Source organism: Nomascus leucogenys, chromosome 17 (genome assembly GCF_006542625.1).
Source record: "Nomascus leucogenys isolate Asia chromosome 17, Asia_NLE_v1, whole genome shotgun sequence".
NCBI lineage: Eukaryota > Metazoa > Chordata > Mammalia > Primates > Hylobatidae > Nomascus > Nomascus leucogenys.
The window spans coordinates 87,118,143-87,248,646 of record NC_044397.1 but is presented as its reverse complement, the minus strand read 5'-3'; the positions used below and the strand labels follow the sequence as shown (position 1 = coordinate 87,248,646).

Sequence of the window (130,504 nt, the reverse complement as noted above, 5' to 3'; positions counted from 1 at the left end):
AATGGTTTGGGAGAGGCATTGAGTGGGGCACCAGCCCCTACTCCAGACACTGTGGTACCACTGGTTTGGCAAGAAAAACAACCACAGTTTAAGTGTTTAAGAGGGCTGTAAGAGTTAAAGAGAAAAAAAAAACACGAAAAGCAGCTCAACAGTCAAAGACAGGTTCGTTTTGGAGAATAAACCTGAGAGGGGCTTCTGGCCAATTGCTGTCAGGAGCGCTGTCTCTTACAGTCTAAGAGTATGGGCTTTAGGGTGAGAGAGCTTATCACGGGCTTAGAATGTTTCTGTGTTGGGGAGAAATCTGTTGTGGGGTTGGAATATCTCTGGTTGGAGGGGAGGTTATCTTGGGACTGACATGTCTCCAACAGAGGGGAGGTTATCTCGGGGCTGGCATGTCTCTGGTCAGGGAGGGGTTTATCTTACGGTTGGAATGCTTCTGGTTGGAGATGTCATTTGTGGTTTACGGTCATGCTGACTTTAGCCATTAGGCTGATGCCCTTTGGATTTAGGCAGTTTTTGATCAACGGGAACTTTAAAATGGCAGTGCTTGTCCAAGAAGGCGATGCTCCTGCCCTGTCAAGGGCCAATAATGGAGGGCCAATTGCCCTCCTGGAAAAGCTATCTTCCCACTTTTAAAGTTTTCATGTTAATATTCTTTAGACGTGGAAATGTCACATTTCAGAGAAATTAAACTGCTTAGTATTGTGAAAGGAAAATATCTTGGGCCCCCAAAATCACTAAGGAAACCTCAAGCTGGAAATCGCTTAGGGCAAACCTGCCTCCCATTCTATTCAAAGTCACTCCTCTATCTGTCCTTGCTATCAGGAGAACAGCATGGGAAAGACCCACCCCCATGATTCAATTACCTCCTACTAGGTACCTTTCATGATATGTGGGGATTATGGGAGCTATAATTCAAGATGAGATTTGGGTGGAGACACAGCCAAACCATATCAATATGTGTGGATTTCTTATTTTCCATTATTACTTAAAAGAAAGCTCATTTCTAACTCTTCTATGGTCATGTAACAACATAACCTAGAAATCACTTCATGTACAGTACATTCTTTTTAGCACTGCATAAACTAGAAAATCCAAAAATAAATTTCTACACCTACAGTGAGCTCACTTTCAACAAAGGTGCTAAGTATATATATTGGGAAAAGGACAGTCTCTTCAATAAATGGTGCTAGAAAAACATGATATCCACATATAGAAGAATGAAACTTCACCCCTATTGTTCACCATATACAAAAATAAAATCGAAATGGATTACAGACTTAAATCTAAAACCTAGAACTATGAAACTACTACAAGAAAACATTGGGGAAATGCTCCAAGACATTGGTCTGGGCAAAGATTTCGAGTAATACCCCAAAAGCATAGACAACCAAAGCAAAAATGGACAAATGGGATCACATCAAGTTAAAAAGCTTCTGCACAGCAAAGGAAGCAATCAACAATGTGAAGAGACAACCCACACAATAGGAGAAAATATTTGCAAACTGTCCATCTGACAAGGGATTAATAACCAGAATATAAGGAGCTCAACCCAGTAGGAAAAAAATTTAATAATTCAATTTAAAAATGAGCAAAATATCTGAATAGACATTTCTCGAAAGAGGGCATACGAATGGCAAACAGGTATATGAAAAGGTACTCTACATCATAGATCATCAGATAAACGCAAATCAAAACTACCATGAGATATCTCACTCCAGTTAAAATAGCTTTTATTCAAAAGACAGGCAATATCAAATGTTGGTGAGAATGTGGAAGGAGTGAGGGAGGGAATCCTCACACATTGTTGGTGGGAATGTAAATTAGTACAACCACTGTGGAGAACAGTATGGAGGTTCCTCAAAAATTAAAACTATATCAAAGTGATATCTGCACCCTCCCCTGCAATGTTTATTGCAGTACTATTCACAATAACCAAAATTTGGAAGCAACCTAAGTGTCCATCAACAGATGAATGGATACAGGAAATGGACATATACACAATGGAGTACTATTCAGCCACAAAAAGAATGAGATTTTGTTATTTGCAACAATATGGATGGAACTGGAGGACATTACGTTCAGTGAAATAAGTCAGGCACAGAAAGACAAACTTCACATGTTCTCACTTATTTGTAGGAGCTAAAAATTAAAACAATTGAATGCATGGAGACAGAGAGCAGAATGTTGGTTACCAGAGGGAGGGAAAGGTAGGGTTGGTGGTGAGGGAAGTGGGGATGGTTAGTGGGTACAAAAATATACTTAGATAGAATGAATAAGATCTAGTATTTGATAGCACAACAGAGTTACAGTCAACAATAATTTATTGTACATTTGAAATAACTAAATGAGTATGGATTGTTTCTAACACACACAAAAAACTGATAAATGCTTGTGGTAACATACCCCATTTACCCTGTGATCATTATGCCTTGTATGCCTGTATCAAAATATATACTCCATATGTGTACCCATAAAAATTAGGATTTTTTTTTTAGGCTGGGTGCAGTGGCTCATGCCTGTAATCTCAGCACTTTCGGAGGCTGAGGTGGGCAGATTACTTGAGTGCAGGAGTTCAAGACCAGCCTGGGCAGCACGGAGGAACCTCATCTCTACAGAAAAATACAAAACTTAACCAGAGGCAGTGGCGCACGCCTGTAGTCTCAGCTGCTCAAGAGGCTGAGGTGGAAGGATGGTTTGAGCCCAGGAGGCCACCACATCCAGCTAGTTGTATTTTTAGTAAAGACAGGGTTTCACCATGTTGGCCAGGCTGGTCTTGAACTCCTGGCCTTAACTGCCCACCTCAGCCTCCCAAAGTGCTGGGATTACAGGCATGAGACACTGCACCCAGCCCTTTGCCCATTTTTTTAATTGGGTTGTTTGTTATTGAGTTGTAAGAATTCTTTATATAATCTGGATAGTAGAACTCATGCTGTATGGTTTTTTCATGTTCTTGACAATGTCCATGTATGCATAGCATTTTTTAAAACTTAGGTCCCATTTAGGTATTTTTATTTGCTTTTGCTTATGTTGTTTCATTGAAGAATCCATTCCAAATAAAGTCAGGAAGATTTACTTCTATGTTTTCTTCTAATACTTTTATAGTTTAGCTATTACATTAGGTCATTGATGAATTTTGAGTTAATTTTTAAGTGTAGGGTGAGATACGATCTAACTTCATTATGTTGTGTGTCTGTGTATAGGTGTCCCAGCAGTATTGGTCGAAGAGACTCTTCTGTCTTCATAAAGTAATCTTGGATCCTTCTTGAAAATCAAGTGGCCTTAGATGTATGGGTTTCTTTATGGACTCTCAATTCTATTCCATTTGTCTATATATCTGCCTCCTGGGTTCAAGCGATCCTCCCACTTCAGCCTCTCCAGTAGTCTCCAGCTGGGACTACAGACATACACCACCACAACTGGCTAATTATTGTATTTCTTGTAGAGATGGAGTTTCTGATGTTCACTGAGAAATCTAAAAAATAATGCATACAATTATAAAATAGAAAAATACCAGCAAATATTCACTGCTGAAGAAAATAAGAATGTAATTGTAACACACTATGTATGTACACTAAAAAAGAAAATTCCAGAAACACAGATGCTTGTCCAGAAACAAACAGAGGTATTTATTTAAATTTTTTTTTTTTGAAACAGGGTCTCACTCTGTTGCCCTGGCTGGAGTGCAGTAGCACTATCACAGGTCACTGCAGCCTCAATCTTCCAGACTCAAGCGATGTAAGGATGCAGCAAAAATACAAAGACACATGTGGCTGACATTCTAGTGGTCATCAATTTTGACATGTTCATCATTAGTGTTTTGAAAGTGTGTGAACAAACTTATACTATGACCTGTCTCCTGAATAATAACTAACTGTCAAACTTCTGTTAGAAACCCTGCAGCATGACTTACAAGCATTCTCTGCTCTGACAGTCCCACGACCACTGGGGTATGCTGAGCTATGGCTGAAACACTTACTTTAAACTGTCCTCACTCACATGGGGAAGCTAAAAAAGCTGATTTCTTAGAAGTAGTGAGAACAGTGGCTCTAGAGGCAGGGAAGGGTAGGGGATAGGTGGGATGGCCAAAGGTTGGCTAATGGATACAAAAGTACAGGTAGATAGGAGGAAGAAGTTCTACTGTTCTGCAGCACTAAAGGTGACTATCATCAACAACAATTTATTTTCAAATTGCTGGAACAATGAATTTTTAATTTTCTCAACACAAAAAAGAGATAATTGTTTGAGGTGATAAATATGCTAATTACACTGATTTGATCATTATACATCATATACATATATTTAAATAACACACTGTACCCCATAAATATGTACGACACTTACGTGTCATTTAAAAATAATGATAAAATTATATCCAGATTCAAGCGCCTCTTGTAGCGCTTCCCACAGTCCTCACATTTGGATGGGTTTTCTCCACTATGGTTTTTTTGTTGGTCTTTACAGTATGACCTGTGTACAAGCTTCTTTCCACAATCCTCACATTTGAATGGTTTTTTTCGGCAGTGGAGTCTCTTATGATTCAAAATACTTGAGGCCTGTCTAAAGCTCTTCCCACAGTCATCACAGTTATAAGGTCTCTCTCCTGTGTGGGCTCTATGGTGCAGGTCAAGACCTGACTTAGTAATGTAGCTCTTCCCACACTTGTCACATTTGTATGGCTTTTCTCCAGTGTGGACTCGCTGATGGATCAAAAGATATGAGGATCGTCTGAAGCTCTTCCCACATTCTTTACAATTGTATGGTTTCTCTCCTGTGTGGATCGTCTGATGCTTACACAAATCCAGCCTACCAATGAAGCCTTTTCCATATTCCCCAGCGTTGTTTGGTTTCTTTCCTGTGTGGACCACACAATGCCTATTAAGACTTGACCTAAGACGGAAGCTCACACTACATATTTCACATTTGAATGGCTTCTCCCCTGTGTGAATTCTCTGATGTTTCTGAAGCTGGAAATCATGAATGAAGGCCCTCCCACATGCCTCACAATTATAATGTTTCTCTCCCATGTGTAATTTGCAATGAACTGTAAGTGCTGATCTACATCTGAAGCCTCTCCCACATTGTTCACATTTGAAAGGTTTCTCTCCAGTGTGGACTCTCTGATGAGTTTGCAGATGTAAACTCTGACTGAATTCCTTACCGCACACGTCACACTTAAAGAGTTTCTCTCCCAGGTGGACTCTCTGATGAATATGAAGTGCTGAGATGTAACAAAAGCTTTTTCCACACTCATCACAGGAATGAGACTTCTCTGTTGAGTGTATTTGCTGAGGAAGATCAAAGATGGAAATATCACTGAAGGATTGTTTACACTTCCCACGATTGGAAGGTTTCTGTCCTGTGTGCATTATAGATAGTCCTTCCTCAACCTGGGAGTGGGCATCACCCTGTTCAAAGAACTGAGAGCTCTTTATGGTAGAGTCTTGAGGCCTGGTTAAATTACTTGCAATTTCTTCCCAGATCTGCTGGCAGGACCACCCTTCATGTGGTCCTGCTTCTGGAACAGTCTTCATCTCAGGTTGGATCTTGCCTCCTACCAGAATACAAAATTAAGACATCAGGACAAGCTATGCCCTGTTCAGTGTTTTTAAGAGTTCACACTTAGGACATGGTATGAAACTTCAATGAACGTTCAGTTTATGTTTTCCAAGTGCACACTGGTTTCTGGTTTGCATGAAAGCAATCTAAAACCACACCATGTTGCTGGGCACGGTGGCTCACACCCATAATCCCAGCACTTTGGGAGGCTGAGGCAGGTGGATCACTTGAAGTCAGGAGTTCAGGACCAGCCTGACCAACATAGTGAAACCCCGTCTCTACTAAAAATACAAAAATCAGCCAGGTGTGGTGGCGCACACCTATAATCCCAGATACTTGGGAGGCTGAGGCAGGAGAATTGCTTGAACCCAGGAGGTGCAGGTTGCAGCGAGCTGAGATCATGCCACTGCACTCTAGCCTGGGCAACAGAGTGAGACTCTGTCTCAAAAAAAAAAAAAAAAAAAAAAAAAGAAAGAAAAAAAGAAAATACCATACCACATCTCAAATATAAAATCCTTGATATAAATAAAAAATTTAATAAAAAATTAATATGATACATACATTTAACCTGTTACTATTTTTAAAATTTCCAACTCAGTCTGAAATCTTACATGATAAATTACTAAACTATTATGTACATAATGAAATATGAATCAAAAGGAACTCTAAGGGAAAGCAGTAACATAATAAATACTTTGTATACTTGCCTGTATATTGTATATCCTTATAAAGAAGTTAGCCTTCCTTTCAGTACGAGATGGCTTAACAAACATTTTTAAAAATAAGAAGTTAACCTAACTAAACAGAGGTAGGGACTTTGTCCTCAGTATCTGAGAAGTAATCTGAAGGATCTTGAAGGGGCATGCCTGAGGAGCGTCTCTCTGTCTCCTTGGGGGCAAATCTTGGGTAACTCTTGATAGTGAAATAATATAATTTAGGGTCGTGAGTAGCTACAGCTTTGGGGGATGGGAAATGGCAGGTGGCGTTCCCCATGTCAGAAAAAATAACAATGTGATTTAATGTGGGTCTTTAGGTCACAGGGAACCAGTGGACCAAAAGACTAAATAAACACACAGGAATCAACCAACCAATTATGGCTATGTAATGGAGCCCCAATAATTACTCTGGATCCCAGCACTCAGTTGAGTTTCCCTGACTGGTGGTTCCCTGTGTCTAAGTCACATGCTAATTTTGGATATGTAACATGCCCGACTCCACTGTGAGAATACAATAGGAGATCCACATTTGGTACATCACCGGACTCTGTCTTATTTGGTTTTTCCCCTTGGTTAACTATAATATGCATCTTTTCCCTGTAAAAATCAGTAACTGTGAGAATAAATGCATCCAGTGAGTTCTGAGAGTCTTTCTAGGAAATTATTGAACGTGAAGGCAGTTTTGAAAAACTCCCGAATTTGCACTTGGAATGAAGTGAGAGCAGTTCTCTGTAAAATATCCCATTAAATTTTTTAGTTTAACCCTTCATGATACTAAACATCAAACACCTTAGAATGTTTATATCTACAAATCAAAAGTATTCCTGTATAAGAATTTTGCACGACACGTATAAAATACTTAATCTTATTTTTCTGTTTTGATGTGGATAGTAACTTGGTTATCAGAAAGAGTACAGGGACAGAAAACTGCAGTTCTGAGGGGAATATGGAAGGCTGTCCTTCCAGGGGTCCAAAAAGGAGGATGCTCTTCATCAGACAATCAATGATGTGAAGAATCACTTGGAATGAAAAGAAAGCCTGTGATGTCGATAAACAGGCCTTTATAACTGTTTTTATATTCAAGACTACACATCAATGAGCTGAAATAAAGTTAAAACCTGCAATAGACATTTATAGAAAGGAACCAGAATGAAAATTATCACAGCGTGGGGACAAGCAGGAAAGGTGTCATTACATGAAATGTCAGCTAAAGTCACTCATACATCTACACACATGAAAACTGTCCAGGTTATACTTAAAGAGGTGTTTCTTACTATGGTTCATGCTCACAAAATGTTCAAAACTTTGTCAGGATATTACCAAGTCCTGAATTAGGTAAATTTTTCTGATGGAGAGTTAAGTTCCAAAGGTTGAATCTTGGAAAATATTAATAGGTAGGTGGGTACCTATCAGTATACCTGGCTAAACTCCACCCTTAAGCCTAGAACCTCGGCCCTAAGTTAAAACAGATGACCCCATTTTTCTGCCCAAATGTTGCTTTTTTGGCCTGCCTGCCACTATCCTCTGCCCATAAAAGATTTCAGCTGGCAGAGCAACACAAGCAGCTGAGTGGCAAGGATACAAGTCGCTGAGCAGTGAGCAGAGAAGCAACTGAGTGTCGGAAACTACGGATAGATGTGGCTAACTTCAGAAGGTGCGGCTTTGGAGAGGGGCCCAGCCACAAATGGCCTGGCTTCCGGAACATGTTGATCCCCTTCCCATCCCCTTTCCAGGCTCCTTTTCTGCTGAGAACCACCCACTGCTCAATAGTTTTCTGCATTCATCACCTTTCACACAGTTCATGTGACCTGATTCTTCCTGGATGCTGGACAAGAACCCAGGTGCCAAGAGGGCAGGGGCTGCTACTCTGATGCTCCACTGAGCTGATTGGCACTTGGCCATCCCCAGATGGCAGAGCTGAAACAGCATGGGTTGTAACACGCTAGGACACTGCTGTGGGGCGTGCACAACAGAGCTGCTCTCGCCAGAGAGGAGCGACCCGCCAATTCCAGCATTCATTTGCTCCAGTTCCTGCACTCGCTCGCTTGCACGCTGCCTCCGGCAAGGAGTGGACAGCGGTGGGCTGAGTGAAACAAACCCTGAAGTTCCCGCCCGCAAAGACGGTCAAGGGAACAATCCTGTCTCATAGGTATGTGGATATATTTAATACACTGTGACTTATAAATAAGAGGTCTTTCAAGAGAAGGGAAGGTCTCTCAGGATGTTTCTATTTTGAGTAAGTAATTCCCCAATTCCTTCCGGGTCATAAAGCTTACCAGTTCAAAATATAGCACTAAATCTATAAAAATAAATAAAAAGCCTGTAAAATCTGTGTCCTTTAACTTTTTGACAATTAAATGTGCATAGTATAAAGATGAGGGAAATATACACATTTTTGAAGAAAGATGACCAGAAACAGAGTCAACATTCAGCTACATAGCTTGTGTCCTCTCATCCTCATTCTTCCCCCTCTAAGGGAAGGAAGGAGGAACCTGGAAGCAGTGAAGTGCGGGCCGACTTTGGAAAAGGCAAATGGGCTGCAGATGGGTAAATCTCTCAAAGGAAAGCTAGCTGGAAATCCTCATTCAAAAAGATTTCTTCCCAGATACAAATATGCTCCCTATGGAAAGCTCCAGGGTAGGTCCCAGGGAAGGCATATTACTCAGTGTGGTCATGAAAAAAATGCTATGCTTAGAAGTTTCCACAGGACATGGGTCAACTGCACACACATAAAACCAATCATGTCAAGGAAACCCAAGAAAGTTGAAAATGGATAAGCAGCCATCCACAGAGAAAAAAAAAAAACTGTTCTGCCATATATAATCAGCCCTCCATATCCATGGGTTTGGCATCCATGGATTCAACCAACAGTGCATAAAAAATATTTAGGGAAAAAAATTCCAGTTCCAAAGAGCAAAACTGGAATTTCTCACACACTGAGTCCTATGTTGAATCCTTGTGAATGAAGTGACAGGTAGGCATTGCATTTGGTATTATAACTGGTCTAGACATGATTTAAAGTATATGGGAGGATGTACATAGGTTATAGGCAAATACTTCACATATATCAGGAACTTGAACATCTCTGGCTTTCGGTATCCATGTGGGGTCCTGAAATCAAACCCCTGTGGCTTCCAAGGGACTAATATATTTCATACACTCTGGTTCATGTATTACTTATTAGCTAGCTCCATGATTCCTACAGTAAAGTCCCCCCATCCATTAATTCATTCATCAGGATACCAAATATTTACAGATCCCTCTATGTACTAGGACTATTCTAGACGCTGAAGATGCAGTCATAAACAAACAAATAAACACCTTGTAGAGATTATATTTGAAAGGGAACAGGTGATCTATCAGTAAACAAAAGCATATGACACATAATACTTGCAGGCCAAGTAAAGATAGGATGGTATTTTCAATAGGGTGCTTGAAGATGACCTCTTCCATGACATTAAAACTCAGCAGAGACCTGCATAAACTAACAGAGGGGGTCAGTAAGTTTTGTGGGGACAGAGGATTCCAGATAGAGAGAAAAGCAAGTGAGGGCTCTGAGGCAGAAGCTTCTGTAGTAGGGAGCATAATTCTTCCTGAAAGATGTCCACATCCAACCTTCAGGACCTATGATTCTGAAGCATTACACAGCAAGGCAGATTAAGGCTGCAGATGTCATTGAAGTCACTAATCAGCTAAGCAGAAAGTAGGAAAGTCAACTTGGATCATGCAGGAGTGATGAATGCAATCACAAGGGACCTGAAAGGTGGAAGACATAGGCATAAGAAGAGTGGCAGAGGGAGCGTGACTCTGGAAGAATGGTCAAGGATGCAATGTAGCTGCCTTCAAAGATGGAGGAATGGAAAACTAGAGCCACGGAGTGTGGACAGTGTCTAGGAACTGGTAAAACAAAGTGAAGGCTTCTCCCCATGAACATCCAGAAAGGAACAAAGCCCTAAGACGGCTTGATTTTTGCCCAGTGAGCTGTGTCAGACTTCAGGCCTAAAGAACAGGGAAATAATAAATGCTTCTTATTTAATCATCTAAGTTCGTGGTCATTGGGTACCAGCAACAGGCGATACAGTGTCCTTGGGAGGATGCAGAAACAAGAGGGATGACAAGGTGGCCAGAAAAGATGGAGAAAGAGGGAGAGTATGGGAGATGTAGTCAAGAGGCAGTGAAGAATGAAGAGTAGACCACAGGCGTTTCTAGAAGCCACTTAAAGAGGCTTTCATAAAATTAAGAAGCCAGAAAGGCTCTTAAGCTGAAGAATGACAATCTGACATCCATGTCCTAAGGATCACTTTAGCTGCCATGAAGAGAACAGATGTCAGGGTGGGAAGGCACAGAGCAGGGCCACCAGCTGGAAGGAGGTTATAATAATCCAGGAAAGATGTTTGGCCTTTTAGAACAAGGTAATGGAGTTGGACGTGCACAGAAGTAAAACAGATGGAAGTCACAAACAGGGACACACAGTTGCTTGCTTCTTACCTGAATTCCTTTCTCTTTGGGGTGCTATATCCATCATCCAAAACTTTTCCTCCCTTAGAAAGTGGAAAGTATCTTGGTGGAATGGTTGATGCCCTGTAAACAGGCAAAGTCACATGCTTAATCCCAACATATTCTAGGTAATATCAGGGTAACACTTACTGGAAATTTAGGTTCCCACTGCACACTCAAACTTGAACACCCTAGGATACAAAACCACTCCTGGGGCCTGACATTCCCTTATAGAAGACGCCTGTCCTCACCCACTGAGAGCAGGTTCCTGAAGTTCTCCAGCATCACATCTCGATACAGCTTCCTCTGGGCAAGGTCCAGCAGCCCCAGCTCCTCCTCAGTGAAGACCACAGCCACATCCTTGAAGGTCACTGCCTCCTACAGCATCAAACATATGCAACCTCAATCTCACGACCAATGGTTACTGGGAGAGAAGGAATATTGAGGAGGCCAAGGGGAAAAATGGAAAGTTTTTCTGGATCTTCAGAGATGTAGGTCAACTTATAGAATTCCCATTCATTCTAGTTTGTGTCCTGACAATGACACACCTTGATTGTCCCAAGCGTCATCAGAAGTCCAACAATGAAGAAGTCCTGTGGTCTTATTTAGTGAATTCATTGAGTTTACTTGTATGTAGCCCCCTAGGAGTCTAAATGCTGCATCCTGGGCTACACGTATATAGGTTTCAATGAACCTTGCTAATAACCCCAGAGACAGTGAGCAATTCAGTCAGTATCTGCCCGACCTGGCAGCCGGTTGATGAGGCTGTGGCTGTGAAACCCCAATCTCAGTATTCCCAATAATTATTTTTCCTTTTCCCTTTTATAATGCACATCCTGTTGGTAATTTGCGGTTCAGATCACTGTGGTAACTGACAAAGGTCCTCCTGACTCTAATCTGGAGGTGATGCTTTCCTGAACATCCCCTGACTTCTACGGGATCCCACAGTGGTGAAGAATGAGACCACGGAATACCGTAGGGGGTACCAGGGTCCTTCTGATGGTACTGGGGACACCTGATCCTTCCATTTGGGTGGCTGGCACCAGCAGGCATATCTTTTTGTATAGGACATGACCTCCCTTCCTGACTGAACAACTGAGGCAGGAAGGTCTGAGCCAAACAACCAGGGGAATGCATGTCTACAGTGGTAGTAGCCTCAGGACAGGGACAGACAGACTGGGTTGCTGCACCACCTCAGCCCACCCACTATCCAACAGCTATTAATCTGCTGTTCCCCCAAGGATATGGCAGCAGAGGCCTGGAAGCACAGCACATTCCTTATCTCAAGCTCCAGTCACCTCATGTTACCTGGCTAAGTGTTCCATCTGCTACCCTGGATTTATTCTATCACCAACCAGTGACCCTCTCATCCTGACCATGGTAAGCCACACCAGCATCCCTCATGCCACAGTGCACACCAACAGCTCCATAACCCTGGCTTGTCAAGTCAGAACCTGGCACCTGCCACATGAGAGAGAGCTGGAGGGCCCTGTGGTAACTGGTGTAAGGCAGCAGAATCACACAACCTCAACAAAGCTACAGTGGACTGTGCTTTCTCGCACCATGTTCCTTTGACTACCTGGATGAGAAATGTTCCACATAATGAAAACCAGGACTGGATGAGTGGTATTCCTCTCTGTAAGAGTCGCATGAATGTCATACTGGGGGAACTGACCTTATGCAACTGTGTCAAAAATGAGATGTGGCTGGCAAAAGATAACGTCCCCATTCCCACAAATGGGTCACAGAACAGCCAAACAAGGGAATGGGTGCTGTGTGCACCTGAGCCTTATGGCTTTCTCTGTGGGTGGTTTGGAGGGTGACCCAAATACAGGGTGGGCAATGTCATGCCTCGAAAGCTAGCAGACTGTTAGATCCTAAACACTGGGCATGCTGGGGGTGCCCCTAGATGTCACCCTGGGAGCGAGATGTACCACTGGGCAAGAAGGCTAAAGCTGTGCCCCAGGCTGATTGGGGACCTGCCTGGAGGTGCAGCTAGCTCCAGATTTATGTCCTACACCTACAGGTGAATTCCCATGAAAAATGATGAGACACCTGTCACAGACAATGGCCGATAGATACTGCTTATTCCACGGCCACTGCTTTGGGAGCCCAGCAACATCCATTCACTCCCTCAGGAAGGTTCAAAAAACACAAGTGCTCTGTGCTTTTAGCCCTACTGGGAGGAGTGGGTCCGTGACTGCCAACACCTCCGGCCTTCTCTGGATACATAGCTATTGTAAAAACTCAATGAGAGGCAACCCAGAAGCAGGTCCACTGGCTTCAGACACTGGGGTTGCCTGAATGATTCTTCTTTGGTATCTTTGGCAGCTTCTTATTTTGATAACTGGGACCTGGGCAGGATTACTACTTCAGGAAGGTCTGGCTGTGCTGCTTGTGGTCATGCTCCTCTGGGGTCCACGGAATGTATTCCAGCTATAATTCCGTGAAGTTGGCAGAGATTGTGTCAGTCAAGGTGTTACACTGATCTAACAAGATCAGGGGAGGCCTGGGGAGGTCGATGGACATATGAAATGGACCAGTTTGCTAAGGGGGATATCTGGGTCAGGGGGTGGACTGCAGGACAGTTGGGGTGCAGACACCACCCAGTTCTCTCCCCTTTATTGCTTGTAGTTCTCAAGAATAACTGTAGATTATTCTAGGAATGTAATATTATCGGGAGGAACTGCCTTTGACAGTCTGGGCTTTGTTCCTCTCTCACCTGGAAGGAAGATGTCCTTCAAGTTTTTCTCCATGAGTCATGGCATCCTGAAGTATATAAATGGGGGCAGGTTACCGTCTGGGGTGCCTCAGCTCTGGTGCAAGTGGGGCACATACAGTCAAGATTCCATCTGCTCCAGGTAGCTTTCTTGAGCCCTGGATGGCCAGCTCACAGTGGACCCTAGGCTTCTGGGCTCCCCTGCTGCCAATCTGTAGTAATAAATCTGCTTCATGCAATCTGTTGCATGTGAATGTGTCCCGCAGGACTCATATGAGTTGGTAATCAGTGCACAGTGAACCTGCTCCATGGTATCCTGAAACAGCTATGGTCTTCTGTACTCGCAAGGCACAAACCACATATGCTTATTGCGGCATTTAGTGTCCTGATCAGAAGCCAGAATGCCTCAGTGCATATCCTAAGAGTCTGCCCATTTCTAACCATGTGACCTCCGACATGTTTGCCTACAAGCCTTGTTCCCTCTCTGAATAATAGTTCTTACATGACAGAGTTTTTTCAAAAATTAAGCAAAGAAATATACAGTATTTTGAAAAGTCTACGGCACAGACTAAGTGTTTAGTGAACATTAGCTGGTATTACTTATTACTGTTATTACCATGATCTATTTCAGGGTTTCCATAGTATTCCAGGGAACTGATGATCTGTTTTCAGCTACACTAAAGAATAAATATTTAATTTTATATATTTTCCATTATCAATCCTGCAAAGATGATAAAGTAGTAAGATGTAAGAACATCTGACTCTCCTGTCTCATTTAAAAGAATTTCATATGAAAATTAAAATGTGAAAAATAAGCACATTTAATATTATCATCATATAATTGCATACTTTCTTCTCACTTTTTTCCCTACCTCTGTAATCATTCAACAGAGTACAAGTACCCTAATTCTCCTTATGATAGCCAAGAGCAGTTTATAAATATTCCCATGGTTTTGGTAATCTGATTAGGAAGAACAATTCATTCTATCATTCTCACTTATTATTATAAATGAGTATCGCCACTTTTCAAGATTATTGGCCATCTCTATTTCTTCTTTTACAATTGCCTTTTAGTATTCTTTGTTCCAATCTGCTTGAACTTTTTTCTTTATCCTTTTAGAAGATTCTTATTCTGGATTTATTCTTCCTTAACTATCCAAGGGGTAAATATTTTTGCCCCAGGTTGTCATTTTTTTCTGGTAACAATGTGTGAGGCAGGCCGGGCACGGTGGCTCACGCCTGTAATCCCACCACTTTGGGAGGCCGAGGCAGGCAGATCACGAGGTCAGATCGAGACCATCCTGGCTAACACAGTGAAACCCTGCCTCTACTAAAAATACAAAAAAAAATTAGCCAGGTGTGGTGGTGGGCGCCTGTAGTCCCAGCTACTTGGGAGGCTGAGGCAGGAGAATGGTGTAAACCCGGGAGGCAGAGCTGGCAGTGAGCCGAGATTGTGACACTGCACTCCAGCCTGGGTGACAGAGAGAGACTCTGTCTCAAAAAAAAAAAAAAAAAAAAAAAAAAAAAAAAAAAAGGGTGGGGAGGCATCTTATGCCATAATGAGGAATTTAGGGATTTTTTTTTTTTTTTTTTTTTTTGAGACAGAGTCTCACTCTGTCACTCAGGCTGGAGTGCAGTGGCATGATCTCAGCTCTCGGCTCACTGCAAGCTGCGCCTCCTGGGTTCACTCCATTCTCCTGCCTCAGCCTCCCGAGTAGCTGGGACTACAGGTGCCCGCCACCACCCCGGCTAATTTTTTTTTTTTTTTTTTGTATTTTTAGTAGAGATGGGGTTTCACCATATTAGCCAGGATGGTCTCTATCTCCTGACCTAGTGATCCACCTGCCTCAGCCTCTGAAAGTGCTGGGATTACAGGCGTGAGCCACCGCGCCTGGCCAAAGAAAAAATGTGTGAGGCATCTTGTGCCATAACGAGGAATTTGGAGATAAGAATAGCTGTAGTAATCACTGTCCTTGGGTACTTGGAACAATTAGTACACCTGAGTAGGTGCCAGGTCTGGAAAAGAAGAGGTCACACCAACGCAGGACAGGGAGAAGCAGCGCCACCTACGGATGTCATCACTCAAGGGAGCACTCCAGACACTCACACAACAGGGCACCGGACCCTCAGTGGAGAATTTTTCTTTCTTCTCGTCTCTCTCTTTCACTTGAGCAGAATAGCTAACATTCCTGATCCTTGATTGCCTCTGATTTTGAGCAGGTTTCTCATATTTCATGAGTTTAGGAGAAGAAGAGATCAGGAACCTCCTCATTCTGCTGCTCTGAGAAGTAAATGAGTGATAGTACACAAGTGACTGGCCAATCTTCAGTATTACTAGACTTTTTTTTTTTTTTTTTTTTTTTTTTTTGAGACAGAGTTTCGCTCTTGTTGCCCAGGCTGGAGTGCAATGGCCCGATCTCAGCTCACTGCAACCTCTGCCTCCCGGTTTGAAGTGATTCTCGTGCTTCAGCCTACCAAGTAGCTGGGATTACAGGCATGTACCACTACGCCCAGCTAATTTTGTATTTTTAGTAGAGATGGGGTTTCTCCATGTTGGTCAGACTGGTCTCGAACTCCCAACCTCAGGTGATCTGCCTGCCTCAGCCTCCCAAAGTGCTGGGATTACCAGTGTGAGCCACTGCACCCGGCCCAGTATTACTAGACATTTTAAATGAAGGCTTTCTGGCTGAGTGCGGTGGCTCACGCCTGTAATCTCAGCACTTTGGGAGGCCGAGGCGGGCAGATCACTTGAGGTCAGAAGTTCAAGACCAGCCTGGCCAACATGATGAAACCCCATCTCTACTAATAATACAAAAATTAGCCAGGTGACAAGAGATCCTCAAAGTCCTGTTGTTCTCCTTGAGTCTTCCCAGGGCAGAGAAAAACACACGACAATCTGAGTAGTGAGATGGAATTTTAACAGTAAGAGATGCAAGCCCTACTCACCTTGGACATGGTCAATTTTCCTCCTACTTTAGGGAATTTGCAGAGTCCTGAATGAAGCAGTTCCAGGGAAAGCAGAATTGTGCCTGGAAAGTGGCATGAAGCCAGAAAAAGAGACGTGAAAGGGTACTCAGGGATGTCGCCCACCAACAAGGACTCATATTGTCAATTAGCACATGAACGCTCACAGCAGCATTATTCATACTAACCCCAAATTGCACACAACCAAGAAGCTCTCCTATAGGTAAATGGATAGAAAAATGGTGGCATATTCATACAATGGAATCTTATTTGGAAATGTAAAGGAATGAAATACTGACCAATGCAACAACACCCGTGAACCTTGAAAACATTACAGTAAGTGAAAGAAGCAAGTCACAAAAAACCCACAGACCCTACGATTCCATTTCTATGAAATGTCTGGAATAGACAAGTAGAATAGAATAGAAAGTAGGTTAGCAGTTGTTCTAAATTTGAGGTGAGAATGAGGTTTAAAGTAAATAGGCATGGGGAGTCCAACTGGGGGATGCAAGTGATCTCGGCTGAATTATAATGATGATTACTCCACTTCAAAGTTCCTAAAGACCATTGACTTGTACACCTGAAATGGGTGAATGCTATAACTAAAATAAACCTAGAGTTAAAAAAATAACTGTTAATGCACATATCATTAGAATCAATAAGACTGGATTCTGAGTCCATATTGATAGAATATATATAGTTGAACAAATCAATGAACAAATAGAGGAGAAATGGAAGCTCTTATTTACAAGAAAATGCCCACTAATAATGTATTTTCCCATAAGAAACTTCATAATTTTAAAAAAAGTAACATAAGAGTGGACAAATCTGAAAGACATCTTGGCCAGTGACAAAGCTGAGATCACCAATGAAGGGACAAACAAACATCACTTGGTCCTTGTTATGTTACAATGAAAAAGGCATCCTGCCGCGCCATTGTACTCCAGCCTGGGTGACAAGGGCAAAACTGTCTCAAAAAAAAAAAAAAGAAAAAGAAAAAAGAAAAGGGCATCTCAACACTCCTGTGGATTCCCCACCAATAATGTATAATCTGAACCTAAATGTGAAATATATCTGTAGGGGAAAGAAAAAGAGATCAGGCTGTTACTGTGTCTGTGTAGAAAAAGGAAGACATAAGAAACTCCATTTTGATCTATCCTAAGAAAAATTCTTCTGCCTTGAGATGCTGTTAATCTGCAACCCTAGCCCCACCCCTGTGTTTGCAGAAACATGTGCTGTATTGACTCAAGGTTTAATGGATTTAGGGCTGTGCAGGATGTGCTTTGGTAAAAATGTGTTCGCAGGCAGTATGCTTGATAAAAGTCATTGCCACTCTCCAGTCTCGAGTAACCAGGGACATGATACACTGCGGAAGGTCGCAGGGACCTCTGCCCAAGAGAGCCTGGGCATTGTCCAAGGTTTCCACCCACTGACACAGCCTGAGATATGGCCTTGTGGGAAGGGAAAGACCTGACTGTCCCCCAGCCCGACACCCGTAAGGGGTCTGTGCTGAGGAGGATTAGTGAAAGAGGAAGGCCTCTTTGCAGTTGAGGTAAGAGGAAGGCATCTGTCTCCTGCTCGTCCCTGGGAATGGAATGTCTTGGTGGTATAAAACCCGATCGTACATTCTATTTACTGAGATAGGAGAAAACCGCCTTATGGCTGGAGGTGAGACATGCTGGTGGCAATACTGCTCTTTACTGCACTGAGATGATTGTGTAAAGTCACACATAAATCTGGCCTACGTGCACATCCAGGCACAGCTCCTTTCCTTAAACTTATTTATGACACAGAGTCCTTTGCTCACACGTTTTCCTGCAGGCCCCCTCCCCACCATTACCCTATAGTCCTGCCACATTCCCCTTGCCAAGATAGTAGAGACAGTGATCAATAAATACTGAGGAAACTCAGAGACCAGTGCCGGTACAGGTCCTCACTTGCTGAAAGCCGGTCCCCTGGGCCCACTTTTCTTCCTCTATACTTTGTCTCTGTGTCTTATTTCTTTTCTCAGTCTCTCGTCTCCGCCTTGTGAGAAATACCCACAGGTGTGGAGAGGCAGGCCCCCTTCGATATCAAACTCCAAATGAACAACTATGGAAATGTGACAGCTAAAGACAACACATAAACTGGACTTTGAATAGGTGAAGGGTGGGGCAGAGGACAGTCATAAGGACTTTTTTTTTTTTTTTGAGACGGAGTCTCGCTCTGTCGCCCAGGCTGGAGTGCAGTGGCACAATCTCGGCTCACTGCAAGCTCCGCCTCCCGGGTTCACGCCATTCTCCTGCCTCAGCCTCTCCGAGTAGCTGGGACTACAGGCGCCCACCACCACGCCCGGCTAATTTTTTGTATTTTTACAAAAATACAAGACGTGGTGGTCTCTTGTTTCCTGATATTTTAAAACGTTTGATATCATTTCAAAGCTATAGAAAAATTGCAAAAACAGTGTAAGAAACTCTCATATACCCAAGACGAGGTTTCACCGTGGTCTCGATCTCCTGACCTAATCATAAGGACTTTAAATGAAAAATTTAACAAATTCATATATGGAACTGCAGATTAGATAACATGATGCTAGGTAATATGCTATCCAACACTATCTAGTAAGTACACTACAAATACTAGTATTCTTTTAACACATCTATCTGATATGTAATCGGTAACAGTATTATTTAATATAACATCCAATACTATCTACCATGTTATGTGAAACCCTATAACCAGCCCTTCCTAAATGCCTCTTACCAAGACACCCCACAATTACCCTGGTATGTGGGCTTACTTGCTGCAGAAAGCTACCAATCAGCTGTCTCGGGTTACAGGTATGTTCCTGGTGGTATTTGGTTGATGGTCATCAACAAAGCAAACAGGAAAAATGTAAACACTTGGCAAATTTGGGTAAAGGGTATATGAGAATTTCTTACACTGTTTTTGTAATTTTTCTATAGCTTTGAAATGACATCAAACGTTTTAAAATATCAGGAAACAAGAGACCACCACTCACCAAGTGACAGGGACAACTTTAAGGCTTTCATTTGTATTATCTCTTTCAATTCGCAAAACAATTCTATTAGGATGATCCTGTAAGCACCATTTTAAAGAACAGCAGTGGGAAGTACAGAGATATTAACATTCCACATCACACTGCGAGAAAGAGGCCGCATACGTAGGGAGGTGGACTGAGCGAGGTCAAAGTCCTGGAAACCCTCAGAGCAGGGTACACAGGGCCACCCCAATCCCACCCCCCGGGACGCGAGCAAAGCCCCCCGACGCCAGAAGGCTCCGCTGACGGGAACAATAAACACCCTCCCTGCCCTCGCACCTCTAAACCTCTGCTCTTCGCCAAGGCTTCTTTTCCCCTGAGACGATCATCGATCATCGGGTGGTTGCGAGCCTCAAGCAAAGAGGGCTCGTTCAAAATGTCCTGCAAGACGCAGAAATGGCTCAAACTACCCCAGTCATTAAAGCAGAAACCTCAGGCTAGAAGACCGGAAGTGTCCTCTGCGCCAGAGTGTCTGGACTCCACTCCCCAGAATTCCCCGGACTCGCCCGCCTGAGTCAAAGGGCCCGCGACTCCGCAGAGTGTCTGGACTATCGTTCCCAGAATTCACCGGTTCACCTGCCAGAGCCAAAATGCCCAGTGTTCCACGAGCCAGTGGACTACACTTCCCATAAAATGGACTACTCTTCCCAGAATTCTCCGGAAACGCCTACCTGAGCTGAAGTATCAGGAATCCCGCAAGGTGTCTGGACTGCAGGGCCTCGGATGCAAAAGGAAAATGTCCATTATCTCACCCTTTAGGCGCAAGTGTTGCGACTACATGGTGCTCCTCGATTACACCTCCCGCAACACCCACGGGGAACGAATTTCATAGCCCCAGGCGCCTGGTGGGGAATGCAGACTGTTACCCTGACAGTCGTCCTTCCCAGAGTCCTCGAGCGAAAATATTGAATAGAAAGAATTTATGAAGTCTAAATGTCTCCCATGATTGACAGGAGTGTTCTTGGACAGGGGACAAGCGAGGAGATACAATATTCAAGGAGCTAGATGGAGTGACTGTTGAGCGGTCAGATGGCAGAAAGGAGGCTCAGGGTTTAAAGCAAGGATATCCAACTCCAGGGCCACAGACCTGTACCGGTCCACTGACTGTTAGGAACCGGGCGGCACAGCAGGAAGTGAGCGGCAGGTGAGGGAGCATTATGGCCTGAGCTCCACCTCCTGTGAGATCAGCCCAGCATTACATTCTCGTAGGAGTGTGAACACTATTGTCAACTGTGCGTGTGAAGGATCTAGGTCAGGTGCTCCTTATGAGAATCTAATGTCTGAGGTGGAACAGTTTCATCCCGAAACCATTCCCCAGTCCGTGGAAAAATTGTCTTCCACAAAACCGGTCCATGGTGCTAAAACGGTTGGGAACCACTGGTTTAAAGAATGAGCCAGGTAGAATGGGTTGGGAGGGGCAATGAGAAGCCAGGAAAGCATGAGCCCCTGTAACTGAAAAGTAGATTAGTGGCTTCCCGTTTGCAAAGTTTAGTTAACAAGAGGGAGGTCTGGTATAAAGAAAGTGATTTATTCCAGAGCTAGCATAGGGGAAGAAGCACAGGTGTTGTCTTTAAGTGTACTGCTTGGCTTTTAGAGCAGAAAGCAGGCACTTTTAAAAGGTAGGGGAGGAAGAGGGCAGGGGTCTGTGTGCTGACTTAGTGCCTTGTCTATTAGGCAGTTGAGTTGGCTTTTTCATGGGCAGAAATAAGTTGTAACCAGAAGGGAGAGAGTAGCAGGCGTGCTTTCAACTGTTGTCTCTTGAGGCAACCTCCTGGTGGGTGAGAGTTCAGAGGCCAGCATGCTTTAGTTTGTAAATTGACTGTTAATTCTGGAGGAGAGTTCTGGCTTGGTGCACACAGGTGAACTTGCCCTGTAGGAAGTGTCTGGTGAAGGGGAGGTCAAAGTCTATATTTGCATTTTCAAAGGGCTACGTTGGAAGTGGGGAACTAAGGGAATGAGAAAAGAGAGAGAAATAAATAAGCTGTCTCTTAGAAAAATGGTGGTTCTCAGTTACACCCCTAGTCCAGATGCTGTGGTACCACTGGTTTAGCAGGAAAAACAAAATTCTAACCACCAATGGAGAAGCTGTGTCCTCATGGAAAACCTATCTTCCCACATTTAACATTCTCGTGGTAGTCATATTTCTACTTTAGATGTAGAAACACTAAATTTCAGAGAAGTTAGTGAATTGCTAAGTATCTTAAAGCAAGTATAACTATTGAAGAGCTTGGCATTGGTATCAATCTGACACCCAACATCTGATTCAATGCCATAAAACTGGAGAAGATTCTGTAGGTGACAGAGCATGATTTAGTATTAAGAGTTTCTTCCTTTCCATTTCTTGGTTAAAATATCTTCATTATAGGAAACAATGTGAAAACTGGCATATGTTAATTGAAAGACATTAATAATAGTATAAAGCTAAATCAGGAAACAATTAATCTAAAATCCTCTTTTGAAGATAAACCAGATTTTTTGTCCTCCCAAATAAACATACATTGACCTGTCGACCTATATTTTTCTTTTTAAAAATAGTCTAATGTCCTATATCCATTTTCCTAAAGTAAAAAAAAAAAAAAAGACTTTTCACAATTTTTTTTTTTTTGATACAGAGTCTTGCTCTGTTGCCCAGGCCAGAGTTCAGTGGCATGATCTCGGCTCACTGCAACCTCCACTTCCTGGGTTCAAGCGATTCTCCTGCCTCAGCCTCCTGAGTAGCTGGGACTACAGGCGTGTGCCACTAGGCCTGGCTAATTTTTTTGTATTTTTAGTAGAGACAGGGGTTTCACCGTGTTAGCCAGGATGGTCTCAATCTCCTGACCTCGTGATCTGCCCACCTCAGCCTCCCAAAGTGCTGGGATTACAGGTGTGAGCCACTGCGCCTGGCTGACGTTTCACAATTTGGTTTGGACAAAAATTAAGGTGACTGAACAACCACATAATGCCAAACAAATTTTCAATGCCCCATTGAAAATTGAGTGATGGCTATTCCTATACCAATTACAGCTGTATCCTTACTCTACTCTGCATTCGCAAAAGATAAAATTTATTGATACTCTCAGTGGTAGTGTATGCAAGGAGCTGAACCTGAGATGTTAGGTGGCACCTGGCATCAAAGGCCCCTGCTGTTGCCCACGTCCTTGTGCTCTGGGCCTCTGATGGGAGGGGCAGCCTCCAAGATGTGTGAAATGCCTTTGAGGTCATTCTTCCATTGTCTTGGACAATAGGTCCTGGTTTTCTTTTTTAATAATAAGCATTTTATTATTATACTTTAGGATTTAGGGTACATGTGCACAATGTGCAGGTTTGTTACATATGTATCCATGTGCCATGTTGTTTTGCTGCACCCATTAACTCGTCATTTAGCATTAGGTATATCTCCTAATGCTGTCCCTCCCCCCTCCCCCCACCCCACAACAGTCCCCCGAGTGTGATGTTCCCCTTCCTGTGTCCGTGAGTTCTCATTGTTCAATTCCCACCTATGAGTGAGAACATGCGGTGTTTGGTTTTTTGTCCTTGCGATAGTTTACTGAGAATGATGGTTTCCAATTTCATCCATGTCCCTACAAAGGACATGAACTCATCATTTTTTATGGCTGAATAGGTCCTGGTTTGAACTGACATGGCCAATCCATACTAATCTCATAAATCAGTTGTTCAGCCACACCCTTGTTTTCTCCAGGACAGGGTTTTGCATGTTTTCCAAAGTAGATAAGCTGCAAAGTTTAAAAGTATTTAGTTCTCTCTACCTTTTAATTAGTAATTCTGACTTTCAGTCACTTCTCACTTTCTACATTTTACTATAGGTAGTCAAGATTATTCAAGATGCAACTTCAACACATTGTTAAGAAATAGCGTCAGCTAAATATTCAATTACATTGCTCACAAGTTCTACCTACCACAAAACACTAGGACCTGAATATAATTCAGCCAAATTATTTGCCTCTTTATAACAAGAACCCTGCTTTCTTCAGTTTCCAATAAGATGTTCCACATTTCTGACTGACGTCTCAACATTATGGCCTTTACTGTCCATATTTCTATCAACATTCTGATCGTGACCACATAGGTTTACTCTAAGAAGACTGATGCTTTCTCTAGCTCTCATTCTGTCCTTCTGAGCCCTAACGAGAATTGTCTTTAACAGTCCAATCATGACAATGTAGGCTTTTCCTAGCATGCATTTCAGAAGTCTCCCAGCCTCTACCCATTATACAGTCACAAAGATACCTCCACATTTTTAGATATTTGTTACAACAGCAATCCCACTTCTCAATACCACTATTCTTAGTCACAATAAACCATGGGCTAGCTGGCTTATAAGCAACAGAAACTTATTCCTCACAATCAAGGCACTGGGAGATCTTATGTCTGAAGTGGGGCCGCTTTCTGGTTCTTAGGTGGCACCTTGTTGCAATGTCCTCAAATGGTGGAAGTGATGAACAAGTTTCCTCGGGTCTCTTTTACAAAGCGACTCATCCCATTAATAAGAGTTCTGCCCTCATAAGCTAATCACCCTCCAAAGGCCCCACCTCCTAAAGCCATCTTATTGGAGGTAAAGAATTAAACATATGAATTTTAGTGGGCCACAAACATTTAAACCATTGCATCAGGTAGTTTCATAATTACTAAGTCATATTATTGTAAAAATAACTCAGCTAACTAGAGTTCAACATCATTACAGTTCTTTTTGTCTTTATGCTGAGGACATATACTCAAAATACTGTACTGTATTTAATATGATACTTAAATGACTTCTTGCTTTCATCTTTAGTCTGATTGTGTTATTGATTTGAAATGCATTTAGGTTAGTCTGTTATTCTTTGATTTTAAGTTTCCTGGTTTGTCTCCATTCTTGATTTCATATTATTGAGTATGTCAATCAGTAACATATTCCCATAAGTCAATACTATACAAAATGTTATTCTCAGAAAAGTGCCACTCACTTCCCTCCTTTCCACCACACCACTTCCATGATGTTGACTCCTAATACCCATGTGTAACCAATTTCATTATTTTCTGGTTTATCATTACCAGTTTTTACAGAAAACATGTAGATTTCTTATTTTCCCTGTTTACTTAAACAAAAGGTAGCATTCATCTAAACCTTCTATGGTCACCCAACAATATATCCTGGAAAATCCACTTCATATAGAGTACATGCTTTTCACAACTCCACAAACTCCATTGTGTGTTTTATTCAATACTGCACCCATTCATGGGCATTTCAGTGGTTTCCAATATTTTATTACTACAAACAATGCTGTGATACATAAACTCATACTATATATTTTCTCCCTGTTGAAGATATATGTTAAGGGTACATTTCAAAAAGTAGGATTTCAGGGCCAAAATGGGAATAGAAGTGTATTTTGTTGCATATTGTCAAATTGCGTTTATATTTTTATACTATTTTTCATTTCCAGAAGCAATGTATGAGGAATGTCTTGCCTTGACACTAGCTAACAGAATGTGGTATTTTGATGTTTTTAAAGTTTTCCCAATCTAATGGTAAGAAATGGTATCTAAATGTATTTTTAATTTGTATTTATTGTTTTGTAAATAACATGGAACATCTTTGCATATTTTCTTTTTTTTAGAAGGGTAGAACATATTTTATTTTACATGTTATTAGCTTGCTTTGTAGACTTAAATACCAAGGCATATGGTAGGTAGGCCTCCATTTGTATTCTTGCCCTGAAACCTGTAAATGTCACAGTCAGGCCTATATTCCTTTTTTTCACATTTATTCATCACATTTGTTCACAAGTTAAAGAATTAGAAACACAGCTTTGTCATTTGTAAAATAACCAAGTTGTATGAGATAATCTCGAATTTTCTTTCCCCCTCTAAAATGTTATGACTTTTATTATAATAAGTATTATTATTATTTACATTACTTTAAGTTGTGGGATACATGTGCTGAACATGCAGGTTTGTTACATAGGTATATATGCCATGGTGGTTTGCTGCACCTCATCTTTGCATATTTTCAAGGACCATTACTATATTTTTTGGAAATTGAACAAATCTCTTGTTCCATCTTCTATTGTGCTTTTGGTCTTTTCTCCTTAATTTTAAGTATTATTTATACATTTACAATATTAACATTATATCTTCCAAATGTTTGATTAAAAAAATAGTTTGAGTTTTCTCTGACTGTGCTTCTAGGTTTTTTTGCTATGCCAGATATTTTGAACGTAGTCTTTATTATTTTAAATAAGTTTTCTTGAAGTGTAATTTACAAAAAATAAAATTAACCATTTTAAAAATATATAATTTAATGGCAAGGGTACCTAGTACAAATACAAAACTACGACCTCTTAAGTTCTAAAACATTTCATCACCCAAAGAAAACTCCATCCCCACTAAACAGTCACTCACATTGGCCATACACCTATCCCTGGCAAATACAAATCTTTCTGTCTTATTTAATTATCTGTTTTAGTCATTGTATAGAAATGGAATCACACAGTATGGGATCTTTGTTTCTGACCCTTTTCATTTAGCATAATGTTTTTAAAGTTCATCTGTATCATAGCATGTATCAGTACATTATTTCTTTTTATACAGGAATAATATTTTATTCTGTGCTTATACTACATTTTGCTTATCCATTGATCTACTGGTGACATTTGGGTTCTTTCCACCTTTTGGCTGCTGTGAATAGTGCTACTATAAACATTCCTATACGCATATTTATTCCATTACCTGCTTTCAGTTCTTTTGGGTAAATACCTCGATATGAAATTAGTGATTAATAGGGTAATTCTATGAAGATCACAAAACAGTTTTCCAGAAAAATTGCCCCATTTTATGTTCCCACCTTCAACGTGTGAAGGTTATAATTTCTCCACAGTCTCTCCAACATGTATTATTTTCTATTTTTGGAAATGATAGCTAGCACAGTGGTTGTCAGTGATATCTTATTGTTGGTTTGATTTGCATTTTCCTCATGATTAATGGTGTCGAGCCCTTTATTGGTCACTTGTATACTGGAAATGCCCATGTATGTCCTTTGCCCATTTTTTTTTTTTCAGATGGAGTCTCGCTCTGTTGCCCAGGCTGGAGTGCAGTGACGCAATCTTGGCTCACTGCAACCTCCGCCTCCTGGGTTCAAGTGATTCTCCTTCCTTGGCCTCCTGAGTAGCTGGGACTACAGGCATGCACCACCACACCCAGCAAATTTTGTATTTTTAGTAGAGACAGGATTTCACCATGTTGGCCAGGATGGTCTCGATCACTTGACCTCCTGATCCACCTGCCTCAGCCTCCCAAAGTGCTGGGATTACAGGTGTGAGCCACCATGCCCAGCAGTCCTTAGCCCATTTTTAAATTGGGTGCTTTCAATTTTTTTCATTGAGGTATAAGAATTCTTGTTATATTCTGGATACTAGAACCCATGCTGCATGGTCGTTTCGTGTTCTTGACCATGTATATCCATGCACAGAATTTTTAAAAACTGAAGTCCAATTTATGTATTTTTTATTAGCGTCTGCTCACGTTGTCTCTTTGAATAATCCATTCCAAATAAAAAGTCAGGAAGATTTATCTCTATGCTTATTTCTAAGAGTTTTATAGTTTAAGCTCTTAAGTTTAGGTCACTTATGGATTCTGAGTTAACTTTTAAGTATACTGTGAGGTACAAACCTAACTTCATTATCCTGCATGTCTATGTATCAGCGTCCCAGCAGTATTGGCTACTATTCTATCTCCATAAAGTAATCTTGAATGCTTCCTGAAAATAAAGTGGCCTTAGATTTATGACTTTTGTTATGGACTCTCAATTTTAGTCCATTAGTCTCTCTCTCTCTCTCTCTCTCTCTCTCTCTCTCTCTATATATATATATATATATATATATATATATCTTTGTATGCTAGAACAACTTTGTATTCTAGAATCTTTTTAAATAGATAAAACAATTGTTTTGATTACTATAGCTTGGTAAAAAGTTTTGAAATCAGAAAGTGCAAGTTATCCACTTTGTTCATTTTTATCAAGATTGATTTTTCCATTTGTGGCCATTGCAATTACATATGAATTTCGGTATTGGCTTTTCTATTTCTACACAAAAGGCTGTTGGGATTTTGATAAAGATTCTATGAAAAGTGTATAATTCTCTGGGTAGTATTGTCATATTTACAATGTGAAGTTTTCCTATTCCCTCAGCTCCTAGATAATAGGTGAATTCAGGATGATTATAGGATACATGACCAACATACCAAAATCCATTGTATTTCTTTATAATAGCAATAAACACATGGAAACCAAAATAAATAAAATACTCAGGTATAAATCTGACAAAAGAATTACACATGATGCAAGTTGAAAATTACAGCACTGATGAAAAAAATTAAACAACATGAAATAGATGGAGAGATATTCTGTATTAATAGATTGTGAAACTGAACATAGTAAAAATGTCGATTCTCTCCCAATGGATGCACAGCTTTTTGATAATTACTATCAAAATCACAGCAAGTTGTTTTTTTGTTTTTTGTTTTGTTATGTTTTGTTTTATTTTGTTTTTTGTTTTGTTATGTTTTGTTTTATTTTGTTTTTTTGAAATGGAGTTTCACTTTTGTTGCCCAGGCTGGAGTGCAATGGTGCCAGCTCGGCTCACTGCAACTTCTGCCTCCCAGGTTCAAGTGATTCTCCCGCCTCAGCCTCCCGAGTAGCTGGGATTACAGGCATGCGCTACCAAGCCCGGCTAATTTTGTATTTTTAGTAGAGGTGGGGTTTCGCCATGTTGGTCAAGCTAGTCTCGAACTCCCGACCTCAGGTGATCCACCTGCCTTGGCCTCCCAAAGTGCTGGGACTACAGGTGTGAGCCACTGCGCCTGGCCAGCAAGTTTTTCTAATAGATAAAAAATTCATATCAAAAGGCAAAGGAACTAGATCACCTAAAACGACTTCACAAAAGAAGAATAAAGTGGGAGGAATCACTCTAATAATGTCAAGAGTTATTATATATCTATATTAACCAAGGCAGAGTAATATTCTCTGAGTATAGACACACAGATCAGTGGAACACAATAGATAACCCAGAAATGACCCTAACCAACTATAACAAAATGATTTGTGCCAAAATGCTAAAGCAAATAAATAGAAATGGGACAGTGTTTTCATCAAAGACTGCTGGGAAAACTGAACATCCATATGCAAAAAAGAAAAAGAATCTGAGACTTTATTTAAAAATTAAGTCAAGTTGGATCATAGATGTAAATGTGAAATATCAATGTAAAATTATAAAATTTTGAGAAGACAGTGTAGGAAAACTCTCAGTACCTAGAGCTTTGTCAGTGTTTGCAGATCTCATCTGATGAAAAACTTATATCTACAATATATAAACAACTTTCACAACTCAACCATAAAATAGTCTAAGAAGAAAAGGAGCAAAAAACACAAAGACACAATTCACTCAAGAAGAGTTATGGATGGTATCTGAACACAGAAACAGATATTCACAGCATTAAATAAAATACACTAACACTAATGATAGGTGATGAGCTAAAAAGAAAATAGCAAAAAAAAAAAAAAAAAATCTCATGATGTTTTTTAAAAGCTTACAAATTTGTAGTGGGCCACATTCAAAGCCGTCCTGGGCTGCATGTGTGCCACTGGCTAGACAAGTTGAGCTAAAGGGTGTTATGCTGAGTAAAAAGATAATCTGAAAAAGTACGTGATACATGATTCCATCTATATGACATTCCCAAAATGACAATGTAGAGATGGACATCAGATGAGTAGTTGCTAGGGGTAATGAATGGTGGGGACACAAGTTGGGTTGACTATAAAGGGGTGCTTCAAGAGAGATCTCTGTGGTGATGGAATAGTTCTTTCTGTATCATCACTGCCTTGGTGATTCCATTAAATCTACATGAAATACGATGAATAAAAGTAGTATACACACACATTGTACCAATATTGAATTCCTGGTTTTGATATTTTACTAAAATTATGTAAAATGTAATTAAGAATGTAGATGGAAGACCCAGGGAGTTTCTCTGTACTTCCCTTGCAATTTCCTGTGAATTTCAAATTATTTCACTACAAAAAGATAACACAACTGATTATTATCAATCCCTGCTTTTCTGAGGAATTTTTTTTTTTTTTTTTTTGAGACGGAGTCTCGCTCTGTTGCCCAGGCTGGCGTGCAGTGGCGCGATCTTGGCTCACCGCAAACTCCGCCTCCTGGGTTCACGCCATTCTCCTGCCTCAGCCTCCGGAGTAGCTGGGACTACAGGCGCCCGCCACCGCGCCCGGCTAATTTTTTGTATTTTTAGTAGAGACGAGGTTTCACCGTGGTCTCGATCTCCTGACCTCGTGATCCACCCGCCTCGGCCTCCCAAAGTGCTGGGATTACAGGCGTGAGCCACCGCGCCCGGCCTTTTTTTTTTTTTTTTTTTTTTTAGGCGGAGTCTCGCTCTGCCGCTCAGGCTGGAGTGCAATGGCGCCATCTCAGCTCACAGCAACCTCCACCTCCCTTTGCTATTCTCATGATAGTGAGTGAGTTCTCATGAAATCTGATTGTTTGGACGTGTGTGGCATTTCCCCTTTGCTCTCTCTCTTCTGTTCTAATGCTTTCTTCTCCTTCATCTTTCACCATGATTGTAAGTTTCCTGAGGCCTCCCAGTCATACTTTCTGTTAAGCCTTGGAACTGTAAGTCAATTAAATCTCTTTTCTTTATAAATTACCCAGTCTCAGGTAGTACTTTATAGCAGTGTGAAAACAGACGAATACAGCTTATTACCCAATTTCACTCCTAAGTATACACCAAGAGAAATGAAAGCTAAGAGATGTGATTCAGAAGAGAGCTCACGTTGTATGATTTCATTTACATGAAATATTCAGTATGGGCAAATCTGTAGAAACAGAAAGTAGAATAGTGGTTGCCAGGAGCTGGTGGAGAAAGGACGAGGATTGGGAGTGACTGCCAATGGACAGGGGATTTCTTTCTGGGCCGATTAAAAAAACCTGAGATTAGAGAGTAGTGACAGTTGCACAACTTTGGGAATTTACTAAAAAACCACTAAAGGATACATTTTAAAGTGACGCATTTTATGATATTTGAATCATTACTCAAGTTTAAACAAGGTTGGGCTGGTTGGCCTAATAGTATTTTGGGGCCTATGTAACCAAGCACCTTAGCTTCAAAGTACATTTTAAAAACCATCTTTTATTTCCCCCTTCTCCCCAGTCTCAAGACGTAGCTTTGAGACGAACTATAGATGTGTTTTCTTTCGTGTTGAAGTACAGCCTCCAAATCTGCTTTAAAAGTCCACTCCCTTCTTTTTCCCACCTATGCTTCCATGCCCTATGCACATTTATTTACCTGGATGCTTGTTAAGCTCACACCATGCTCACTTATCTGCTCATATATTTCCTTAGAAGCTTCAGGGGAAGAATACTGATGAGGATCAGGCAGCTCTGGAATTCTCTCCTCCTGGCTACAGATGAACTGCAAGGTTGACTACCATTAATTTATAACCTGATTGAGCCCATGATGGCTCTGGCCCCTTCACCAGATGCAACAATAATTCAAGATCATCAGAGCGAGACATGCCATCAGGTACCTCCTAACCCCCCTTACCTCTCTGCATTCCAAGCCCACTTCTTAAACTGTGGCCCTCTCTCCAGAAATTGAAAAGTGGCAACTTTTGGAAAAGATTCCAATTACTCTTTCCCTTGCCGGCAACCAGTAATAAAATTCACTCTTTTTATCACACCTTCCTTTTGTTATTTTGGCTTTTTTCTGTAAGAGATAAGCAGCTGGACCTTCTTTCAGTTATACCAATAGCCCACTCACCTATCATGAATTGGTATATTCCCTTCCCTCACAACACATTGAAAATACTTCTACCATTACACTCACCACAATGCCCAGAGTTAATGCTTCACAGATGTGTCCACTCACTGCCCTGTATAACCCGACAGCAGTGCTTAGAAACCAAGAGCGTGATTATACACAAAGTATCTAAAGCATAATTTATAATGAGAAATTCCTTAATTCCAAAGCGTGAGAATAATTCAAAAATCAAAAACATGGAGGTCAGCATCATTCTAATAAGACATCACTCTGACTAACTCTGTGGCAGGCTTTCCTGAAGTGGATTTGGACAGAGCATCGCAACAAATGTCCTTTACCCACTATTTATTCAGGATACACCCTACTGACTAGTGCTTGCAGGGTCTACTCCAAACCCCGATTGCCATTCCTCTCTCTTCCATAAAGCCTAAAAAATCAAATATTCTCTTTCTCTGCCTTTGTCTAGCTAGAGATTTTCATGGGACATATTCTGGGAAGTAAGATAGAAGTGGAAGTGAGCAGTCCTCTCCTGACAAGAGATGCTGTGAGGACATAAGGGGTTAAGAGAGCAAAAAGGTGATAGCCTCAGTGGATTGTAGGTATTGGCGAGGTACTAAGATTATTGATGCAAGAATGCTGATGGGACTCAGGTGGCAATACAGGTGAAAGTTGTTGCAGACTAGTGCTGCAAATTATTACTGAAGAGTATTTTCTAGGAAATGACAAGGTTTAGGATATGACCGTGGGAGAGAGCATCCCTTGATATTTCACATGAATCTTGGGTGGATTTTTCCATTTCTGAAAAAAAAAAAATCATTGTGATTACATTAAGGATTGCAGTGAATCTGTAGACCATTTTAGGTGGTATTTACTGCCTTGTAATTTATCTCTCAACTCATTAATAATGGATATACCTCCATTTATTTGTGCCTCTTTTAATTTCCTTCAGTAATTTGTTGCAGAGCTCAGTGTTTAAGTGCTTCTCTTGTCCTTGGTTATGACAGTTCCTAAGTAATTGTTTCTTTTTGATGCTATTGCCAAGGTAAGTATTTTCCTTTTCAGATTTTTTTTTTTGTGTAGAAATACAAACTACTTCTATACAGGTATTTTTCCTGCAACTTTTTGACTTTGGTAGCTCTAAGAGGTTTTTTTCTTGTGTATTCTGTATAACTTATAAGAACATGTCATCAGCATATAGACACAGTTTTATATGTTTCCAATTTTAACAGGTTTATTTCCTTTTTCTACCTAATTGTTCTGCCTAGAACTTCCCATACTATGTTGACTAGAGGTGGAAAAGTGGAGCAAACTCATTGTGTTCCTGATATTAGAAGAAGAGCTTGCAGTCCTTCACCACTGAATATGAAAATAAGCTCTTGAAATTTTCCACATCTAGCCTTTATTTTGTTGAGATAGTTTCTTTTCTTTTTAGTTGAGTGGTATTTTAATCATGAAAGTGTGAATTTTGTTAAATGAACTTTCTGTATTCACTGATATGATCATGTAGATTATATTTTTTATCTTTCAATCTGTTCATGCAGCATAATACACTAATATTTGTATGTTGAGTCATAAATTATATTTGCATTCCAGGAATAAATGTTTGGTCATTGAGTATAATCCTCTTAATATGCTGCTGAATTTTGCTGGCATTTTATGATAGAGTCTTGCATCAGTATTCACACAGGATGTTGATGTATAATTTTCATGCAATGTCTTTGTCTGGTTTGGTACCATGGTAATCCTGGCCTCAGAGAAGGAACTAGGAAATGTTCCCTCCTATTGCCTATTTGGGAAGAGGTTGAGAAGTTATGGTGTTAAATGTTCCTTAAATGTTTGGAATAATTCTTGCTAAGTAAAATAAGGGTTACTAAAAATAAGAATAATTTTTTTTTTAAATGGAAGAATTAACCAGTGAAGCCACCTAGTTTTGGGCTTTCTTTGTTGGGAGGCACTGGGTTACTGATTCAATCTCCTTACTAGTTAAGGATCTACTCAGATTTTCTGTCTTCATGATCCATTTTTGGTAGGGTATATGTTTTAAGGGATTTGTCTGTTTTATCTAGGTTGTCCAATTTGTTGGCATACAATTAAAGATAGTGCTGTATTATAATCATTTTTATTTCTCTAAAATTTGCAGCAATGTTCACATTTTTGTGTGTAAATTTTGTTTCTTGAGGCTTCTCTATTTTTTAGTCAGTCTAACTATAGGTTTCTCAAGTTTCTTAATCTTCTGGAATAACCAACTCTTGGTTTGGCTAATTCTCTGTTTTTCTATTCTCCATTTGTCATTGCATTAATCAGTATTCTTTCTTTCCTTCTACTAGCTTTCTGGTTCAAATTCTTTTCCTTTTTGTAGTTCATGAATATAAAATTAGGTTGTGAATTTAAGATATTTCTTTCTTTAATATAAGCATTTACAGGTACAAATTTCCCACCTACTACTGCTTTTACCTCATCCAATAAATTTTGGCACGTTGTTTTTATTTTCAATGGTCTCCATATATTTTCTAATTTCACTTCTAATTTACTCTGACATATAGGTTATTTAAGAATGTGTTTAGTCTCCACATACTTGTGAACTTTCACTTTTCTTGCTGCTATCATTTCTAGTTTTTGTGATCTAGATTGTAATTGGAAAAAATGTATTTTATTGTATTAAAATTTAAAATTTATTAACACTTGATTTGTGGCCTAATATATAGCTATCCTGGAGAATATTCCATATGCAAATGAGAAAATGTATATTCTGTTGTTGTTGTGTGGGTTATTCTGTATATGTGTTTTAGGTCAATTTTGTGTATAATATTCTTCAAATCCTCTATTTCCTTACTTATCTTTGTTTGTTTGTTTGTTTGTTTTTCTTACTTATCTTTGGTCTGCCTATTTGAAAGTGAGGTATGAAGTGTCCTAGTACAGTTGACCCTTAGTATATGTGAGGGATTGGTTCCAAGAACCCTGGTATATCAAAATGCATACATACTCAAGTCTTGTGGTCAGCCCTATAGGACCAATGTATATAAAAATTTGGCCCTTCATATATGTGGGTTTCACATCCCATGAATATTGTATTTTCAATCTGAGTTTGGTTGAAAAAAGTTCACACATAAGTGTACCTATGCAGTTCAAATCCATGTGGCTCACAGTCAACTGTATTATTGGGCAGCTACTTCTCTCTTCAATTCTGTATTTGCTTCATATAATTAGGAGCTCTGATGTTTGGTGCACATATGTTTATAATTGTTATATCTTCTTGGTGAAATCATCCTTTTAGTAATATATAATGTTCTTCTTGGTCTCTTCTAACAATTTTTCACTTAAAGTCTAATTTAGCCCTTAGTAAAGCCACTCTTGCTCTCTTTTTATTACTATTTATATGGAATAACTTTTTCCATCCTTTCAGTTTCAATCCATGCATGTCATTAGATTTAAGCATATCCCTTGTGCAGAGCATACACTTGGATACTGTTTTTTTCAGTGGTTTTGCCAGTCAACATCTTTTGGTTGAGGAGTTTCATTCATTTACACTAAACTCATTATTTGTAGGAAAGGTCTTACCATTTTGTTATTTTTTAAATGTATTACTGCCTTTTGCCCCTATTTCCTCCATTACTGCCTTCCTTTATATTGAGTCCTTTTTCTGTAGTGATACATTTTGAATCTCTTCTCATTTCCCTTTGTGTGTCTCACTGATATTTTATTTGAAGAAACATAACATTCTACATGCTACAGTCTAAAGTTATAACCATCTATTTAAAATTGATACCAGCTTAACTTCAGTCACATGCAAAAACGCTACTCCTTCACAACTTCTGCTTCCCTTCATGTTATGTGACTGGTATCATGTATTACAACTATACATATTGTGTACCCATTCACATAGATTTACAATCATTTTAATGCATTTTCCTATTACATACTGTACAAAATAAAAAGTGGAGTAAAAATTAAAATTACAAAAATAGTGAGTTTTACATCATTCATGTAATTTTATTTACTTTAGATATTTATGTTTTCATATGGTTTCAAGTTGCTGTCTAGCATCCTTTCACTTCAACTTGATGGCATCCCTTTATAACTTCTCATATAAATTGTCCTCTGGTAAAGGACTCTCTTGGCTTTTGTTTCTTTAGAAAAGTATTAATTTATCTCTCATGTTTGAAGGACAGTTTTGCTGAATATTGAATTCTTGGTAGACGACTGTGTGTTTTTGTTTTTTTCAGCAGAGAATACATTATCTATCCTCAGATGTTTGCTGAAAATCTGCTGACATCTTATTGAAGATTCTTTGTACATGACAAGTCGTTTTGGACTTGCTGCTGTCAAAATTTTCGTTTGTCTTTGTCCTCCAATAATTTTTAATAATATGTCTCAATTGGGTCTCTTTGATTTTATCTTATGTGAAATTCATTGGGCTTGGATTTACAGAATAAAGTGTTCTTCATATATGAGAAGTTTTCAGCCTTTGTTTCTGTAAAGCTCTCTTTGACTTTTTCTGTCTCCTCCTGGGACACCTATAATGCATATATGGTTCCTTGGGTTTCATGTATTTTTACTCATTTCTTTCTTTTTTTTTTTTTTTTGCTTCTGAGACACAATAATTTCCTATGACTTATCTTCATGTTCACTCATTCTGATGGTACTGTAGCAGAAGTAGAAACAATGGGCCTTAGGGGCACTTACCTGTGGCTTCAGGACCTGCTCCAACCCAATCTCGTATATACCACTTCCAAGTGGAATACCAATGTGCACATACAATTTAAAGATATGGAGTGGCCAACTACACCCAATTCATAATGGAAAGCTTGGCTCACATGCTAATTTGGTAGCCCATGGTTAAGTGCTCTGTCTTTACTAAGTGGGAGCACTGCTTGATGCCAGGAGTTCAAGACCAGCCTGGGCAACAAAGTGAGACTCCATCTGTACAAAAAAAAAAAGAGAGAGTAAACATATGTAGAGGATTTTCAGGGCTTCACTACAAAATTCTATGTGTTTGTGTTTTGATTCATCAGTTGTGGCCAGCCACTGTCTCCAAACATCACTATCTGTTTCTGATATTTCAGTCACTTGTGGATCTCCTGGATCATAGGATCCTACTGGAAGAGAAGCTTATATGACAGCTGGGACATATTGCACAACCTTGTCTCAACTGAGGCAAAATGATTTCAGGTCACTCATAAAAAGCAGAGTAGTACACCACAATGAAGAATAAGTAGCCTCCAACAGCTGAGCAGGGCCACTGGGCATTGGGACACTTTTTTTGGTTTTAGGAAGCATCATATGCTACTTTCCCTACCCCTTAGATTAGAAAGAGTATCTTTATTTTTTTGAGACAGTCTCACTCTGTCACTGATGCTGCAGTGCAGTGGTGCAATCTTGGCACACTGCAATCTCTGCCTCCTGGGTTCAAGCGATTTTCCTGTCTCAGGTTCCCAAGCAGCTGGGATAACAGGCACCCACCACCATGCCCAGTTAATTTTTGTATTTTTAGTAAAGACGGGGTTTCATCATGTTGGCCAGGCTGGTCTTAAACTCCTTAAGTGATCCTCCCGCCTTGGCCTCCCAAAGTGCTGGGATTACAGGCATGACCACCACGCCTGTCCTAGAAGGAATATCTCAATAGTTTTGCATCAGTGAACTCATGGAAATTTCACTGAAGTGGAAGTCCTATGAATATTTATAGGACTTATTCTCTCCTTCTGATATGCATGTGTCTTACAAACATGTCTAGATTACTTTCTACTTTTTTCTCACCAGGTCCAATCATCACATTAATGTGCCATTTGACAATAAGGATTCAGTCATTGTCAAAAAAGAGTGATTATTTCTCCTTTTTAGTACATAGTCACACAGGTTCATGGCCATAGTTTGCTGTGGAGAACTCTGAAATGTGGTAGGGTCTATTCTCATCCAGTATTGGCCTCCCTTTCATGTAAATGAATGTGGATTTGTAAACTGGACACATCTTGGATTTCATTTTGGGGCTGTGACTCTGTGTTAGGTGATTCCAGTCACCCTTTCCTTCACTTGCAATAGAACTCTTTTGAGTTCTATTGACAGAGTAAAGACAGGGCTTGGCTTCAGTTCACCCCGACTAGAGCATTCTTTCATGCGTTCCCAATGATCACAAAACCCACACCTCTACCTCACTGCTAAGAATTCCAGGAACTGGCCTTGGGTGATAACCGAAGTTGTGGAGTGTCTCCCTTCAGGATGAAATGCAAAACAATTGATTTACAGCCTTGATGCCACCACCCAGACCACCAGGTGGCCCATTACACAAGATAACCATTGCAACCAGGTAATGCTGACCTGAATGCCCTACCAGTCATGTGCTTTGCCCAGCCCAGCCTTTAAACCCTATCCCTGATGTTAATTCCCACGCTTTGCCAAATAAACAATCCCATGAGCTCTTTGAAGGGAGTCAGGAAATTCTATTTTGTGCTGCCTTCCTTATGTCCGGGCATGAGCTCCAATGAAGGCTTGTCTGGGAAAACGCTTTCAGTCTCATTTCAATTTCTATTGCAGAGAGCCCAGGAACCTGTGGTTGGTGGCATATTCTTTGGGGATTTGTCTAGGATCATGGGACATGGGCGACCTTTCTCTCCCTGAGGGGGAGACATGTGAGCTGACAGGACTGCTGGACAAGATTTCTTCATGATTGAAAATCACCTGACTGAACTTTTGATTCAGTGTTACCACAACGGGTGGCTTTCTCCAGCCTCATGGACTTTGCCTCTGCCTCTACTATAGAGAGCTGAAAGCCGGAGGATCGTGACCAACTCAGCATTCCAGTGAGGCTATATGATCAAACAACATACTGTTTATCATGAATGCAGGATGTGGGCAAACTCATATCTGCACCTGCCACCAGAAGGTATGCTGAGTTCAATCACTCCCTGGTGCTGTGCTCCTTGAGGTTATCTACTAAAATATCTGGAGACTACTGTTCAGAGAATGCAGTCATGCAGGCCTGCATCGAGTCAAGCAGCTGACTGACAACCACTTCCTTCTCTCTTATCTCCTTTGCTCAATAAATACAAAGAGAGCTAGAAGCTCAGGGCCCTTGTTCACTAGAAGCAAGGAGCCTCCTGACCCCTTCTTCCAAATATACTCTTTTGTCTTTATCTTTATTCTCACGTTCGTCCCCCTTTGTTCAGTCCAACAGGGATTGGGGCCACTCACCCTACCAGCCAATGATTTTCTTTTTTTTTTTCTTTTGAGACAGGGTCTCACTCACCCAGGCTAGAGTGCAGTGATGTGATCTTAGCTCACTGCAACCTCTGCCTCCCAGGCTCAAGTGATCCTCCTTCCTTAACCTCCTAAGTAGCTGATACTACAGGCATGTGCCACTGTGCCCAGCTACTTTTTGTATTTTTTTAGAGACAGGGTTTCCTCATGTTGCCCAGGCTGGTCTTGAACTCCTAGACTCAAGCAATCTGCCCACCTTTGCCTCTCAAACTGCTGGGATTACAGGAATGAGCCACCATGCCCAGTCAATCCCTTCCCTTTTTTGTTTCTCTCTTTTCCTCTTCCTATCTTCTTTCTTACTCAGGGTGCTTTGCCTCTCCTTTCCTAATCCTTACTGGCTTGTGTTGCCTGAATAGACATCCAAGAGGAATGGGTGGAAAGTTTCCCTGTCTTACTGATCCGAGTCACCTGAATAGACATCCATGCAGGATGAATCGAAAAGGTTGACTTTGCAGGCGGGATCAACGTGGCAAGCAGTGGGATGGACTGCACCCCTCCCCTGGACTAAGTTCGTTCATGTTCCAGTCCCAAGAAAAATCTCTCTCTCCCTCTCTTTTCCTCTCTCTGTCACCCTGGCCCTTGATCCTGTAACTTTATTCAAAACTCCGCACTACTCAGCACTTTGGGAGGCTGAGGCGGGCGGATCACGAGGTCAGGAGATCAAGACCATCCTGGCTAACACAGTGAAACCCTGTCTCTACTAAAAAATACAAAAAATTAGCTGGGCGTGGTGGCGGGTGCCTGTAGTCCCAGCTACTCAGGAGGCTGAGGCAGGAGAATGGCCTGAACATGGGAGACGGAGCTTGCAGTGAGCCAAGATCGTGCCACTGCACTCCAGCCTGGGCGATAGAACGATACTCCGTCTCAAAACAAACAAACAAACAAACAAACTCCTCACTACTTCACTTCTAATGTTCTACAGCACTAAAGGTGACTATAATCAACAGTAACTTGTTTTCGAATCCAAAAAACAGATTTTCAATTTTTTCCAACATAAATCATGTTTCAGGTGATACACAAATTAAACTGATTTAATCAGCACACATTATATACATGTATCAAATTTCACACTCCACAAATATGTATAACTTATGTGTCATTTAAAAATAATGATAAAATTATATCCAGATTCAAGCGCCTCTTGTAGCGCCTCCCACAGTCCTCACATTTGGATGGGTTTTCTCCACTGTGGTCTCTTTGTTGGTCTTTACAGTATGACCGGTGTACAAGCCTCTTTCCACAGTCTTCACATTTCAATGCTTTTCTTTGGCAGTGGAGTTTCTTATGATTCAAAATACTAGAAGCATGTCTAAAGCTCTTCCCACAGTTATCACAGTTATAAGATCTCTCTCCCGTGTGGGTTCTATGGTGGAAGTCAAGACCTGACTTACTAATGTAACCCTTCCCACACTCCTCACATTTGTATGGCTTTTCTCCAGTGTGGACTCGTTGATGGACCAAAAGATATGAGGACCATTTGAAGCTCTTCCCACATTCTTTACAATTATATGGTTTCTGTCCCATATGAATCATCTGATGCTTATGCAAATCTAGCCTATCAATGAAACTGCTTCCATACTCTTCAGATTTGTACAGTTTCTCTGCTGTGTGGACCATGCAATGCCTATTAAGACTTGACCTAAGACAGAAGCTCTTACCACATATTTCACATTTGAATGGCTTCTCCCCAGTATGAATTCTCTGATGTTTCTGAAGCTGGAAATTGTGCATGAAGGCCTTCCCACATTTCTCACAATTATAAGGTTTCTCTCTCATGTGTAATTTGCAATGAACTTTAAGTGCTGATCTACATCTGAAGCCTTTCCCACACTGCTCACATTTGAATGGTTTCTCTCCAGTGTGGACACTTTGATGAGTTTGCAGACGTGAGCTCTGACTAAATTCCTTACCACACACATCACACTTATAGCATTTCACTCCCATGTGGACCCTCTGATGAATATGAAGGGCTGAGATGTAACAGAAGCTTTTTCCACACTCATCACAGGTATGAGACTTCTCTCCTGAATATAACTGCTGAGGAAGATCAAAGATGGAAACATCACTGAAGGACTGTTTACACTTTTCACCCTGGAAAGGTTTTTCTCTTGTCTGAACTGTAGATATTCTTGCTTTAATCTGGGAGGGGCCGTCATCTTGTTCAAATAACTGAGAGTTGTTTATAGTGGAATCTTGAGACCTGGTTAAGTCACTTGCAATTTGTTCCCAAATTTGCTTGCAGGAAAATTCTTCATGTGTTCCTGCTTCTGGAACAGTCTCCATCTCAGTTTGGATTTTGCCTCCTATAAGGACACAGAATTAAGACATGTGGACAAGCAGGCCAGGCACGTTGGCTCACACCTGTAATCCCAGCACTTTGGGAGGCCGAGGCAGGTGGATCACGAGGTCAGGAGTTTGAGACCATCCTGGCCAATATGGTGAGGCCCTGTCTCTACTAAAAATACAAAAATTAGCCAGGCGTGGTGGCACGCACCTGTAATCCCAACTACTCAGGAGGCTGAGGCAGGAGAATCACTTAAACCTGGGAGGCAGAGATTGTGGTGAGCCAAGATCAGGCCATTGCACTCCAGCCTGGGGAACAGAGTGAGACTCTGTCTCAAAAAAAAAAAAAAAAAAAAAAAAAAAAAAAAACAGAAACAAACAAACAAAACACCAAACAAGACATGTGGACAAGTAAAGTCTTTGTTCAGTATTTTCAAGACTTCACACATAGGATGTGGGATTTAACTTTTAATGAACGTTCATTTTCTGTTTTCCAAGTGCACCCTGGATTCTGGTTTGCATGAGATCAATTTAGAACCACACCGTGTCTCATATGTAAAATTCTGGATAGAAATAAAATACTTATTTAAAAAATTAATATATACACTTCACTTGTTGCTATTTCTAGTGAGTTTTTTATTCTCAAATTTTGTGTGGTAAATTATAAAGCTAAAATACTACATACGTAGTGAAATATGAATCCAAAGGAACTTTAAGGAGAAGCAATAACAGAATAAATAATTTGTATATTTGTCTGTTATACATCCTTACAAAGAAGTTAACCTAACTTGAAAGATGTCAGGACATTGTTGTCAGCATCTGAGAGGTAATCTCTAGGATCTTGAAGTGTCATGCCTGAGGAGAGTCTCTTTGCTTGAAGGTAAAACCTGGGTAACTCTGGATAGTGAAACAATATTATTTAGGGTTGTGACTGGCCACTCCTTTGGGGCATGGGGGGTGGTACTCCTCACATCAGAAAGAACGTCAGTGTGATTCATGGAGGGGCTTTACCTCACAGGGAATCAGTGAACCAGGAGACTAAATAACCACATGGGAATCAACCAACCAATCATGGCTATGAAATGGAGCCCCAGTAATTACTCTGGATCCCAGCACTCAGGTAAGTTTCCCTGATTGGGAGTTATCTGTGTCTAAGTCACATGCTAATCCTGGCAATGTAATATACCCCACTCCACTGGGAGAATACAATAGAAAATAAAGATTTGGTACTTCCCTGGTCTCTGTCTTATTTGGTTTGTCTCTTGGTTAACTATAATATGCATGTTTTCCCTGTAAGAATCAGTAACTGAGGATAAAAGCATTCAGTGAATTCTAAGAGTCTTTCTAGCAAATTACTAAACATGAAGATAGTTTTGAAAAGCTGCCAAATTTTCACTTGATGTGAAGTGAGAGCAGTCCTCTGTAAAATGTCCCACTAAACTTCATAGTTGGTTGAACTCTTCACAATGCTAAACACCAAACACCTCAGAGTGTTTAATATCTATACATTCAAAGTATTCCCCCACAATAATTTTACACATGTATAAAACTACTTAATCTTATTTTTTCTGTTTTGATATAGATAGTAAGTAACTTGGTTATCTGAAAGAGCACAGGCACAGACAACTGTAGTTCTGAGGGGAATCTGAAAAGCTGTCCTTCCAGGGGTTCACAAAGGGGGATGCTCCCGATCAGACAATCAAAATTGTTAAGAAACACGTGGAATGAAAAGAAAGTCTATGAGGTAAACAGGCTTTATAACTTTTTATACTCAAGACTATGCCTCAATGAGCTGAAATAAAGTTAAAACCTGCAATAAACATTTACAAAACAAGAACTAGAATGAAAATTATTACAGCATTATGACAAGCAGGAAAAATGTCATTACATGAATTGCTTACTAAAGCCACTCACACACATCTACACACATGAAAAATGTTTGTCCAGATTACATTGAAAGATATGTTTCTTACTATGGCTCATGCTCACAAAATGTTTAGAACTTTGTCAGGATATTACCAAGTCCTGAATTAGGTAAATTTTTCCAATGGAAAGATAACTTGCAAGTTTTTCCAATGGAAAGAATCCTGGAAAATATTCATTGGTAAGTATGTACCTTTCAGTACACAGTAGTACATGGATATATTTAATATGCTGTCATGTATAAATAAGAAGTCTTTAAAGAGAAGTGGGAGTATCTTTTGGGAGGTTTCTATTTTGAGAACAGTTTCCCAATTCCTTCCAGGTCATAAAGTTCACGAGATGAAAATACAACACTATATCTCTATAAAGAAAGATTTCTGTAAAATCTATATTCCTTCACATTTTTGACAATTAAATTTGTATAAAGATGCAGAAATAGACACCACATTTTTTGAAGAAAAACGTGGAAATATAAGCAACATTCAGCTCACAGATATAAAGAATTTCTCACAGACATGAACATGGTCCTTAAGGAAAGCTCCAGGGTAAGCCCCAGGGAAGGCACGTTTCTCAGTGTGGTCATGAAAACCATGCTTGAAAGTTTCCACGGGATGTGGGTCAACTGCACACACAGAAAACCAAACATGTCAAGAGAACCTAAGGAAGTCAAAATTGGATAAGCAGCCATGCACAGACAAAAAAACAAACAAAGAAACAAACAAACAAACAAAAACTGTCCTGCAACATATAGTCAGCCTCTATATCTGTGGGTTCAGCATACATGGATTCAACCAACAGTGCATCAGAAGTATTTGGAAAAAAAAAATTCCACAGAGTTCCACAAAGCAAAACTTGAATTTCTCACATTGAGTCCTACACATTGAATCCATGTGAATAAAGCGATGGGTAGGCATTGCATTTGGTGTTATACCTAATCTAGACATGACTTAAAGTATATGAAAAGGGTGTGTGTAGGATATACACAAATACTTTACATGTAGAAGGGACTTGAGCATCCTTGGCTTTTGGTATCCTCAAGGGGGTTCTGGAATCAAACCCCATGGCTACCAAGGCATGACTATATAACATTCACTCTGGTATGTTTGTCACTTATTAGCTATCTCCATGATTCTTATAGACAGTCAAGTCCTCTCATCCATTAATTCATTCATAAGAATACCAAATATTTATAGATACCTGCCATGTACCAGGAGTATTCTAGGTGCTGAAGATGCAGTCATAAAGAAACAGATAAATGCCTTCAAGAGATTACATTGCAAAGGGGAGAGGTGACCTATCAGTAGACAAAAATACATGAGACACAACACGGCAGGCCAAGAAGAGTAAAGATAGGATAGTATTTTCAATAAGGTGCTTGGAGACGACCTCTCCCATGATATTAAAACTGAGCAGAGAGCTGCATAAACTAAAAGAGGGGTCAGTAAGTTTTGTGGGGACAGTGTATTCCAATCAGAGAGAAGAGCAAGTGAGGGCTCGGAGGCAGAAGCTTTTGTAGTAGAGAAAATAATCATTCCTGAAAGATGTCTACATCCACTCCTCAGAACCTATGAACATGTTACGTTCCACAGCAAGGGAGATTAAGGCTGCAGATGCCATTGAGGTCACTAGCCAGCTAAGCAGAAAGTGGGAGGGTCATCCTGAATCATCCAAGAGTGATGAATACTATCACAAGGGACCTGAAAGGTGAAAGAGGAAGGCATAAGAAGAGTGGCAGAGGGAGCATGACTATAGAAGAATGGTCAGGGATGCAACGTAGCTGCTTTTGAAGATGGAGGAAGGGAGAGAAGAGCCAAGGAATGTAGACAGTGACTACAGACTGGTAAACCAAAATGAAGTCTTCTCCTCATGAGCATCCAGAAAGGAACAAAGCCCTAAGACAGCTTGATATTTGCCCAGTAAGATGTGTCAGACTTCAGGCCTACAGAAGAGAAAGATAGGTGTTTCTTGTTCAGTCTGCTGAGTTTTATGTCACTGGCCACAATAGGCAATACGATGTCCTTGGCAGGACAGAGAAACAGCAGGGAGGACAATGTGCCTGGAAAAGATGGAGCAAGGGGGAGAGGACAGGAGATACAGTCAGACAGAGTGGGATGAAGAGCAGATCATAGGATCTACAAAAGCCACTTAAAGAGGTTGTAATAAAAACAAGAAGCCGGAAAGGCTTTGAGCTGAGGAATGGCAGTGTGACTTCCCCTTCCTAAGGATTACTTTGGCTACCGTGAGAACGGATGGAAGGGTGGGAAGGGTGGGAGCAGGGGCATCAGCAGGGAGGAGGTTGTAATAATCCAGGAAACACATTCAGCCATTTACCCCAAAATGCTGGAAATGGGCATGGACAGAAGTAAAACAGAAAGGAATCACATGCAGGGACACACAATTGCTTGGTTCTTACCCGAATTCCCTTCTCTTTGGCTTGTTGTCTCCATCACCCAAAACTTTTCTTCCCTTAGGAAGTGGAAAGTATCTCCATGGAATGGTTGATGCCCTGTGAACAGGCAAAGTCACGTGCTTAATCCCAACATATTCAAGGTAATATCATGTTGGTGCAAACGTAATTGCAGTGTACCATTACTTCCAATGACAAAAACCACAATTACTTTTGCACCAACCTAATAGCTAGGCAAAATTTACTGGAAATGTAGGTTCTCACTGCACACTCAAACTTGAAAACCCTAGGGTTAAAAAACCACTCCTGGGGCCTGACATTCCATTACAGAGAGTGCCCGTCCTCACCCACTGAGAGCAGGTTCCTGAAGTTCTCAAGCATCACATCTCGGTACAGCTTCCTCTGGGCAAGGTCCAGCAGCTGCAGCTCCTCCTCAGTGAAGACCACAGCCACATCCTTGAAGGTCACTGCCTCCTACAACACCAAGCAGATGTCACCTTGATCTTATGGCTAAGGACTATTGGGAGACAGCAGCATTGCATTGGCACAAGGGACAAGTGTAAAGTTGTTTTGGATCTTGAGAGACATAGGTCAGCTTATAGATTTCCTACTTATTCTGTTTGTGTCCTCACAATGACTGATTAGGCAATAGGGGTTTGGAATGGAGACTGCACACACCAGTCAACAGGGTGTGTCCTGAATAAGTAGTGGGTGAAGGACATTTACTGAGATGCTATCTCCAACTCCACTTCAGGAAAGCTTGCTGCAGAGTTAAGAGTGATATAGTCCAAATGCTCTGTTTGAGTCGCGGGCCCTTTGATGAAAATGAGGCTGAGGCAGGAGAATCACTTGAACCCGAGAGGCGGAGGTTACAGTGAGCCAAGATTGCACCACTGCACTCCAGCCTGGGCAACAAGAGCGAAACTCTGTCAAAAAAAAAAAAAAAAGGCCACAGAGCAGGACTCCGTCTCAAAAAAAAAAAAAAAAGAAAAAAAAATGAGAGAGAGAGAGAGAAAGAAAATAGTAGATAAAGTTAAAAAAAAAAAAAAGCAAAAAACAAACAAAAACTCCTATAGACGTCCAAGCCCCTGAGCCTTGCCTCAAGGTGCCTTCAATCAAGTCCTAACTTACATTCTCCACCTGTTCCCAGCTAGTACCTCTGCCTCAATGAGAATTGCATTCAAGAGGTGATCAACTCGGGCTCTGACCTGGACTGCCTAGGTTTCAACCCCTGCTCCACCTGTGTCTCATGCCTATCTTCAAAATTAAAAAAGCAGTACCTCTCCACAGTGTCACTGTGGAGATCATGTATTTTGGGGTATAAAGTACTTGGAATAAAGTTACCAATTAAGGCTTAATTATTATCGACACCCATGCCCGAGGGACAAATCCTACACGCTCTCCGTTGAGATAAGCATCTCTGTCAAAGAAAAAAGCCAACGATCACTCACGTAGAGCTTTGCCCTCAGTAGCCAAGAAGTCCCTTCCTGCGGCTCTTTTGGAAAGGTCGGGCTGGGGAAAAAGAAAGCTGTGAAACACCCTGACCGTTTTGCTGTCCCCCATTAAAGTTAAATGCTCCCCTCGCTTTCCTAAAAAGAGGTCAGAAGGCGTCAGGGATCATCCAGCGTCCTGCAGGTATCAGGCAGAAGGGCCGGGGCCCCTGCAGCTGGAGCTCTGACCCCACCCGAGGACCTGACAGGCTTCGTGGGAAATTAACAAGAGAACACCAGACACCAAGTGACAGGGACTGCTTTTAAGGCTCTCATTTGTGTTACCTCTTTCAGGTCCCAAAATGATTCCATTAGGATGGTCCGAAAAGTCCCGTTACAAAACAAACAAACAAAAAACCAGCAATGGAAGATAAACGGACATTAAGTGACACTCCACACCACACTGAAAGGGGCCGCACACGTAGGGAGGAGGGAGACGGACTAAGCGAGGTCAAAGCAGGGCACACCGGGCCGCGCCAATCCCACTCCCTGAGATGCTGGCAGAGCCCCCCGGGGCCAGAAGGCTCAGCTGACGGGAACGGCAATCCCCGCCCGCGCCCCTCCAAACCTCTGCTCTCCGCCCAGGCTTCTTTTCTCCTGGATCGATCATTGGGTGGTTGCGAGCCCCAAGCAAAGGAGACTCGTTCGGAAGGACTCGCAAGATGTGGAAATGACTCAAACTACTATGGTAAGTGAAATAGCAACGTCACAGTTGGGGACCGGAAGTGCTCGAGCCTCCACAGAGCGCCTGGACTCCACTTCCCAGAATTCCCCGAACTCGCCCGTCTGAGACAAAGGGCCCGCGACTCAAACACGGCATTTGGACTATATCACTCTAACTCGCAGCAAGCTTACCTGAAGTGGAGTTGGAAATAGCATTTCAGTAAATGTCCTTTACCCACTACTTATTCAGGACACACTCTGTTGACTGGTGCGTGCAGTCTCCATTCCAAACCCCTATTGCCATTCCTATCGCTTCCATAAAGCCTAAGAAATCAAATATTTTCTTTCTCTGCCTTCATCTAGCTAGAACTTTTCATGGGACACAATTTTGGGAAGTGGGACATTAGGAGAAGTGAGCTGTCCTCTCCTGACAAGAGATGTGCTTGGCAGGCTGTGAGTACACGAGGAGTTAAAAGAGTAAAAAGGTGATCGTCTCAGTGGACTGTAGGTATTGGCGAGGTTCTGATATTACTGATGCTAGCATGCTGGTGGGACCGAGGTGGAAATACAAGTCAAAGTTGTTGGAGAGTAGTGCTGCAAATTATTATGGAGGAATGTTTGCTAGAAAATGACGAGGTCTAAAATAAGACCATGGGAGGGAGTGTCCCTTGATATTTCACATGAATCTTAGGTGGATTTTTTCATTTCTGAGAAAAATGTTACTCTGATTAAGGATTGCATTGAATCTATAGATATAGATATTGACAGCCTTGCAATATCAAGTCGCCCAATCCATTAATAATGGATATATCTCCATTTATTTGTGCCTTCTTTAATTTTTTTTTTTTTTTTTTTTTTTTTTTTTTTGAGATAGAGTCTCACTCTGTCGCCCAAGCTGGAGTGCAGTGGCACAATCCTGGCTCACTGCAACCTCTGCCTCTTTAGTTCAAGCTATTCTCTTGCCTCAGCCTCCCGAGTAGCTGGGATTACAGGCACGTACCACCATGCCTGGCCAATTTTTGTATTTTTAGTGAAGACAGGGGTTTCACCATGTTGGCCAGGCTGATCTCGAACTCCTGGCCTCAAGTGATCCGCCTGCCTGGGCCTCCCAAAGTGCTGGGATTACAGGCATAAGCCACCGCGCCTGGGGTGCCTTCTTTAATTTTCTTTAGTAAGATGTTGCAAAATTCAGTGTCCAAGTGTTTCTTGTCATTGGTTAAGATGGTTCCTAAGTAATTTATTTTTTTAATGCTATTGCAAAGGGAACTATTTTCCTTTTCAGATTGTTTTTGTAAAGAAATACAACTGCTTCTTCTATGTAGATATTTTTCCTGCAACTTTTTGACTTTGCTAGCTCTAAGAGTTTTTTTTCTTGTGAATTCTTTAGAATTTTTATATATAAGAACATGTCATTAGCATATAAACACAATTTTACCTCTGTTTCCGATTTTAATAGCTTTATTTTCTTTTTCTATCTAATTGTTCTGCATAGAACTTCCAATACTACATTGACTAAATGTGGGAAAAGTGGAGAAAACTCATTGTGTTCCTGATATTAGAAGAAAAGCTTTCAGTCTTTCACTGTTGAGTATGACAATCAGCTCTGAGAATTTCCATATATAGCCTTTATTTTGTTGGGGTAGTTTATTCTCCTTTTAGTTATTTGGTATTTCAATCATGAAAGGGTGCTAGGTGCTGAATTTTGTGAAACTGAATGTTCTGCATTCACTGACATGATATGATTTATACCTTTCAATCTGCTCATGTGTTGTATTACATTGATATTTGTATGTTGAACCATAACTATATTTGCCTTCCAGGAATAAAACAGTTTGGTCATTAAGTGTAATCCTTTTAATATGCTGCTGGATCTTGCTGGTATTTTGCTGGTGGATTCTTGCATCAGTATTCATAAGGGATATTGGTGTATAATTTTATTGAAATGTCTTTTTCTGGTTTGGCATCAGGGTAATACTGACCTTACAGAAGGATCAAAGAAGTGTTCTCTCTTCTTGCATTTTTGGGAAGAGATTGAGTAGCTATGGTGTTAAATGTTCCTTAAATGGGTTGAAGCATTTGCCAGTGAAGCCATCTGGTCCTGGGCTTTTCTACATTGGGAGGTTTTGGATTACTGATTCAATCTCCTTACTAGTTAAAGGTCTACTCAGATTTTTTGTCTTCATAAGTCAGATTTGGTAAGGTGTATGCTTTAAGGAATTTGTCTATTTCATCTAGTTATACAAATTCTTGGCATACAATTGTATACTCTATTATAATCATCTTTATTTCTGTAAAAATTGGTAAAAATGTCCCCTCTTGTTTCTGATTTAGTTTCTTGAACCTTCTCTCTTCATTTTTTATTCAATCTCACTGAAGTTTTCATAATTTTCTTATGAAAATAACCAATTCTTGGTTTCATTGATTTTCTTGGTTTTTCTATTCTCTATGTATCATTGCTTTAATGTTCATTATTTCCCTCCTTCCACTAGCTTTCTTATTCAGATTCTTTTTTTGTAGTTCATGAATGTAAAATAGGGTTGTGAATTTGAGATATTTCTTCTTTTTTAATATAAGCATTTACAGGTACAAATTTCACACCTATTACTGCTTTTTTTCTCATCCCACCAGTTTTGACACATTGCTTTTATTTTCAGCTCTCTCCAGATATTTCTAATTTTACTTTTAATTTAGTCTGACATGTAGATTATTTAAGAATGTGTTGTTTCATTCGCACATACTTGTGAATTTTCCACTTTTCATGCTGCTATTGATTTCCAGGTTTTTTTTGGCTAGGTTATAATTGGAAAAAAAATATTTCCTATGGTACTAAAGTTTTAAATTTATTAAGATTTAATAAATTTAGTTTAATTAGTTCCCACGTGTCAACTTTAGTTTTATGGCATAACATATGGCCTACCCTGGAGAGTGTTTCATGTACAAATAAGAAAATGTGTATTCTGTTGTTGTTGTATGAGGTATTCCGTATATGTCTTTTAGGTCCAATTGGTATGTAGGGTTTTTCAAGTTCTTTATTGCATTATTATCTTCTGTCTGGTCTTCTTATCTATTTGAAAGTGAGGTATGCAATGTCATTCCTCACAGAATTATAAAAAACTATTCTAAAATTCATATGGAGTTGACTCCTTAGTGGAGTAGGCAGAACATCAGTCTCATAAAATTCATACGGAACCAAAAAAAGAGCCTGAATAACCAAAGTAATCCTCACCAAAAAGAATAAAGCTAGAGGCATCACACTACCAAACTTCTGATTATTGTAAGGCTACAGTAACCAAAACAGTATGGTACTGGCACAAATACAGACATATAAACCAATGAAACAAAATAGAAAACTCAGAAATAAAGCCACACACCTACAACTATCTGATCTTTGACAAAGGCAACAAAAACAAGCAACAAGGAAAGGACTCTCTATTCAATAAATGGTGCTGGGATAACTCGCTAGCCATATGCAGAAGAATGAAACTAGACCCTTACCTTTCACTATACCCAAAAATTAACACAAGATGGATTCAAGGTTTAAGTATAAGACCCCAAACTACAAAAATCCTACAAGAAAAAAACAGAAAATACCTTTTTCGACATCAGCATTGGAAAGAATTTTTGGCTAAGTCCCCAAAAGCAGTTACAAGAAGAGTAAAAGTTGACAAGTGGGAACTAATTAAACTAAAGAGCTTCTGCACAGCAAAAGAAACTGTAACAGACAGCCTAAAGCATGGAGAAGATATTCACAAACTATGCATCCAACAAAGGTCTAATATCCAGAATCTATACGGAACTGAAACAAATCAACAAGCAAAAACCAAATAACACCATTAAAAAATAGGCAAAGGACATGAACAGACAGTTCCCAAAAGACGCAATACACACAGCCAACAAACATATGAAAATATGCTCATCATCTCTAACCATTTTAGACAACTGTAAATCAAAACCACAATGAGACACCATCTCACAGCAGTCAGAATGGCTATTAAAGAAGTCAAAAAACAACAGCTGGTAAGGCTGTAGAGAACAGGGAATGCTTATACACAGTTGATAGGAATGTAAATTAGTTCAGCCACGATTAAAAGCAGTTTGGAGATTTCTCAAAGAACTTAAAATGGAACTACAATTCAACCCAGCAATCCTGTTACTGGCTATATACCCAAAGAAAAATATATTATTATACCGAAAGACACATGCACTTGTATGTTAAGCACCATGGAATGCTATGCAACCATAAAAAAAGAATTGAAATCATGTCCTTTTCAGTAACGTGGATGGAGGTGGAGGACATAATCCTAAGTGAATTAACATAGGAACAGAAAACCAAATACTGTATGTTCTCACTTATAAGTGGGAGCTAAACATTGAGCACACATGGACATAAACATGTGAACAATAGTCACTGTGAACTGGTAGAGGGGAAAAGTAGGGTGTGGCGCATGTGTTGAAAAACTACCTATTGGATACTATGCTCACTATCTTGGTGCAATATACCCATGTAACAAACCTGCACATATACCCACTGTATCTAAAACAAAAGTACAAATTTTAAAAAAGAAAGTGAGGTATGAAGTGTCCTACTACAGTTGTCCCTCAGTTTACATGGGCAATTGTTTCCAGGAACCCTGTATATACCAAAATCCACACATACTCAAGTTTATGGAACCCGTGCATACAAAAAATTGGCCCTCCATATATGAGGGTTTCACATCCTGTGAATATTGTATTTTCAATGTGTGTTTCACTAAAAAAAAAATCCAACATATAATTGGACCTGTGAAGTTCAAATCCATGTGGTTCAAGGGTCAACTGTATTACTGGGTAGCTGCCTATTTCTCTCTTTTAATTCTGTATTTGCTTCATATAATTTGGAGCTCTGATGTGTGGTGCACATATGTTTATAATTGTTATATCTTCTTGGTGAAATCACCCTTCAGTATTATATAGTTTTTCTTTGTCTCTGCCACACTTTTCTGCCACCCTTTCTGTCTTTTTGCTACTATTGATACCGAAAAACTTTCCCATCCTTTCACTTTAAGTCTATGCATGTTATTAGATCTAAAGCAAATCCCTTGTGCAGAACATACACTTGGATACTGTTTTTTCAATCAATTTACCAAACTACATATTTTCGTTAGGGTGTTTAATTCATTTATGGTAAATCAGTTATTCATAGGGAAGGTCTTACCATTTTATTTGTTTCTATATGTTTAATTCATTTATGGTAAATCAATTATTCATAGGGAAGTTCTTACCATTTTGTTTCTATATGTTTAATTCATTTATGGTAAATCAATTATTCATAGGGAAGGGCTTACCATTTTATTTCTTTCTATATGTCTTCTGGCTTTTTTGCCTCATATCCTCCATTACTGCCTTCCTTGATGTTGAGTTCTTTTTCTGTAGTGATACATTTTGAATCTCTTCTTATTTCCCTTTGTGTATGTTTCATTAGTATTTGTAGTTAGAAACATGTAACATTTCTGATTCATGGACTTGCATGTAACATTCTACATGTAACATTCTAAAGTTGTAGCAAACTGTTTTCCATGGATACCAGCTTAACTTCAATCACGTGCAAAAACACTACTCATTCACAGCTTCTCCCTCTCCCCACTTTGTACAACTGATGTCATATATTACGTCTATACATATTGTCTACCCATTCACATAGATTTATCTCTCAAGTTAGAAGGACAGTTTGGCTGAATGTTGAATTCTCAATAGACGTGTGTGTGTGTGTATGTGTGTGTATGTGTTTTTAGCAAGTAATATATCATCTAGTCTCAGACGTTTGCTGAGAAATCTACTGACATATTCATTAAAGATTTCTTTGTACATGACAAGTCACTTTGGACTTGCTGCTGTCAAATTTTTCATTTGTCTTTGGTTTCCAACAATTTTTTAATAATATGTCTCAGTTGGGTCCCTTTGGGTTTATCTTACTTGAAATGCATTGAGCTTCTTGGATTTACAGAATGATGTGTTTTTCATATTTGAGAAATTTTCAGCTTTTATTTCTGTAAATAATCTCGCTCAGCTTTCTTTCTCTCTACCCAGGACAACTATAATGCACATGTGGTCCTTTAGGCTTTGTTTACTTTTAATCACTTCATTTCTTTTTGCTTCTGTGACACAATAATTCATAGGACTTGTCTTCATGTTCACTCATTCTGAAGGTAACATAGTAGGAGTAGGGGTCATGGGCCTTAGATACACTTATCTGTGGCTTCAGAGCCTGCTCAAACCCAATCATATATATACCACTTACAAATGGAATACCAATGTGCACATACAATTTAAAGACAAGGAAGGGCCAACAACACCCAATTCATGATGGAAAGCTTGGCACACATGCTAATTTGGTAGGTCATGGTTAAGTGCTCTGTCTCTGCTAAGACCACTAGCAAAATCATAGTCTGCTTTTCCAAAGAAGAGTAAGTAGGCTGGGGGTGGTGGCTCATACCTGTACTCATTGCTTTGTGAGGCTGAAGAACGAGGATCTCTTGATGCCAGGAGTTCAAGACCAGCCTGGGTGACAAAGCAAGGCCCTGTCTCTACCAAAAAGAAAAACAGTAAGTATATGTAGAGGATGACTGGGCTTTGCTACAAAATCCTATCCATTTGTGGTTTGATTCATCAAATGTGACCAGCCAATGGCTCCAAACGTCACTCTCTGTCACTGATATTTCAATTACTTTTGGATCTCCTGGTCCATAGTGTCCTGGGGTAGAGAAACTTACATGGCAGATAGGACACATTACACAGCCTTATCGTATCTTCGTCGAGGCAAAATGTTTTTGGGTCAGACAAAAAAGGCAGAGTAGCATATCCCAATGAGGAAAAAGTAGCATCTAGTAGCCAAGGAGGGCCACTAGACATTGTGACACTTCGTTTGGTTGTAGGAAGTACCGTATGCTACTTGTCCTATACCTTAGAAGGGATATCTCAATAGTCCCACATCAGTGAACCTGTGGAAATTTCACCAAAGTGGAAGGCCCATGAATATTTATGGGATTTATTCTTTCTTTCTGTCATGCATGTGTCTTACTAATATGCCTAGTGTAGTTCCTACTTTCTACTCACCATGTCTGATCATCGTATCAATATGCCATTTGACAATAAGGATTCAGTCATTGCCCAAAAGAGTGATTATTTTTCCTTTTATGTACTCAGTCACAGGTTTACTGCCATGGTTTCCTGTGGAGAACTCTGAAATGTATCAGGGCCCATACTCATCTAACATTGGCCTCCCCTTTATGTAAATGAATGTGGATTTGTAAACTGGACATATCTTGGAATTGATTTGAGGGCTGTGACTATGTTACGTGGTTGCAGTTAGAGTTCCCTTCCCCCACAATAGAACTCTTCTGCCAATACAAACCCAGTGACAGTATCATAGATTTCCCATCAATTTATTTACTACGAATACCAAGATCAACAAGGCAAAGTTAAGCCCTGCATAGTGATTGACCTCATCTTTCTCATCTTTTTCTTTCCTTTTTTTTTTTTTTTTTTTGAGATGGAGTCTTTCTCTGTCACCCAGGCTGGAGTGCAGTGGCATAATCTCGGCTCACTGCAAACTCTGCCTCCCGAGTTCATGCCATTCTCCTGCCTCAGCCACCCAAGTAGCTGGGACTACAGGCGCGTGCCCCCACATCTGGCTAATTTTTTTGTATTTTTAGTAGAGACAGGGTTTCACCATGCTAGCCAGGATGGTCTCGATCTCCTGACCTGGTGATCTGCCCTACTTGGCCTCCCAAAGTGCTGGGATTACAGGTGTGAGCCACTGTGCCCGGCCTTCTTTCCTAATTTCTGAAGCCCAACTAGGAGTGTCCAGGAAATACTACTATACTGATAAGTTTGTCTACTGTGTCCTAAACTAACAAATTCATGGTCACCAGAATCATTCCAGTAGGCATTTGATTAGGATTATTCAATATGATATTTGGCATATTATCACACCATGCCTTTGACAACCAGTTCCCTATGTTGCACTGGAAATAAAGTCAGTAGTGCTGTTAAGTTTAGTAAGAGTAGAAATCCAATTCTAGAAAACACAGTCAATTTAGAAAACTCATCCTTAGGGTACTTTTCCTTTAGAAGTTCTTGTGGGGCAAAATGTCTTTTGGTCAGCATTCAACCAGAGAAACAGAATCAGTATGACATATACAAGCAATTATTGTAAGGAACTCTCCTTTGGCACTGTGGAACTGGCAAAGTCTATTAGTCAGTTCTCACACTGCTATAAATAACTACCTGGCTGGGTGCGGTGGCTCACACCTGTAATCCCAGCACTTTGGGAGGCCAAGGCAGGTGGATTGCCTGAGGTCAGGAGTTTGAGACCAGCCTAGCCAACATAGTGAAACCCCATCTGGACACTCTGGTGCAGCTGAGGACTTAAAGCCTGAGGTGGTATGAGGCCATACCACCCTAGCCACACTTCCATAGTTTTGCTCTTGCATCAAGACTCTGAGGCATAAGATTCGTGTGATCTAGCAATCCCGCTATTGAGTATATCCAAAGCAAAGGAAATCAGTATGTGTATCAGATATCTACACTCCCATGTTCATTGGAGCACTATTCTTCACAATAGTTAAGATACGGAAGCCACCTATATGTCCATCAATAGATAAATGAAGAAAAGGTGGCATATATACACAATAGAATACTCTTTGGGCATAAAAAGAAAACAAAATTGTGTCATTTGTGGCAACATAGATGAGCTATGGAGGACATTATGTTAAACAATATAAGCTAAGCGAAGTAAGATAAATACCAAGCATCCTCACACACATATGGAAACTAAAAAAGTTGATTTCATAGAAGTAGTGAGTAAAACAGTGGTTCTAGAAGCAAGGAAGTGTAGGGGTTAGGTGAGATAGCCAAAGATAGGGTAATGAGATACACAAGTACAGCCAGATAGGAGAAATACATTCTAGTGTTCTAAAGCACCAAAGGTGACTATAATCAACAATAATTTATTGTTTCTTTTCAAATTGCTAGAACAATGGATTTTGAATTTTCCCAAAACAAGGAAATGGTAAATGTTTATGGTAATACACTAATTACATCAATTTGATCATTACGCATTATATGCACATATTAAAATTTCATACCATATCCCATAAATATGTACGACACTTACATATCATTTAAAAATAATGATAAAATTATATCCAGATTCAAGCGCCTCTTGTAGCGCTTCCCACAGTCCTCACATTTGGATGGGTTTTCTCCACTGTGGTCTCCTTGTTGGTCTTTACAGAATGACCGGTGTACAAGCCTCTTTCCACAATCCTCACATTTGAAGGGTTTTTTCCGGCAGTGGAGTTTCTTATGATTCAAAATACTTGAAGCCCGGCTAAAGCTCTTCCCACATTCCTTACAATTATAAGGTCTCTCTCCAGTGTGGACCCTCTGGTGCAAGTTAAGACCTGACTTACTAATGTAGCCCTTCCCACACTCCTCACATCTGTATGGTTTTTCTCCACTGTGGATTCGCTGATGGATCAAAAGATATGAGGACCATCTGAAGCTCTTCCCACATTCTTTACAATTGTACGGTTTCTGTCCCGTGTGAATCATCTGATGCTTATGCAAATCTAGGCTATCAATGAAGCCTTTTCCACACTCCTCAGATTTGTACAGTTTCTCTGCTGTGTGGACCATGCAATGCCTATTAAGACTTGACCTAAGACAGAAGCTCTTACCACATATTTCACATTTGAATGGCTTCTCCCCAGTATGAATTCTCTGATGTTTCTGAAGCTGGAAATCGTGAATGAAGGCCCTCCCACATTTCTCACAAATATAAGGTTTCTCTCCTGTGTGTAATTTGCAATGAACTTGAAGTATCGCTCTACATCTGAAGCCTTTCCCACACTGCTCACATTTGAATGGTTTTTCTCCAGTGTGGACTCTCTCATGAGTCTGCAGACATGAGTTCTGACTGAATTCCTTACCACGCATGTCACACTTAGAGAGTTTCTCTCTCAAGTGAACTCTCTGGTGAATACGAAGAGCTGAGATGTAACAGAAGCTTTTTCCACACTCATTGCATGTATGAGACTTCTCTCCTGAGTGTAACTGCTGAGGAAGATCAAAGATGGCAACATCACTGAAGGATTGTTTACACTTCCCATTCTGTGAAGGTTTCTGTCCTGTATGAATTATAGATAGTCCTGCCTCAACCTGGGAGGGGACATCGCCTTGTTCAAAGAAGTCAGAATTATTTATAATGGAGTCTTGAGACTGGGTTATGTCACTTGCAGTTTGTTCCCACATTTGCTGGCAAGGGCAGTCTTCATGTGGTCCTGCTTCCGCAACAGTCTTGCCGCCTATAAGGACGCAGAATGAAGAGATGTGGACAAATGAAGCCTTTGTTCAGTGTTTTTAAGATTTCACACTTAGGATATGGCATTCAACTTTAATGAATGTTCAGTTTATGTTTTCCCCATGCATCTTGTTTTCTGGTTTGTATGTGACCAATTTATAACCACGCCATATCTCATATGTAAAATCCTTGATGGAAATAACAGACTCAATTAAAAAATTGATATAATATATACATTTGTTACTATTTCTAAGGAATTTTCTGGTCAGTCAAAAATCTTGCATGATAAATTACTAAATTCAAACATTATGTTCATAGTGAAATATAAATCAAAGGGAAATTTAAGGAAAAACAATAACAAAATCAATAGTCTATATATCTGTGTTTATGTTGTATATCCTTACATAGAAGTTATCCTGAGTAAAAAGAAGTCAGGACTTTGTCCTCAGCATCTGAGAGGTAATCTCTAGGATCCTGACATATCATGCTGGAGGACAGTGTCTTTGTTTGTTAGGGTGCCAACTCTGGATCACTCTGGATAGTGAAACAATATGATTTAGGGTTGTGGCTAGCCACTCCTTTCGAGGGTGAGGGGTGGGAGACCATCCTCCCCATGTCAGAAAGAACAACAGTGTTTGTTGTTTAATCTGTGAAGTCTGTTATTTGTTACCAGCAACAGGGAATACAGTGTCCATGACAGGACAGAGTAACAGCAAGGAGGACAACACGGCTGGAAAAGATGGTGCAAGGGGGAGAGGGCAGATGTAGTCAAGAGGCAGCAGGGGATGAAGAACAAACCACAGGGTCTCTAAAAGCCAATAAAGAGGTTGTAACTTTAATAACATTAATAAACCATAAAGGCTTTTGGACCAAGGAGTGGAAAACTGACTTGCATTTCCCAAGGATCATTTTGGCTGCTCTGGGGAAAATAGACGTCAGGGTGGAAGGCAGGGAACAGGACCACCAGCCAGAAAGGGGTTGTAATAAACCAGGAAAGAGATTGGGCAGTTTAGATCAGGGTGATATAAGTGGGCACAGTCAGAAGTAAAACAAATGGGAAAGTCACGTACAAGGATGCACAGTTGCTTGCTTCTTACCTGAATTTCCATCTCGTTGGGTTGCTGTCTCCATCATCCAAAACTTTTCTTCCCTTAGGAAGTGGAAAGGATGGAACGGTTGATGCCCTGTGAACATGCAAAGTCATGTGCTTAATCCCAATTCATTCTAGGTAATATCAAGGTAAAATTTACTGGAAATCTAGGTTCCCACTGCATACACAAACTTGAATACTCTAGGATACAAAGCCACTCCTGGGGCCTGATGTTCCACTACAGAGGGTGCCTATGCTCACCCACTGACAGCAGGTTCGTGAAGTTCTCAAGCATCACATCTTGGTACAGCTTCCTCTGGGCAGGGTCCAGCAGCCCCAGCTCTTCCTCAGTGAAGAACACAGCCACGTCCTTGAAGGTCACTGCCTCCTATAACATCAAGGATACATAACCTCAATCCTATGACCATGGACTACTGGGGGAGGAGTGGCACTGAGCAGGCAGAAAAGTGGAGGTCAACTTATAGATTTCCCACTCATTCTGTCTGTATCCTGACAGTGACTTTCCTGAGCTCCACCAGAAGTGCAATCATGAAAAAGACCTCCTGTATTTTTACTTTGTGCACTTACTGAGTCTCCTTGTAAGTAACCCCTTAGGATTCCAAATGGTGCATCCTAGGCTACACCTATATAGGTTTCAATGAATCTTGCCAGTTGCCCCAGTTGCCCCAGCAAAAATGAGCAATTCAGTCTCAACCTTGTTTGATGAGGTTTATTGTCCTCCTCTCTCAGACCAAAACCCTGGATGCTACCACTTTTCTTTAGTATTTGCCAAACTAACAGGTTGTAGGTAACAATTTCAAAGTGGCCTTGGATCCATTCTCCCCACTTTCTTGTTTACAGGTCTCAAGAATAACCATAAATGTGCTAGTTATGCAATGTCCTTCCTAGGGAAGATAACATCTTTTCTTTTTTTTTATGCCTTCTTTGGTTCTAGTCCAATCCATAAAAGATAATATCTTGAGTTAGGGAGGAACTGCTCAGTAAGTCATGTTGCCCCTGAGGCATATAACCTGGGACAGGCTGCCTCTTGGGGTGCCTCAGCTATGGTGCAAATGGGGCATGTGCAGTCCTGACTCCACCCACTCCAGGCAGCTTTCTTGAGCCTTGGAGGACTGGCTCACAGTGGATCATAGGCTTCTGTTGTCCCTTGCTACCTATATGTAATAAATCTGCTTTATGTAATTTGTCATATATGAGTGTGCTGTCTCATGGTGGACTCGCCAAGTCTGTAACTAGTGAACCTGTTCCATGGAATTGGTGCAGCAGCAGGGTCCAATTTGACAGAACTCTGGACTGGCAAAGGGGGCGCACTTATATCCAGGAAAATTGGCCCAGTGCAGTGATGGCAGCCTGGGGGCACAGGCTGGGCAGCAGCTTGATGATTTATAAAGAAGATAGAATGATAAGCGGGACACAGGCCACCCCTCTACAGACGTGAGCTGGCTGCATGGATTGAGACAGAGAGGACAGAATATGGAAACACAGGAGCTTGGTGTGTGATCTGCTGATTGCGACACCTTAAATAATAGCTCATTCCTGGGGCCAGAGGACTCAGGAGGTGGGTGAAGTGGGTCAGAGGGTCCCTGGAGCATCTAAGAGAGACGGAGCCAGCATGTGTAATGTGGGCCTCCACAGAAAGGGGGACTAACTAACTGACGGACAAGTATGAAGAAAACCAGGACACGTTATCTTGGTGTATAGCGCACCCTTGACATAAGGAACTCCATCATCAGTACAAATACAGTTATGAATGTACAAGGAACAGCACAAGAAGAAAAAACAGGCTAATTTGAGAGCAAGGAGGTAAAGAAGTGGGAGCACTGTTCACTCCTACTAATTTTTCTACTCCATAATGTAACAGTAAAAGGCAAAACAAAACCCAAACCAAAAACCAAATGCAAAGTCAACAAAAAAGAGACAAAGGAAGCAACTGGCACACAACAGGTCCCAAATGCCCATTTCCTCCTTGAGTCTTCCCAAGACAGAGAAAAATATATGACAATATGAGCAATAAGATGGAATTTTAATAGCAAGAGAGGTGAGCTCTACTCACCTTGAATGTGGTCATTTTTCCTCCTACTTTTTGGAATCTTCAGAGTCCTGAGTAATGGAGCACGAAGGAAGGTGGAATTGTGCCTGGAAAATGCCAGAGACAGCAAAAAGAGAGACGTGAAATGGTGGCTGGGGATGCTGTGTAGCAACATGGACATGTATTATGAATGATCACAGCAGTATTATTCATACTAACCCAAAAACTGTGCACAACCAAAATGCCTTTCTCTGGGTAAATGGATAGAAAAATCATGGCATATCCATATAATGCAATCTAATTTGGAAATTAAAAGGAATGAAGTATCAACTCATGCAACAACATGCACGAACCTTGGAAACATGCTAAGAGAAAGAAGCCAGACACAAAAATCCATGGATTATATGATTCCATTTATATGAAATGTCCGAATAGGCAAATGTATACATAGAGGAAAAGTAGGTTAGTGGTTGCTCCAGATTTGGGGTGAGAATGAGGTTTAATTGTAAATGGGCACAGAGTCCAACCCGGGGTGAAAAATAACTAAACTGAATTATGATGATGGTTAGTCCACTTTACAAAGTTCCTAAAGATCACTGTACTCCTGAAATCAGTGAATGCTTCATGTAAAATATACCTCAATAGAGTTGAAAAAAATTGCTAATCCACATGTCATTTACCTTCACAAGACTGAATTCTGAGTCCATATTGTTGGAAGATTTATAGTTGAACAAACAAATGAATAAATGAAGAGAACTAGAAGCTCATCTTTAGTAGAATGCCCACTAATAATGTATCTTCCAATAAGAAACTTTAGTTTTTTTTAAAAAGGTAATTTTATAGCAGACAAATCTGAAAGACATCATCTTGGCCAAGTGAACGTAGTTGAGATCACCAGTGAAGGGACAAACAGACATCATGTGAACCCTGTTATGTTGCAATAAAGAGGAAACCTCATCACTTGTGCAATATCCTTACCAACAATACATAATCTGAAACTAAACATGAAATATTTCAAACTCCAAATGAACATCTTTCTCCAAAATAACTTTCCTATTAAAAAAAAAACAAACCACTATGTTTATAAAAGACAAAGACTGTGGAATCTTTCCAGGCTAAAGAAACTATGGAATGTGACAATTAAAGACAATGCATAAGCTGGACTTTGAATGGCACTGCAGGTGAAGGGTGGGGCAGGGGACAGTCATAAGGACTTTATCTTTTTATTTTTTGAGACGGAGTCTTGCTCTGTCACCCAGGTTGGATGGCAATGGCGCGATCTCAGCTCACTGCAACTTCCGCCTGCTGGGTTCAGGTGATTCTCTTGCCTCAGCCTCCCGAGTAGCAGGGATTACAGGAGCGTGCCACCACACCTGGCTGATTTTTATATTTTTAGTAGAGACAGGGTGTCACCATGTTGGCCAGGCTGGTCTCGAACTCCTGACCTCAGGTGATCCACCCGCCTTGGCCTCCCAAAATGCTGGGATTACAGGCATGAGCCACCATGCCTGGCATAGGACTTTAAATGAAAAATTGAACAAATTTAAATATGTAACTACAGATTAGATAACAGGATGTTAGGTAATATGCTATCCAACACTATCTAATGAGTAACACTAGAACTACTAGTAGTCTTTTAACAGATCTGATATGTGATAACAATATTATTTAATATCTAATATTATCTAGCATGTTATGTGAAACCCTATACCATCCCTTCCTAAATACCTCTTACCAAAACACCCCACATTTACCATGGTATGTGGGCTTCCTTGCTGCTTAGAAAGCTATAATCAGCTGTCTCTGGTTAGTTATGTTCCTGGTGGTATTTGGCTGATGGTCATCAACAAAGCAACCGGGAAAAATGTAAACAATTGGCAAATTTGGATAGAGTATGAGAACTCCTTATACTATTTTTGCAACTTTTCTATAGCTTTTAAATGATATAAAAATGAAAATATTTTATTTTATTATTGTTTTCTATTTATTTATTTTTTTTGAGACAGAGTCTCGCTCTGTAGCCCAGGCTGGAGTGCAGTGGCGCGATCTCGCTCACTGCAAGCTCCGCCTCCCGGGTTCACGCCATTCTCCTGCCTCAGCCTCCGGAGTAGCTGGGACTACAGGCGCCCGCCACCACGCCCGGCTAATTTTTTGTATTTTTTTTTTTTAGTAGAGATGGGGTTTCACCGTGTTGGCCAGGATGGTCTCGATCTCCTCACCTCGTGATCCGCCCGCCTCAGCCTCCCAAAGTGCTGGGATTACAGGCGTGAGCCACCGCGCCTGGCGAAAATATTTTAGATATCAGGAAATAGTCACAAGGATAATGGGAATAATAAAATTGAGCATTATATAATATGGCAGTTAACTAGTTTATTCTTTTTTTTTTTTTTTTTTTTTTTTTTTTTTGAGTCTCACTCTGTTGCCCAGGCTGGAGTGCAGTGGCGTGATCTTGGCTCACTGCAACCTCCACCTCCCGGGTTTAAGCAATTCTCCTGCCTCAGCCTCTGGAGTAGCTGGGACTACAGGCATGTGCCACCACGCCCGGCTAATATTTGTATGTTTAGTAGAGATGGGGTTTCACCATGTTTGCCAGGCTGGTCTCAAACTACTGACCTCAAGTGAGGTCCTGCCTTGGCCTCCCAAAGTGCTGGGATTATAGGCATGAGCCACCGCAACCAGCCTCACTAGTTTAGTCTCTATTAGCAGTATTTAAAATTTTCTGTAGTTAAAAGACATATGGGAAAATGCATTAAAATATAACAATTTTTAAAAAAATGTTTATAAACAAATATAGAAATAGACACAAAGAAAGACTAAAAAGAAATCAATTAGAAGCTTAACAGTTACTATCTTTACATCTTCGATTCGTGGGTAATTTAAAAAGTTTTTCTACTCTCATTTCTCGCATTTCAGACTTCTCCACAATGATACAGTTCCACAACAATACGAAATACTTGGAAAACATCAAACAACATAGTTGAGAAATTTTTAAAAATTCCAAGACGTCCAAGCCCATGAGCCTTGCTCTCAAAGTCCTTTCAATCAGATCCTAACTTGCTTTCCCCACGATTCCAGCTAGTTCCTCTGCCTCAATGAGAATGTATCCAAGAGATGATCAACTCAGGCTCTGACCTGGACTGCCTAGGTTCCAACCCCAGCTCTACCTCTCACTAGTTGGGTGCTATGCACCCTGTGTCTCACTCTCATCTTTAAAACAGAAAAGCAATACTTCACAGAGCCACAGTGTGACCTAAATTTATTTGTATAAAGCACTTAGAATGAAGTTACCAATTACGGCTTAATGATTATCAACACCCGTGCCCGAGGACACACTCTCGGTTGGGTGAACATCTCTATAAAAGAAAAAAGCCAAGGACCAATCACATAGAGATTTGCCCTCAGTAGCCAAGAAGTCCCCTCCCTGCAGCTCTTTTAGAAAGGTCAGGCTGGGGAAGGCGAAAGTTGTGAAATACCTTGACTGCATCGCGGTCCCCCATGAAAGTTAAATGCTCCCCGCCCTTCGTGGAAGCAGATGCAACTCTCGCTTTCCTAAAAAGAGGTCAGAAGGCCTCCCGGGATCATCCACCGTCCTGCAGGGATTAGGGAGAAGGACCAGGGCCCCTGCAGCTGGAGCTATGACCCGGGGACTTGACCTCTTCGGGAAGCTAACAAGAGACCACCAGTCACCAAGTGACAGGGACTGCTTTAAGGTTCTCATTTGCGTTATCTCTTTCAGTTCCCCAAAACGATTCTACTAGGATGGTTCTAATGTCCCCATTACAAAAAACAGCAATGGAAAGTATAAGGACATTGAGAAACACTCCACGTCACAGTGAGAAAGAGGTCGCACACGTAGGATGGTTGGAGGCAGGCTGAGCGAGGTCAAAGTCCTGGAAAAGCTCAGAGCAGGACACAGAGGACCCCGCCAATTCCACCCCCTGGGATGCGAGCACAGCACCCCCATCCCAGAAAGCTCCGTGGACGGGAACAAAACCCCATTCCCCGCCCCATCAAACCTCCGCTCTCCGCCAAGGCTTCTTTTCCCTTGCTTGGATCATCGATCATCGGGGTCGTTGCGACCCCAAGCAAAGGTGACAAGTTCAGAAGGACCCGCCGGACGCAGAAATGGCTCAAACTACGCGGTTATGTAGCAACCGCAGGCTCACAGACCGGAAGTGCTCCCGCCTCCACGGAGCGTCTGGACTCCACTTCCCAGAATTCCCCGGTTCAACTGCTTGAGCCAAAGGGTCCGCCACTCCATGAAGTTGATGGACTACAGTTCCCAGAATTCACTCGTCCACCCGCCTGAGCCAACTTGCCCGCGATTCAGAGTGTGTCTGGACTCCACTTCCTCCAATGCCAAAAGAAAATGTCTATAATCTCACTCTTCAGCGGGAAGCGTTGGACTCCGCGGTGGTCTTTGACTACACACACCGCAATGCCCACCGAGATCGTATCCCATATCTCTGAGCGCCTGGTGGGGAATGTGGACTGTGACCCTGTGAGTCGTCCTTCTTTCTCCTTGAGTCTTTGAGCGAAAATATTGTATAGACAGGAATTCCTGAAGTCTAAACGCCTCCCACGATGACAGGAGTGTTATTAGGAAGAGAACAAACGAGGAGATAAAATCTTCAAGGATTAGGATAACCTGACGATGGAAGGTTAAAACTAAGGGTTTAAAGGATGAGCCAGGTGGAATGGTTTGGCAGGGGCAACGAGGAGCAGGAAGACACCAGCCCCTACTCCAGAAGCTGTGGGACCACTGGTTTGGCAGGAAAAGCCATCCCCATTTAAGATCACAACTACCAGTGGAGAAGCAGTGTCGTCATGGAATAGCTATCTTCCCATAAACTTTTAATGGTATTCATATTTCTCCTTAGATGTAGAAACATCAAATTTCAGAGAATGTAGTGAATTGCTCAGTACCTCAGAGCAATAATGACTGATGAAGAGCTAGGCATTGGTATCAATCTCACATTGAGATTGTAAATGCAGTAAAACGGGAGGATTCTACAGGTGAGGGAGCATGTTTTATTAAGAGTTTCTTCCTGGCCCACTGCAGTGGCTCAAACCTGTAATGCCAGCCCTTTCGGAGGCCAGGGCAGGACGTTCCCTTGAGCCCAGGAATTCAAGACCAGCCAGGGCAATACAGGGAGACTTCATCGCTATAATTTTTTTTTTTAAGTGGTCAGGCGTGGTGGCCTGATCTTGGGACTACAGTCCCAAGTATGCAGGAGGCTGAGGTGGGAGGATCGCTGAAGCCCAGGAGTTTGAGGCTGCAGTGAGCTATGATGCCATCACTGCATTCCAGCCTAGGCAACAAATACCTCAATAATTAAAAAAATTTTTTTAAGTTTCATCCTATTTCTTGGTGAAACATAATTTCTTCATTATAGTTAGCAATTTAAAAACTGGCATTGGTTAAAAAATAATAATAGTATAAAGCTAAATTAGGAAACAATTCATCTAAAAACCTCCTCTTTTGAAGGTAACTTTTTTTCTCCCTATAAACATACATTGGCCTATAAACATACAATATAAACATACATTGGCCTATAAACCAATATTCTTCTTTTTTAAAAAATTGAGTCTACTGTTTATCTATTTTTCTAAACTAAAAACTTTTCAAAATTTTGTTTAGACACAAAAATAAGGTGACTGTGCCAACCTTATGATGCCAAACATCCACTCTCTGAAAATTGAGTGATCATTATTCATATGCCAGTTATAGCTGTATCCTTGATCTACTCTGCCTTCCCGAAAGATAAAATGTATTGACACACTCAATCATAGCATGCAGGGAACTGAGCCTAAAAGGTTAGGGGCACTTGGCATCAAAGGTCCCTTCTGCTTCCCAGGTCCTTGCACTCTGGGTTTGTGATGGGAGGAGCAGCCTCTATGATCTCTGAGATGCCTTTGGGGTCATTCTTCCAGGGTTATGGACAGCAGGTCCTGGCTTCAGTTGACATGACCAATCCAAACTAATTCCTAAATCGGTTGCTTATCTCTACCGTCGTTTTATCTAGAACAGGTTTTCTAATTTTTTTTCCAAAGTAAATAGGCTGTGAATTTTTAAAATTCTTAGTTCTGTTTCCCTTTTAATTAATAATTCTGACTTTCTGTGGGTTCCCTCCCACAATATGTGGGAATTCTGGGAGATACAATTCAAGCTGAGATTTGGGTGGGGCACATCTAAACCATGTCATTGATGACACTGACAAAAACAACAGGGAAAGGACTCCCTATTCAATAAGTGCTGCTGGGATAACTGGCTAGGTATATGCAGAATATTGAAACTGGTCCCCTTCCTTACACCACATACAAAAATCAAACTGGGTGCTGTGGCTCACCTCTGTAAAAATTGGTAATAATGTCCCCACTTTTAGTTACTTGAGTCTTTATTTTTTAGTCAGTCCTGCTAAAGTTTTCACAATTTTGTTAGTCTTTCAGAATAACCAACTCTTGGTTTGGTTGATTTTCTTTGTATTCTTCTTCTCTGTTTTATTTATTAATACTTTAATCTTTATTATTTCCCTCCTAATCACTTTCTGTAAGATTCTCTTTTTCTAGTTCATGAAAATAAAATTAGGCTGTGGATATCAGATCTTTCTTCTTTAATATAAGCATTTACAGATATAAATTTCCCTCCTCCTACTGCTTTTGCCTCATTCCAAAAGTTTTGGCCATTGTTTTCATTTTCAGTTGTCTCAGGTATTTCCTAATTTCACTCCTGATTTACTCTGACGTATTATTTAAGAGTGTGTTGCATGCACGTGTATGTTTATTGCAGCACTATTCACAATAGCAAAGACTTGGAACCAACCCAGATGTCCACCAATGATAGACTGGATTAAGAAAATGTGGCACATATGCACCATGGAATACTATGCAGCCATTAAAAAGGATGAGTTCATGTCCTTTGTATGGACATGGATGAAGCTGGAAACCATCATTCTGAGCAAACTATCACAAGGACAGAAAACCAAACACCGCATGTTCTCATTCATAGGTAGGAATTGAACAATGAGAACACTTGGACACAGGGTGGGGAAACATCACACACCAGGGCCTGTCGTGGCGTGGGGGGCAGGGGGAGGGATAGCATTAGGAGATACACCTAATGTAAAGGATGAGTTAATGGGTACAGCACACCAACATGGCACATGGATACATATGTAACAAACCTGCACATTGTGCACATGTACCCTAGAACTTAAAGTATATATCTATATCTATATATATAGTGTGTTGTGTAGTTTCCACATACTTGTGAATTTTCCACTTTTCATGATGTGATTGAATTTCAGCTTTTGTGATCTAGATTATAATTGGAAAAGACTTTTATGGTATTAAACTTTTGAATTTATTAAGATGTTTTATTGAATTTATTACAATGTTTTCAGCCTGTAGTGTGAGAAAAATTACAAATTATTGTTGAATTTATATTGTATTCAACCAATGGAACACTACACAAAGCCACAAATACTAAGAATGCAACTTCAGAATAGAGGAGGAGGGGAAGACAGAAACCAAGTGCGAACAGATATTATGAAAATAATGCTGTGAACTGCAGTATTTAGTGTACTCTGCATTTCAACTCACGAGTCCCTGAATTATCTGTAGATTTCCTCTCTTAGATACAATTTAAAAACATCGCGTTTGCTCCTTTTGATTCATTTACCACATAGTGAACACAAAGTGATAATCAGTGTTAAAGTTGTGAAGATGCAGCAGAAAACACATGTCGCTGACATTCTAGTGGTAATCAACTTTGATGTGGTCATGATTAGTTTTGTAAATGCATGAATGAACTCTTATTCTAAGGCCTGTCTCCTGAATAACTGTAACTGTCAAACTTTTGTTTGAAGCCCTACTGCACAACTTACAAGGGTTCTTCACTATGACAGTCCCAGGACCACTGGGGTATGCTGAGCTATGGCTGAAACAGGCTTTAACTTAAATGTTTTTTCTCCTACAGGACTGGATGAAATGTATCATCAGCATGGATTCTGTGATAAATTACAAGACACAAACTCAAAGGGAACTGCTTTCTATGTGCCTCATATTTTAATGTTTCTCCCCTTTGTGAATGCTTAGGTGAGACTGTAGTCATGAAAACTGAGTAAAGACTTTATTACACACATTACTGAGGCTTCTCTCCAATGTGGACATTCGGAAGTTGAAGACTTGAGGCCTGAATGAAGCACATACCACCCTCCTCATACTTCCATAGTTTCTCTCCCGTGTGGAGCTTCTGAAGCGTAATAAAATTCAAGTGATCCAGCAATTCTACTACTGGGTATATCCAAATGAAAGGAAATTAGTATGTCGAGGAGATAACTGCACTCCCAGGTTCATTGTAGCACTACTCACGATAGCCAAGATATAGAATCCACCTAAGTGTCTATCAATACATGAATGAAGAAAAGGTGGCATATATACACAATGGAATCCTCTTTAGACATAACAAGGAAACAAAATTTTATCATTTGTGGCAACATGGATCAGTTTTCAAAGACACTGTTAATATAAGCCAAGCAAAGAAAGAGAAATACTGACTGTCCTCACTCATATGGAAGTCAAAAAAAGTTGATTTTGTAGTAGAGAGTAGAACAGTGGATGTAGACAGGCAAAGAAGTGTAGGAGGTAGGTGAGATGGCCAAAGGTTGGCTAACAGATACAAAAGAGGTAGAGGGGAAGAATAAGTTCTACTGTTCTGCAGCACTAAAGGTGACTATCATCAACGATTATTTACAAATTGCTAAAAATGTGTTGTAGTCTCACAAATGCACCACACTGTAGCAGTCTCTCTTGTGATGTATCACCCAGAGTTCTTAATCTCACGTCCAATATGATTAAGAAGCACAGACACAAGGGTCAAATTGGAGTAAAAGTTTAATAAGTGAAAGAAAAAAGCTCTCCACAGTGGAGATGGGGATCCAAATAAGTTGCCCAGTATGAGACTGGGGTCCAGGGTTTTTATGGACTGGAAAGGGGAAGGAATGCACTTAGCCTGTGGGCTGTCTTGGAGAAAGCATGATTCAGCTTGGTCTGGGACCTTGGCCCGGGACCAATCAGGAGCTGAAGTGATGATTCATAAGGGCTATTCAGCTTGGCCCGGGACCAATCAGGAGTTGAAGTGATTATTCGTAAGGGCTATTCAGCTTGGCCTGGGACCAATCAGGAGTTGAAGTGATTATTTATAGAGGCTGGGCTTTTCCTTTTTCACAAAAGAAAGTGCCAACCTGAACCTACTGAAGCCCACTGTGTTCATGCCCACAAAGAAGAAACTTTCCTGGGAGCCTGCTGATTATACAAAGGACAAAGGCATTTCTGTGTCAGGTCTTGTTCCCTTAACTGAGTGAGCCAGAGGTTTGTGCGAGTTGTTGCTGGAATGGGCTGGAGGTTCTTCTATCTGTGCAGCCTTGGGCATGTCTCCAGGCACAATCCCTTGTGCTAGTTCCCTTATCAGTGCCTGTAGCTTGATTTTCTTCCCCAGGCTGCTTTTTAGGTTATACGGGGATGAGGCACTGACCCGTGCGGCGGGGGCTCTCCAGGGACCCTTTCCTTGCTGTCTACTAATTCCTCTCAAATGGATTTTGAATTTTCCCACACAAAGAAATGGTAAATATCTGAGGTGATATACCAATTACACTGATTTGATCACTATAAATTATATGCACACATTAAAATATCACTTTGTACCCCATAAATATGAATAATTATGTATCATTTAGAAATAATGATAAAAGTATATCCAGATTCAAGCGCCTCTTGTAGCGTTTCCCACAATCCTCACATTTGGATGGGTTTTCCCCACTATAGTCTCTCGGCTGGGCTTTACGGTATGTCCTGTGTACAAGCCTCTTTCCACAGTCCTCACATTTGAATGGTTTTTTCTGGCAGTGGAGTCTCTTATGATTCAAAATACTTGAGGCCCGGCTAAAGCTCTTCCCACATTCCTTACAATTATAAGGTCTCTCTCCCGTGTGGACCCTCTGGTGCAAGTCAAGATTAAACTTAGTAACGTAGCCCTTCCCACACTCCTCACATTTATACGGCTTTTTGCCATTGTGGGATCTCTGATGGGAAGACAGTTGTGAATTTGTATAAAATCCCTTCCCACATTCTTCACATTTGAAGATTTTTTTTCCACTGTGGACTCGCTGATGGTTCAAAAGGCACGAGGACCATCTGAAGCTCTTCCCACATTCTTTACAATTATATGGTTTCTCGCCTGTGTGGACCACCTGATGCTTATAAAAATCTAGCCTACCGATGAAGCCTTTTCCACACTGCTCACATCTGTACGGTTTCTCTCCTGTGTGGACCATGCAATGCCTATTAAGTGCTGATCTCTGATGAAAGCTCTTATCACATGTATCACACCTAAACGGTTTTTCTCCTGTGTGAACCATGGAATGGCTCTTAAGTCTTGACCTAAAATGGAAGCTCTTACCACATATGTCACATTTGAATGGTTTCTCCCCAGTATGGAGTCTCTTATGTTCCTTAAGCTGGGAATCATGAATGAAGGCCTTCCCACATGCCTCACAAATGTAAGGTTTCTCTCCTGTGTGTAATTTATGATGAACATTAAGTGCTGATCTACGACTGAAACCTTTACCACATTGCTCACATTTGAATGGTTTCTCTCCAGTGTGGACTCTCTGATGAGTTTGCAGATGTGAGCTTTGACTAAATTCCTTGCCACACACGTCACACATAAAGAGCTTCTCTCCCACGTGGACTCTCTGATGAACATGAAGAGCTGAGATGTAACAGATGCTTTTTCCACACTCATCACACGTATGAGACTTCTCTCCTGAGTATAACTGCTGAGGAAGATCAAAGATGGAAACATCACTGAAGGACTGTTTACACTTCCCACCCTGGGAAGGTTTTTGTCCTGTGTGAATTGTGGGTAGTCCTGCTTCAACCTGGGAGGGGACATCACCATTTTCAAAGAACTGAGAGTTATTTATGATAGAATCCTGAGACCTGGTTAAGTCTTTTGCAATTTGTTCCCAGATTTGCTGGCAGGACCACTCTTCATGTGCTCCTGCTTCTGGAACAGACTCCAACTCAGTTTGGATCTTGCCTCCTATAAAGACACAGATTTAAGATATGTGTACAGGTGAAGCCTTTATTCAGTGCTCTCAAGGTTTCACACTTAGGACATGACATTAAACTTTAATGAATACAGAGAATGTTCAGTTTGTGTTTTCCAAGTACACCCTGATTTCTGGTTTGCATGAGGCCAATTCAGAACCACATCATGTCTCACATGTAAAATCCTTGATAGAAATAATAGACTTAATTTAAAAATATGATATACATTTAACTTGTTACTATTTGTAATGAATTTCCTAGTCAGTCCAAAATCTTACGTGATAAATTACGAAAATAAAAATTTAGGTACATAATGAAATATGAATCAAAAGGAACTTTAAGGAAAAGCAATAACTTAATCAATACTTTGTATATTTGTATATCCTTATAAAGAAGTTAAACTAGGCCAGTTGCGGTGGCTCAAGCCTGTAATCCCAGCACTTTGGGATTGATCACTTGAGTCCAGGAGTTCGAGACCAGCCTGGGCAATATAGCAAAACCCTGTCCCTACTAAAAATACAAAAATTAGCCAGGAGTGGTGGCGCACTCTGTAGTCCCAGCTACTTGGGAGGCTGAACTGGAAGGATTGCTTGAGCCTGGGAGGTGGAAGTTGCAGTGAGCCCTGGGCGACAAAGTGAGACCCTGTCTCAAAAAAAAAAAAAAAAAAAAATGCTGGATGCAGTGGCTCACACCTGTAATCCTAGCATTTTGGGAGGCCGAAGTGGGCAGATCACTTGAGGTCAGGAGTTCAAGACCAGCCTGGCCTTGAAACCCAGTCTCTGCTAAAAATACAAAAATTAGCCAGGTGTGGTGGCACATGCCTGTAGTCCCAGCTACTCAGGAGGCTGAGGCAGGAGAATTGCTTAAACCTGGAAGGCAGAGGTTGCTGTGAGCTGAGATTGAGATCGTGCCACTGCACTCCAACCTGGGAGACAGAGTGAGACTCTGCCTCATTAAAAAAAAAAAAAAAAAAAAAAAAGTTAACCTAACCAAAAAGAGATTGGGACTTTGTCCTCAGCATCTGAGAGGTAACCTCTAGGATCCTGAAGTGTCATACCTTAGGAGAGTGTCTTGGTTGGCTTGAAGGCAAACACTGGATCACTCTACATCGTGAAACAATATAATTTATGGTTGTAGCTGGCAAATCCTTTGGGGGATTGGGAGTGGGAGATGCTCCCCTCCATGTCAGAAATAAGCAATGTGATTTAAGGTGGAGCTTTAGGTCACCAAGAGTTAGTGGACCAGGAGACTGATTAATCACCTAGGAATCATCAATCAATAATGGCTCCGTAATGGAGACCCAATAATTACTCTGGATCCCAGCACTCAGGTGAGTTTCTGTGACTGACAGTACTTTGAGTCTAAGTCATACCTTAATCCTGGGAATGTAACACATCCTACTTTGCCAGGAGAATACAACAGAAGGTCCGCATTTGGTTATTCTCATCTGGACCTTGTTTTATTTGTTTTTCTCTAAGTATAATATACATCTTTTCCCTGTAAAAATCAGTCAGTGAGAATAAAAGTATTCAGTGAGTTCTGAGAGTTTAGAAAATTATCGAATGTGAAGGCAGTTTTGAAAACCTCCCAAATTTGCACTTGGTGTGAAGTGAGAGCAGTTCTCTGTAAAACGTCTCAGTAAATTTTGTAGTTGGTTGAACTCCTCACAACATTAAACATCAAACACCTCGTAGTGTTTCTACGTACACATTCAAAGTATCCCTGCACAAGAATTTTGCACAGCATATGTAAAATACTTAATCTTACTTTTCTGTATTGATATGGACAGTAACTTGGTTATCTGAAAGAGTACAGAGACACACAACTACAGTTTGAGGGGAATCTGAAAGGCTGTCCTTCCAGGGGTCCACAAAGGGGGATGCTCCTGAGCAGACAATCAAAAATGTAAAGAATCACATAGAATGAAAAGAAAGCCTATGATGCAGATAAACAGGACTTTGTAACTTTTTATATTGCAGACTACACATTAGTGAGCTATGAAATGCAGTTAAGCTCTGCAACAAACATTTACAAAAAAGAACTGGAATGTAAATTATCACAGCATCATGACAAGCAGGAAAGTGGTCATTCCATGAAATGCCTCCTAGAGTCATCCATACACATCTATAGGCATGAAAAATGTTTGTCCGGGTTATATTGAAATATGTGCTTCTTACTATGGCTCATGCTTGCAAAACATTCAAAAATTTGTCAGGATAATACCAAGTCCTGAATTAAATAAATTCTTCCAATGGAAAGTTAAATTGCAGAGGTCGAATCTTGGAAAGGATTAATAGGTAAGTGTGTACCTATTGGTATACAGTGGTACGTAGATATATTTAATACACTGTCACTTATAAATAAGAGGTCTTGGCTGGGCATGGTGGCTCACACTTGTAATCCCAGCACTTTGGGAGGCCGAGGCGGGTGGATCACCTGAGGTCAGGAGTTCGAGACCAGCCTGGCCAATGTGGTGAAACCCCATCTCTACTAAAAATACAAAAATTAGCCAGGTGTGGTGGCGGGCACCTGTAATCCCAGCTACTTAGGAGGGTGAGGCAGGAGAATCACTTGAACTCGGGAGGCGGAGGTCGCTGTGAGCCGAGATCGCACCATTGCAATCCAGGCTGGGCAACAAGAGTGAAACTCCATCTCAAAAATAAATTAAATAAATAAGAGTTCTTTAAGGAGAAAGGAGAATCTTCAGGATGTTTCTAGTTTTAGAGGGCAGTTTCGCAATTCCTAACAAGTCATAAAGTTCACCAGTTCAAAATACAGCACTAAATCTATAAAAATCAAGAAAAAATTGTGTAAAATCTACATCCTTTAATGTTTTTGAAAACAAAACTTGTATGACATAAAGATGCAGAAATATACACATTTATGAAGAAAGAGGACCAGAAATAGAGTAAATGTTCAGCTACATGACTTGTGTCCCCTCATCCTCATTCTTCCCCCTTCTAGTAAGAAGAAGGAGGAACCTGGGGCCAGTGAAGTGCATACAGACTTTGGAAAAGGCAAATGGGCTGCAGATGGGTAAATCTTTCAAAGGAAATGTAGCTGGAAATCCTCATTCAAAAAGAATTTCTTCCCTGATATAAATATGCTCCCTATGGAAAGCTCCAGGGTAAGTCTCAGGGAAGGCATCTTACTCAGTGTGGTCATAAAAACAATGCTTAGAAGTTTCCACGGGACGTGGGTCAATTGTACACACCTAAAACCAATCATGTCAAGGGAACCTAAGAAAGTCAGAATTGGATAAGCAGCAATCAGCAGGCCAAAAAAAACTGTTCTGCAATATACAGTCAGCCTTCCTATTATGTTACACAGCAAGGGGGATTAAAACGGTAGACGCCATAAAGGTCACTAGTCACCTAAGCAGAAGGCAGGAAGATCATCCTGGATTATGCAGGAGTGACCAATGCAATCACAAGAGACCTGAAAGGTAGGAGGCAGAGGCTTAGGAAGAGTGGCAGAGGGAATGGGATTATGGAAGAATGGTCAGAGATGCAAAGTAGCTGCCTTTGAAGATGGAGACGTGAAACAAGAGCCAGGGAGTGTGGACAGTGCCTAGACACTGGTAAACCAAAGTGAAGCTTTCCCTCAAAGAACATCCAGGCAGGAACAAAGCCCTAGGGATGCTTTGATTTTTGCGCAGTGAAATGTATCAGACTTCAGGCCCAAAGAACAGAGATAATAAATATTTTTGTTTAGTCCACTAAGTTTGTGGTCATTGGTTACCACAACAGGCAGTACAGTGTCCCTGGCAGGACAGAAACAGCAGGGAAGAAATGTGGCTGCAAATGATGGAGAAAGAGGGAAAGGACAGATGCAGTCAGAGAGGCACAATGGGATGAAGAGCAGACCACATAGGTCTCTAAGATGCACTTAAAGAGGCTGTAACATTAATAAAAATAAGAAGTTATAAAAGCTTTTGAGGAGAGGAATGACAATCTGACTTCCGTTTCCTAAGGATTGCTTTGGCTGCCATGAGAACAGATATTAGGGTGGGAAGGATGGGAACAGGGCCACCAACTGGAAGGCAGTTGTAATAATCCAGGAAGGAGATGTGGTCATTTACATCAGAGCAATGCAAATGGGGATGGACAGAAGCACAACAGGTGGGACAGTCATGTACAAGGACACACAGATGCTTAGTTCTTACCTGGATTCCCTTCTCTTTCGGTTGCTGTCCCCATCATCCAAAACTTTTCTTCCCTTAGGAAGTGGAAAGTATCTCGGTGGAACGGTTGATGCCCTGTGTGAATAGGTAAGGTCACGTGCTGAATCCCAACACATTCTGGGTAATATTTAGGCAAAATTTACTGGATATTTAGGTTCCCAATGCACACTCAAACTTGAACACTCTAAGGTACAAAGCCACTCCTGAGGCCTGATGTTCAGATACAAAGGATGCCCGTGCTCACCCATTGAGAGCAGGTTCCTGAAGTTCTCAAGCATCACATCTCGGTACAACTTCCTCTGGGCAGGGTCCAGCAGTCCCAGCTCCTCCTCAGTGAAGACCACAGCCACATCCTTGAAGGTCACTGCCTCCTACAACATCAAGAAGACATAACTTCAACCTTATGACCAAGGACTACTGGGGGAGAAGCAGCATTGAGCAGGGGAACGGGATGAGTGGAAAGTTGTTCTCAATATTGAGGGATGTAAGTCAACTTAGAGATTTCCCACTCATTCTGCCTATATCCTGACAATGACACACACTGATTTTCCTGAACTCCACCAGAAGTGCAATGATGAAGTCCCGTACATTTACTCTGTGCACTCATCAAGTCTACTTGTATGTAACCCTCTAGGACTCTACATGCTGCATCCTGGGCTACCCATATATAGGTTCAACAAATCTTGCCAACTGCCCCAGCAACATTAAACAATTCAGTCCCAATTTTGTTGGGTAAGGCCCATCGTCCTCCTCTCTCATACTCAAACCCTGGATGCTATCGCTTTTCTTTAGTATTTGCTAAACTAACAAGTTTTAGGTAACTGTGGGTAATTTTCAGGGTGGCCTTGAATCATTCTTTCTTGCTTATAGTTCTGAAGAATGAACACAGAACATGCTAGCAATGCAATGTTCCTGTCCTTCCTAGGGAAGATAATGTCTTGAGTTAGGGAGAAAGTGCCCAGTGAGTCGTGTTGCCCGAGGTATATAACCTAGGGTGGGCTGCCTTCTGGGGTACCTCTGCTTTGGTGGAAATAGGGTCAAGATTCTACTCACCCCAGGATATTTTCTTCAGCCTTGGATGGCCACCTCACAGTGTATCCTACACTTCTGTGCTCCCTTGCTGCCAATTTGTAGATAACAAATCTGCTTCACGTAATCTGTTGAGTGAGATCGTGTTCTGTCTCACAGGACTCACACAAGTTGGTAATCAGTGCACAGTGAACCTACTCCACAGTACCAGCGTGGACAGCTGTGTGGGACAGTTATGTAGTATGTCCTCTACTCTCAAGGCACAAACCACAAATGTTAATTGCAGCCCTCAGTGTCCCGATCAGAAGCCAGAATGCATCATTGCACATCCTAAAGGTCTGCCCCTTCCTAGCTGTGTGGCCTTAGACATGTTTGCCTACAGGAATTAGTTTCCTCTCTAAATAATAGTCCTTATCTGGCACAGTATTTTAAAGGATTAAACAAGGAAATACATAGCATTTGGAAACATCTGTGCCACTGTTTAATGAACATTAGCTGGAATCATTTTTACTGTTGTTACTAGCATTATCTATTTCATGGCTGCATAGTATTCCAGAGAACTGATGACCTACTTTTAGCTACAGTACAGAATATTTAATTTTACATATTTTCAATTATCAATCCTGTAAAGAGCATCATTAAGTAATGATGCAGGAAGATGTAAGAACATCTTACTCTTTCATTGTTTAAAATAATAATTTCAAATGAAAATTAAAACATCAAAAAATAAGCACATTTAGAACTGTGATCATATAACTGCATGCTTTCTTCCCAATTTTTTACCTACCTCCATAATCTTTGAACAGAATACAAGTATTTTGCTTCTCTTTATCATGGCCAAGAGCAGGTTATAAATATTCCCACAGTCTTGGTAATCTGATTGGGGGAACAATTCATTCTATTATTCTCACTTATTTGATTATAAATGAAAACCATCACTTTTCAAGGTTATTGGCCATCTCTACTTCTCCTTTCACATAGGCCTTTTAGTGTCCTTTGTTCGTATCTGTTTGGAGTTGTTCCTTTATTCTGTGCTCAAGGTTTTGATTTTGAATTTTATATTCTTTAGGTATCCACGTGGCAAACATTTCTGCCCCAGGTCATTATTTCTTCTGGTAACATTGTGTGAGGCATCTTTTGCCATAAGGGATTTAAAGATTTTTCTCTAACAACTATGGAAATCAGTATACGTCAGTGCCTGGAGTAGATGCCGTGTCAGAGTGACATGTGACAAGAAGTCACACCGAGTGGCGACAGGGAGGAGCAGCACCACTAGGGACACCGTCACTCAACAGGGCACTCCAGACACCCACACCACAGGGCATAGGTTGCTCAATGGAGAATTCTCTCTCCTTCTTTCTCTTTTTCACCTGAGCCAAATGGCTAACACTCCTGACCTTTGGTTGCTTGTGTACACCCGAGCAGGTTTCTCATATTTCACCTGTTTAAGAAGAAGAGACCAGGAACCTCCTCATTCTGCTGCTCTGAGGAGTAAATGTAGTAACAGAACACAAGTGACTCGCAAATCTTAGTATCACTGGACATTTTAAATGAAGGCTTCCTACTGCTTTGGTTAAACTGCTTACTACATAAATGAGTAAGAAGAGACCAGTAAATAAAGCACATGCAAAGTATGACTGAGACAAGGAGAACACAGACTCTAGCTCTTCCAGTGTGAAAACTCCAACAATATTTGTGTGGAGCAGCAGTTATATCCTGTTGTTCTGTGCCCAGTTAAAATATTCTATCTGCAAAATAGCCAATGTGGTACATATCAAAAGTACCCTTTCAAAATTGAGCTAAAATGGCATATGGTTTTCAAAATTAATTTTGTGGGAAAAGGTTATATATAAGAAAGCTGTCACTGCAGTGTTGCTTAAAATATGTCTATGAGCGTGAGGTAGTTATAAATAAAAAGATACATCAATGTAATAGGAATATGATGTGACCATAAAAATGGAAGATTATGTAACATATAAAAAGAGCACAATTTACAATTAGATGTATATCATCAATACAAATACAGTTATGAATGTACATGACAAACAGCAAGAGAAGGTAAAAGTGGATAATTTGAGAGAGGGGAGGTAAGGAAGTGGGAGCACTGTTCATTTCTACTAATTTTCATACTCCATAAAATAAATAATGGTAACAAAACAAAACAAAACAAAAAACCAAATGCAGTCAACACAAAAGAGATAAAGAAAGCACCTGGCACACAACAGGTCCCCAAATGCCTGTTTTCCCCTTGAGTCTTCTCATGACAGAGAAAAACACATGACAATATAAGTAGTGACATGAAATTTTAACAGCAAGAGAGGCACGCCCCCCTCACCTTGAATGTGGTCATTTTTCCTCCTACTTTGGGGAATGTGCAGACTCCTGAGTGATGCAGTTTGAAGGAAGGTTGGAATCCTGCCTGAAACATGCCACAGTCTGCAGAAAAAGAGGGATGTGTGTTGTGAATTAGCATATGAACGATCACAGCAGCATTATTCATAATAACCCCAAACTGCACACAACCAAGATGCCTTCCTCTGGGTAAATGGATAGGCAAATGGTGGCGTATCCATGCAATGGAATCTTATTTGGAAATTTAAAGAATGTTTCCAAAGCTTGGAAACATCATGCTAAATGAAAGAAGCCAATCACAAAATCCATGGATTATATGATCCCATTTATATGAACTATCTAGAATAGATAACGGTATATAGAGAGAATATAAGCTAGTGGTTGCTCCAGATTTGAGGTGAGAACGAGTTTTTATTTTTTAAGAGATGGGGTCTTGCTATGTTGCCAGAGCTGGTCTCAAACTCCTGAGCTCAAGCTATACCTCCCACCTTGGCCTCCCAAAGTGCTGAGATTACAGGCATGAGCCACCACGCCCAGCCTGAAAATGAGTTTTAACTGTAAGTGGGCACAAGAAGTCCAGTTAGGGGATGAAAATGGTCTAAACCGAATAATGACGATGGCAAAACCACTATGTGAAATTCCTAAAGATCACTGAATTGTACACCTGAAATTGGTGAATGCTATGATATGTAAAAAATACCTCCATAGAATTGGAAAAAATAATTGTTAGTTTACATGTCATTTAACTTAACAAGACTGAGTCCATATTGATAGAATATTTATAGTTGAAGAAACTAATAAATAAATGGGGGAGAACTGGCAGCTCATTTTTATAGTGAATGCCCATTAATAATGTATCTCCCCAGAAGAAATTTGACTATTTCTTTTAAAAAGGTAATTTTATAGTGGACAAATCTGAAAGACATCATCTTGGCCAAATGAACGAAGTTGAGATCACCAATGAAGGGCCAAACCAACATCATTTGGCCCTGTTATGTTACAATATGAAGGAAACCTTATCACTTTGGTGGTATCCGCACCAACAATGCATAAGGCCCAGAAGCAATAACAATGCATGATCTGAACCTAAACATGAACTATATCAGATAAATCCCAATGAACGTCTTTCTCCAAAATAACTTGCCTACACTCTTTAAAAATACCACATATATTAAAGAAAAAGGCTGTGAAATCCTTCCAGATTAAAGAAAACAGAAATGTGATGACTAAACATAATGCACATAATTAGACTTTAAACTGGGGTCAGGGTGAAGGGTGGGGTAGAGGATAGTTGTGAGGACTTTAAATGAAAAAATTGAACAAATTTAATTATGGAACCACATATGAGATACCATGATGTTATGGAATATGTTATCTAGCACTATCTAATTATAACACTATAAGCACAATTAGTAGTTTTTTAAACAGATATCTAATATTTAATATCATTTAATATGATATCTTAATATTATCTAGCATGTTATGTGAGACCCTATAACCTGCCCTTTCTAAACACCTCTTACCAAGTCACCCCATGATCATTGGAATGTGGGCTTCCTTGCTGCAGAAATCTACAATCAATTGTCTCTGGTTACAGGTATGTTCCAGGTAGTATTTGGCTCATGGCCACCAACAAAGCAAACAGGAAAAATGTAAACAATTGGCAAATTTGGGTAAAGAGTATATGAGAATTCCTTATACTATTCTTGCAACTCTTCTATAGCTTTGAAATGATATAAAAATGAAAGGTTTTCAACTATCAGGAAATAGTCATAAGGATGATAACAATGGGGGCCGGGCGCCGTGGCTCACATCTGTAATCTCAGCACTTTGGGAGGCCGAGGTGGATGGATCACGAAGTCAGGAGATCGAGACCATCCTGGCTAACACGGTGAAACCTCGTCTCTACTAAATATACAAAAAATTAGCTGGGCGTGGTGGCGGGTGCCTGTAGTCCCAGCTACTCGGGAGGCTGGGGCAGGAGAATGGCGTGAACCCGGCAGGCAGAGCTCACAGTGAGCCGAGATCGCACCACTGCACTCCAGCCAGGGTGACAGAGCGAGACTCCATCTCAAAAAAAAAAAGGAATAATATGGATGAGCATGACATAATATGGCAGTTTGCTAGTTTATTCTCTATCAGCAGTATCTAAAAGTTTCCATAGTTAAAGAAATATGGGAAAACACATTAAGATATTATAACAATTTTTTAAATGCTTATAAATAAATATACAATAGACACAAAGACTAAAAAGAAACAGAGGAGAACTGGAAGTTCTATCTCTTGTATCAGACAGTTACCACCTTCACATCTTGGATTCATGGGTAATTTAAAACATGTTTTCTCCTCCTATTAATCTAATTTTAAAATGCTCCGCAATGACATAGTTCCACAATACAAAATCCTTATAAAAAGTGAAACAAGATGTTGACAAATTTTTAAAAGACTCCTACAGAAGTCCAAGTCCATGAGCCTTGCTCTCAAGATCCTTTCAATCAAATCCTAACTTTCTTTCCCCACCTGATTCCAGCTAGTTCCTCTACCTCAATGAAAATGTATCCAAGGGATGATCAACTCAGGCTCTGACCCAAACTGCTTAGGTTCCAGCTCCAGCTGCACCTCATTCTACTGGGAACTAAGCACCCGGTGTCTCACTCCCACATTTAAAATGGAAAAGAGCGACCCGGCGCGGTGGCTCACGCCTGTAATCCCAGCATTTTGGGAGGCCGAGGCGGTCGGATCACGAGGTCAGGAGTTTCAGACCAGCCTGACCAAGACGGTGAAACCCCGTCTTTACTAAAAATACAAAAATTAGCTGGGCGTGGTGGTGCGCACCTGTAATCCCAGCTACTTAGGAGGCTGAGGCAGGAGAATCGCCTGAACCCGGGAGGCAGCCTGTTGCACTGAGCCCAGATCGCTCCACTGCACTCTAGCCTGGGCGACAGAGCGAGACACCGTCTCAGAAAAAAAAAAAAAAAGGAAAAGAGCAATACCTTTCCACAGAGCCATGGTGCGGCGTAAATGTATTTATTTCCATAAAGCCCTTAGAATTAAGTTACCAATTAAGGCTTAATTATTATCAACACCCATGCCCAAGGACACATCCTATACACTCTTGGTTGAGGTGAATATCTCTGTAAAGAAAAAAACCGGCCCGGCGCGGTGGCTCACACCTGTAATTCCAGCACTTTGGGAAGCCGAGGCAGACGGATCACTTAGGACCACAGGTTCGAGACTAGCCTGGCCAACATGGTGAAACCCCCGTCTCTACTAAAAATAGAAAAATTAGCCGGGCATGGTGGCGCATGCCTGTAATCCCAGCTGCTCCGGAGCTGAGGACAGAGAATCGCTTGAACCCAGGAGGCGGAGGGTGCAGTGAGCTGAGATCGCGCCACTGCTGCACTCCAGCCTGGGAGACAGAGCAAACCTCGTTCTCAAATAATAACAATAATAAAAACAGACTAACAAAATAAATAACATTTTTTAAAAAAAGAGAAAAGCCAAAGACCACTCGTGTAGACAGCTTTGTCCTCAGTAGCCAAGTCCCTCCCTGCAGCTCTTTTAGAAAAGTCAGGCTGGGGAAGGAGAAAGCTGTAAAACACTCTGACTGTGTCGCCGTCCTGGATACAAGTTAAATGCTCCTCTCCCTTCGTGAAACGTGGATGCATCCCACGCCTTCCTAAAAAGAGGTCACAGGTGTCCGGGATGATCCAGAGTCCTGCCGGGATCCAAGAGAAGGGCTGGGGCAGCTGGAGCTCTGACCCCACCCGGGCACCTGACCACTTCGCGGGAAATTAACAGGGCACCAAGTGACAGGAGCTGTTAAGTCTTTGTTTTATACCACAACTTTCAACTCCTAAAACAATTCTATCAGGATAGTCCTAAAATCCTCATTTAAAAAACGGCAATGGGAGGTACAGGGAGATTAAGTAACACTCCACGTTATATCGCGAGAAAGAGGTCGCACACTTAGAGCGGAGGGAGGCGGACTGAGCGAGGTCAAACACCTGGAAAACCCTCTAAACAGGCACACAAGTCTAGCCAGGGTTCTTCCCCGCCCCCCGAACCCCCAACGACTCCTCCGGTGGACCTGAGTACAGCCCCCAACGCCAGAAGGCTCCATCGACGGCAACGAAATTCCCCTCCCACCCCTCGCATCTCCAAACCTCAGATCTTCTCCAGGGCTTCTTACCCCCTTAGTTGACCCCCAGGTCGTTAGGCGCCCCTAATAACTGGTTCACTTTCGCAAAGACCCGCAAGACACAGAGTTGGCTCAAACCACCTTGTTAAGTAGCAATGTCCGGCTCGGAGACCGGAAGTGTCGATTATGCCACAGAGCGTCTGGACTACACTTCCCAGAATCCCCCGAATCCGCCTGCCTGAGCCAAAGTTCCCACGACTCCACAGAGCAAATGGACTCCACTTCCCAGAATTCACAGGTCCTCCTGCCTGGAGCAAAATTCCCACGCCTCCCAAGATACTCGCGAAACGCCTGCGGGAGCCAAATTTCCTGCGCATCGATTGGGCAACTAGACTCCCGCAGGCGTTTCGCTGGTATCTTGGGAAATGGAGTCCATTTGCTCTGTGGAGGCGTGAGAATTTTGGCTCAGGCAGGTGGACCTGTGAATTCTGGCCTATCAACCTATATTTTTATTTTAAAAAAATGGAGTCTCATGTTCTATATCAATTTTTCTAAACTAAAAAAGAAGACTTTTCATGGTTTTCTTTAGATCAAGTGACAGTGCCAACCACAGTATGAGGAACACTTCTTTGAAAATTGAGTGGCTGCTATTTCTATACCAGTTACAGCTGTATCCTTGCTCTGTTCTTCCCTCCCAAGAGATAAAAATTTATTGACACGCTCAATCGTAGTAGGCAGGAAACTGTGCCTAATATATTAGGGTATATCTGGCATCAAAGGCCCTTTCTATCCCCCAGGTCCTTGCACTCTGGGCCTGTGATGGGAGGAGAAGCTGCCATAATCTGTGAAATGCTTTTGGGGTCATTCTTCCATTGTCTTGGACAATAGGTCCTGGCTTCAGTTGACACGGCCAATTCATACTAAATTCATGAATTAGTTGCTTAACCATACCCTTGTTTTCTTCAGGTTTCCTATTTTTTTTTTTCCAAAGTAGATAGGCTGTAAACTTTTAAAAATTTTAGTTCTGTTTCCCTTTTAATTAATAATTATTTCAGTCATTTCTCACTTCTTGCCTTTTACTGTGGGTAGTCAAGATTATTCAAGCAGCAACTTCAACACTTTGATTAGAAATTAATTCAGATAAATATTCAATTATATCATTCACAAATTCTACCTTCCATAAAACACTAGCACCTGAATATAATTCAGCCAAATTCTTTGTCCCTTTATAACAAGAAGCTCTCTTCTCTTCCAATAACATGTTCAACATTTCTGACTGAGGTCTTCAGAATGGCTTTTACTGTCCATGTGTCTACCAACATTCTGATCATGACCACCTAGGTATGCTCTAACAAGATTGATGTTTTCTCTACAGTTCTTATTCTCTATTTCTGAGCCCTAACCAGAATTGTCCTTATCAATCCATTCATGGCAATGTAGGCTTTTCCTAGCATGCATGTAAAAACTCTTCTAGCCTCTATCCATTACACAGTTCCAAAAACACTGCTACATTTTTAGATATTTGTTGCAGCAGCAACCCCACCTCCCAGTACCAATATTTTTTAGTCACAAAATATCATAGCCTGCCTGGCTTTTATTTTATTTTTATTTTTTTTGAGAGAGTCTTGCTCTGTTGCCCAGGCTGGAGTGCAGTGGCGTGACCTCAGCTCACTGCAAGCTCTGCCTCCCAGGTTCACGCCATTCTCCTGTCTCAGCCTCCTGAGTAGCTGGGACTACAGGTGCTCGCCACCAGGCCTGGCTAATTTTTTTGTATTTTTGGTAGAGAAGAGGTTTCACTGTGTTAGCCAGGATGGTCTCGATCTCCTGACCTTGTGATCCGCCCACCTCGGCCTCCCAAAGTGCTGGGATTACAGGCGTGAGCCACCACTCCCGGCTGGCTTTTAAATAACAGAAATCTATTCTTCACAGATTTGGAAACTGGGATCCAAGATCAAAGCACTGGCAGATTTTGTGTCAGGTCGTTGGCCACTTTCTTGTTCATAGGTAGCACCATATTGCTGTGTCTTCATTTGGTTGAAGTGACAAACAAGCTCCTTCTGGCATTTTTTATAAGGGTATTCATCCCGTGACCTAATCACCCTCCAAAGGCCCCACCTCCTATTACCATCACATTGAGGGTAATAATTTCAATATATGAATTTTGGTGGGCCACAAACATTAAGACCATTGCATACGCATCATGCAGTGTCAGAATTACTAATTCGTATCATTGTAAAAAATAATTCAAAAGTAGAGTTCAACATTTTTTATAGTTCTTTTTGTCTTTAGACTGAGGATATATAGTCGAACACTGTACTGTTTAATAAGTTGCTTAAATTACTTCTTGCTCTTACCTTTAGACTGTTTGTTATTGATTTGAAATACATTTAGGTTAATTTGTTATTCTATGATTTTAACTTTCCTAGTTTATCTACAAATAAATCTCATTCTTGATTTTATATTATTGGGTATGTCAGTCATCAACATGTTCCCATGAGTCAATGCTCTACCACATATTACTCTCAGAGAAGTGCCACTCCCCTCCTTCCTACCCCTAAACCACTTCCACAGTGTTGCCACCTAACACCTTTATGTAACGAATTTTATTATTTTCATTACCACTTTTTTTAACAGAATAGATGTGTTTCTTATTTTCCCTTTTTACTTACATGTTAGGGTAGTACACTTCTAACTCTTCTATGTTCACATAATAACATCTTGGAAATCACGTCATATGGAGTAATTTATTTTTAAAACTGCATAAATTCCACTGAGTGGTTTATTTAACAGTGCTGCAATTTATGGACATTTCAGTGACTTCCAATATTTTATTATTACAAATGATGCTGTTATAAATACACTTGCACATTTATATATTATCCCTGTTGAAGATATATCAGAAGAGTACATCCCAAAAAGCAGGATTGAAAGGTGAAGATGTTAATAGAAATACATTTTGTTGCATATTGTCAAGTTGCCTTAATTTTTTGGTACCATTTCCATTTGCAGAAGTAGTGTATAAATATACTCTTGCCTTGAAACTAGCTAACAAAATGTGTTATTACAACATTTTTAAAGTTTTGCCAATCAAATGGTAAGAAGTGTATTTAAATTTAGTTTTAATTTATATTTCTTGTTTTTTAAATAACATAGAACATTTTTGCATATTTCCTGTGTCAGTATTATTTTTCTTTTTGTAAATTGTTCAAATCTATTACCCATTTTTATGTTGAGTTTTGGTCAGTTCGCCTCAATTTTTTTTTTTTAGAACGAGGTCTTGCTATGTTGCCAAGGCTAGTCTTGAAGTCCTGGACTCAAGCAATTCTCCCACCTCAGCCTTCTAAAGTGCTGATTTACTAACTAGGGCCAGCCAAAGGCTCAACCATCACTATCTTTCATTAACATTTTAATCATTTTTGGCTCTTCTGGGTCCTGATGGCAGAGAAACTTACATAGCAGCTGGGACACATTGCACAGACTTACCTTGGGTGAGTCAAAATGTTTTCAGGTCACACAAAATAGGCAAAGTAGCACGCCTCAATGAGGAATAAGTAGCATACAATAGCCCTAGTGGTCCACTAGGCGTTGTGACGCTATTTTTTGATTGTAGGAAGGGCTATATTCTACTTGCCCTACACCCAGAAGGGGTATCTCAATAGGCCTACATCAGTGAACTTGTGGAAATTTCACCAAGGTGAAAGGCCCATGCATTATTATAAGATTTATTTCTTCCCTCTGATACGTATGTATCTTACAAATATGCCTAGATTCCTTCCTGCTTCCTTCTCACCAGGCCCAATCATCAAAATATAAATGTGCCATTTGACAATAAGGAGTTAGTCATTGCCTAGAGGTTTGAATATTTCTCCTTTTGAGTACATAGTCACACGGGTTAATGGTTGTAGGGCCTTGTGAAGCACTCTGCAATGCACCAGGGTCCATCCTAATTCAGAACTGACCTCCCGTTTATTGAAGCAATTGTGGATTTGTAAACTGGATGTGTCTTAGAATTGATTTGGGAGATGTGATTCTGTTAGGTAATTCCAGTTGGATTTCTGTTTACTTGCAATAGAATCCTCCTGTCTATACAAATAAAGTAACAGTGTAATAGACTTCCCGTCAAGTTATTTACTATGAATGCCAAGATCAACAACACAAGGTTAAGAAGCCATGCATAATGACTGAAGCTTTCAGGTTATTCTGATTGAGCTGGAATTTGATGCCTTGACCTCATCTTTACATTTCTTTTTATTATTATCATTATTACACTTTAAGTTTTAGGGTACATGTGCACAACATGCATAACCTCATCTTTTTCTTTCCCACTTTCTGAAGCACAAATAGGAGCAACTAGTAAATACCACTATAGTCCTTCGTTTGACTATTATGTCCGAAACTAACAAATTCATAGTCATCCAGAATCATGCCTTCTATAGGTATATGCTTGGGATTATCCAATATATTTGGCATATATTTATCACCATGTCGTGGCTTTAACAACCAATGCTCCATTTTCCACTGGAAATAAAGTCAATAGTGCCTTTAAACTAAAAAAGGTGAGAAATCCAATTTGAGAAAACACAGAATCAATTTAGAAAACTCATTCTTAAGATTCTCTTCCTCTAGAACCACTTTTGGAACAAAATATCTTTTGGTCAGCGTTGAAACGGAGTAACAAAATCAATATGACATATACAAATGATTTATTGCAAGGAACTTTCTTATGCCACTGTGGGACTGGCTAAGCAACTGCAAAAACCATATGGCTATACCCCAGGATGGCTCAGATGGAACACTAACCCACGAGAGGAAGATGCTACTAAAAGGTGCAATATTTTTTTTTCAAAGAAGCTTCAGCTCTACTTTTAAATAATTTCAAGTGATTCATCAGGCCCACCGACATTATCTCACATAATATCCCTACTCAAAGCCAACTGATTATGAGCTAAATATCTACAAAATGCCATCCCTATATATATATATATTCGTGTTTGATTAAATAACTAGGGACTGTAGTCTAGGCATGTTGTAATTAAAATTGATACCACACAGATCCTCATCAGCAGAAAACTGTTTAAGGAAAAATTAATATCCAGTACACCAGGATACAGCAGGCATTAGAAATGAGGTTGGAGGTCAACTTATTTATACAGCCTTTAACATTAGTGTCAAATTAGGACAATCCTGTTAGGAGCAAGTATGCTTAGTGTGTTCCTAGTTTTGTAAAATTCTATACAATTGTTACCCATATGCATAGATATGCTGAACCATCCTTACCAAAATATTCATACTTCCTATCTCCCACTTTCTTTTTTAGACTTTTCTGTACCAAAGTAATTGTTTCCAATGTCTAGGCATTATTCTTGCAAGTAAAATGAGTGTGTTTTTACTATAAAAATTAAAAACAACAACAAATCTATCCAGGAAGTTATTGTCATAGTGTATCAAAAAAAACCACACAAATGTTGTGGCATTTAACTCAAACCTTTATTTAAATGGATATCCTACTAATATGGTCAGAGATTAATAACTTTGGAAGCTTCCCTCATTTTTCAAACACAGAGAATGAGACTCTGCAATAATTCCCAACTATAATAATGTACCCAATTTCAAAGTTAACATAGTGAACTCACTGGGGTCACACACATAAAAGGGACCCAGTTCATGGTGAGAAGTGGCAAGAAATACTGGCCACACAAAAGCTCAGGTACTACCTATGAAGCAAGGTATTCAGTATTCAGTTTTACTGAGAGTCAAATACTCATGCAGTCTGTGACACACAAATATGAATGATAAAAACAAATCGGCTGTTAATATCATCTTGTGACCAGTTTGACGACCCAGGCACACAAGAGGGTAGATGGAAGGCCTACCTATGGTATTTTTTGTTATAAAAATATTTTAAAATATAATCTGATGAGTTTTATTTTACAAATAATTACCTTAGAGATGAACTATTATCTGGTAATTGTTCAAGAAAACCCCACAAGACTGCAGGCCCTACTTTTCTGATACCACGTGCACAAAAAGTTAACACAGCAGGCATAAGTCAGACTGCTAACTTTAAAAAGAGCTGTTTGCAACACTGGCCTTTGGCTGGAGTCAAGGAACATGGGGTTTGAGAGAGTTGCCACGTTTCCATAATGGGTAAGAGTGGTTCACTGTGCCTAAACTCTACAAAGCAGCTTATTTGGAACACTTCCTCTTCTTCTTAGAGTTGGGAATCTTGGTATGTACTAGACACATACCTACATAATCAATCTCAATAAGAACCTGCGCTGCTGGTTGCCAATGAGCTTCCATTGTAGACATTTCACAAGTAGTATCACAATTCAATGCTAGAGGAGTTGAGTCTTATGTAACACCATGCAGAGAGGACTCTGGTAAGTTTGCTTCTGGTTTCCTCTAGACAACTGCCCATGAGCCATTTCCCTTTACAGATTCTGCTTTGTATCTTGTCACTGTAATATCGTTATAAGTACAACTAAACTCTCAGTTATTTTAGTAAATCACAGAACCCAGAGGTGGTCTTAGGGACCTCCAATCTACTATCCAAACTGGCACAGCATGAATATAGCGTCATGAAAATATATTATTTAGAAAATTAATTATGAAAAGCTTATGTATCTCAACTACACACTTTGAAGAATGCCTTTTAACCTAATACAGTTAAGTTACACCGTGGTGTATAACTATGAATTGGCACCCCAAATCAGCTCTTTCTCCAAGCTGGTTCCACACACTAAGAGACTGCTGCTGTCATGTTAAGTTCCCTGATCATGCACATCTGTTCTTCAAACAGATGTTTGAAAATCTGTTTTTTTAACTTTCACAACTATATATACCCACATTATTGCTATCACTAGGATTTGCTTGCTTCCTGACTTATGCCTAAAGCAGAATCACACACATTAGTTATGAAGGCAGTTGACCACACTCATCAATCTGTATATCCAGGTGACCAGATACATTTTTTTGTTTTGAAATATGACTTCCACATCCCTATTCCTTAATTTTGAACTGTCATATGACAATGTAGAGCAATCTTATTCAGAGTCCTTATAGGTAAGTGATTAATATTAATAATTTTTCAAATTTTTCATCACATAACTGCTTTGGTAAAATTGATGTTCAATGAGAAATTTAAAACTGCATAAAATTATAAAATGAAAAATTCCAGCAAATACTCATTGCCAGGGAAAATGTCAGAATATTCATCCATAAATGATGTATGTACACACTAAAAATAACCAAATGAACAAACTCAGAAACACAAAGACACTTATTTTGTTATGAAGTCTACAATAGGATTTCCTAAGTCATACATTATGCTCTTCTCGTTTTATTGTACATCTATGTCATCATTTTGCTGGCTTTGTGTTTTCATACGAATAAATGCACTTCACACAAATTCCTGTGGTTGAACACTTGTTCTTTCCATTTTAAAATGAAGTGACATCATCCATGTAATCTACTAATTTTCAGAGTTTTAATGTTGTAATTTTGTATCCTATGATTTCCAGGTCGAACAGTTGTACCTTATACATACTGCCATATACCACTTTCCAGAGAACCTATTCTTATGGCCAACAATAAAGAAGAGGATGTAAATGTTACTCCTGCTCCAATAATGAATATGTATGATGAAACTACCAAACTCCAACAAATTTTCTTGGTAGTTCATAGAGATGGGAAGAAGTAGAGTAGTAAGGTTGCCAAAAATTTTCCTTCAAATTTGGAAAAGCTTCTACCTGAGAAGTCTGATAAAAGAAATACTACAGCAATCAGAAGGCAATCATATTAAAGCCTGCATAGAAACACAGAATCACAAATCATGATCAATTCAAAACTTATTAGGCATTTTTTTTTTTTAGATGAAGTCTCACTCTGTTGCCCAGGCTGGAGTGCAGTGGCACAATCTCGGCTCACTGCAACCTCCGCCTCCCAGGCTCAAGCGATTCTCATGCCTCAGCCTCTCAGGCAGCTGGGATTACAGGCACACACCACCACACCAGCTAATTTTTGTATTTTTAGTAGAGACGGGGTTTCGCCATGTTGACCAGGCTGATCTCGAACCCATGGCCTCAAGTGATCCACCCACCTCAGCCTCCCAAAGTGCTGGGATTACAGGAGTGAGCCGCCATGCCCGGCCTTTACTAGAAAAATTTTTGTCAATGTAACTACATTTGCCACATTAGAAATGTTACTGTGGGCTGGGTGTGGTGGCTCATGCCTATAATTCCAGCACTTTGGGAGGCTGAGGTAGGAGGACTGCCTGAGCCTAGAAGTTCAAGACCAGCCAAGCAACATGGTGAGACTGTCTCTATTCCTTAAAAATAATTTTTTAAAAGAAAAAAGTGTTTACTGTGAATCCTGCCTTAAAACTGTTGAAAAAACTTAATTGTACAATATGCAGTGGTCTATTACAAAATCTTTTCACCTTGTATTGTGAGAAAAATGACAAATGATTGTTAAATTTATACTGTATACAATCAAGGGAACACTAGATAGAGTCCCAAATAATAAGAATCCGACTTGAGAACAGAGGATGAGGGGAAGCCAGGAGCCAAGTGGAATAAGATAATAATCAAAATAAAAGTCTAGATTGCAGTGCTGAGTGTACCCTGCATTTCAACTCATGTTTCCATAAATTATTTCTTGCACGGTTTCTCCTTTTTAATACTATTATTTATTTTTTTCTTCAACTTTTAAATTCAGGGGTACATGTGCAGGATGTGCAGGTTTGTTACATAGGTAAATGTGAGCCATGGTGGTTTGCTGCACAGATCAATCTATCACCTAGCTATTAAGCCCAGCATCCATTAGCTATTCTGCCTGATGCTCTCCCTCCCTCCACCCCTCCAAGAGGCCCCAGTGTGCGTTGTTTCCCACCATGTGTCCGTATGTTCTCATCATTCAGCTCCCACTTATAAGTGAGAACATACAGTGTTTGGTTTTCTGTTCCTGTGTTAATTTGCTGAGGATAACGGCTTCTAGCTCCATCCATGTCCTGGATGATCTCATTTCTTTTTATGTTTGCATAGTATTCCATGGTCTATATGTATGACATTTTCTTTATCCAGTCTATCATTGATGGGCATTTGGGTTGACTCCATGTCTTTGCTATTTTGAATAGTGCTGTAGTGAACATACAAGTGCATGTATCTTTCTAATAGAATGATTTATAATTTGGGGGTATATATCACAGTAATGAGATTGCTGGGCAAAATGGTATTTCTGCCTCTAAATCTTTGAGGAATTGCCACACTGTCTTCCACAACGGTTCAACTAATATATACTCCCACTAACAATGTAAAAGCATTCCTTTATCTCCCCAACTTCACCAACAACTGTTGCTTTTTGACTTTTTTTTCGAGACACAGTTTCACTCTGTTGCCCAGGCTGAAGTGCAGTGGCATGACCTTGACTCACTGCAACCTCTGCCTCCCAGGTTCAACCAATTCTCATGCCTCAGCCTCCCAAGTAGCTGGGATTATAGGCATGCACCACCATATCCAGCTAATTTTTGTATTTCTAGTAGAGACGGGTTCGTTTCACCATGTTGGCCAGGCTGGTCCCCAACTCCTGACCTCAAGTGATCCACCCACCTCAGCCTCCCAAAGGTTTGGGATTACAGCACTTTGAGCCACTGCACCTGGCTTCTTTTTGACTTTTTTATAATTGCTATTTTGACTGACGTGAGACAGTATCTCATTGTGGTTTTGATTTGCATTTACCTAATGATAGGGATGTTGAGCTTTTTTTTCATGTTTGTCAGCCACATGTATGTCTTCTTTTGAGAAGTGTCTGTTCATGTCTTTTGCCCACTTTTTAATGGATTTTTTTTCTCATAAATTTGTTTAAGTTCCTTGTAGGCTCTGGATATTAGACCTTTGTCAGACGGACAGATTGCAAAGATTTTCTCCCATTCTGTAGGTTGTTTGTTCACCCTGATAATTGTTTCTTTTGGTGTGCAGAAGCTATTTAATTTAATTAGATCCCATTTGTCAAATTTTGCTTTTGTTGCAATTGCTTTTGGTGTTTTCATCATGAAATCTTTGCCTGTCCCTATGTCCTGGATTGTATTGCCTAGATTTTCTTCTGGAGTTTTTATAGTTTTGGGTTTTATAAGTTTTAAATCCATCTTAATTTTTGTATAATGTGTAAGGAAGGGGTCCAGTTTCAATTTTCTGTGCATGGCTAGCCAGTTCTCCCAGGACCATTTATTAAATAGGGAATCATTTCCCCATTGCTTGTTTTTGTCAGGTTTGTTGAATATCAGATGGTTGTAGGTGTGTGGTCTTATTTCTGAGTTCTCTATTCTGTTCCATTTGTCTATGTGCCTGTTTTTGTTCCAGTTCCATGCTGTTTTGGTTACTGTTGCCTTGGAGTATAGTTTGAAGTTGGGTTGCATGATGCCTCCATATTTTTTTTTTTTTTTTTTTGCTTAGAATTGTCTTGGCTATTTGGGCTATTCTTTGGTTCCACATGAATTTTAAAATAGGGTTTTTTTCTAATTCTGTGAAGAATGTCAACGGTAGTTTAATGGGAATAGCATCGAATCTATAAATTACTTTGGGCAGTATGGCCATTTCACAATATTGATTCTTCCTATCGATAAGCATGAAATGTTTTTCCATTTGTGTCGTCCTCTCTGATTTCTTTGAGCAGTGGTTTGTAGTTCTCCTTGAAGGGGTCCTTCACTTCCCTTGTTAGCTGTATTCCTAAGTATCTTACTCTTTTTGTAGCAATTGTGAATGGGAGTTCATTCGTGATTCGGCTCTCTGCTTATCTGTTGTTGGTGTATAGGAATGCTAGCGATTTTGCACATTGATTTTGTATCCTGAGATTTTGCTGAAGTTGTTTATCAGCTTAAAAAGCTTTTGGGTTGAGACGATGGGGTTTTCTAGATATAGGATCATGTCATCTGCAAACAAAGATACTGTGACTTCCTCTCTTTCTATTTGAATACACTTTATTTCTTTCACTTGTCTGACTTGACTGGCCAGAACTTCCAATACTGTGTTGAATAGGAGTGGGGAAAGGGCGGGGGGGGCGGGGTCCTTGTCTTGGGCCAGTTTTCAAGGGGAATGATTACAATTTTTGTCCATTCGGTATGATATTGACTGTGGGTTTGTAATCTATGGCTCTTATTATTTTGAGGTATGTTCCTTCAGTACCTAGTTTATAGAGAGCTTTTAGCATGAAGGGATGTTGAATTTTATCAAAGGCCTTTTCTGCATCTATTGAGATAATCATGTGATTTTTGTCTTTGGTTCTCTTTATGTGATCACATTTATTGATTTGCATATGTTGAACCAATCTTGCATCCTGGGGATGAAGCCAACTTGATTGTGGTGGATAAGCTTTTTGATGTGCTGCTGGATTCAGTTTGCCAGTATTTTATTGAGGATTTTTGCATTGACAGTTATCAGCGATATTGGCCTTAAGTTTTCTTTTTTTGTTTTATCTCTGCCAGGTTTTGGTATCAGGATGATGCTGGCCTCATAAAGAGTTAAGGAGGAATCCCTTCTTTTCAATTGTTTGGAATAGTTTCAGTAGAAATGGTACCAGCTCTTTTTTGTACCTCTGTTAGAATTCAGCTGTAAATTTGTCTGGTCCTGTGCTTTTTTTTTTTTGGTAGACTACTACTGCCTCAATTTCAGAAGTCGTTATTGGTCTATTCAGGGATACAATTTCTTCCAGGTTCAGCCTTGGGAGGGTGTATGTTTCCAGAAATTTATTCATTTTTTTCTAGATTTTCTAGTTTATGTGCAGAGAGATGTTTATAATATTTTCTGATGGTTGCTTGTATTTCTGTGGGGTCAGTGGTGATATCCCCTTTATCATTTCTGATTGTGTTGGTTTCCTCTCTCTTTTCTTATTAGTCTAGCTAGCAGTTTTGTTAATTTTTGAAAGTTTTTTGTGTCTCTGTCTCCTTGAGTTCTGCTCTGATCTTATTTCCTGTATTCTGCTAGCTTTCAGACTTGTTTGTTTTTGGTTCTCTATTTTAGTTGTGATGTTAAGTTGCTAACTTGAGATCTTTCTAGCTTTTTGATGTGGGCATTTAGTGCTATTAATTTCTGTCTTAACACTTCTTTAGCTGCATCCCAGAGATTCTGGTACATTGTGTCTTTATTCTCATTAGTTTCAAATAATTTCTTGATTTATGCCTTAATTTCAGTATTTACCCAGGAGTCATTCAGAGGCAGGTTATTCAATTTCCACATAGTTGTGTGGTTCTGAGTTAATTTCATTAATTTTTTGGGTGAATTTCTTAATCTTGAGTTCAATTTGATTGTGCTATGGTCTGAGAGACTGTTATGATTTCAGTTCTTTTGCATTTGCTGAGGAGTGTTTACTTCCGATTATGTGATCAATTTTTAAGTGCCATGTGGTGATGAGAAAAATGTATATTCTGTTGTTTTGGAGTGGAGAGTTCTGCAGATATCTATCAGGTCTGCTTAATCCAGAGCTGAGCTAAGTTCCTCAATATCTTTGTAAATTTTTTATCTCAATGATCTAATATTGTCAATGGAGCGTTAAAGTCTCCCACTATTACTGTGTGGGAGTCTAAGTCTCTTTGTAGGTCTCTATGAACTTACTTTATGAATCTGGGTCCTCTGCTATTGGGTGTGTATATATATTTAGAATAGTTAGCTCTTCTTGTTGAACCATTTGCCATTATGTAATGCCTTGCTTTGCCTTTTTTTTTTTATCTTTGTTGTTTTAAAATCAGTTTTGTCACAAACTAGGATTGTGACTCCTGCTTTTTTCTGATTTCCATTTTCTTGGTAAATTCTCCTCATCCTTTTATTTTGAGCCTATGTGTGTCTTTGCACATGTGATGGGTCTCTCGAAGACAGCGTATCCATCAGTCTTGGCTCTTTATCCAGCTTGCACTTCTGTGTCTTTCAACTGGGGCATTTAGCCTATTTACATTTGACATTAGTATTGTTATGTGTGAATGTGATCCTGCCATCATGATGCTAGCTGGTTATTTTGCAGACTTGTTTATGTGGTTGCTTTATAGTGTCATTTGTCTACGTACTTCAGTGTGTTTTTGTAGTGGCTGGTAATGGTTTTTTTCTTTCCATATTTAGTGCTTCCTTCAGGAACTCTTGCAAGGCAGGCCTGGTGGTGATGAATTCTCTCAGCATTTGCTTGTCTGAAAAAGATCTTATTTCTTTGCACATAAAGCTTACTTTGGCCAGATATTAAATTCTGGCAAAGAATTCTTTAAGAATGCTGAATATTGACCCCCCAGTATCTTCTGGCTTGTAGGGTTCCCACTGAGATGTCTGCTATTAGTCTGATGGGCTTCCCTTTGTAGGTGACCTGACCTTTCATTCTCTCTGACTGCCATTTACTTTTAATTTTGACCTTGGAGAATTTGACGATTATGTGTCTTGAGGTTGATCTTCTCATGGAGTATCTTACTAGGGTTCTCTGCATTTCCTAAATTTGAATGTTAGTCTGTCATGCTAGGTTTGGAAAGTTCTCCTGGATAACATCCTAAAGTATGTTTCCAACTTGTTTCCATTCTCCCCATCTCTTTCAGGTTCCACAATCAGTCATAGGTTCAGTCTTTTTACATAACTCCATATTTTTTTGGAGGTTTTGTTCATTACCCTTCATTCTTTCTCTATTCTTCTCTGCCTGTCTTATGTCAGAAAGACAGTCTTCAAGCTCTGAGTCTCTTTCCTCCTCTTGGTCTATTCTACTATCAATACTTGTAATTGCATTGTTAAGTTCTTGTGTTGTGTTTTTCAGCTCCATCAGGTCAGCTATGTTCCTCCTCTCAACTGGCTATTCTGGTCATCAGCTCCTGTATTGTTTTATCATGATTCTTAGCTTCTTTGCATTGGGTTATGCCATGCTCCTTTAGCTCAGCAAAGTTCATTATTACCCACTTTCTGAGGCCTACTTCTGTCAATTCAGCCATCTCAGCCTCAGCCCAGTTCTGTACCCTTGCTGAAGAGGTGCTGTAGTCATTTGGAGAAGAGGCACTCTGGCTTTTTGAGTTTTCAGCATTTTTGTGTGTTGACTTTTTATCATATTTCTGGGCTTATCTACCTTCAATCTTGAGGCTGCTGACCCTTGAATGGGGTTTTTGTGGGGTCTTTTTGTTGATGTTCCTGTTGTTTTCTGCCTGTTTTTCTTTTAACAGTCAAGCCACTGACTGTTAGCAACTGGAGGGCTGCCACGGTTTGCTGGGGTCTGCTCGAGACCCTAGTTGCCTCAGCTTTTCCTATGCCTGGAGGTATCACCAGTGAAAGCTGCAAAACAGCAAAGATGGCAGCCTTCTCCTTCCTTTAGAAGCTCTGTCCCAGGGGGATACTGACCAGTTGCTGGCCTGAAGACTCCTGTAGGTGTCTAGAGACTCCTGTTGGGAGGTCTCACTGAGTCAGAAGGAACAGGATCAAGGACCTACTTACAGATGCAGTCTGGCTGCTTTTGGTACAGCAGGTGTGCTGCACAGTGGGGAGGACCCTTCCTCATCCAGATTGCCCAGACTCTCCAAAGCCAGCAGGCTGGAACAGCTTTGTCAACCAAACCATAGAGACAGTGGTCGCCACTCCCCTGGGAGCTCCATACGACGTAGAGATTAGATTTCTGTCAGTATAAACCTGGCTGGGGTGACTGAAGGCCCCCCACAGGGAGGCCCCACACAGTGGGTAGGAATGGATCACGGTCCTACTTAAAGAAGCAGTCTGGGTCAGGGGCAGTGGCTCATGCCTGTAATCCTAGCACTTTGGAAGGCCGAGGCAGGCGGATCACCTGAGGTCAGGAGTTCAAGACCAGCCTGGCCAACATGGTGAAACCCTGTCTCTATGAAAAATACAAAAATTAGCCAGGTGTGGTGGTACATGCCTATAATCTCAGCTACTTGGGAGGCTGAGACAGGAGAATTGCTTGAACCCAAGAGGTGGAGTTGCCATGAGCCAAGAGCACACCACTGCACTCCAGTCTGGGCAACACAGTGAGACTCCATCTCAAAAAAAAAAAAGGCAGCAGTCTGGGCATGATCTGGCAAAGCAGGTGTGCTATGTTGGGCAGGGGGAATCCTCTCCTTGTCCAGACAACCTGGTCTCTCCAGAGCCGGCAGGCTGGAACACTGAGTAGACTGAACCACAGAAATGGTGGCCAGCCTTCCCCTCAGGAGCTCCCTCCTATTTCAGGCTGAAGCCTGTTGTTGTTGGTTCAAATTCCAAGCCAGTGGGTTTTGTGAGGTACCATGGAAGTGGGGCCCAGAGAATGTTGTTGCCTGGCTCCCTGGATTCAGCCCCCTTCCTAGGGGAATATAAGGATGAATCTGCCACCTTGCCAGGAATTCTGGGGCTGCAGCATGTAAACCTCCTGGGTCTCTGTGTGTGCCTGAGAAGCTGCTCTGCCAAAACTCCACACAGCTCTGCGTATCAAACCCAAGGCCCTGGTGGCATGGGCTCACAAGATCTCCTGACCCACGGGTTGCAAAGATCCTTGAGTAGCATGGTTTCCTGGGTGGGGTCGCACAATCACTCACCGCTTCCCTTGGGTGGGGGTGAGGTTTCCTTTGGCTCCATGCCACACCGGGTGGGCCATAACTCCACCCTTCTTTTCTTCATTCTCTGTGGGTTGAACTGATTGCACAGTCAGTCCCAATGAGAACCTAGATATTTCAGTTGAAGGTGCTGAATTTGTCATTTTCATTCCTCTCTATGAGTACCATAAACCACAGCTGCTTCTAATTGGCCATCTTGGTCCATCCCAGGTTTCCTCTTTTAGATACAATTTTGAAATATGTTTTCTCCTTTTGATCCTTTAATACCACGTCTCTGATATTTCAAAAGATATGAAGCCCAGCCAAAGCTCTTTCTACATCTCTTACATGTACCAAACACACATACAAAGTGCCCAATCAGTGTTAAGGTTGTGAAGATTCTGCAGCAAAGATACATGCAGCTTATATTCTAGCCAACATCAATTTTGACATGTCCATCATTAGAGATTTGTAAATGCCTGAACAAACTCCTATTCTTTCTAAGGCCTGTCTCTTGAATAACTATAATTGCCAAATTTCTGAATGAAGCCCCAACTTACAAAGGTTCTGTGCTACAGTTGTTCTGAAACCACATGGGTATGCTGAACTATGGCTGAAACGCTGACTTCAACTTAAATATTTTCCCCCCAAGACTGTATGAAATGTATCATCAGCATGGATTCTGTAATAATATATGAGATATGAACTCAAAGTGAAGTGCTTACCACATGTATCAAATTTTTAATGCTTCTCCCATTGTGAACTCTCAGATGAGCTTGTAGTTGAGAAGACTATCACAGATATCATATTACTAAGGTTTCTCTTGAAAGTGAACACTCCGATGAAGTTGAAGACTTTGAGGCATGACTGAAGCACATGGCAATCTCCCCACACTTCCATGGTTTCTCTGCCATATGGACCCTCTGATGCATATCAAGTCAAGTGCCTGTTATAGTACATCCCACGCTCCTCACATTTGTATGGATTATCTCCACTGCTGACTTTTTTCTTGGTCTTTAAGACATGATCTATGTACAAAGCTCTTCCCATAGTTCTCATATTTGCATGGTTTTTCTCTGCTGTGGAGAATAGATGGGTCAGATGAGTTGAGGCCCAGCCAAAGCCCTTCCCACACTTCTCACATTTATATGGCTTTTCTCCCACATAGAGTTACTGATGTAAATGATGCTGTGAATTCTGAGTAGATCTCTTCCCACACTCCACGTTTCAGTGGCTTTTCTCCACTGTGGAGTCTCTGATGTTTCAAAAGACATGAAGCCCAGCCAAAGCTCTTTCCACATTCCTTACAATTATAGGGTCGCTCTCCCCTGTGGACCCTCTGGTGCATGTCAAGATTAAATTTACTGTTGTACCCCTTCTCACACTGCTCACATTTGTATAGCTTTTCTCCAGTATGGCATGTCTGATGGGAATGAAGTTGTGAACTCTGAGTAAATCTCTTTCCACACTCTTCACATTTGAAAGGTTTTTCTCCACTGTGGAGTCTCTGATGTTTCAAAAGACAGGAGGCCCAGCCAAAGCTCTTATCACATTCCTTACAATTATAGGGTCTCTCACCCGTGTGGACCCTCTGGTGAAACTCAAGATCCAACTTCCTTTTATAGTCCTTACCACACTCCTCACACTTATATGGCTTTTCTCCATTGTGGGATCTCTGATGGGAAGATCGTTGTGAATTTGTATAAAATCCCTTCCCACATTCTTCACATTTGAAGGGTTTTTGTCCACTGTGGACTTGCTGATGGTTCAAAAGACATGAGGACCATCTGAAGGTCTTCCCACATTCTTTACAATTATATGGTTTCTCTCCTGTGTGGACCGTCTGATGCTTACAAAAATCTCGCCTACAAATGAAGCCTTTTCCACATTGCTCACATTTGTATGGCTTCTCTCCTATGTGGACCATGGAATGACTATTAAGTGCTGATCTCTGACGAAAATTCTTGCCACATATATCACATCTGAATGGTTTTTCTCCTGTGTGAACCATGGAATGCCTATTAAGTCTTGATCTAACACGGAAGTTCTTCCCACATATATCACATTTGAATGGCTTCTCCCCAGTATGGATTCTCTGATGTTCCTGAAGCTGTGAATCGTGAATGAAGGCTTTCCCACATTCCTCACAATTATAAGGTTTCTCTCCTGTGTGTAATTTGCAATGAACATTAAGTGCTGATCTACTATGGAAGCCTTTCCCACATTGCCCACATTTGAATGGTTTCTCTCCAGTATGGACTCTCTGATGAGTTTGCAGATGTGAGCTCTGATTAAATTCCTTACCACACACATCACACTTATGGCATTTTTCTCCCATATGGACTCTCTGATGAATACGAAGTGCTGAGATGTAACAGAAGCTTTTTCCACACTCACCACATGTATGAGATTTCTCTCCTGAGTGTGATTGTTGATGAAGATCAAAGACAGAAACATCACTGAAGGACTGTTTACATTCATTACACTGGTAAGGTTTCTGTTGCACATGACTTATAGATAGTCCTGCCTCAATCTGGCAGGGGACATCACTTTCTTTGAAGAAAAGAGAGCTGTTCCTTATGGAATTTTGACACCTGATTAGGTCACTTGCAATTTGTTCCCATATTTGCTGACAGGACCACTCTTCATGTGGTCCTGCTTCTGGAACAGTCTCCATCTCAATTTGGATCTTGCCTCCTAAAAAGACACAGAATTAATATATGTGGGCAAGTGAAGCCCTGTTCAATGTTTTCAAGATTTCACACTTAGGACATGGCATTAAACTTTAATGAATACAGGAAACATTAAGTTCATGTTTTCCGAGTGCACTATGGTCTTTGGTTTTCAAGAGACCAATTTAGAACCACATCACATCTCATATGTAAAACCCTTGGTAGAAATAAAAGACTGAATTAAATAATTAATAACATACACACATTTAACCTGTTACTAATTCTGGTAAATTTCCTAGTCTAAAATCTTGTATGATAAATTATAAAACTAATAAAATATGAACATGAATAATGAACCCAAAGGAACTTTAAAGAAGAAAGGCAGTTGCAATAATTCAGGGAAGCAGTTTGGCAATTTAGACCAGGGTGATGGAAATAGGCATGGACAGAAGTAAAACAGATGGAAAAGTCATGTACAAGGATGCACAGTTACTTGGTTCTTACCTGAATTCCCTTCTCTTTGGCTTGTTGTCTTTATCATCCAAAACATTTCCTTCCTTAAGAAGTGAAAAGTATCTTGGTGGAATGGTTGATTCCCTGTGAACATGCAGTGACATGCTTAATTCCAACCCATTGTAGGTAATATCTAGGGAAAATTTACTAGAAATTTAGATTCCCAATGCATACTCAAACTTGGAATACAAAGCCATTCCTGGGGCCTAACGTTGTTATAGAGGGTGCCTGTCCTCACCTACTGAGAGCAGGTTCCTGAAGTTCTCTAGCATCACATCTCGGTACAGCTTCCTCTGGGCAGGGTCCATCAGTCCCAGCTCCTCCTCAGTGAAGACCACAGCCACATCTTTGAAGGTCACTGCCTCCTAAAATATCCAACATACAAAACCTAAATCTTATGACCAGTGATTATTCAAAGGAGGGTGGCACTAAGTAGGCAAAAGGGACAGGTGTGGTAAGTTGTCCTAGATCTTGAGGGATGTAGGTCAACAAACAGATTTCCCACTCATTCTGCCTGTATCCTGACAATGACATACACTGATTTTCATGAGTTCCATCAGAAGTGCAATAATATAAGAGAAGTCCTGTACTTTTACTTTGTGCACTCATTGAGTCTACTTGTAAGTAGCCCTCTAGGACTCTAAATGCTGCCTCCTGGGCTACAGGTATTTAGGTTTTAGTGTGTTGCCAATTGCCCCAGTAACATTTAGAAGTTTAGTCCCAACTTTGATAATTTCCATTGTCTTTCTCTCTTCCATTGTCTTCCTTTCGTACTCAAACTGTGGATGTTGTTAACTTTTCTTTAATATCTGTCAAATTAACCAGTTTATGGTGACCTGTGTGGGACAGCTATGCAGTACATCCTCTATACTCTCAAGGCACAAACTACATACATTAGTTGCATCATTCAATGTCATGATATGGAACCATCATGCCTCAGGTCACATCCCAAAGCTCTGTCCCCTCCTAGATGTGTGGCTTTGGACAAGCTCACCTACATGCATTAGTTTCCTATCTGTATAATGATTTTCACCTGGTATTGTTTTTTTCAAGGATTAAAGAAGGAAATATATATAGCATTGGGAAAACTGTATGGCAAAGACTAAGTATTTAATAAATATTATCTATTTTTATTATTTTTATTATAATTGTCATTATTGTTATTTATTTCATCTCATTTCATATCTGCATAGTATTCTGGGGCAAAAATCATCTCTTTTTATTAAAATAATGAATACTTCATATTAAATATTTTTCATTATCAATCCTGTAAAGGAAATAATTTTATATAGACTTTATTCTCCTGATTATTTAAAATAATGTCAAATGAAAATCAGAATGTCAATAAATAAACACATTTAAAATTGTGATTACATGATTTCATACTTTCTTCCAAATGTTTTACCTACTTCCCACCCTTTTGAGTGAATACAAGTACCCTTATTCTCCTTATGATGGTTAAGAGCAGATTGTAAATATTCCCATGGTTTCGGTGATATGATTAGGAAGAAGAATTCATTGTATTAATATCATTCTCACTTATTTGATTATAAATGAGCAGAATGGCTAACATTCCTGACCTTGGTTGCCTATGTGAATCTGAGCAGATTTCTCATATTTAATGAGTTTAAGAGGAAGATGAGACCAAAACTTGCATTCTGCTTCTCTGAGTAAATATAGTAACAGAACACAAGTGACTGGCCAATCTTCCAGTATCATTGGACATTTGAAATGAAGGTACCTACTACTTTGGTAAAACTGCTTACTCCATAAAGGAATAAGAGACCAACAAATAACATGCATACAAGGTATGAGTGAGGCATGGCAAACACAGAATCTAGCTTTTCCTGTGTGAAAACTCCAATAATATTTGTGGGAAGTAGCAGTCAGAGCCTCATGTGCTGTGCCCTGTTGACATAATCTATCGTCTATAAAACAGCCATGTAATACATGTCAAAAGTATCCTATCTTATTTTCAGAATTAATTTTTGGGGGTAAGGGGTTATATATAGGAAAGCTGTTACAGCAGTGTTGCTTAAAACAGTAAAATTCCTAAACCACCTAAATGTCTATGAGTGTGAGGTAGTTAAAAATAAGAAGGTACATTAATTCCTTGGGACTATGATACCAATATAAAAATGGAACATTATATAATATTATACAAAATGAGCACAATTTAAAATTAGAGGTATGTCATCAATACAAATACAGTTATGAATGTACATGACAAAGAATACAAGATAAAAACAGCTAATTTGTGAGCAGAGAAGTAGTGAAGTGAAAGAATTATCCATTCCTACTATTTTGTCTACTACAGAAAAGAAATTATGTAAGAAACCAAGAACTAAAACCAAACGGAAAGTCAACTCAAAAGCAACAAAGGAAAAATCTGGCAAACGAAATGCCCTCAAATGCTTGTTGTTCTCCTTGAGTCTTCCCAAGACAGATAAAAATGTGACAATATGAGTAGTAAGATGGAATTTTAATAGCAAGAGAGGCAAGCCCTACTCACTTTGAATGTGGTCATTTTTCCTTCTACTTCAGGGAATTTGCAGAGTCCCGAATGAAGCAGTTCAAGTGAAGGTGAAATCGTGCCTGGAAAGTGCCAGGAAAGGCAGAAAAACAGACATGGAATGGTAACTAGGAATGCCAACCACCAACACAGACAAGTATTTTCAATTAGCACATGAATGTTCACAGCAGCGTTACTCATAACCCCAAACTGCAAACAAGCAAAATGCCCTCCTATGGGTAAATGAATAGACAAATCATGGCATATCCATACAACAGAATTTTATTTGGAAATTCAAAGGAGTGAAGAACTGGCTCATGCTACAACATGTATGAACCTTGGAAACATTATGCTAAGTTAAAGAAGCCAGTCTAAAAACACCATGGACCGTAAAATTCAATTTTATAAAATATCCAGAATAGGCAAATGTATATATAGACAAAGTAGGTTAGTGGTTGCTCCAGATTTGAGGTGAGAATGAGGTTTAACTGTACATAAGCACAAGGAGTCCAATTGGGGGGTGAAAATGATCTAAACTGAATTATGATGATGGTTACATCACTGTTCAAAGTTCCTGAAGATTATTAAATTGTATGCCTGAAATGGGTAAATTCTACGACATGTAAAATACACCTCAATAAACTTGGAAATAATAACGGTTAATCTACATGTTATTTAACTGGATTCTGAGTCCATGTTGATAGAATATTTATAGTTGAAGAAACTAATAAATCAGGGAGAAGTGGAAGCTAATCTTTACAGGAGAATGCCCACTAATAATGTATCTCCCGTAAGAAACGTTTTTATTTTCAAATTTTAATTAAAAAGTAATCTTTCAGTGGAAAAATCTGAAAGACATCATCTTGGCCAAGTGAACAAAGTTGAGATCTCCAATGAAAGGAAAAACAGACATCATTTGGCCCGTTATGACACCTCAACACTTCTGTGGTATCCATACCAACAATGCATAATCTGAACCTAAACATGAAATACATAAATCCCAAATGACTATCTTTCTATAAAATACTTTGCCTATATACTTCAAGGATGTCAAGAATAAAAAGACAAAGGCTGTTGAATCTTTCTAGATTAAAGAAAACTACAGAAATGTGACACTTAAAAGCAGTACATAAAATTGGACTTTGGACTGGGGGATGGGGGAAAACAGTTACAAGAACTTTAAAAAGAACAACAAATTTAAATATGGGACTTTGGATAGAAAAGATGATGGTGTCTAGCCATATCTAATAGGTAACAGAATTAACTAATATTAATAGTCTTTTAATTGATACCTAGTATTTAATAGTGATATTACTTAATATTATATCTAATACTACCTAACATCTTATATGAAACTCTATAGCCAGCCCTTCTTACCAAGACACTCCATGATCACCTTGGTATGTGGGTTTCCTTGATGCAGAAAGCTACAATAAGTTGTTTCTCATTATAAGTTTGTCCCCAGTGGTATTTGGCTGATGGGTGTTAACAAAGCAAAATACAAAATGTAAATAATTGGAAAATTTGGGTAAAGAGCATATGAAGAGTCAGGTGCTGTGGCTTGAGCCTGTAATCCCAGCTACTTGGGAGGCTGAGGCAGGAGGATAGCTTGAGTCTAGGAGTTAAAGGCTGCAGTGAGTTAGGATTGTGCTACTGTACTCCAGCCAAGGCTCTTAAAGCTCCAACGTAATCCTTGACTCCATGTCCCACAGCCTGGTATAAGAGATGGACTCCCAAAGCCTTGGGCAGCCAAGTGACATGACTGAGCAGTGGTCTCAGGACCACTTCTCAGAGGGCAGTGGTCTCCTTACCACAGATCCATTAGGCAGTGCCCTAGTGGGGACTCTGTGGGGAGCCCTCACATTTCTCCTTGGCATTGCCCTGGTAGAGGTTCTCTGTTGGGGCTCCACCCCTGTGGCAGGCTTCTGACTGGGATCCCAGGACTTCTCATACATCCTCTGAAATCTAGGTAGAAGCTGCCAAGCCTCCTTCACGCTTGCATTCTGAGCATCTGCAGCCTTAACACAATGTGGAAACCACCGCAACTATCAAGACTTGAACCCTCTGGAGCTGTAACCCAAGCTGTACCTGGGGTACTCTGAGCTGAGGCTGGAGCCAGAGTGGTCGGATTCAGGGCACAGTGTCTTGAAGCTGCTCAGGGCAGGGCGGCCCTGGGCCTGGCCCTTGGAACCATTCTTTTCTCCTAGGCCTCTGGGCCTGTGATGAGAGGGACTTTCCTGAAGACTTCTGAAATGTCTTCCAGGTCTTTTTCCCATTGTCTCAGATATTACCACTTGGCTTTCTGTTAGTCAGGCAAATCTCTTTTGCAAGTGGTTGCTCCACAGCCGACATGTATTCCTCTCCTAAAAATGCGTTTTCTTTCTCTACTAAATGGCCAGGCTGCAAATTTTCCAAACTTTTATACTCTGCTTACCTTTTAAATATAAATTCTAACTTTAAGTCATTTTTTTGCTCCCATATATAATTGTAGGCTGTTTGAAGCAGTGAAGCAGCCAGGCTACTTCTTGAATGCTTTGCTGCTCAGAAATTTCTTTTGCCAGGTACCCTAAGTTATCACTCTTAAGTTCAAGCTTCCAGAAATCCCTAGGGCATGAACACAAAGCAGCAAAGTTCTTTGCTAGGACATAACATGGGTGACCTTTACTCCAGTTCCCAATAACTTCCTCATTTCCATCTGAGATCTCATCAGCCTGGACTTCATTGCCCATATTCCTACCATAATGCCCATGCATTTTGGTCACAGCTATTTAATCAGTCTGTAAGAAGTTCCCATGGCTCAGTGAAAAAGTTAAAAAAATAAAAGTTCCAAGTTTTCTCTCATCTTCTTCTGAGCCCTCCAAACTTTTTCCAGCCTCTGCCCATTAGCCAGTTCCAGAGCCACTTTCACATTTTCAGGCATCTTTATGGCAATGCACTGCACCTCAGTACTAATTTTCTGTATTAGTTCATTTCTGTGTCACTGTAACAAAATACCTGAGGCTGGGTAATTTATAAAGAAAAGAGGTTTAATTGGCTTACATTTATTCAGACCGTAAAGGAAGTGTGGTGCTGGCATGTGCTCAGCTTCTGGTGAGGCCTCAGGGAGCTTTCACTCATGGGAGAAGGTGAAGCGGGAGCAGGCATGTCACAAAGTGAGAGCAGGAACAAGACAGAAATTGGAAGACCCAGACTCTTACACAACCAGATCTCACATGAACTAACTGAGCAGGAACTCACTAATCACCAAGGATATAGCACTAAGCCATTTATGACAGACCCGCCCCCAGGATCCAACACCTCCCACTAGGCCCCACCTCCAACACTGGAGATATGGAGGGACCAAACATCCAAACTATATCAAATGTAATTAAAAGAGAGGACTGGGTTGGACTCTGATGCTTGACCAAGCTCGAATTTTAGTGAATCTAACCTTTAGCCACTTGCCTCAAAGCTGTCCCGAATGGAAAAAATATGCCAGGACAACAGTAAGTACCTCTAAGACCTGTGGTTACCAAAAGGCAATCAATGTGTGGGAAGGGTAAAACCAATAAACTGAAACTACAGTGTACAGTGTGAAGGAATTGTTTATTTTGTAACTTCTTAAGGAACCTTTACTCAACTGGCTTGTGAGAGAAACTAAGTAGCAGCATCTTTGGTTTTAAATGTTGCAGAGTTGAAGAGCATGTTTGGGTTTATGTAGGACCCACAGTTCACTATGAAACAATTACAGATGGTGATACGTGATGCAATAATTACAGACGGTAAACACCTGATGCAGACACACAGGAGATGTGAAAAAAAAAAAAAAAAAAAAACAACTAACCAAAAACCCAGTAGTCTTATCTATTTGGGGCTTCTAAAAGTTGTTAGGCCCAAAGGAAACTGAGTCACTGAGCTTGACCTCTTAACTTCCTTCTTTGTTTTCTTGTTCCTGGCTCAGACCAGATAGCATCTAAGATAAAAGATTCTTTGAGATAAAAGTCCCCTTTGACCATTACATCCCTAATGCAGAATGTTAAATACGTTCTTCCCAGTAAAAGGAAACACTGCTATTGAATTGCTGTAACTATGCATTAATCTTGTATAGAAAATGCTGACATCCTGTTAAACTTCCTAGATCCTGCCTACATAATAACTTTCAAATCTTTCCACTTCAGAGCACTTATCCAATCTTTTGAAGTCCGTGTCCTCCCAGGTGGACATCTTCAAATTTTGTGTTTGAATAAACTCAATATTTAACCATATTGCCTGAATCTCATTATCAATGTTAACAGATTGTTCCCAAGGGAACAGCCAGCCTGATCAACTGGATAAAAGGCATGGTAAGGTCTGCCTGCCCTGAAAAAGGGAACTGCTCAACTCACCCTATAAATGCTCGGTGGGATACCCCAGATGACGCGGCTGATATACTGCAAGCCACGTGGGACTGAACTTATGATGACTGGGATATTCATCTGCTGAATATGCTTCTTACCCAGGTCATGGTAAATGCTGTGGCTAAGGGGGCCCCTTTTGCATGGGTACCCCACATGACTTTTGTAAAAAGAAAACCTAAAATGGAGATGGTTATGTCAGAAGTTTCTAAAAAGAGGCATGTGGAGTTGGACCCCAGTTACGTACCCCAGATGGATTTTAACCTGTTTAACTGGGCCAAATTGTAAAACCAGCTGCATTTGATTGGAATTGTTTATACATGGCCTGATCGTGAACCTCTTGGGGAAACAGCTATGCTAAAGTAGACTATCATCAACCAAAGACATCCTAAGTTGCTAACCAACTGACATCAATCATGGGCTGTACTAATACCTTCCAGATATTTAAACTTACAGTAAACATTTATAAGCCCCTGCCCAACCTTGCCTAGATAGAACAGGAAATGATTTAGCTGACTGCTAGATCTGTACTTCTTGATTGCAATTCATAAGACCCCACTTAAAACATCTTTTCTTTTGTTTGTGGCTCAGCGTTGATTTTATTTATCTCTTTATTTAACTCTTGCAAAACTGAACAACAGTCCTAGAAGCCTTATCAGATTTGCTGTCTCAGCTTCCTTTTAAGGATGTTAAAGATGTTAATAAAAAATTAGGTTAATTAGCAAGAGGAAAAAGACAGAGGGCAGAGTCAAAGGACTCATCCCAGAAAGCTAGAAATTTTTTAAAGGTCATTTAAAAAACAATGATAAAGGTGAAACTAAGAAGAAAGAGAGCGAGCCATGGGACTCATTCCAACAGGGTGAAAAGCTTTAGATCATTATGTTAAATTAAGTTTAGCCTAAAGCTGCTTTCTTACATACTTTAAGTTAGGTATAAAGGTTTCTCCAGGCAGGGTGTGGTGGCTCATGCCTGTAATACCAGCACTTTGAAAGGCCGAGGTGGATGGATCACCTGAAGTCAGGAGTTCGAGGCCAGCCTGGCCAACATGGTAAAACCCCATCTCTACTAAAAATTAGCCAGGCGTGGTGGTGTGTGCCTGTAATCCCAGCTACTCGGAAGGCTGAGGCAGGAGAATCACTTGAACCCGGGAGGCAGAGGTTGCAGTGAGCCAAGATCGCGCCACTATACTCCAGCCTGGGCGACAGAGCAGGACTCCATCTCAAAATAAATAAATAAATATAAAAATAAAAAAAGGTTTATCCATATATAGTGATCTGAAACCTAACTGGAAGTGTAAACGGACTGTAACCTACTCTTGTGCCAATCACTGAGTTTTGACCAATCAAAGGGAGCCAACTGTTCAAACAGGGATCAAATAAGGCAAAAGCTGAGCTGTAACCAAACTGGCTGTTTCTGTTCCTCACTTCCACTTTTTGAATGTCACTTTCCTTTTTCTGTTTACAAATCTTCTTCAACCACATGGTAGCAGTGAAGCTTCTCTGAATCTATTCTGGTTCAGGGGCTGCTTGATTTGCAAATTGTTTTTTGCTCAATTAAACTGTTTGATTTATCTAAGATTTTTTACTTTTAACAGTTTTATTAAGAAATGGAATAACTAAAATGGAAATTGATGAGGCTAAAACAAAGGTCTGAACACAATAATATTGAAGGTTTGGTGGACCAAAGGGATCCTCTGCTGATCCCCCAATATTAAAGGGTTTCAAATAAGTTTGCTGTATTTACTCCAGTTTGGAGAAATTTTAAAAGGCTGAAGGTAAAGATTATGATGAGAAACCCCACTTGGAATTGCTTGGGGGCAGTAGTCAAGTAGATTAGTCAAGATAAAGATTGACGAAAGAGCCAGGGTCCTTTGGCTCAATCCCCTCCAGCGGACTCTCAGCGTTTCGCATAAGAGAGGACAAAATGGTTAGGGGGAGTGTTGGGGGGGCAGGCGGTGGAAAAGTTCCTGGGACCAGAACATAAAAATGTAAGGGTTGGCCGGGCGCGGTGGCTCACACCTGTAATCCCAGCACTTTGGGAGGCCGAGGCGGGCGGATCATGAGGTCAGGAGATCGAGGCCATCCTGGCTAACATGGTGAAACCCCATCTCTACTAAAAACACAAAAAATTAGCCGGGCGTAGTGGTGGGCGCCTGTAGTCCCAGCTACTTGGGAGGCTGAGGCAGGAGAATGGTGTGAACCCAGGAGGCGGAGTTTGCAGTGAGCCGAGATTGCACCACTGCACTCCAGCCTGGGCGACAGAGCCAGACTCCGTCTAAAAAAAAAAAATTAACGGTTGATATGATTATGAAAGTTGGACTATTTAAACAGACTTTATATTAAGAAGTTGTATCTTCTTTACCTAAATGTTTTATGGGAATGGACATTGTATCTGACTAGGGAATGTTTCTCCTGACTAGTATTATAAAACAGAAGGCATATAAATCTACCCTTCAAGCACTATTAGTTGGACACGCTAAATGGGAACCAGTAAGATTGCCTGAGTCCACACAGTGTAGAATAGAATCTGAAGTGCTGGTATGGACAAATTCTGTTTGATAGCCCCGTGTGGAATGTAGCCTGGGGCTTACGACAGAAGCCTGTGAGTGCCTTCTAGTGACAACTACTGAGACTTTGGACTAGAGAATTTTGACTTGAAGAGTATTTACTACCCGCTATGGAGCATTAACTGAGGCTAGCCCTATGACTGAAGGACATTAAAAAATCTTGACACCTGAAATACCTATGCTCTCTTAGGTAATGTCAGGAAAACATTCTACTGGGGATGGCAGTGCCCAGAAGAGTTCCATAATAAAATGGAAATAGTTTATACAGAATCATGTTACCTGGAGACTGACCCTGGAACTGTGAGAAGCTATAAACAACTCTCAACTGACCAACAAAGAACTGCTCAGTTTGTGAATGGCAGTTCCAAAGTGAATGAACATCTGATTTGGAAGGATGCCACTCTGATCAAAGAAGGTAAAAACAAATCAGCTCAGTGCACTGAATTACACGCGTTTTCCTGGCAGTGATGAAAAACTGAACGGTGGTAGAAACCCATTTTGAGATTTTTACTGACTCATGGGCAGTGGCAAATGGCCTGGCCATACACTCAGACAGGAGAGCAGTGGAGATCTGGTCTATTAAAGGGATGCCCATGTGAGGCATGAACTTTTGGAAATTTGAAGTCGGGGGTGTGCATTAAAGTAGGACCTGTTGATGCTCATTAGCAGAGCCCCCTTCAGGTTTTGAATCAACAAGCAGATATCCTCATGTGCTCCCTTGCAGTGGCTGCCTGGGTCCCTGAAATTAGTGGATATGGGAGTAGTGCAGCAATGCAAAGATGGACTAAATCGAGACATGTTCTTGCACCCTCTGAGGCACAAAATGCAGATGAAAACTGTTCTGTTTGTAAGCGAAAGTGACAGAGTGAAGATGGCTGTGAAACAGATTCCCTGGTGGGAAGGACCTGAGTGTAGCTGGCAAGTGAGACTGATGCTGGTAGCCCTGGGAGGCTACAGATGGGTCTTGACAGCAGTAGACACTGATTCTTGACTGGGTTTTGCTTATATGGTGGAAGATGCAAATGTTCAGAGTGCTATTAAAAAAAAGAAGAAAGAAGACCAAGAAACACACTAGATATATAGCCCACAATGTCCAGCAATGAATAGAGAGTGATCCTCCTCAGAGTAATAGTTTGATAGGGAAGTGGAACAGGCAATTAAAACATTGATTGTCTAAAACAAAGAGATAAAAGCATCAGGGCTGGCTTACACACCTTCGCAAGTGTGTGCTCATACTCAATGTCAGTGGGATAGCAATTTCTCTGTTTTTCTGGTTGATCTGGGGAAGACCTGGTGGGAAAGGAGGCTGGGATGACTATGCAATTCTTGCCAAGGGAGGAGAACACCGGTATAATGATTATACTTTTTTTTTCCTTCTTCCCCATATTACCTCAATTTTTTTCCCTATACCTGATGTAGGGTCACAGGATCAGGGCTACAACTACAAGTGTTGGAAGCCGGGATGATTCCTAAGCAAGAAACCATAACTAACTTTCTAAAACTTATGTCAGAATTCCTGAGGGTCCGATGGGGATGGGTTGTGCCTTCACCCCATCTGGCAAAATTGGGCTAACAGTGAAAGTAGCTGTATTTCCTGATGGCAAAAACAGTCCACTATTCTGCACGTAAGTAACCTTACCCTATCTGAATGGAGGTGAACTGAGGGGGAGGCATTTGCTAGACCAGTATTGCTGTCTGCAGTCTAGACCAGCACAGTGGTGATTCTAACATCCCTTCCAAAGGTGAAAAAGTTTGTGTATTAATGGAAAGAAGGAGGAACGGTAGCTGAGGGTAAAGGAATGAATAAATGAGTTATGAATTGAGAGAACTCCAATATTATATTAATACCTTAAGATGACACTGTCTCTTAGCTCAGTTATACCAGATGCCTGAAATGGTGAAGCTATATGTTTGCTAAGACCACTCCTGCTTTTAGAACCTCATATCAAATGGAAGCCGGCAAACCTGAGTGGCTTCACCCACTGGACTGGACTTATTAATGTGACTAAATGGGATTCTGGTAATGTGGTGGTAACTTTTGAGTTGTATATCCCTTTTTTTTTTTTTTTTTTTTGAGACGGAGTCTCACTCTGTCTCGCCCAGGCTAGAGTACAGTGGGACAATCTTGGCTCATTGCAGCCTTTGCCTCCCAGGTTTAAGTGCTTCTCCTGTCTCAGCCTCCCGAGTAGCTGGGACTACAGGCGTGTGCCACCATACCTGGCTAATGTTCTATTTTTTGTAGAGATGGGGTTTCCCCATGTTGGCCAGGCTGGTCTCGAACTCCTGACCTCAGGTGATCCACCCACCTCAGCCTCCCAAAAGTGCTGGGATTACAGGTGTGAGCCACCATGCCTGGCTGAGTTGTATATCCTTTTTATGTAAGAGGATCTGGGTTCAAAGATGGGTATGTACAGTGATAACCTAAATGCATATTTGGTCTCTAACATGTCTCCTGGCATACAACTAAAATCCTTAGAATCTCCAAATTGATCTTTTGTATACTCATGAATTGAGTGATGGCTGGCAACCCCTAGGTAGTTTCAGGATGTGGCTGGTCACCTGAAAGGCCAAGGCATAGTTAGAGAGTAAAGGCATGGGACTTTCAGCCCCACTCCCCAACCTCTGGGAAGGGAGAAGGGCTAAAGGTTAAGCTGATCACCAGTGGCCAATGGTTTAATCAATCGTGTCTATGCAATGAAGTTTCCATAAGAAACCAAGAGGACTGGATTCTGAGAGCTTCTGGATTGCTGAATGCATGGAGGTTCCTGGAGAGTGGCATACCCAGGAAGGTATGGAAGCTCTGCACCCCTTCCCAAATGCCTTGCCCTATGCATCTCTTCACCTGTAGCTTTTATAATATCCTTTGTAATAACGCAACAAACATTAAAAAAAAAAAGCTTAATGGCTGGGCACAGTGGCTCACACCTGTAATCCCAGCACTTTTGGAGGCTGAGGTGGGCAGATCACCTGAGGTCAGGAGTTCGAGACTAGCCTGGCCAACACGGTGAAAACTCATCTTTACTAAAAGATGGGGTGGTGTGTGCCTACAATCTCAGCTACTTGGGAGGCTAAGGGAGGAAAATCGCTTGAACCCGGGAAGCAGAGGTTGCAGTGAGCCGAGGTCATGACACTGCACTCCATCCTGGGCAACGAGAGTGAGACTCTGTCTCAAAAAATTTTTAAATGAATTAAATAAATAAATAAAAATAAGCTTAATGGTTACTATCTTTATGTCCTGCATTCAGAGGTAATTAAGCTTTTTTTCTTGTCATATTTCTGTAATTTCTGAATGCTCCATAATGATATGGTTCTATAAGAATACAAAATATGTGTAATAAATGAAACAAAATAGTTGGTAAAGTTTTAAAAGACTCCTAGAGGAGTCCAAGCCCATGAGCCTTGCTCTCAAGGTCCCTTCAATCAAGTCCTAACTTGCTTTCCCCACCTGATTCCAGCTAGTTCCTCTGCCTCAGTGAGAATGTATCCAAGAAATTATCAGCTTGGGCTCTGACCTGGACTGCAAAGGTTCCAACCCCAGCTCCACTTCTTATTACTTGGGCAACTATGGGCAAATAACTCCTGCTCCCTTTGTCTCACTCTCATCTTTAATAGACGAAATGGCAGTACCTCTCCACAGAACTACCACGTGGTGTACATGAATTTCTTTGTATAAAGCCCTTAGAACTGAAGATAGCAATTAAGACTTTCTTATCAATGCCCATGCCCGATTACAGCATCCTACAATAGATGTGAACATTACTGTAAAAGAAAAATGACAAGTCACACTCGTGTGGAGCTTTGTTGTCAGCAGTCAAGGAGTCACTCCATCTACCTCCAAGCAATCCTTTTAGATAAGTCAGGATGCGGAAACAATGCTGCGAAATACCACGGTTGTGTCACCACTCTTGACAAAACAGTCAAGACCCTCCCCTTCTTCTGTGGAAATTGGAGATACCCCTCCTTTTCCTAAATAAGAGGTCAGAGAGTGTCCAGAATTTTCCAGCATTCTGCAGGGATCAGAGAGAAGAGCCAGCTGGAGCTCTGACACCACCATTTCTGATCGTTTCTCAGGAAATTAACAAGAGATCGCCATTCATTATAACAAAAACTGTTTTAAGACTCTTTTATATTACCTCTTTCAATTCCCAAGACAATTCTATTAGGAAGGTCTTAATATCTCCCATTTAAAGAAAAGCGAAAAGAGGCCCAGGGAGATTAACACCCCAACGTTGTACCGGGGGAATCGGCCCCGCCCCAGTAGTGGAGGGAGGCGGATTGGGCGAGCTGAGAGCCCCAGAAACCCCCAGATAAGGCAAAACGTGACAGGACCGAGTCCCCCGGGACGCTAGGAGAGCCCTAAACGCAAGAAGGCTCTGCCGCAGGGATCGCAAACCACCGCCCTCACCCTTCCAAACCTTTGCTTTCCGACGGTGCTTCCTTTCATCTAAATCTATTGCTAGCTCGTTGAGGGTTCCGAGAGTAGGTCCAGGAAATTCAGAAGGGCCTGCGAGACGCAGAACAGCTCAAACTATCACAGAATAAAGGGTAACTCCCGCAGCCGTAGCTCCCGCGACTCCACAGAGCGTCTGGACTACATTTCCCAGAATTCCCCGGATCCGCCTGCTTGACCGGAAGTGCCCGCAACTCCACCGACCTTTAGGACACTTCCCAGAATGCCCAAGGACTAAACGTCCGCAGTTTTACCCTCCAGGGGGAAGTGTTGCAACTACACATAGCTTCTTGACCACACTTCTTCCAAGTCCCCGGAGAAGGGAATCCCCCATCCGAAACGCCTATGTGGTAATATGGACTACCGCACTGAGTGTCATCCTTACCTTTCTCTTGAGGCTTCAAGCAAAAATATTACATAAACAATGATTTCCTGATCGAAATATCCCCAATTATTACAGAAGTATTACTGGAGAGTGAACAAAGGTGGAGATAAAATCTTCAAGGAACTAACAAGAAATTACTGCTTGAGGATCAGTAGAGAACTGAAAAGAGGAAAATGTTTAGTATAACCTGATGATATGAGGCTAAAACTGATAGTATGCCGACGTAATTTTAATTTACATTTCCTGTATTGTAAGTGAAATAGAACATCTTTTCATATTTTCAAAGGCCATTATTATTATTATTATCATTATTGGTAAATTGTTCAAACCTTTTTTCTACTGTACCAATGGCTTTTTGGCCTTTTCCCTCACTATTCAAATATTGTTTATACATTTGTCAAATAATTCTTTTTTCTTGCAAATCTTTTCTTTTTTTTTTTTTTGAGGTGGAGTCTCACTCTGTCGCCCAGGCTGGAGTGCAGTGGCACGATCTTGGCTCACTGCAAGCTCCGCCTCCTGGGTTCATGCCATTCTCCTGCCTCAGCCTCCCAAGTAGCTGGGACTACAGGCACCCGCCACCACGCCAGGCTAATTTTTTGTATTTTTAGTAGAGACAGGTTTTCACCGTGTTAACCAGGATGGTCTCGATCTCCTGACCTCATGATCCACCCACCTCAGCCTCCCAAAGTGCTAGGATTACAGGCATGAGCCACTGCGCCCGGCCCAAAGTTTTCTTTTATTAGTTTCATAGATTGAGGTCTTAGATTTAAGTTTTTAATCCATTCTGATTTGCTTTTTTATGTGGTAAGAAATAGAGATCTAGTTTCATTCTTCTGCATATGGATATCCAGTTTTCCCAGCATCATTTATTGAAGAGATTGTCTTTTCCTCATATGTGTTCTCGGCACATTTGTCAAAAATTAGTTATCCGTAGGTGTGTGGATTTGTTTCTGTGTTCTCTGTTCTGTTCCATTGGTCTCTGTGTCTGTTTTTATGCCAGTACTATGCTGTTTTGGTTATTATAGCTCTGTAGTATAATTTGAAGTCGGTTTTGTTCTTTTTGGTCAGGATAGCCTCAATTATTCTGGGGTTTTTTTGTGGTTCCATATAAATTTGAGGCTTTTTAATTTCTCTGAAGAATGTCATTGGTATTTTTAACAGAGATTACACTGAATCTGTAGATTGCTTGGGTAGTATGGACATTTTAACATTATTGATTCTTCCAATCCATAAACATGGAACATTTTTCCATTTTTTGGTGTCCTCTTCAATTTTTTTGTCAGTGTTTTATAGTTTTTATTATAGACAACTTTAACTTTTTTGGTTAATTCCTAGGTATTTGATTTTACGTGTGGCTATTAAAAATGGCATTACTTTTGATTACTATTGATATAGAAAATGCAGTATATCCATACATTAAAACAGTATCGAAAACACCATGAGCAAAAAGAGAAAGCTGAAGAATCAGGCCAGATTAATGGAGACAGGAGAAACGTGACAGTTAAAAACAATGCATAAAAGTGGGCTAAACTGGAGGAAAATCAATTACAAGGAATTTAAATTAAAAACAGAATAAATTTAAATATGGAGTGTAGGTTAAATAACATGTTATCAATATAACCCATTTTCTGATTTTGATCATGAATCTGATTATGAAAGAGAATGTTCTTGTTCTTAGAAAACATACTTAAATTTTAGGCCGGGCGCGGTGGCTCACGCTTGTAATCCCAGCACTTTGGGAGGCCGAGGCAGGTGGATCACGAGGTCAGGAGATCGAGACCACGGTGAAACCCCGTCTCTACTAAAAATACAAAAATTAGCCGGGCGTGGTGGTGGGCACCTGTAGTCCCAGCTACTCGGAGAGGCTGAGGCAGGAGAATGGCGTGAACCCGGGAGGCAGAGCTTGCAGTGAGCCGAGATTGCGCCACTGCACTCCAGCCTGGGCGACAGAGCGAGACTCCATCTCAAAAAAAAAAAAAAGAAAACATACTTAAATTTTAAAGGCTAAGGAAATGCCATCTCTATGGCTTAATTTCAGATGCTTTGGGGAAAAATAAAGATATAGATATGATAAAAGTGTGGAGGGGGGAAAAACCCCAGAACATCTGATAGCTGGCAGTGGCAGTGGCTAGTCCTTGATGTTTTCCACTCATCATAATTTCTAGAACATTAGCAATTATCAAACAGAACCATTCAGTGACAATGGTGGAAAAAGAAATGCAGTCCTTGTGGGAAGCTAGGTCAGGGAGAGAAAAAAAAGCAGGGAAATACAACAATTTCTGTCCTTGAGAAAACACAGAAATATGCTCCCATCTCTACTCCTTCCTTTCTCCTTGCTCCCCCAAACAATACGGGGAGCGACACTCTCCATAAAAAAAAAAAAAAAAAAAAAGGTTAGAAAGGGTCAGGGACTATTCCGCTCCCTACAGGAATCAAAGAGAAAGCCAAATCAAATACAGATGGACCTCTGACGCAATGTCACGTTCACAGAGTTCAGGAAACTAAGCAGTTCCCAGGAAATTAAGTAGTACCAATAACAAGAGACAACCACTTACCACGTCCCATGGACTGTTTTAGGAATTTTTTTTTTTGTAGTTTCTCATTTAATTCTCAAACCACCTTATTAGGAAGGCACTACTATCATTGCACTGTACAGAAGAAAAAAAAAAATCAGAGGAACAGAGTTTAAGCAACACGCGCGGGAGACCCTAACACCAGGGAATGGACGATCTTGCCTCGACCCAAATGCTCAGAGGTTCAGTTAAGGGGAACGCCTCCCAGGGCCCCGACTCTTTTCCCCTAAATTGATGGCTGTGTCCTACCGAAAGAGCTCAGACGGGTAGAAAAGGCTGTACCAACTCACCACAATGAGGGAAAAATTGGCGGCAACCTCCCCTCCAGGAGCAGAAGTGCCTAAGACTCCAAGTAGTGTGCGCACTACACTTCTCAGAACTCACCTGCCATAGCCACCTGAGAGGAAGTGCCCAGGACGCCGGGGAACTTGTGGAAACTTCCTGGAAAGCCAAGGGAGAGCACCTCCCACTGTCTCGCCGTCTTGTGTTGGAGATGTTTAAGACCCCTCCGCGCTCTGGACTACTGTCTCCTCCATCCCCCAGAACAGCAAAGTTCATGTTACCGACTTCAGGAGTGGTAATGTGGATTCCTATCCTGAGACCTCGAATTACTCTCTGCTGCGTTCTGTAGGTAAAATAGTCCACAGATAAAATAGTCCACAGGCAAAACTCCTGGAAGACTAAACGTGTCCAATTATTACAGTATTGTTGGAAGAGTAAACATTGAGCCGAGAAAGAAAATCTTTGAGGAATTAAAGGGGAATTTCAATTTAGGGGAAGTAGATGCTGAAAGAAGGAAGATATCAAAAAATTGTTTCAACAAATTGAGTTTTAAAGATTGAATTGGGTTTTATTAGTGATTCACGAGCTGGGCAGCATCCCATCTATAAGATAAATAAGTGTTCCACTGAACGTGGCTGATCAGTTGATTTTTGTAAGGTAGCTTGAACAGGAACAAGGAAAGAGCACAATACAAAAAAAGTGCGCTAAGTAACAGCAAGTTGTTATTTTCCTTCTAAGGGTTAACACAGAGGGGTCTTCCTTATCATTTCAGCTAAAACTGGCCTGTTTGGGAATTTGGCTATCATCTCTCTCCTGTTTCTTGAAAGATCAGATAACTTATTTTCAGTTAGGTGACATGGAACCTTAGCATGAGAGACTCCGTTTTGGTCTGGTCTGTTGGGGCCTAGTGAAGGAGTTCAGCCCAAAACAATGGGCTTCCATAAATTTTATTTAACAAATGTACTGGTTACTATAATCTGATGGTATGATAAGGGAGTTTGAAGAATGGGCAAAGGAGAGTAATATTACAGAGGCAATGATGTATAAGGAAGCTACCACCTTCCATTCTGAATGCAGTGGTACCAGTGGTTTGGTAGGGAATAATACAATCAAATACCACATGAAATAGTAATAAACCCCGTTAGTCATAACGGAAATGCAAATTAAACTAGCATAAGATATCTCTGCATTTTAACCAGTAAAGTCTAAAATTTTAAAGGCGATAAAACAGTTTGCAAAATGTCAACACTTTCATACTGCTGGTTGGAGTGAAAATTGGTACAATCACTCTGGAGCACTTTTGGAAGTACTCACTAAAGTTAGAGATATTCATATCCCATGGCCCTTTAGTTCAATCCATATTCTCCAGATTAATGAATCCATACACTTAGGCAAAGATATGTTGTACTATGTTTACACTATGTTACACTATTTTTAAGAACCAAGACCTGGAAAGTACCCAATGCTCATGAATAATAGAATGGATTATGGTAAATTTAGACACTGCAATAAAATCCAGCAATGAGAGTGAATCAAAGCCATCAACTCCCAACTATATGGATGAATGTCATGGACAGAAATATTGAGGAAATTATGCCCGACACAAAATAGTAAAAATTGTATGACTCCTTTTCTTTGAAGTACAAAAACACGCTAAATGGATATATGATATTATTAATTAATGGCTGCCGTTGGAAAAGGATTTTGAGTAGATAAGCCAACAGGGGTACTTTAAGAATGCTGAATTTGTCCTGGTCCTCTAAGAAATGGACAACAAGACGTTAAGACAAAATGTAATAAACAAGAATATTCTTAGGGCGAATGCTTTGTGACAGTAAATGGCAGTGAGTCGGGGGAGACTGGGAGAACCATTAGACCATGATGCAAACCTGAGCCAGAGTAGAAAATATTGAGAAAGATTATTGAGCAAAACAATCATTTAGACTTGTAATCTCTGAAAGGTTTACCAAATCCATCAGGGAGTCTATGGGGGAAAGAGTCACTGGATCAAGGAGTCCTGATCTCCAGAAATGTGCTTGCCTTAGGATCCTGTTGTATTTGCTGGGAACATCCCATGGGAGATTGGCCTCTGTGCAACGTGGTGATGGATTTCAGAGCAAAGCAGCTGAGGTTTTTGGTCAGTTATGCCTCCTGCAGTTGGATATTTGTGAAGAAAACTGTCCATCATTTTGGTTTTTATCTATTGTCTCTTGTTGATTAGATTTACTTTATATAATTTTTGGCGGGAATACTATAGAAGTGATATTGTGTCCTCAGTACATCATATCAGGAAGTCTAAAATATTGGTTTGTTCTATTGTTCATAATGTCAATTTGGCCTCTTATTTAAGATGATAATCTTGAGATTCTTTCCACTATAATTTTATTATACAGTCTCTGACTTAATGATGGTTCAACTTACATTTTTTTTTACTTCATAATGGATTTTTCAGGGTATTAAATACATTTTTTGATTTAAGATATTTTTGACTTACAATGGATTTTTTAGGATGTAACCCTATCATAAGTTGAGGAACATCTATACTTCCCTTTGTAATTAATAATTTGTAGAGAGATTTGTTGGTCTATGGAATATCCCATTCCTCAACAAACATTCACCTAATAGTCTCAGTGTCCTTCATGATTCTTGCCTGAACTAATAAGGGGGTTAAGTTGTGATTTCTAACCCCATGATTCCTTCTAGATTCATGGCTGAGTATTCTACTGTAAGGTAGAGCTTATATTTTTCTTTTGTTTCTTTCATTTTCTTTTGTCCTTCCCCCCAACCTTCTTTCTATCCTCCTCATTTTCTTCATATCCCACCACTATTACTATTTATGTTAATGACCATATTGCTTAATTTGTTCCTTCCTCTTCAGTGTTATTATGTTATTTATTTGAAATAGAGTTTCTCTTTTAGTGTTTTATCCTAATTTTATTTATTTTTTGAGCATGTGAAATAATAGAGTTCTAATATTGGAACCCTATAAAAGGCATGATCAGAGAAATATATTAAGTGTCCTTTAATCCCTACAGATATCTGTAGGCAGAGCAGAATGGTGGTTGATCTCGCATGATTTAAAGTCCGCTGGGCACTCATGAGTTCAAATCTAGCTCTGCCATTTATTAGCTTTCTGACCTCAGGTGTCTTGACAATACTCTTGAAATCTCTTCTTTTAAATATGAAAATAGGAGAAAAATGATATTACTAGAGAGATGAAGATCAATAACATTTTAGACATGCCACACAATTCTCGGAAAACAATCAATAATAGATAAGCTATTTATTAGCAATATTAATATATACTAAATATTTTACAATCAAATTATAAGAGAATTTACTCAGAAATGTCAAAGAATGTTTATAGTTTTCACTCTTTTTCTACATAGAAATCCAGTCTAATTCTTGGGATCAAAAATTATTTTTAGTGAAGTCTTTATATCTTGTCCAACATAAAATCTGTGCATGAGGGCCAGGCTCAGTAGCTCATGCCTGTAATCCAAACACTTTGGGAAGCTGAGGCAGGTGGATCACCTGAGGTCAGGAGTTCGAGACCAGCCTGGCCAACATGGTGAAACCTGTCTCTACTAAAAATACAAAATTAGCCAGGCATGGTGGTAGGCACCTGTAATCCCAGCTAATTGGGAGGCTGAGGCAGAAGAATCATTCGAACCTGGGAGGCAGAGGTTGCAGTGAGCCGAAATCATGCCACTGCACTCCAGCCTGGTGATGGAGATTCCGTCTCAAAAAAAATAAAATAAAATAAAAAATCTGTGCATGAATCTTATTTAATGATTTTACATATAACAGATTATTTCTAATAATTTAAATATATTGGATGTTGGTGGTGTTTTCAAGTGGTGTTCGTTTGCTTTATGTATTTACTTTTGTTATAGCTTGAAGTAAGTGGGAAGTGCTAAATTGAAGCAATGCATATTTATCTGTATACATACAAGGGTTGTAAGAATTTTGAATTAGCTACTGTAGGATATTGCTGTACTATTAATGATCTGGTTTGGTCCTTTTGATAATATATTGTCTAAACATATTGATAATCTGTGAACTTTGTCAGTCTCCTGCTGAGAAGTATGTGGAAATGGTCATAGGCTACTAATAAGAGGTTCTCAACTGCGAGTGAATTACCTGGCCCAAAACGCTGTTAGTGCCTAGACTGGGAAACCTTGGCTTAAATCAAGTATTTCAGAGCGAGTAGTATCACCTCTAGTGGGCGGGAAAGGGATAGTATCTTTGGGGTATATAAAATTTTACTTTTTGTATATAAAGCACATATATACATATAACACCTAAACAGTCATACAGTATATATTTGGCTTTAAAATTTCATCCATAGGAGATCACGCTAAAAAGGGGGGCAACATGTGAAAGAGCTCTTTAAGTAGGCTAATTTAAAAGTTTAATATTGGCATGGATATCGATACAAGAATATATACACCATCTGCTATGGTCTGAATGTTTCTTATCTTCCAAAATTCATATATTGAAATCTCAGCCCCAAAAGCAATGGTATTTATGGGGGCACCATAACCTAATGGAGCCATGACCTATGGAAATGGAGCCCCCATAAATAGGGTGCTCCTATTTATGGTACACCTTATAAAAGATGCACTCTTTTATAATGAGTGCCCTTATAAAAGAAGCCTTAGAGAAACCCCTCGTCCCTTCCACCATGTGAGGACACAGCAAGACAGCATCATCTGTGAACCAGAAAATGGTCACTCAGCAGACACCAAATATGTTGGCACCTTGATCTTGGGCTTCCCAGCCTCCAGAAGTGAAATGAATTTCTCCTGCTTATAAGCCAGGTAGTTTATGCTATTTTGTTATAGCAGCCCAAACATACTAAGACACCATCTATCACTAAAAAGCATTTGTTACATGGCTAACATTGTTGCCTTTTAGTGCTTATAAATATTTAACCATAGAAAAATCATCTGAGGTAAATATTATCAATATACTCAGTTGACAAATATGTAAATTGAGGTATGGACAAGAAAAGCTTTTACCTAAGTTTACATAGCTAGTAAGATCTAGGATTTGAATAAGGAAGTCTGGCTTGAGAGTCTATGCTTTTTACCCCTACACTATACTAACGTACTCCAATGATCTAGCTTGGTCTATTTGATAGTAGGCTGTCCAAACATATTAATGGTTTGTGAACTTTATCAGTCTCCTTCTAAGAAGCATGAAGGAATAATAGGGATTAAATATGTGTAGACATTAGAAGGGCTCTCACACTAATAATTCACAAGGGACCAACTCTTCATTAAGAAATTGGGATTTTATCTTTGAAGCCTCACAATTGCTGGATCCTCACCTGGTTATGCATCTCATCTCCATGGTGTTTTCTCCTCCTTAGCCAAAGCTTTTATTAATGATCCAAATAGCTTACTACATTACATATGAAAGGCTACTTTTCTGATGGATTAAACATGTCTTGTCATTTTCTATGTATTTCATGCTTTGATATCTGGGGTCCTGTTTATCAGGAAGAACTGCCATTTCTAGGGTTAGCTAACCCCTAGAGATAACAAACAACTCTCCTGTGAGTAGACCTTGCATATGCAAACCAACCAAATCAGAGCTCACACCCCAGTTACCTCCTTTGTCAGGCTGTTAGACACCTAGCCAGTATTATCTTGCTCTGATATCACCAGAGTCAGATACCAGAATAGAGATAGCTTCTATATCCCAAAGCCCAACCGAAATTAATTAAACTAGCCAATCCTAAGCCTTCTTATCCTGCTTTTTCTTTCCCATGGAAACCACAATAAATGCTCTTGCCCACATTTTCCTCTGCTCCCTCTGCCTCCTGACTGACCCTGGTGGCCCATGGGTGGAGGTCCAGGGGGCTCTCCCACAGCTAGGATTGTATGAGTCCATGGAGGGAGTCTGGAACCCTGGGGATTTCTCACACACTCACCCCTTTCCTACCCCAGAGAGCTTCTACTGGCTTCACACTGGTCTCAGCTGGGCTGACTGACCAGCTTTTGCCCTCTTCTGCTTTCCGTGATTCCTGTGGCTTCTCTGATAAATTCCAGTGTGCTCTCCTAGACAAGTTACTGGAAGTGTTCATATTTACAGTTTGATTCCTCTCCATGAGATAGGCACCCATTAGCTACTTCTAGTCAGCCATCTTGAACTACAGCCTCCATACCAATTTAAACACTAAAAACAAAACAAAAACAACCCCAACTGGTTCCAAAATGATGGCATAGAAGCAAACTGGTTTCACTCCTCCTCACAGACAACCAAAAACAAATATACAGTACTGAGATGACTACCAGCAATATCCCAGAGCTCAAATATAACGAGGAGACAGTTCCTAGGGCCACAGAGAAGTGAAAAAAAACTCTGAGTAGATGGTAGGAGAATTGAAGTTCTGTATGTGTAATGTCTCTCCCTCCAATCTGCCTGGCACTAAGGGCATGAAAAAAATTCCCCAAACTCGTGGTTTCTACATTGGAAAAAGCAAGATAGAGGTGGACAATCCCACCATCTTGGAATCACTGGCAGGAGAGTCCTGTCACTGCCTCAACCCACAGGAAGCATCAGGAATGCCTAAAGGAAGAAATATAACTGAGGACAGCCAGAGACCAAGGTGGGAAGTAGAACTACCAATCCAAGCCCTGGGAACTCTGCTTTGTAACTTAGCCAAGAGAGACACCAAATCAGAGTAGCTGTTCAGCAGCACCGTGTAGGAGGCTTGATACACAGGTCTTCTGGACACGAACCCTTAACCAGCCTTCCCAGACTATCAGGATACCCCGTTTGGGACATCCCCCATTCAGGATGGCTGACATTCTGATTGTTTACTAGAACCAAGGCAAATACGGGTATAAGGTGCCGTCTAGTGCTGAAAAGGAGCCAGTGACCTAGTGAGGTTAAAAAAAAAATCTAGTGAATTTGTTTTTTTAAAAATGTCTAAACAAACATGTCCAGTAAAAAAAAAAAAAAAAAAAAAAAAAGCCAGACAAAGCCAGACAGAGAAAACTGAAAAAAATAGCAAATCCTTCCATTCAAATACATAGATGTACATCCTCAAGAAACAACAGCAAATAGGTAACACAACCTCTCCAAATGGACAAAGCAAGGAACCAGTAACTGATCCTAATGGGACAGCAATATGTGAACTCCCTGACCAAGAATTTTAAATCGTTGTTATAAGGAAACTCGGTGATCTCCGAGGTAACACAGAAAAACAATTCAAAAATTTATCAGAGAATTTTAACAAAGAGATTTAAATTTTTAAAAATCAAACTGGGTGCAGTGTTGCATGCCTGCAGTCACAACGTTTTGGGAGGCTAAGGAGCCACCCCACCAGTGTGAACATGCACAGGGGACACACACATACCTGCAGAAGCCAGTGCCTCATCCCCATGCTAACACCACCACCAGAACTACTACACATACAGTCACCAGTGGGGGGCCCCCCTGCCCCCTTGAGCCATGCTGCCTCCACCACTGCTGTAAGTGCCCACACAGAAGCAGGCATCCTGGTACCCACTAGCACACTGCCAGAGCTGATGAGCATGCACCCCGCCATGCTGCCACTGCCACTGCCACTGCAGCTGGCATGTGAGAATGATGACAAATCCTGCTGCCACTGCACTAAAAAATGCTTTGGCACCATCCATTGTAGTGCAGTGACCAGCAGCCTGGGAACACCTTGGCCACCCCAGTATAGTTCGTTCCCAACCTCGAGTAGCCAGAGAACAAAGTCAGGGCCCGATATAAGCCCACCAGAGTTACAACATGCAGTCCAGGAGTTGGGAGCTGAGCATTGGCCCCCTAAAATCTTCTTTAAATGAAGCCAGTCAGCTAAACTCACCTTATACCACATCAAACCCTCAAGGATATCAAATAGGATAAAAGGAAAAAAAAATCGAAAGGAAAGCAAGTTCAAAGATTGAAGAACATCACCCCATGAAGATGAGAAATAACCAGCTCAAGAACGTTGTCAATTCAAAAAGCCAGAGTACCTTCTTTCTTCCAAATAACCACACTAACTTTTCAGCAAGGTCTGAACAGAGCTGAGATGGCTGAAATGATGGAAATAGAATTCGGGATATGGATAGGAATGAAGATCATTGAGATGCGGGAGTACATTGAAACCCAATCCAAAGAAGCTAAGAATCACAATAAAATGATATAGGAGCTGACAGACAAAATAGCCAGTACAGAAAAGAATGTGGCCAACCTGACAGAGCTGAAAAATATATTACAAGAATTTCATACTGCAATCTGAAGTATTAATAGCAGAGTAGACCAAGCTGAAGAAAAACATCTTGGAGCTTGAAGACTGGCTTTCTGAAGTAAAACAGTCAGACAAAAATAGAGAAAAATGAATGAAAAGGAATGAACAAAACCTCCAAGAAATATGGGGTTATGTAAAGAGACCAAATATACAACCCATTGGTGTCCCTGAAAGAGAGGTGGAGAATCTTAGACCACATACTTTATGTTATCACCCACGACAAATTCTCCACCTAGCTAGAGAGGTCAACATTTAAATTCAGGGAATGTAGAGAACCGTTGCAAGATACTTCACAAGATCACCCACAAGACACATAACCAAAAGATTCTCTATGGTCAAAATGAAAGAAAAAAATGTTCAAGGCAGCTAGAGAAAAAGGACAGGTTACCTATAAAAGGAAGCTTATCAAACTAACAGTGAACCTCAGCAGAAAGCTTATAAGCCAGAAGAGATAGGGGGTCAATATTCAGCATTCTTAAAGAAAAGAAATTCCAACCCAGGATTTCAAATCTGGCCAAACTGAGCTTCATAAGTGAAGGAGAAATAAGATCCTTTTCAGAAAAGCAGATGCTGAGGGAATTTGCTACCACCAGATCTGCCTTGCAAGAGCTCCTGAAGGAAGCACGAAATCTGGAAAGGAAATCCTATTACCAGCTACTGCAAAAACACACTGAAGTGCACAGACCAGTGACACTATAAAGCAACCACACAAACAAGTTTGCTTAATAACCAGCTAACATCATGATGACAGGACCAGATCCAAACATATCAATACTAACCTTGAATGTAAATGGGCTAAATGCTCCAATTAAAAGGCAGAGAGTGGCAATCTGGATAAAGAACCAAGACCCATTGGTATGCTGTCCTCAAGACATCTCACATGCAGTGACACCCACAGGCTCAAAATAAAGGAATGAAGAAAAATCTACCAAGCAAATGGAAAACAGGAAAAAGCAGAGGTTGCAATCCTAATTTCAGACAAAACAGACTTTAAACCAAAAAATATCAAAAAAGACAAAGAAAGGCATTACATAATGGTAAAGAGTTCAATTCAACAAGAAGACCTAACTATGCTAAACATACATGCACCCAACACAGGAGCACCCAGATTCATAAAGCAAGTTCTTAGAGACCTTCAAAGAGACTTAGGCTCCCACACGATAATAGTGGGAGACTACAACACCCTACTGATAGTATTACAAACTTCATTGAGGTAGAAAATTAACAAACATGTTCAGGACCTAAACTCAAAATTGGACCAAACGGATGTAATAGACCTGTACAGAACTCTCCACCCCAAAACAAGAGAATATACATTCTTCTCATAGCCACATGGCACATACTCTAAAATTAACTACACAATCAGACATAAAACAATCCTCAGCAAATGCAAATTAATGGAACTCATACCAAACACACTCTTGGACCACCACACAATGAAAATAGAAATCAAGACTTAAAAAAATTGCTGAAAACCATGTAATTACATGAAAATTAACATGCTCCTGAATAACTTTTGGGTAAATAATAAAGTTAAGGCAAAAATAAAGAAGTTCTTTGAAACTAATGAGAACAAACACACGACATACCAGAATCCCCGGGACACAGCTAAGGCAGTGTTAAGAGGGAAATTTATAGCACTAAACACCCACATCAAAAAGTTACAAAGATCTCAATTTGACAGCCTAAGGTCACAACTAAAAGAACTAAAGAACCAAATGCAAACCAAACCCAAAGCTAGCAGAAGACAAAAATAACCAGAATCAGAGCTGACTGAAGGAGACTGAGACACAAGAAATCATTCAAAATATCAACGAATCCAGGAGTTGGTTTTTTTGAAAAAAAAAAAAGAATAAATAAAATAAAATAAAATAAATAAAAAAAGATTGTTAGCTGGGCTGATAAGAAAAGGGAGAAGATTCAAATAAACAGAATCAGAAATGACAAGGAGAATATTACCACTGACCTCACAGAAATACAAATAATCATCAGAGAATATTATGAATATTCTATGCACATAGAATAGAAAATCTAGAAGAAATGCATAAATTCCTGCACATATACATCCTCCCAAGACTGAAAGAGGAAGAAACTGAATCCCTGAACAGACCAATAACAAGCTTCAAAATTGAATCAGTAATAAATAGCCTACCCCTTCCTTCCTTTCCTTCCTTTCCCTCCCTCCCTCCTTCCCTCCCTCCCTTCCTTTTCTTCCTTCTTTTCTTCCCTCTGTGGCCCGGGCTGGAATCGAGTCGGCTCGCTGCAGACTCCCTGCCTCCACCTCCCGTGATTCTCCTGCCCCGGCCTGCGGGCTGCCTGGGATTGCCGGCGCGCGCCACCACCGCTGCCTGCTCTCCTTTGGCTGGAGGCGCGGTTTCGCCATGTTGGCCAGGCTGGTCTCCAGCTCCTGACCCCGAGTGCTCTGCCTGCCTCGGCCTCCTGAGGTGCTGGGACTGCAGCCGGAGTCTCACTCACTTGGTGCTCAGTGTTGCCCGGGCTGGAGTGCGGTGGCGTGGTCTTGGCTCGCTGCAGCCTCCACCTCCCAGCCGCCTGCCGTGGCCTCCCAGGGTGCTGGGATTGCAGCCTCTGCCCGGCTGCCGCCCTATCTGGGAGGTGGGGAGCGTCTCTGCCTGGCCGCCCATCGTCTGGGATGTGAGGAGCGCCTCTGCCCGGCCGCCCCGTCTGGGAAGAAGTGAGGAGCGCCTCTGCCTGGCCGCCCCGTCTGGGAAGAAGTGAGGAGCGCCTCTGCCCGGCTGCC

At 40.7% G+C, this 130,504-nt stretch overlaps 4 protein-coding genes and 1 long non-coding RNA gene across 8 annotated transcripts; 1 reads left to right on the top strand and 4 right to left on the bottom strand.

Moving 5' to 3' along the window:
• Positions 1-3,612: 3,612 nt before the first annotated feature.
• ZNF223 (zinc finger protein 223) lies at positions 3,613-19,960 on the bottom strand. The gene is made up of 5 exons (XM_030797581.1): positions 19,775-19,960; positions 16,438-16,520; positions 11,024-11,150; positions 10,764-10,856; positions 3,613-5,554 (listed from the first exon to the last, which is right to left on the bottom strand). Exons 2-5 carry the CDS (start codon positions 16,444-16,446, stop codon positions 4,341-4,343), a joined length of 1,443 nt encoding a protein of 480 aa, XP_030653441.1. The 5' UTR covers positions 16,447-16,520; positions 19,775-19,960; the 3' UTR covers positions 3,613-4,340.
• Positions 19,961-39,560: 19,600 nt separating this feature from the next.
• ZNF222 (zinc finger protein 222) lies at positions 39,561-47,356 on the bottom strand. Its single transcript, XM_003281215.3, has 4 exons — positions 47,229-47,356; positions 45,518-45,644; positions 45,177-45,269; positions 39,561-40,860 (listed from the first exon to the last, which is right to left on the bottom strand). Exons 1-4 carry the CDS (start codon positions 47,268-47,270, stop codon positions 39,647-39,649), a joined length of 1,476 nt encoding a protein of 491 aa, XP_003281263.1. The 5' UTR covers positions 47,271-47,356; the 3' UTR covers positions 39,561-39,646.
• Positions 47,357-56,290: 8,934 nt separating this feature from the next.
• On the bottom strand, positions 56,291-61,596 carry ZNF230 (zinc finger protein 230). The gene is made up of 4 exons (XM_030797582.1): positions 60,830-61,596; positions 59,017-59,143; positions 58,763-58,849; positions 56,291-57,669 (listed from the first exon to the last, which is right to left on the bottom strand). The coding sequence occupies exons 1-4, from the start codon at positions 60,842-60,844 to the stop codon at positions 56,474-56,476; spliced, it is 1,425 nt and encodes a 474-aa protein (XP_030653442.1). The 5' UTR covers positions 60,845-61,596; the 3' UTR covers positions 56,291-56,473.
• Positions 61,597-65,061: 3,465 nt separating this feature from the next.
• Positions 65,062-69,089, top strand: LOC100589939. Its single transcript, XR_179678.2, has 2 exons — positions 65,062-65,306; positions 68,784-69,089. It is a non-coding gene; the product is annotated as an uncharacterized LOC100589939 (long non-coding RNA).
• A 595-nt stretch (positions 69,090-69,684) lies between these two features.
• Positions 69,685-116,374, bottom strand: LOC100585485 (zinc finger protein 155). Of its 4 annotated transcripts, XM_004091020.3 has the most exons (9): positions 116,197-116,374; positions 104,843-104,925; positions 102,569-102,695; positions 102,322-102,414; positions 101,543-101,842; positions 79,465-79,565; positions 76,345-76,471; positions 76,083-76,175; positions 69,685-71,909 (listed from the first exon to the last, which is right to left on the bottom strand). In XM_004091020.3, exons 2-9 carry the CDS (start codon positions 104,855-104,857, stop codon positions 70,528-70,530), a joined length of 2,238 nt encoding a protein of 745 aa, XP_004091068.2. In that variant the 5' UTR covers positions 104,858-104,925; positions 116,197-116,374; the 3' UTR covers positions 69,685-70,527. The 4 variants fall into 4 exon arrangements, with proteins under 4 accessions (XP_004091068.2, XP_030653437.1, XP_030653438.1 ...); XM_030797577.1 differs by lacking the exons at positions 101,543-101,842; positions 102,322-102,414; positions 102,569-102,695; positions 104,843-104,925; positions 116,197-116,374 and adding an exon at positions 83,674-83,826; XM_030797578.1 differs by lacking the exons at positions 101,543-101,842; positions 102,322-102,414; positions 102,569-102,695; positions 104,843-104,925; positions 116,197-116,374 and adding an exon at positions 83,764-83,826.
• Between the last annotated feature and the right edge of the window lie 14,130 nt (positions 116,375-130,504).

Excerpts from the sequence above, each read along its gene's own strand:
- ZNF222 (XM_003281215.3), bottom strand. The coding sequence starts at position 47,270 with ATGATCGATCCAGGAGAAAAGAAGCCTGGGCGGAGAGCAGAG. Across the intron at positions 45,645-47,228 it reads AGCCTGGGCGGAGAGCAGAG|GAGGCAGTGACCTTCAAGGA; the intron begins GTTTGGAGGGGC and ends TTGGTGTTGTAG. Across the intron at positions 40,861-45,176 it reads CCAAAGAGAAGGGAATTCGG|GAGGCAAAATCCAAACTGAG; the intron begins GTAAGAACCAAG and ends GTGTCCTTATAG.
- LOC100585485 (XM_004091020.3), bottom strand. Across the intron at positions 101,843-102,321 it reads CCAAAGAGAAGGGAATTCAG|GAGGCAAGATCCAAATTGAG; the intron begins GTAAGAACCAAG and ends GTGTCTTTTTAG. Across the intron at positions 79,566-101,542 it reads AGAGAAATCTCATACATGTG|ACTGTGGCATGTTTCAGGCA; the intron begins GTGAGTGTGGAA and ends CTTTTTCTGCAG.
- ZNF223 (XM_030797581.1), bottom strand. Across the intron at positions 10,857-11,023 it reads CAGGAACCTGCTCTCAGTGG|GGCATCAACCATTCCACCAA; the intron begins GTGAGGACAGGC and ends GCCTGTTTACAG. Across the intron at positions 5,555-10,763 it reads CCAAAGAGAAAGGAATTCAG|GAGGCAAGATCCAACCTGAG; the intron begins GTAAGAAGCAAG and ends GTATTCTGGTAG.
- ZNF230 (XM_030797582.1), bottom strand. Across the intron at positions 58,850-59,016 it reads CACGAACCTGCTGTCAGTGG|GGCATCAACCGTTCCATCCT; the intron begins GTGAGCATAGGC and ends GCATGTTCACAG. Across the intron at positions 57,670-58,762 it reads CCAACGAGATGGAAATTCAG|GCGGCAAGACTGTTGCGGAA; the intron begins GTAAGAAGCAAG and ends GCGTCCTTATAG.